Source organism: Dama dama, chromosome 22, assembly GCF_033118175.1.
Source record: "Dama dama isolate Ldn47 chromosome 22, ASM3311817v1, whole genome shotgun sequence".
In the NCBI taxonomy this organism is placed as follows: Eukaryota; Metazoa; Chordata; class Mammalia; order Artiodactyla; family Cervidae; genus Dama; species Dama dama.
This window is the reverse complement of record NC_083702.1, coordinates 40647931-40792109: the sequence shown is the minus strand read 5'-3', so window position 1 is coordinate 40792109 and position 144179 is coordinate 40647931. Positions and strand designations below refer to the sequence as shown.

The 144179-nt window shown below is 39.2% G+C and overlaps 2 protein-coding genes across 5 annotated transcripts; one reads left to right on the top strand and one right to left on the bottom strand.

Annotated features, from left to right (window-relative positions):
• Positions 1–35629: 35629 nt before the first annotated feature.
• Positions 35630–115845, top strand: AMN1 (antagonist of mitotic exit network 1 homolog). Of its 4 annotated transcripts, XM_061125235.1 has the most exons (9): positions 35702–35814; positions 38927–38987; positions 69625–69753; positions 75063–75195; positions 76689–76833; positions 79188–79405; positions 79709–79765; positions 90096–90207; positions 114177–115845. In XM_061125235.1, the coding sequence occupies exons 4-9, from the start codon at positions 75079–75081 to the stop codon at positions 114248–114250; spliced, it is 723 nt and encodes a 240-aa protein (XP_060981218.1). In that variant the 5' UTR covers positions 35702–35814; positions 38927–38987; positions 69625–69753; positions 75063–75078; the 3' UTR covers positions 114251–115845. The 4 variants fall into 4 exon arrangements, with proteins under 4 accessions (XP_060981216.1, XP_060981219.1, XP_060981218.1 ...); XM_061125236.1 differs by lacking the exon at positions 38927–38987 and having other exon boundaries at positions 35686–35814; XM_061125234.1 differs by lacking the exon at positions 69625–69753.
• An 8190-nt stretch (positions 115846–124035) lies between these two features.
• On the bottom strand, positions 124036–136383 carry ETFBKMT (electron transfer flavoprotein subunit beta lysine methyltransferase). Its single transcript, XM_061125232.1, has 4 exons — positions 136246–136383; positions 131427–131860; positions 129633–129763; positions 124036–125074 (listed from the first exon to the last, which is right to left on the bottom strand). The coding sequence occupies exons 2-4, from the start codon at positions 131750–131752 to the stop codon at positions 124731–124733; spliced, it is 801 nt and encodes a 266-aa protein (XP_060981215.1). The 5' UTR covers positions 131753–131860; positions 136246–136383; the 3' UTR covers positions 124036–124730.
• Between the last annotated feature and the right edge of the window lie 7796 nt (positions 136384–144179).

Sequence of the window (144179 nt, the reverse complement as noted above, 5' to 3'; positions counted from 1 at the left end):
TCCTGCCTCCCTAAGCTCCAGCAATACTGGCTTTTTTCTTATTCCTTAATTGCATGTGTGAGGTACGTGTGTGAATTCCTTCTCTTGCTCAGCTTTGAATAAGTGCCAATTCTTGGCAAATGCTCACTTGCACTTCTGCAGAAAGTTAGATAGGCTGAGCTGCAAGGTGCATAATACTAGCACTGATAAAAAATGTTTTCTTGCAATTTTGTAAAACCAGAGAGTAAAAACAAACGTAATCTCAACAACAAAAGAGGAAGACAGAAACTAACTCAAGTAATGTCTATTGTTAATGCTTGTATCCAATGGAAATTTTTCAACTTACATAGTAGACCAGATGTTACACATGAGGAGAATTATATAAATCACAGTGGAAGCCCTTCAGATGAGGCAAAGTCCAACCTACTACTGGTCACAGGTCTATTGGAGGCCACACTTGCTGAGTGACTTGAAGGTTGCATTCCTGGGAAGAAACACCAACAGGGAATATCACACCTGAAAATATAGGGTATACTATTTCTCTGTCTTTTCTTAGAATTTCTAACATTGAGTTCCATCTCATTGATAGATGTAATATGATTAAGGTCTTTCTATGAGAATTCTCCACTCAATGTGACTCAGTGAAACAAAAAGTTCTTGTGACTAAGTTTGTCTAGTCTCAAGGCATTTGTATTTACTGTTCTTTTTAAAACTACCAGCTTTGAGATATCATTCATATATCATGCAATTAATCCATTTAAAGTATATAGTTTAATAAATTTTAATATATTCAGAGTTGTACAACTAATATACAATCAATTTTGGGACATCTTTATCACCCTCAATAGAAACCCTGTAGCCATAAGCAATGAATTTGCTCTTTATGCCTGAATGTTAGTCTCCAGGTTTCATAAGACTGACAACTTCTTGACAAGTCTCAAGTGAAACATTACCATTTCCAGGAAAGCTACCTTACCTCTCCTTTTATTCCCTGACTTTCTATGGATGACAGTGTTTGTTGCTTACAATAACTCCCTGTCCCCTCCTTTTCTCTTGTTTAACAGAACTTTGATTTTGTTCAGGTATCAGGTAGCCATAAGTTACAGGGGCAGTCAGGCCCATCCCCATCCCAAGACATAAAGCACAACCAATCTAAGTCAAAGGTAATGTCTCATTTCCCTTGATTGGTTTAGTCATGGTAAGTGCTATAATACAAGGGTACTGCTGGGGATTCTTCTAGCTATCTATTTTGTGCTCTTAGAAAGGGAGATGTGAGGCGAGCCGGGCGGGGGTGGGGAGTCCATTTCCCCTACCTCCATACTCCATAGTGCAATAATGTATTGTTTAGACCCACAGAGCCATCTTACAAGCCTGAGAGGACAGCTCAAGAGAATCAAAGAGATGGAGTCACAATGTCACTGAGCCACCGAGTGACCAGCCCTGGAACCATCTTACTCTGACAACCCATAGTCGAGTCGGGGAGGTGGGAGAGGAGTACTGACATAGATCATTTCTGTGTGAGAAATGAGGAATGCAGAGGTGAGTGTGGTGGTCTGGGTGGGTGGAGAACTGCACTTCCTATTCCAGTTGCACAGAAGACTAGGTAAGCGAGTCTCTCCTCTGTGCTCTGTGTGGTGGTGGATTTGTATGAACACTTCACTACATAGGCACAATTGATTAAATCATTGCCATTGGTGATTGATTTTGTCACCCACCCCTCTGCTCCTCATAGGTAGGAGGGCAGTGGGCTGAAAGTTCCAACCACCTAATCTCATGGCTGTTTCCCCTGGCAGCCAGCCGCCAACCTTAGGAGCTTTCTAAAAGTCAGCTCATTAACATCAACTCAAGTGTTAGTCCAAAGGGGCTTGTTATGAATAGCAGTGTTACCAAACTCAAGTCACTGTGCCTAACTCACAGTGAGGCCAAAACAATAGAAGTTTGGAACAAAGATAGGTTTATTGTAAGGCCAAGCAAGGAGACAGGTAGCTCTGGCCCTAAACAGCCGGAATTCCCTTGAAGGCTTTCAGCAAAGCCCTTATAAAGGCAAGTTGAGGGAGGGGCATGGTTAGTTGTTGCAAACTTCTTGGTGCTGGTTTTTTTGTTCTTGCAACTGTCCACGTAGGTCATGTCATGATGTACCTGTAAAGCTCCAACAAGACAAATGTTATTCTCTGTTCAGATCACATCATGGTCAGTTAGCCCTGTATATTTCAGGTTATAGGCAAATTCTTCTACAGAAGGTGCAGAGCCAGCATGACTAAGCACAAGCCAACAGAGCAAAAAGGTTAAAGTAAGGTTAAAGTGAAAGGAGCAGATCTAATATGGTGTCAGATTTGTTCTTCCTTAATTTAAACAAGATTTTCCTCTGGAGGTATTTCAGGAACAAAGACCAAATACTATTGAGAGAGTCAATTCCTCAGTTCAGTTTAGTTGCTAAGTCGTGTCAGACTTTTTTGCAACCCCATGCACTGCAGCACGCCAGGCCTCCCAGTCCATCACCAATTCCCGGAGTTTACTCAAACTCATGTCCATTGAGTTGGTGATGCCATCCAACCATCTCATCCTCTGTCATCCCCTTCTCCTCCAGCCTTCAATCTTTCCCAGCATCAGGGTCTTTTCCAATGAGGCAAATCTTCGCATCAGGTGGCCAAAGTATTGAAGTTTCAGCTTCAACACCAGTCCTTCCAATGAATACTCAGGACTGATTTCCTTTAGGATGGACTGGTTTGATCTCCTTGCAGACCAAGGGACTCTCAAGAGTCTTCTCCAACACCATAGTTCAAAAGCATCAATTCTTTGGTGCTCAGCTTTCTTTATGATCCAACACTCACATCCATACATGACTACTGGAAAAACCATAGCTTTGACTAGACAGACCTTTGTTGGCAAAGTAATGTCTCTGCTTTTTAATACGTTGTTTAGGCTGGTCATAACTTTCCTTCCAAGGAGCAAGAGTCTTTTAATTTCATTGTGGCAGTCACCATCTGCAGTGATTTTGGAAGCCCCCCCCAAAAAAAGTCTGTCACTGTTTCCACTGTTTACCCATCTATTTGCCATGAAGTGTTGGGAGCAGATGCCACGATCTTAGTTTTCTGAATGTTGAGCTTTAAGCCAACTTTTTCACTCTCCTCTTTTACTTTCATCAAGAGGCTCTTTAGTTCTTCCTCACTTTCTGCCATAAGGGTGGTGTCATCTGCATATCTGAGGTTATTGATATTTCTCCTGGAAATCTTGATTCCAGCTTGTGATTCATCCAGCCCAGCGTTTTTCATGATGTACTCTGCATATAAGTTAAATAAGCATGGTGACAATATACAGCCTTGATGAACTCCTTTGCTGATTTGGAACCAGTCTGTTCCACGTCCAGTTCTAACTGTTGCTTCTTGATCTGCATATAGATTTCTCAGGAGGCAGGTCAGGTGGTCTGGTATTCCCATCTCTAAGAATTTTCCAGGTTGTTGTGATCCACACAGTCAAAGGCTTTGGCACAGTCAATAAAGCAGAAGTAGATGTTTTTCTGGAACTCTCTTGCTTTTTCAATGGTCCAGTGGATGTTGGCAATTTGATCTCTGGTTCCTCTGCCTTTTCTAAATCCAGCTTGAACATCTGGAATTTCATGGTTCATGAACTGTTGAAGCCTGGCTTGGAGAATTTTGAGCATCACTTTGCTAGTGTGTGAGATGAGTGCAATTGTGTGATAGTTTGAGCATTTTTTGGAATTGCCTTTCTTTGGAATTGGAATGAAAAGTGACATTTTCCAGTCCTGAGGCCACTGCTGAGCTTTCTAAATTTGCTGGCATATTGAGTGCAGCACATTCTCAGCATCATCTTTTAGGATTTGAAATAGATCAACTGGAATTCCATCACCTCCACTAGCTTTGTTCATAGTGATGCTTCCTAAGGCCCACTTGACTTCGCATTCCAGGATGTCTGGCTCTAGGTGAGTGATCATACCTAGAGCCATATCTGGTGCTAGCTCATATCTGGGTCATGAAGATCTTTTTTGCATAGTTCTTCTGTGTATTCTTGCCACCTCTTCTTAATATCTTCTGCTTCTGTTAGGCCTGTACCATATCTGTCCTTTATTGTGCCCATCTTTGCACGAAATGTTCCCTTGGTATCTCTGATTTTCTTGAAGAGATCTCTAGTCTTTCCCATTCTATTGCTTTCCTCTTTTTTTGTGTGTTGATCACTGAAGAAGACTTTCTTATCTCTCCTCCCTATTCTTTGGAACTCCGCATTCAAATGGGTATATCTTTTATTTTCTCCTTTGCCTTTGAGTCTCTTCATTTCACAGCTATTTGTAAGGCCTCCTCAGACAACCATTTTGCCTTTTTGCATTTCTTTTTCTTGGGGATGTGTCAGGGGACATTCAACTTTAAGGAATCCAATATATTGTTTTCTTCCTTTATGTGCTATTTCTCAAGGGCCCTCTGTTCCTTATCAGTTCCTGGAAAATAGGAACGAGCAGAGCTACACGCAGTTCTCAGGACTGAGGTCATGAGAGAGAACACATACATGGATTCCCTTCAGTGACCTTTTACTTTAATATAAGCTATTCAGTCACGTCCCTATTACTCAGAATATGGATTGTCTTTTGGCCCTGTGATGATTGCTATTCACCTGGTTCTGTTTTTCTCAACTTTGTTTTTGCTGCCTAAAACTTCCTTGTATAGAGATATATAAACACACGCTGCTACAAATAAAGCAACCTTGTTTCACTCGAGTCTTGGGTCCCCTGTGTCCTTCTTTTCATCAACTCCAGTCCCCAGGTCCTGGTCTATAAAGACTGTCACAGGGATGGTCTTGATCACTGCCTCCTGTACAATGTCACGAACCTCCATCCATAGTTCTTCAGGCACTCTGTCTATCAGCTCTAATCCCTTGAATCTATTTGTCACTTCCACTGTATAATCATAAGGGATTTGATTAGGTCATATTTGAATGGTCTAGTAGTTTTCCCCACTTTTTTCAATTCAAGTCTAAATTTGGCAATAAGGAGTTCATGATCTGAGTCAATTCCTAGGCAAGTTGATAAGAAGTCCGGGGTCTCCGAGGATGAAAAAGGGGTCTGGGGTTCTCGAGGAGGAGATAGGGGTCTGGAATTCTCAAGGAGGAGGAAAGGACAAAGATTTTTTTTTTCCTCTACATTCCTTAGTCTTAGTCACATAAAACATTTTTTTCTTTAACCCCAGAACTGATGATTACACAACAACACAACTCAGCTTAAACTCTGTACTAAGGATTATATAACAGCAGTGTGTCCTGCTTGAGGACAGATTCTCCTTGAAAACCTTCTGGCTAATCCTGTCATCTGAAAGCATAAATCGTGGGAGTGGGTCTGGTAAAATCTTTACAACATTGAGACGTTCTTTTGGTTTATTGTAATAGCTAATTTTAAAAGTATATAACTCCCTTGCTTAGACTAGTGAGGAGGGCACTCTCTGTCCCCCTTCTGAATGTCTATGTCAGAAGTTTACCTGTTGTTTTTCACTTTAATAAAACTCTGCTACACAAAAGCTCTTGAGCAATCAAACTTGGTCCCTGGTCCCAAAGCTAAATCTTCGGAGATCATGAATCCAACATCATTCACTGTAAACTATCACTATAATGAAAGATGCTTCCATTACTTCTTACTGCTTAGGAATTCGGAGGGTTTTAGGAGCTCTTTGCCAGAAACAGGACAAAGAACAAACATATATATATATATATATATATATATATATATATATATATATATATATATTTCTTATTATAAATCACAATTTCCCAGTCACCTCAGGCTAAAATAAGGGTTCAGGCTCTGAGATCAGAATTCAAGCTTTTAGCTATATGCAGGGTCCACAGTTCAGAGATTTAGAGGTCCATGATGAAGAGATTCCAAGTGTTATTACTGCTGTTAGGTAGGAAGTTAGGTATAAGCAATGAGGGGTGGCCTAGCTGAAAATGATGCAAACTGATCTATAAACCCCACCCCAGTCAGGCTCAGGAGAGCTCACAGGTATACTATGAATATAACCACAGCGGCTTCTCCAACTCCAGCACATGCACACTTGATGCACAGTTCCATCCTCAAATAACCTTAGGCAGCCAGGAGTCCATTAATATTCTATACGTACATACATCTGATTGTAACAGACTGAATTATGGGAAAGATGTGCAATAGAGCCTCTTGTTATGTAACCTTCAGCTGTCAATTGGCCTTGAGCATATGCCCATTTGCATTCCCTTTCCTGACTGGTGGAAGGCACAAGCTCTATTTTGCACAAGACAGAGCCAAGAGGAGGAGACAGAGTATACAAAGGGAACCCAAGAGGGATCACGGCCTCTCCTTCAGGGCTGGCCGGCTCCCACATCTCAGGAGTGTACTATCTGCTGTTTGATAAAAGATCTGTCTGCTTGAGCTGTAACCAGTCTATTGTTTTGAATCCTTGCTACAACGAGACAGGAGCCAAGAAATCCTGCCTGCTTGAGCTGTAATTATTATACTGTTCCAGATCTTTGTGATGACAAGAACCGAGGGAGAGGGGTAAACCAACCTGACACTGCCATGACAGCAACCCACGGTCAAAGGCTTCAGAGTCCCAGGCACTGAGGTTTTGTAGGTACACATCCTGCCTGCTGCCACTGTAATAAGGAAGAACAAATCTGACTCTATATTAAATATTTTCCTTTTTACTTTAATGTTTGTGCTTTGTTCCCTGTGCTTAGTCATGCTGGCTTTGCACATGTTGCCAAACTCAGCCTCTGTTCACTGGTGACAAAGTTTTGGGTGAAATGAAAAGAGTAGCTTTTATTGCTTTGCCAAGCAAAGGAACCCAATACCGTCAAGTCTATGTGACCCACCCTGGAGGGGATAGTGAGGAGTTTCATAGTGTTCAAGGAGCAGGATGTGATCAACTTTAGACAATTCTTGGATTGGCTTGCATCAAGGTGAAATTTCAAGCATCATCAATCTTCTGGTTTCAACCAGTCTAGGATCTATCATTTTGTGGTCAGCAGTTTTCATCAGAAAGGGATCTGCTTCCTGTAAAAGCAATTTAAGAATATGTGTCAGGCCTTTATCTATATCTTTCAGGGAACTGGGAGTTCAGTGATTCTTCTATGTGGCAGAATTGTAGTCTAAATTGTTACCAGTTCCCTAGCCCAACAGCTATTCTTTGTTTCTACATCTTCATACTTCCCAATCATTTACTCAAGTCAGCATTTTACTTCAAAAGACAAGGACACAGGGGTTTATACACAATTTCACAACTTTTTGGTAAAAGAATGTTGCCTATAGCCTGAAATATACAATATAGCCTATCTCAAGCCTCTGACTTTTAAGAGTCCATTCATGTAGAGATAAAAAGTTGCAGAACAGCCTGTAGTTTATCCCATTGGAGGTTTACAGGACCATTGTGACCTGCCCTACTGGACAACTGGCATAACAAAGGCTCCAACAACAAGAAGTTTGCAAAACTAACCATGCCCCTCTCTCACCTGGCCTTCCCCCCCCCCCCCATTTATTTTTATTAGTTGGAGGCTAATTACTTTACAATATTGTAGTGGTTTTTGCCATACATTGACATGAATCAACCATGGATTTACAGGTATTCCCCATCCTGAACCCCCCTCCCACCTCCCTCTCCACCCGATCCCTCTGGGTCTTCCCAGTGCACCAGCCCTGAACACTTGTCTCACACATCCAACCTGGGCTGGTGATATGTTTCACCCTTGATGATACATGTTTCAATGCTGTTCTCTCAAAACATCCCACCCTCGCCTTCTCCCACAGAGTCCAAAAGTCTGTTCTGTACATCTGTGTCTCTATTTCTGTTTTGCATATAGGGTTATCATTACCATCTTTCTAAATTCCATATATATATGTTAGTATACTGTATTGGTCTTTATCTTTCTGGCTTACTTCACTCTGTATAATGGGCTCCAGTTTCATCCATCTCATTAGAACTGATTCAAATGAATTCTTTTTAATGGCTGAGTAATATTCCATGGTGTATATGTACCACAGCTTCCTTATCCCTTGGTCTGCTGATGGGCATCTAGGTTGCTTCCATGTCCTGGCTATTATAAACAGTGCTGTGATGAAAATTAGGGTGCATGTGTCTCTTTCAGATCTGGTTTCCTCAGTGTGTATGCCCAGAAGTGGGACTGCTGGGTCATATGGCAGTTCTATTTCCAGTTTTTTAAGGAATCTCCACACTGTTCTCCATAGTGGCTGTACTAGTTTGCATTCCCACCAACAGTGTAAGAGGGTTCCCTTTTCTCCACATCCTCTCCAGCATTTATTGCTTGTAGACTTTTGGATAGCAGCCATCCTGACTGGCGTGTAATGGTACCTCATTGTGGTTTTGATTTGCATTTCTCTGATAGTAAGTGATGTTGAGCATCTTTTCATGTGTTTGTTAGCCATCTGTATGTCTTCTTTGGAGAAATGTCTGTTTAGTTCTTTGGCCCATTTTTTGATTGGGTCATTTATTTTTCTGGAATTGAGCTTCAGGAGTTGCTTGTATATTTTTGAGATTAATCCTTTGTCTGTTGCTTCGTTTGCTATTATTTTCTCCCATTCTGAAGGCTGTCTTTTCACCTTGCTTATAGTTTCCTTTGTTGTGCAAAAGCTTTTAAGTTTCATTAGGTCCCATTTGTTTACTTTTGCTTTTATTTCCAATATTCTGGGAGGTGGGTCATAGAGGATCCTCCTCTAGGAGTTTTATAGTTTCTGGTCTTACATTTAGATCTTTAATCCATTTTGAGTTTATTTTTGTGTATGGTGTTAGAAAGTGTTCTAGTTTCATTCTTTTACAAGTGGTTGACCAGTTTTCCCAGCACCATTTGTTAAAGAGGTTGTCTTTTTTCCATGGTATATCCTTGCCTCCTTTGTCGAAGATAAGGTGTCCATAGGTTCGTGGACTTATCTCTGGGCTATCTATTCTGTTCCACAGATCTATATTTCTGTCTTTGTGCCAGTACCATACTGTCTTGATGACTGTGGCTTTGTAGTAGAGCCTGAAGTCAGGCAGGTTGATTCCTCCAGTTCCATTCTTCTTTCTCAAGATTGCTTTGGCTATTTGAGGTTTTTTTGTATTTCCAGGGCAGAAATAAATGCAAAAGTAACTAAAGAGACCATAGCAAAAATCAACAAAGCTAAAAGCTGGTTTTTTGAAAAAATAAACAAAATTGACAAACTGTTAGCAAGACTTATTAAGAAACAAAAGGAGAAGAACCAAATCAACAAAATTAGAAAAGAAAATGGAGAGATCAGAACAGACAACACTGAAATACAAAGGATCATAAGAGACTACTACCAGCAGCTCTATGCCAATAAAATGGACAACTTGGAAGAAATGGACAAATTCTTAGAAAAGTATAACTTTCCAAAACTGAACCAGGAAGAAATAGAAGATCTTAACAGACCGATCACAAGCAAGGTAATCGAAACTGTAATCAGAAATCTTCCAGCAAAGAAAAACCCAGGAATCTATGGCTTCACAGCTGAATTCTACCAAAAATTTAAAAGAAGAGCTAACACCTATCTTACTCAAACTCTTCCAGAAAATTGCAGAAGAAGGTAAACTTCTAAACTCATTCTATGAGGCCACCATCACCCTAATTCCAAAACTAGACAAAGATGCCACACAAAAAGAAAACTACAGGCCAATATCACTGATGAACATAGATACAAAAATCCTTAACAAAATTCTAGCAAACAGAATCCAACAACATATTAAAAAGATCATATATCATGACCAACTGGGCTTTATCCCTGGAATACAAGGATTCTTTAATATCCACAAATCAATCAATGTAATACACCACAATTAACAAATTGAAAGATAAAAACCATATGATTATCTCAATAGATGCAGAAAAAGCCTTTGACAAAATTCAACATCCATTTATGATAAAAACTCTCCAGAAAGCAGGAATAGAAGGAACATACCTCAACATAATAAAAGCTATATATGACAAACCCACAGCAAGCATTACCCTCAATGGTGAAAAACTGAAAGCATTTCCCCTGAAATCAGGAACAAGACAAGGGTGCCCACTCTCACCACTACTATTCAACATACTTTTGGAAGTGTTGGCCACAGCAATCAGAGCAGAAAAAGAAATAGAAGGAATCCAGATAGGAAAAGAAGAAGTGAATCTCTCACTGTTTGCGGATGACATGATCCTCTACATAGAAAACCCTGAAGACTCTACCAGAAAATTACTAGAGCTAATCAACGAATATAGTAAAGTTGCAGGATATAAAATTAACACACAGAAATCCCTTGCATTCCTATACACTAACAATGAGAAAACAGAATGAGAAATTAAGGACAATACCAGTCACCATTGCAACAAAAAGAATAAAATACTTAGGAGTATATCTACCTAAAGAAACAAAAGACCTATACATAGAAAACTATAAAACACTGATGAAAGAAATCAAAGAGGATACAAACAGATGGAGAAACACACTGTGTTCATGGATTGGAAGAATCAATATTGTCAAAATGACTATACTACCCAAAGCAATCTATAGATTCAATGCACTCCCTATCAAGCTAGCAACGGTATTCTTCACAGAACTAGAACAAATAATTTCACCTGGCCTTTAAAAAGGCTTTGCTGAAAGCCTTCGGGGAGTTCAGGCTTTCTCTGATGCATGAGCCATCTTTCTCTTTGCGTGGCCCTGAAAAAAGCCTTTCTTTGCACCAAACTCTGACATTTCAGTGTTATTTGGCCTGTGTCAGGTACAAAGCCTGTGTTTGGTTAACACCACCACCACCACCATCTCTAGCAGCGCCGCTGCCACCAGAAGCACCACTGTTCTTTTTCCCTGGAGGGCACCTTCTGCTTGGTTGCAAGGGAGCTGAGAATGCTAGGTGGGGGCTCTGGAGAGATATAACCTTTGGGAAAACCACCATCAGACTCAGCTCTGTTCAAGACAGGTTATGATTCACTCCCCACAGCTTCCTCCATTCTTCACACTACAGCCCGAGTGATACCAATTCCCTTCTTTAAACCGTTAGCGGTTTCCATTTCTTTTGGGGGGGGGGGGGCGGGGCGGGGGAGAGGGCAATTGTTAGTTCTGCCTTTATTCACCCTAGTTCATTAAAAATGTGCTTTGAAAAGTATTTTACTTTTTTTATTTGGTTGCTCCAGGTCTTAGTTGTGGCATGTGGACTTTTCGATTTTTGTTGTGGCATGCAGGATGTTTAGTTATAGCATGCAGAATGTTTAGCTGTGGCTTTCAAACTCTCAGCTGCAGCATGTGGGATCTAGTTCCCTGCCCGACGAGAGATCAAACCTAGGCCCTCTGCATTGGGCGCTCAGAGTCTTAGCCACCAGACCACTAGGGAAGTCCAAAATTTTTATTTATTTTAAAGGTCCTTTAATTAGAGTGAGTACCCACTAATGTGCTTCCCAGGTGACTCAGTGGTAAAGAATCTGTCTGCCAATGCAAGAGACACAGGTTTGATCCCTGGGTTGGGAAGATCCTCTGGAGTAGGACATGGCAACATACTCCAGTATTCTTGCCTGGAAAATTCCATTGGCAGAGGAGACTGGCTGGCTATAGTCCATGGGGTCACAAAAGAGTCAGACACAACTGTGTGACTGAGTACACATGTACACTTTCACTAATGTGGGGTATAAGTCACCCCTCTTAGCTCAGTATTTCTGTCTTTATAAAGCAGAATTTGTATAGGATTCTTATTGATCACATGGTAGTTGCAAGAATGTCAGATATAACGATGTATACAATCTAAGCAAGATAGACCAATTAAAATTTATATAATGTAAAAATATACTTATTAAAAGTTACCCATGAGGACAGATGTATACAGTGGGAAGAGTAGTTGATTGGGATTGAGGGCCCATATGCAGTAATATTGCTTTTTCTTCCTCCATTACAGTCACTGCTACTAACAGATACAGGTATTCCACAGGTATTCCATCTAGCTCCACAAGGGTAAATGGCAACCTGCTACATATATGATCTAAAGTGTGTCTGTGAATCTTCTGTGGTAACTGTCACAAAAATAGTACATAATGAACCCTATGAAGGTAGTAGAGAGCACTGGTTTTTTATTCTAATTAGACTTTGAAAATGTTTAAATTTTGACTTTAATAACTGTGAAGAATATCTTTCCTCCTGCATTTTCAAAACTGACATGCACATAGAGTGGAGGAATTTCGATGTTTATTTGGCCACAGTGATAACTGAAATACTCTTTAAATACTTTTTAATAACATATTTTAGTCACACACAACATAAAACATAGATCATCTATAGCTTTAAGCTGAAAAGTAGAAGTGCATCTGAATTTTAATGCGTTTGGTTTCAGTAGTCTGTAGTTTTCTACCTTTCTCCTAAGAAATGAAACTGATGTGACTACTTGTTTAGTTTCCATTTCCTTTTGAATAATATTCAGATTCAGTTCTTTGGTCATCATGATTTTGCCTCACCTGGCTTCTGGCTTTTCCAATCATCTCCTACTACTCTCTCCTCCATACTGACCTCCTTTGGGCCTTCAATCTTTACTAAGCACATATTTTTGCTTCAGATTGTCAACCGAAAAAATAATGCAGGAGGCTGCAAATAAGAAAAGAGTTTATTTGGAGTCTTAAGAATTGCAATTCATGAGACACAGATATAGGTAAACCCAAAGGAGAGTTCTAAGGAAGAGAGTCAGAAGCTTATAAAGACAAAACTCAAGGCTATTAAAAGTTGCCTAACAAGAACTGTGATTGACTTGGGTGTGAGTCAGAAAATATTTGTCCTTAGGAATCATAAGTTGCTTTAGGGTAGTGGCCTAATAAGTAAATAGACTATCATGAATTGTTTTATGGTGAGGATCCAACAAACATCTTCAGTTTCTGGCAGGTGTTCTGGATTACTTCATCAGGTCAAAAGGTCAGATTTCATCCAGGCTGAAATGTGCAAAAGCCATACTTTCTTAATGATTTCCTGGCTTCATTTTAGAGAGCTCACTTAGCCATACTGACACAATTTTTATTTTCCTTTCACAAGAGTCTCCTCCCTCAGTCCCCAGATGCATTGTTAGCTCCTTTTTATAGTTCAAATATGAAGTGTAAAACAAATAAATAGAGAAACAACTAGATTGTGATTAACTCTAATGCCATGGGGCTTCCCAAGTGACTCAGTGGTATAGAATCTGCCTGCCAGTGCAGGAGACACAAAAGACACAAGTTCGATCTCTGGGTCAGGAAGATCCCTTGGAGTAGGAAATGGCAACCCACTCCAATATTTCTGCATGGAAAATTCCATGGACAAAGGAACCTGGTGGGTTACAGTTCATGGGATCGCAAAAAGTCAGACATGACTTAGTAACTGAGCACCCACACACACTAGTGCCATGGCAGCCTATTTAAGCAAACCAAAATCTAAGCCTGTGAATGTCAAGATTATATCAAAATGCTAAAGATAACCAATCACAAATAGCCAACTTGGCTTTTAGCTATAGCCAATCAAATAATTTCCTTCTTTGGCTGTGCACTTTCTCTGTGTAAGTCTCTCCTCCCAAATCCTATCAGCAGAACACTCCTAACCACTTCTGGTTTAGCACTGCCTAATGCTAATCAATTTTTTTCAAATAAACTCTCAAGATTTTTAATATGTTCCATTTTATCTTTCAATAGGTTTTGGCAAAAATGTCACAGTCTCAGAGATGCCTCCCATGACTACCCACAGCAAAAGTAATCCCTCTATCATCTCTCCCCTTCCCCCGACACCCTCTCTCACCTTGATCCTACCCTGCTCTTTATCGTCCTCATCTCCACACATTGTTTGTTTGTGCGCTTGTTTTCTATCTCTCACACTAAAATCTAAACTCCAAGAGGATATGTTTGCTTACTAATATATGCTACCTGGCACCTAGAAAGCATTAAATATTTGTTTGAATGAATGTAATGAATCGATTTTTAAAAGTCTGACTGTATGACAGAAATATCAAACATTTGCTTCCATTGTGACTGATAAATATGAGTTAGGAGTCATGTAATATTGTAAAAATAAAAATAACAGATGAAGCTAATGAGAAAAAAAATAAGGTTATCTTTGCAGTGGCTCTCAGCATACTGATGAAGGAAACCAATTACCATCTTCTCTCTGTTACAAAACTGATCATTGTCATTTAGGCTTTATTTAACTATTATTCTCATTAGTGTTCAAAATGCTAGTGATATTTAATTACTTTATCCAAAAATCAGTGGTTTATTTATGAATTGGATATTGTCCACTCTGTCTTGTAGGAACTTCCCTGGTGGTCTAGTGAGGTGATGATCAAAACCATCCTCAAGAAAAAGAAATGCAAAAAGCAAAATGGTTGTCTGAGGAGGTCTTACAAATAGTTGAGAAAAAAAGAGAAGCTAAAGGCAAAGGAGGAAAGGAAAGATATACCCATCTGAATGCAGAGTCCCAAAGAATAGCAAGGAGAGATAAAAAAGCCTTCCTAAGTTATCAGTGCAAAGGAATAGAGGAAAACAATAGAATGGGAAGAACTAGAGATCTCTTCAAGATGATTAGAGATACCAAGGGAACATTTCAAGCAAAGACGGGCACAATAAAGGACAGAAACAATATGGACCTAACAGAAAAAGAAGATATTAAGAAGAGGTGGCAAGAATACACAGAAAAACTACACAAAAAAATCTTCATGACCCAGAAAACCATGATGGTGTGATCACTGACCTAAGAGCCAGACATCCTGGAGTGTGAAGTCAAGTGGGCCTTAGGAAGCATCACTACAAAGTTAGAGGGGGTGATAGAATTCCAGCTGAGCTGTTTCAAATCCTAAAAGATGATGCTGTGAATGTGCTTCACTCAATATGCCAGCAAATTTGGAAAACTCAGCAGTGTCCACAGGACTGGAAAAAGTCAGTTTTCATTTTAATCCCAAAGAAGGGCAATGCCAAAGAATGTTCAAACTACCACAGATTTCACTCATTTCACATGCTAGCAGAATAATGCTCAAAATTCTCCAAGCTAGGCTTAAACAGTGTGTGAACTGAGAATTTCCAGATGTTCAAGCTGGATTTAGAAAAGGCTTTTCAGCAGAGATCAAATTACCAACATGTGTTGGATCATATAAAAAGCAAGAGAATTGTAGAAGAACATGTACTTCTGCTTCATTGACTACACTAAAGCCTTCGACTGTGTGGATCACAACAAACTGTGGAAAATTCTTCAAGAAATGGGAATACCAGACCACCTTTCCTGCCTCCTGAGAAACGGGAATACCAGACCATATTACCTACCTCCTAAGAAATGTGTATGCAAGTCCAGAAGCAACAGGTAGAACTGAAGGTGGAAAAACGACTGGATCAAAACTGGGAAAGAAGTACATCAAGGCTGTATATTGTCACCCTGCTTATTTAACTTATATGCAGAGTACATCATATGAAATGCTGGGCTGGATGGAGCACAAGGTGGAATCAAGATTGCCGGGAGAAATATCAATAACCTCAAATATGCAGATGATTTCACCCTAACGGCAGAAAGCAAACAGGAACTAAAGAGCCTCTTGATGAAAGTGAAAGAGGAGAGTGAAAAATCTGGCTTAAAACTCAACATTTAAAAAACTAAGATCATAGCATCTGGTCTCATCACTTCATGGCAAATAGACAGGGAAACAATGGAAACAGTGACAGAATTTATTTTCTTGGACTCCAAAATCACTGCAAGTGGTGACTGCAGCTGTGAAATTAAAAGATGCTTGCTCCTTGGAAGAAAAGCTATGACAAACCTAGATGGCTTATTAAAAAGCAGAGACATTAATTGCCAACTAATGTCCATATAATCAAAGCTATGGTTTTCCAAGTAGTCATGAATGGATGTGAGAGTTGAACCATAAAGAAGACTGAGCACCGAAGAATTTATGCTTTTGAACTGTGGTTTTGGAGAAGACTCTTGAGAGTCCTTTGGACTACAAGGAGATCAAACCAGTCAATTCTAAAGGAAATCAGTCCTGAATATTCATTGGAAGAACTGATGCTGAAGCTCCAATATTTAGCCACCTGATTCAAAGAGCCAACTTGCTGGAAAAGACCCTGACTGGGAAAGATTGAAGACAGAATGAGAAGGGGATGGCAGAGGATGAGATGCTTGGATGGTATCACCAATTCAATGCACATGAGTTTGAGCAAGCTCAGGAGATGGTGAAGGATAGGGAAGCCTGGCGTGCTGTAGTCTATGGGATCGCAGAGTCAGACACGACTGAGTGATGGAAGAACAACAATCCTTCTGTACTCTGGGCTCTAATAAGCTGACCTTTATAGATTGTGTAAACTGGGATCCCTTGACCTCTAACCTCTGGTTGGGTTGAAGGCATGATGGCACCAGCAGATCAAAAGAGAAGATAGAGAATGAGTTAGACTGTTTATTCTTCCAGTTCCCTCCTGTCTGGGTTGCACAAGCTAACTGTGTTCCCTTACTGACCCAAAGGCCATAGCTCCTTTCTGGTGGCCTCACCTATGTTAATTCTCTCTAGATTTTGGTAATTGTGCCCTTCCTATCCTTTCAAACAGTCTCCTTGTAAACAGTCTCTTCATTAAGGTCTTGCTTTTCTTGTTTGAGTTTGTCCAGCTATTTCCTGCCTTAGATACAGAATCAAACACTGTATGCCTCAAATCCATGAGAATTAGAAAGACATGCATTTATAGCCTAGAAACAAATTAAATCAAGGATCAAGCTAATGGAAAATTTTAACAATGCAGAAGAACCTATGATCATGAGCTCTATTGTTTACAACTTGGAGTAAGACATGAGTGAAGTGAAGTGAAAGTCACTCAGTTCTGTCTGACTCTTTGGGATCCCATGGACTATACAGTCCATGGAATTCTCCAGGCCAGAATCCTGGAGTGGTTAGACTTTCCCTTCTCCAGGGGATCTTCCCAACCCAGGGATAGAACCCAGGTCTCCCCCACTGAAGGCAGATTCTTTCCAGCTGAGTCACCAGGGAAACTCTCTTTCCCAGAAATCCCCAGAAAAATTTTCCTGCTTCTTATTGGCCATGAATGAATCTTATGCCCATGTGACCATTCTTGAATCCATTTAGATGGCTAAGGGAATATCGTAATTTTTTTATTAGTCTAAGCCTGCTAACCCTTGAATCAATTACTACAATAATCACTGATTAGCATTAATCCAGACCCATCTCTGAAGATGGGGTCAGTCCCCAAACCATATAGCTGATATAAAATAAGGGAGGAATGAGATGAGTATGTTAAAGCAATTATAATAGACATCAGACCTATCTTATTCAGGAGCAAGAGATTCATATTCTTGCTATAGTTGTGGCAAGTATCTGAGAGGCTAGTTTGCAAATTGTAGGCCCTAAAATCTGTAGGAAATTATTGTAAAATCCGTTCTAGTTCTAAGAATTGTGATATCATGAGGATTTATACATCTTTGACTTTTAAAATGATTGACTAGAAATAACTAGAACTTTTTTATCCCACTATTTTATATAATTGACATTTCCTTTAAAAAAAATGTGACGTCTTTTTGACTATTCAGAAGAATATAGTTAATCTTGATGACTGCAGGCACCCAAAGTTGAACACCTCATAAGACTGGAGCAGGGACCTGCATTATTCTGGTATTGAAGAATGAAGTGATCAATGGGAAGACCTAGATGGACAGCTGTGTAGCACTCAAGCTGGGGAGCCCTCAACAAACAGACAGGAAGGACCATGAAGTCTGCTGTTATCTGATGTGTCAAGGTCTTCTGGGGTCTAAATGATCAGAGCAGCAGAGAATTCTTCCCCCAGATTACTGAATTCATATGTAAATACATATACTATTGCTGGTATTCAGTATTTCTGCTAAAAGCAAACCAGCATAATTTCCAGATCTACAGCGCCAAGCCTATATTTTCCATACCCTACAGAATTCAGAAATGGAATGGACCTAACAGAAGCACAACATATTAAGAAGAGATGGCAAGAATAAGCAGAACTGTACAAAAAAGATCTTAATGACCCAGATAACCATGATAGTGTGATCACTCACCCAGCATTAGACATGATGGAGTGCAAAGTCAAGTGGGCCTTAGGAAGCACCACTACAAACAAAGCTAGTGGAGGTGATGGAATTCCAGCTGAGCTATTTCAAATCCTAAAAGATGATGTTGTGAAAGTGCTACATTCAATATACCAACAAGTTTGGAGAACTCAGCAGTGGCCACAAGGCTTGTACATCTGGAAGTTCTCAGCTGGAACTTTCCAGAAGTTCACATCTGGAAAAGGTCAGTTTTCATTCCAGTCCCAAAGAAAGAATGTCCAAAGAATGTCCATACTACTGCACCATTGCACTCATTTCATGTGCTAGCAAGGTCATGCTCAAAATCCTTCAAGCTAGGCTTCAACAGTACATGAACTGAGAACTCCAGATGTACAAGCTGAATTTAGAAAAGGTAGAACAACCAGAGATCAAACTGCCAACACCCATTGGATCATAGAGAAAGCAAGAGAGTTCCAGAAAAACATCTATTTCGGCTTTATTGACTATGCCAAAGCCTTTGACTGTGTGGATCACAATAAACTGTGGAAAATTCTGAAAGAGATGGGAATACCAGATCACTTGACCTGCCTCTTGAGAAACCTGTATGCAGGGCAGGAAGCAACAGTTAGAGCTGGACATGGAACAACAAACTGGTTCCAAATAGGAAAAGGAGTATGTCAAGGCTGTATATTGTCACCCTGCTTATTTAACTTATATGCAGAGTACATCATGAGAAATGCTGGGCTGGAAGAAGTACAAGCTGGAATCAAGATTGCCGGGAGAAATACCAATAACCTCAGATATGCAGATGACACCACCCTTATGACATAAAGTGAAGAGGAACTAAAAAGCCTCTTGATAAAAGTGAAAGTGAAAAAGCTGGCTTAAAACTCAACATTCAAAAAATGAGGATCATGGCATCTGGTCTGATAACTTCATGGCAAATAGATGGGGAAACAATAGAAGCAGTGACAGACTTTATTTTCTTGGGCTCCAAAATCACTGTGGATGGTGATGGCAGCCATGAAATTAAAAGATGCTTGCTCCTTGGAAGAAAAGCTATGACCAACCTAGACAACATATTAAAAAGCAGAGACATTACATTTCTGACAAAGGTCCATCTAGTCAAAGCTATGGTTTTTCTAGCACTCATGTACAGATGTGAGATTTGGACCATACAGAAAGCTGAGTGCCAAAGAATTGATGCTTTCAAACTGTGGTGTTGGAGAAGACTCTTTAGAGCCTGTTAGACTGCATGGAGATCAAACCAGTCCATCCTAAAGGAAATAAACACTGAAGATTCATTGGAAGGGCTAATGCTGAAGGTGAAGCTCCAATACTTTGGCCACCAGATGGGAAGAGCTGACTCACTAGGAAAGACCCTGAGCTGGGAAACACTGAAGGCAGGAAGAGAAGGGGACAAAAGAGGACAAGATGTTTGGATGTAATTACCAACTCGATGGACATGAGTTTGAGCCAATTTCAAGAGATGGCAAAGGACACAGAAAACTGGCATGCTGCAGTCCATGAGGTCACAAAGAGTTGGACATGACTGAGTAGCTGAACAACAGCAAAATTCACATGTCCAAAATTTAACATCACTGTCTCTTCAAAAATGCTCTCTAATCCTCTCAGCTCATTAAATACACCACCATATGTCCCTTAGTTCTCCAAACGTAAATTCTAGATATTAGCCTTAACTCATCTCTTTCCCCTTCACTCCAACCAATTGCTAGTGAAATTCAAAAAGAAGAAGTATTGTTCAGCTTTCAGAGGCAGAAGAGCAGGCCTCTAACCTGCCTGGACACTGCCCACAGTCTATGTCTGTCTACTAGCGCATCAAGTCAGGCAGTTCTTCAGATAAGAAAGGGAGTGCGTCTTGGAATTCTTCAGACCCTGGAGGCCTAGCCAGCCTCCTGGGATCTAAGAAGTCTTATGACTCACAAGTGAAACAAACAGCATTGTAAAAGTTTGAGTAAAACCATAGCTGCATTTTTGTAAGCAAACTGATGATGATAACAGTTTGTAGTCTGGGATTATAAATTGGAGTCCCCCCAAACTGAAATTTGACATCTCACCCATGGAGTAGACACACTACTTGGACCCCTTTCTCAACTAAGACTCCAGATTGCTGTTAATGTGGAACTTCCCAGTGCTGTTCAAGTCTGGATGTAGGTGTTGTCTCAATTTGGTGATGAATACACTGTTCAGTTCAGTTCAGTCGCTTAGTCGTGTCCAACTCTTTGCGACCCTGAGAACCGCAGCATGTCAGACCTCCCTGTCCGTCACCAATTCCCAGAGTTTACCCAAACTCATGTCCATCGAGATGGTGATGCCATCTAACCATCTCATCCTCTGTTGTCCCATTCTTCTTCTGCCTTCAATCTTTCCCAGCATCAGAGTCATTTCAAATGAGTTGGCTCTTCGCATCAGGTGGCCAAAGTATTGGAGTTTCAGCTTCAACATCAGTCCTTCCAATGAACACCCAGGATTGATCTCATTTAGGATGGACTGGTTGGATCTCCTTGTAGTCCAAGGGACTCTCAAGAGTCTTCTCCAACACCACAGTTCAAAAGCATCAATTCTTTGGCACTCAGCTTTCTTTATAGTCTAACTCTCTCATCCATACATGACCACTGGAAAAACCATAGCCTTGACTAGACAGACCTTTGTTGACAAAGTAACATCTCTGCTTTTTAATATGCTATCTAGGTTGGTCATAATTTTCCTTCCAAGGAGTAAGCGTCTTTTAATTTCATGGCTGCAATCACCATCTGCAGTGATTTTGGAGCCCAGAAAAATAAAGTCAGCCACTGTTTCCACTGTTTCTCCATCTATTTGCCATGAAGTGATGCAACCGGAGGCCATGATTTTAATTTTCTGAATGCTGAGCTTTAAGCCAACTTTTTCACTCTCCTCTTTCACTTTCATCAAGAGGTTTTTTTAGTTCTTCACTTTCTGCCATAAGGGTGGTGTCATCTGCATATCTGAGGTTATTGATATTTCTCCCAGCAATCTGATTCCAGCTTGTGCTTCCTCCAGCCCAGCGTTTCTCATGATGTACTCTGCATATAAGCAGGGTGACAATATACAGCCTTGACATACTCCTTTTCCTATTTGGAACCAGTTTGTTGTTCCATGTCCAGTTCTAACTGTTGCTTCCTGACTTGCATACAGGTTTCTCAAGAGGCAGGTCAGGTGGTCAGGTATTCCCATCTCTTTCAGAATTTTCCCCAGTTTATTGTGATCCATATAGGCAAAGGCTTTAACATAGTCAATAAAGCAGAAATAGATGTTTTTCTGGAACTCTTGTTTTTTTGATGATCCAATGGTTGTTAGCAATTTGATCTCTGGTTCCTCTGCCTTTTCTAAACCCAGCATGAACATCTCGAAGCTTATGGTTCACGTATTGCCGAAGCTGGCTTGGAGATTTTTGAGCATTACTTTGCTAGCATGTGAGATGAGTGCTATTGTGTGATAGTTTGAGCATTCTTTGGCATTGCCTTTCTTTGGGATTTAAATGAAAATTGACCTTTTCCAGTCCTGTGGCCACTGCTGAGTTTTCCAGATTTGCTGACATATTGAGTGCAGCACTTTCACAGCATCATCTTTAAGGGTTTGAAATAGCTCAACTGGAATTGCATCACCTCCCTTAGCTTTGTTCATAGTGATGCTTTCTAAGGCTCACTTGACTTCATATTCCAGGATGCCTGGCTCTAGGTGAGTATTCACACCATCGTGATTATCTGGGTTTTGAAGATCTTTTTTTTACAGTTCTTCTGTGTATTCTTGCCACCTCTTCTTAATATCTTCTGCTTCTGTGAGGTCCATACCATTTCTGTTCTGTATTGTGTCCATCTTTGCATAAAATGTTTTCTTGGTATGTCTAATTTTCTTGAAGAGATCTTTAGGCTTTACCATTCTATTGTTTTCCTTCACTTATTTGCATTGACCTCTGAGTAAGGCTTTCTTATCTCTCCTTCCAATTCTTTAGAAATCTGCATTCAAATAGATATATCTTTCCTTTTCTCCTTTGTTTTTGTTTCTCTTTTTTTCATAGCTATTTGTAAGGCCTCCTCAGACAGCCATTTTGCTTTTTTGCATTTCTTTTTCTTCGGGATGGTCTTGATCCCTGTCTCCTGTACAATGTCATGAACCTCCATCCATAGTTCATCAGGCACTCTGTCTATCAGATCTAGGCCCTTAAATCTATTTCTCACTTCCACTGTATAGTCATAAGGGATTTGATTTAGGTCATACCTGAATGGTTTAGTGGTTTCCCCCACTTTCTTCAATTTAAGTCTGAATTTGGCAATAAAGAGTTCATGAACTGAGCCACAGTCAGCTCCTGGTCTTGTTTTTTTCTGACTGTATAGAGCTTCTCCATCTTTGGCTGCAAAAAATATAATCAATCTGATTTCGGTGTTGACCATCTGGTGATGTCCATGTGTAGAGTCTTCTCTTGTGTTGTTGGAAGAGGGTGTTTGCTATGACCAGTGCGTTCTCTTGGCAAAACTGTATCAGCCTTTGCCCTGCTTCATTATGTAATCCAAGGCCAAATTTGCCCATTGCTCCAGGTGTTTCTTGACTTCCTACTTATGCATTCCAGTTCCTATAAAGAAAAGGATATCTCTTTTGGGTGTTAGTTCTAAAAGGTCTTGTAGGTCTTCATAGAACTGTTCAACTTCAGCTTCTTCAGCACTACTGGTCAGAGCATAGACTTGGATTACCGTGATATTGAATGGTTTGCCTTGGCAATGAACAGAGATGATTCTGTCATTTTTGAGATTGCATCCAAGTACTGAGTTTCAGACTCTTTTATTGACTATGATGGCTACTCCATTTCTTCTAAGGGATTCTTGCCCACAGTAATAGATATAATGGGTCATCTGAGTCAAATTCACCCATTCCAGTATATTTTAGTTTGCTGATTCCTAGAATGTCAATGTTTACTCTTGCCATTTCCTGTTTGACCACTTCCAATTTGCCTTGATTCGTGGACCTAACATTCCAGGTTCCTATGAAACATTGCTCTTTACAGCATCAGACCTTGTTTCTATCACCAGTCACATCCACAACTGGGTGGTGTTTTTGCTTTGACTCCATCCCTTCTTTCTTTCTGGAGTTATTTCTCCACTGATCTCCAGTAGTATTTTGGGCAGCTACTGACCTGTGGAAATCATCTTTCAGTGTCCTATCTTTTTGCCCTTTGATGCTGTTCATGGGGTTCTCAAGGCAAGAATACTGAAGTGGTTTGCCATTCCCTTTTCCAGTGGACTACATTCTGTCAGACCTCTCCACCATGACCTGTTACTTCTCTCTATTTTTTTTCTATTTCTTTTTTTTCTTCTAAGGACCATGTATTGAAATTAATTTAAATAATCTTCTATTAAAAGTTGAAATCATTTATTTTTGTGTAATGAGTGGTTTCTTTTGTTAAGGAATCCTTTAAACCTAAAATAAAGTAAAACTTTTGGCAAAACTAAATTGATGCTGTGAGCCAGATTCATGAACCCAAATGCTACTTTTTTAAAAAATGAAAAAATAAATAAGAGGTTAAGACTAATCAAGTTTTTATTCCCAGATGGGATGATTTGCTGACTGCTTAGGACCCTAAATTAAGGCAGGCTGAATCTTTAGAAGTTATTGAATGTTTGCAGCTGTGCCAATTGAGAAAGGACAAAAATGTACCATGCTGGGTTGGAGAGGCTGGATCCTCCTCCTTGCCTACTATGAGGTACATGATTAAAATTGGTTGAAGAGAAATTAAAGTTGGAGAAAAAGTAATGTGATTTGCAAGTATGATTGTTTATCTTAGAATGTCAAAATTACATTTTAGCTGACCAAATCTCCACTTTCTAGTGTGTAACCGAAAAAAGCTGCTGTAAAGTTTGCACAAGGTAAGTGTCAAAAGTGGTGCGGTAAGGTTAACAAAAGAAAGTTCATTCTTGGAAAATGATGGGAGAAAAAGCAAAGAGACAAAGAGATATTTTAAATCTCAAACAGAAACTATGAAATCTCCGTCTGTCTGGATATATGTATATGTCTCAGTATGTATTTTTATATTTGGAAATATTGCTAAGGGTAATTTGTAAATGAACTCTATTTAATTCCTTAAATAAAAGTAAGTGCTTACAAATCAAGCAATTATAAATACAAAAGAACTAAGCTAAATAAATTTCAGGTTCACTGGGAAATATTTAGTCTTAAATTAACAGCTGGCATTATGATTGTTAATGTAATTAACATAGACATGCTGTGAAGGTGCCGTACTCATTAGGCCATCAAATTTGGAAAACTCAGCAGGGGCCACAGGACTGGAAAAGGTCAGTTTTCATCACAATCCCAAAGAAAGTCAATGCCAAAGAATGTTCAAACTACCACACAATTGCAGTCATCTCACACACCAGAAAAGTAATGCTCAAAATTCTCTATGCTAGGCTTCAACAGTACATGAACTGAGAACTTCCAGATGTTCAAGCTACATTTAGAAAAGGCAAAGGAAGCAGAGATAAAATTGCCAACATCTATTGGCTCATAGAAAAAGCAAGAGAGTTCCAGAAAAACATCTACTTCTGCTTTATTGACTATGCCAAAACCTTTGACTGTGTGGATCACAATAAACTGTGGAAAATTCTTCAAGAGATGGGAATACCAGACCACCTTACTTGCTTCCTGAGAAACTTGTATGCAGGTCAAGAAGCAACAGTTAGAACCACACATGGAACAAAGGACTGGTTCCAAACTGGGAAAGGAGTATGTCAAGGCTTTATATTGTCACCCTGCTTATTTAACTTCTATGCAGAGTACATCATGTGAAATTCCTGGCTGGATGAATCACAAGCTGGAATCAAGATTGCTGGGAGAAAGATCAATAACCTCAGATATGTAGATGACATCTCCTTATGGAAGAAAGCAAACAGAAACTAAAGAGTCTCTTGATGAGGTGAAGAGGAGAGTGAAAAAGTTGGCTTAAAATTCAGCATTCAAAAAACTAAGATTATGGCATCTGGTCCCATCACAGCATGGCAAATAGATGGAGAAACTATGGAAACAGTGAGAGACTTTATTTTCCTGGGCTCCAAAATCACTGTGGATTGTGACAGTAGTGTGAAATTAAAAGATGCTTGCTCCTTGGAAGAAAAGCTATGGCCAACCTAGAGAGAAAATTAAAAAGCAGAGACATTACTTTGCTGACAGAAGTCCATCTAGTCAAAGCTACTGTTTTCCCAGTAGTCATGTATGGACGTGAGAGTGGGACCGTAAAGAAAGCTGAGTGTCAAAGAACTGATCCTTTTGAAATGTGGTGTTGAAGAAGACTCTTGAGAATCTTTTGGACAGCAAGGAGATCAAACCAGTCAATCCTAAAGGAAATCAGTTCTGAATATTCAGTGGAGGGACTGACACTGTAGCTGAAGCTCCAACACTTTGGCCACCTGATGCAAAGAACTGACTCATTGGAAAAAACCTTGATGATGGGAAAGATTGAAGGCAGGAGGAGAAGGGGATGACAGAGGATGAGATGGTTGGATGGCATCACTGACTCAACCAACATAAGTTTGAGCAAGCTCCAGGAGTTGGTGATGGACAGGGAAGCCTGGTATGCTGCAGTCCATGGGGTCGCAAAGAGTCAGAAAGGACTGAGCAACTGAACTGAACTGAACTGAGACATGTCTTCGTAGTCATTGATATTAAGTGTAATACTTTCACTGTGCCTATGTTTAATATAATTTAAATAAAATCTTGTTATATCTGTTACAAATTTGTCAGAAAGGAAAGTAACTCAATGTGAAGAAACTTTTCAGGAAAGAAAATGTAAATGAGATAAGAACTTTTAGGTTAAACTCTACTAAGAATAATTAAGCGTCAGGAATATCTACCTAAAATTGTTTTTCCAGATTTTGGTAAATTGAAATTCTAGGATTTTGGTAAATTAAGTTAAATGATGCAAGCTTATTAAATAACTAGGCCACTTGCAAATAAAATAAGATGCTAAAATATTAATTAATAAACACTAGCTTCCTTTTATGGAGAAACAAAAAGTTTAAAACTAATAGTGAGTATGTTTGGGATCATCCTGAGTTTTTCTCTATAAGAAAGTAAATATTTTTAAAAATTATCACTGATGTTTATGTTCACCAATCTACTGAGTGCTAATATAAAGGGCAGTTTATGGTTGCTTAAGGAAAGTGGAATATGTGTTTTTAGAAAAGAAGGTATGATGAATGGAACTGCATTATGTTAAGGGAAACAGAAGTAGGTCTGACTTACATGTATCTATTTTTCAATGAGAAAATAAAGTTATGGATACAGAAAGTAAAAGAAAGGTTTGTGGAAAGTGGACATGGGAAAAGAGTTTTATTCATGGTACAAGTTTTCTTGGGATGTTGAGCTTCCTTTGATAACAGATTCTGTTTCTTTACCTCTTAAGTGGTCTGTTCTGTATTTGCTTTGAAAACTTTTATTGTTACTTTGGTTGAGTGAATAACTATTGTTTCATAGTGACTTGTGATCTTACCTGACTGAGTGTTCTTAACCCTTTGATATTTTTGACAGACCTTCCTAAAATCAAATTGTAATGAAATTCTTTTGACTTCTAACCACTTTGGGGTGCTTCAGAGGATTCCTGAGGCATCCCAAAGAAAGATACTAATCAATTAGTTTCATTTGGTATGTTAAAGTTTATGGGAAGTACTATAAAATAACTAATAAATCTTCTCAGGTTATATTATATGGTAAAAGTTACTAATATAGATATTCTAGAAAGTAAATAGAAATAATAAAGATTTGATATGTCCTGGTAAAATTTTATCAGTCATAACTCTAGTTACTATATTAAAGTGTTACATGTCACAGTAGTAACCAATTTACTTTGTCAATTGCATTGTAATCAGATTTTAAACGTGTTTTTTTAAGTCTTTTTGTTATTATAGAGAGTTATGGTTTCACCCTGATGCCTTGCAAAAATACTGCCTCTTCAAGATTTAGGACTTTCTAAGATTAAATTAAAATTAACCAGATAAACAAATTTTTTTATTATCAGTAAGCTGCTATCAGACTGGAATTTGGTTTTCTCTGTTAAGGCAACAAGGTTTTCTTGGCATGCAGCATTTGATAACACATTAGGTGAATTTCTCTGTCTTTAAATAATTTCTACATGTTTTTAAAAGCTTTTGTTACTTTGTTATAATAAATAAATATTATTTCACAATGATCTATGAAGTTTGTAGCACACATAAATAAAGCTCATTCTGTTTCTACAAAAAATTAACACCTCATTGTCAGACTTTCCCTGGCAGCTCAAATGGTAAAGAATCTTCCTTCAGTGCAGAAGACCTGAGTTTGATCCCTGGGTCAGGAAGATCCCCTGGAGAAGGGAATGCCTACCCACTCCAGAATTCTTGCCTAGAGAATTCCATGGACAGAGGAGGCTGGCAGGCTACAGTCCATGGGGTTGCAAAGAGTCAGACACGGCAGTGCTATTAACATTTTCACTTTCAGTTTCATGTCCTTAGGACATGGCAACGGTCTACTCCTAAATCAAGGAATTTTGAATGGATAAGCAATAGCTGTAGATCAACAGTCAGGGCTGTGGGAAATCTAAGATAGCCGCTTGGCTTTTTCTGGCTCTCTGGCAAACCTCATTTTTTTTTTTTTTTTTTTTAACTTGATGGTATCAAACCTTCCCTGGCTTCAGGGTTAATGCCCTCACAAATTTTTTTGTTTCATTGAATAGAAAATTCTAGTTTTGTTCATTGAGATCTATGTTGACCAAGACTCACTTACCAATAGTTACTTGCTGTTATGTTTTATTGCTAAAAGGTTTAATTGAACTATTCTAAAGCTTAACTCAGCAGCCTATCTTTGGATGGAAATCATGAACTACAACCAGGGGACATAAAATTACATGTATCTATCAATGAATTATATGCTACTTGGAGCTTATGGCAAAAACAACAAGGCAAAAGAGAGCCTTTGGGTCTCTGGGACAGGGAAACTTCCAAAGGTGAAAAGAGTTATACCAAGAGGAGTCAATTTGCTGAATTATATGTAATATATCAGTTTCTAAAACATTAACAGAATGTCAAATTTATACAGATTCTTATTCAGTAGCCAATGGATTGGCCACTTAGCTTTCCATGTGGGTAAAGAATAATGTAAATTCATTGCAAGGAATTATGGGGAAAGGAATTAAGGTCCAACATTTGGGAACCTGTTCAAATCTCTAATGTTTCAGTCTTCAATGTAGAAGCTCACAGTATTCCAAATCTATGGAACAATGGTATAACTCTATTATAGATGAATAAGCCCAAATCCAAACAGTAGAAGTTGACTCAGACTTTGGCAACTTAAAAGGTTTGACTTTATGGGCATGCCGAAAAATGTGGCCATCCAGGGGGAAAAAAGCAAGATACAGGTGGGCTCAGGATCAAGGTATTTCTTTAACTATCAAACTCATTAAATCTGCTATTTTACAATGTCCAATTTGTCAACATATTAAGCATAGAAGCTTGCCACACCTATCAAAGGACAATTGGCATGTGGGCAAATATGGCAAATTGATTATATTGGATCCATTAATTTGAGATAAAGGATGTCAACACATGTGTACTGCTGTGGACACCTATTCTGGATATTTAGTGGTCATTCTCTTCAGGAAAGCCAATTAGGCTAAAACTTAAAACACTGGAGATAATTTATATTATGGTGTTCCATTTCAATTTGAGAGTGACAATGGGTTACATTTTAAAGGTAAGTTAATGCATGAGTTTGCCCAGGAACATAACATACAATGGATTTTTCATATCCCTTATTATCTGCAAGCTGCTGGTTTGATTTAAGGAAAGAATGGTCTGCTTATACAGCGATTAGTTAAACTTGGAGAGGGCTTTTATAAAAACTGGAGAACAGGTGGCTCATTGGTAAAGAACCTGCCTACTAATGCAGAAGACATGAGTTCAGTCCCTGTGTCAGGAAGATCCCCTGGAGAAGGAAATGGCAACCCACTCCAGTATTCTTGCCCACTCCAGAAATCCCCTGGACAGGAGGTGCCTGGAAGGCTACAGTCCATGAGGTTGCAAAAGAGTCAAACATGACTTAGCAATTGAGCATGAGCATGAGGAGAATCAGAAACTCCTTTGATGAGGATGATTATTCCAAATTTACAAATTCATAAAATACACTTCTTTCCTGGAACAACTGAGTATTGGGAAATTTGGAAAAGGAAATGACAACCCACTTCAGTATCTTGTCTGAGAAATCCTATGAACAGAGGAACCTGGCAGACTACAGTCCCCAGGGTTGCAAAGGAGCCAGACACTAAAACTGAGAGACTAAACAACAACAACAAATTGGAAAATTAGCCCAGGAGCATTAGCTCCTTTCCAAGCTACTCCTGAGGCCACCGGACAGGATTTGTACTCTATATCTGAACACAGACTTACTGAAAGATTGACATGTGCTATTTCAACTGGTATTGTAATTAAAATGCCTCCCAGACACTTTGGATTAATCAAAGAGTGTTCCAGTGTAGCATTAAGAGGGATCTGTGTCCATGGGGGAGTTATAGATCCAGACCACCAAGGAGAAATCTTAGTAGTTTTACAAACTGAAGGAAAAGATGATCTATTTGTTAATAAACATAATAAAATTGCCAAATTGCTGATTTTTCTGATGTAATTGGAAAAGTACAAAAAGGAAACTCTCCTACCGTACTAACAGAGGTGATAGAGGGTTTGGGTCCACAAATGAAATACATGCAATTGGAGCTAAAGTCTGGGTGAAGCAGCCTAACAGTCCTCCTATACCTGCTGATGTGATTATACAGGGAAAGGATAACACTGTATTAGTGATGATCCTTGGACAGGAAAGATGGAAATATGTGCCATTAACCCACTGTTAATTCTCACAAATAGATTATTCTTAGAAACCTGACTGCAATGCAGATTGTCATTTGCACCTCAACCTTCAAGGATCTTTAGCTGGAGAAACATGAGCTGGACCTGAACTCAAGACAACTTTTCCTGCCCAGCAAGTAAGCTTGTCTTTCTTAACTTTGACTTTCTAAGGACAAAATTTATGTTTTCTAGATTACACAGCATTGGTCAAGACATAGCTCAAGCCTTGACCATTAATGCTAAGTGGATGCCTACAACATTAAAACCACATGAACTTAACTTTAACTTACTACAAAGACTTTTTACAGTTGTTTTAATGACTCAGTAATATTTCAGCTATACCAAACTAAATCCTTGACTGACATGTTTGATTGGATTGTTCTATGCACCTGTTATATTACCTTGCTCAAAAGGATAAGGCCCAAGGAATTTTAATGTCTACTAGTGCATATGAGTGGAAAAATTATTTAGAGAATGGTTCCTAAAAATCACTGGGTATTTATCCCTGAAGGCATTACCAAATGCACTGACACCTGATGCCAAGGAACTCTACACCATTATGGTTTATTCAATGTGAGTTTAATGTGCCAGTTTTACCTATTCTTTTTGGAGAACACTGGCTACCTCATTTCACTGGAAATTATTTGGATGTTAATAATCACACTCACTTACTGATAGACTGTAACAAGGCTACTGAGGGACTGCTATGTGGACCAACTTTTCACATTTGGGATCCCTGCTTATTGGAGAACTCCATCAACTACTGTGAATGGGCTGTCTTCCCTAAATCCTATGTTTTTGAAATAGCCCCTCAATTTGTATGTATCATAACCAATGATATAGAAATTACTTTTACATATCAGTTAGGAACCCCTTTTCTCAGATGCCTAACACATGTTGATCATTTATATTGGAAGTGATAGTAGTGTGAAAGTGTTAGTTGCTCGGTCATGTCCAACTTTTTCTGACTACCCCCCCCCCTCCCGCCATGGACTATAGCCCTCCACACTCCTCTATGAGATTTCTCAGGTTACAATACTGGAGCCGGTAGCCATTCCCTTCTCCAGGGAATCTTCCTGAGTCAGGGATCAAACCCAGGTCTCCTGCATTGCAGGTGGATTCTTTACCATCTGAGCTACCAGGGAAGCACTTATATTGGAAGGGTTTCACCTATTTATTTTCTCTTACTCCCCCATGAGAACTCAGGTATTGTGTACTTAAATGTTATTCCCTACTCTTTCTATTCCCAATATTAGCTTCCCCTTAAGTAAGATTTTGCAAGGAATCAGAGTCACAAAATTTCATAGATAAACATAATTGTACCTTGATAGAACATTCTGTTATTACTACTATTGCTGCAAATAAGTTAATAGATGTAGGAGTTGATGTACAAAAACAAACTTCTCGTTCATGGGATTTTTTTCTTTACTAAATCCCCTACTGCCCAAAAATTGTTTTCTGCATTGTTTAACGCATACTTGTTTCTTTGATCACTTTGTTTCTATTGACTATTTAGAACTGCTATTAACATTTGATTTATAGAATTAAGAAGACTGCTCATTTTGTCTGCTTTATTCCTGTGCGCTATAGCCTAAACAATCTTGAGGCTGACTGTTAGGAAATTAAAACAGAGGAAGTCGTGTTCAGGCTTCAGAAGTAGGGGAGCAGGCCTCTGACCTGCCTGGACACTGCCGGGATTATGTGCCTGCCTGCAAGCTCAGCAAGTCAGAAGGCACTTTAGATAAGAAAGGGAGTAGGCCTGGGAACTCTTGAGCCCTGGAGGTCTGGCCAACACCATGGGGTCTAATAAGTTTTATATCTCACAAGGTCAAACAAATAACATAATGTTGTTTAAATAAAGTAAAACCAATCCCTCCCCTACAATGGGCAGAAGCCAGAAGGCTGATAATTAAGATTCCCCAAACATCAGTCATCCTGTTACCTCACCACTGACCAATCAGAAAAAATTTCCTCAAGCTGATCACACACCTGCTGCCCTCATCCTTTATTGTTGTTTAGTCGCCAATTGTGTCTGACTCTTTTGCAACCCCATGGACTTTAGCCCACTAGGCTACTCTGTCCATGGGATTTCCCAGGTAAGAATACTGGAGTGGGTTGCCATTTCCTTCTCCAGGGATCTCCCCAACCCAGGGATCAAACTCATGTCTTCAGCATTGGCCAGCAGATTCTTTATCACTGAGCCACCTGGGAAGCCCACCCTCACCCCCAGGGTTGTCTTTAAGAACTCTTGCCTGAAAGCCATGAGGGAAATTCTGATGTTTGGCACATCAGCTGCCTGTTTTCCTTGCTTGGAGCCTTGTACTTTCTCTCACCACAGTCCACTGTCAGTAGATTGGCTTGGCTTCAGGTAGGATGAGCAAGAGCCCAGTTCGATTCAGTGACAAAGAATGTCCCACAAAAATAAAAATATGTACTATTAATATCTTACCCTTCATAGAAAAAGTTTGCCTATTTCCTCCTCTATACTTGCTTCTCACCACTCTCCACTGTAGCAAACCCAAACTATTTTCAGTCCCTAACAGACTATGTTTTTCTCTCTGATCTGCTCTCCTCTCCCACCCCTCCATGGTGTTTCAACAGAACTAACTCCATTTTCACATTTAACAGTTGCTTTGATTGCCCTTTTATTTGTCTGGTTCAAGTGTTCACCACTGAATCCTCAGCACCCAGCACAATTCTTGCCCTTCTTCAGCACTGGTAAAAGTGTGGCGATTGAATTAGCAGCATCTTGAAGAAATGAACAATACTGTGTTCCAACTTTCAAAAGTCTGCAAAAGGAAGACATATAAATGACAAATTAATTTTCAAAGAAGAATTAAAAAGCATCAAAGAGTAGCAAGTATTCTGTGGTATAACCAAGTAGAGAGAATTCCACCAGGTGAAAGTTTCCCCTTCTTTAGAATTCTTTCTGATTTGAACACAAGCCCCCTCTATGATGAAATTCTTACTGAGCTTTTTTTAGTCATGTACTGTTCTCACCTGTAAAATAAAGCTAAATAATTCCAATTACCAAGGGAACATTTCTGCAAAGATGGGCACAATAAAGGACAGAAACGGTATGGACCTAACAGAAGTAGAACATATTAAGAAGAGGTAACAAGAATACACAGAACTATACAAAAAAGATCTTAATGATGCAGATAACCATGATCGTATGATCACTCAGCTAGAGCCAGATATCCTGGGGTGCAAAGTCAAGTGGGCCTTAAGAAGCATCACTATGAACAAAGCTAGTGGAGGTGATAGAATTCTAGCTGAGCTATTTCAAATCCTAAAAGATGATGCTGTGAAAATGCTGCACTCAATATGCCAGCAAATTTGGAAAACTCAGCAATGGTCACAGGACTGGAAAAGGTCAATTTTCATTTAAATCCCAAAGAAGGGCAATGCCAAAATTGTACAAACTACTACACAATTGCATTCATTTCACATGCTAGAAAGATCATGCTGAAAATCCTTCAAGCCAGGCTTCAACAGTATGTGAATCGAGAACTTCCAGATGTACAATTTAGATTTAGAAAAGGCAGGGGAATCAGAGATCAACTTGCCAACACTTGTTGATCATAGAAAAAGCAAGAGAATTCCAGAAAAACATCCACTTCTGCTTCACTGACTATGCTAAAGCCTTTAACTCTGTGGATCACAACAAACTGTGGAAAACTCTTAAAAGAGATGGAAGTACCAGATCACCTTAAATGTCTCCTGAGAAACCTGTATGCAGGTCAAGAAGCAACAGTTAGAACTGGACGTGAAACAACAACTGTTTCAAAATTGGGAAAGAAGTACATCAAGGCTATATATTCTCAACCTGTTTATTTAACTTATACAGAGTACACCATGCAAAATGCCCGGCTGGATGAACAACAAGCTGGAATCAAAATTGCATGGAGAAATATCAACACTCTCAGATATGGAAATGACACCACCCTTATGGAAAAAAAGGAAGAGGAACTAGAGACTCTTGATGAAGGTGAAAGTGGAGAGTGAAAAAGGTGGCTTAAACTCAGCATTCAAAAAACTAAGATCATGGCATCCACTCCCATTACTTCATGGCAAATAGGTGGGGGAAAATGGAAACTGTTCAGTTCAGTTCAGTGGCTCAGTCACATCTGACTCTTTGTGACCTCATGGACTGCAGCACAGCAGGCTTCCCTGTCCATCACCAACTTCCAGAGCTTGCTCAAATTCATGTCCATCAAGTTGGTGATGCCTTTCAACCATCTCATCCTCTGTTGTACCCTTCTTCTCCTGCCTTTTATCTTTCCAAGCAGCAAGGCCTTTTCCAATGAGTTGGCTCTTGGCATCAGGTGGCTAAAATACTGGAGTTTCAGCTTCAGCATCAGTCCTTCCAATGAATGTTCAGGGCTGATTTCCTTTAGGATTGACTGGTTTGATTTCTATTGGGCTCCAAAATCACTGTGGATGGTGACGGCAGCCATGAAATGACAAGACACTTGCTCCTTGGAAGAAAAGCTATGACATACCTAGACAAGGTATTAATAAGCAGAGATATCACTTTGCCCACAAATGTCCATAAAGTCAAAGCTATGGTTTTTCCAGTATCATGTACGGATGTGAGAGTTGGACCATAAAGAAGGCTGAGCACTGAGGAGTTGATGCTTTCGACCTGTGGTGTTAGGAAAAACTCAGACTCTTGAGAGTCCTTTGGACAGCAGGAGATCAAACCAGTCAATCCTAAAGGAAATCAATCCTGATTATTCATTGGAAGGACTGATGCTGAAGCTGAAGCTCCAATACTTTGGCCACCTGATGCAAAGAGCCAACTCATTGGAAAAGACCTTGATTCTGGTAAAGATAAAAGGCAGGAGAAGAAGGGGGAGAGAGAGGATGAGATGATTGGATGGCATCACCAATTCAATGGACCTGAGTTTGAGCAAGCACAGGGAGATGGTGAAGGACAGGGAAGCCAGGCAAGCTGCAGTTCATGGGGTCGCAAAGAGTTGGACACAACTTGACTAACAAAAACAAATTCCGATTTCACAGGATTAAAAGAATATGGTTAATTTTTTTACTATTTTTGGTTATGCTGGGTCTTTGTTGCTGCAGGCAGGCTTTCGCTAGTTGCAGTAGGGGGTAGGAGGCTTCTCTTCCTTGTGGTCGCTTCTTTTCTTCTGGAACACAGGCTCTAGTAGAATGGGCTTCAGTAGTTGCGGCTCACGGGCTTAGTTACTCTGACGCCTGTGGAATCCTCCCCGACCAAGGATTAAACCCATGTCCCCTGCATTGGCAGGCTGATTCTTATCCACGGTACCATCAGGGAAGACCAGAATATGGTTAATTATTGAAAACAGGTAGTTCAGTGCTCACTTTCTTATAGGAAGTGCTCGATAAACGTCACTCTCCAGTCCTCTAAACGTCACTCTCCAGTCCCTAAAACACGCCCTTTGACGGTCATGGTTTCTGTATCTAGGAGGGTCTCCGGTGCGCATCCACTAACGCTGGGCCCAGCATGGAATGCACCCCTGTAGTAACAGCGGCCACGCGCAGAGCCGCGAGGTTCCAGGGGGTCTAGGAGAGGTCCGGCGCCTGGCTAGCCCACCAGGGAAACCGCCCGAGCCGCGCCGGAGGGACTGCAGAATGACAACTCCCGCAGTCCTTCTCAGAGCCCAAGACTTCTCTAGTTTATCACACTGTCGCTCCGGCGCAGCGTGCAGGGTTCCGCCCCGACGGGGCTACGCCATCATGCCTCTGTAGTCGCGAGCGCGCCGGCGCCTGGTCACCGGAAGAGGCGGGTGACGTCACGAGGGACTACGCGTCGCGCTGGAGGCGGGAGTTGACAGACGGTCTCTGGCTGAATCTCCGCGGCCCGGGACCGCGGAAGAGGCTCCGAAGGGCGGCCGCGATGCCCAGCCCCCAGCGAGTCAGTCAGCTCCTGGATCTGTGAGTCCGCCCCGGCCCGCCTTCCTCTCGCCCCGCCCCGGCACAGCCCGCGCCCGCCACCCCTCAGGGCACCCCATCCCCGCCCCCTTCCTGCCTCCCATCGAGGAGGTCCACGGGCTGTTTCTGCTCCTGGGTTCGTGATTTGTCCTGTCCTGGCTGAGGACAATCGTGCCAAGTGGGCTGCCCGGCAGGCTTTCCCCTCTGACCCCCGATAGGTGTCCGAACTCAGCCTTCACAGCTCCTCGCCCAGGCGATTCCTGGCAGTGGCCTGTCTCTGACGGGAGCTAAAGCCTTAGTAAAATAAAACAAAACACTGAATGGGGCTCTCAAAAGCCTTCAGCAGAGTTACAGCCAGTTACTGTGATGGGGGTAATTATTGATTCTTTGACACAGCGCTTGCTGGGTTCAGCTCCCGGGTCTACCATTCTCCAGCTGTATGACTATGGGAGAGTAGCTTAACCTTACTGTGCCCGAGTTATTGATCTACAAAATTAGTATAATAACAGGACCTGTCTCGGCGTTATGTGCTGTGCTTAGTAGCTCGGTCGTGTCTGACTCTACGACCACATGGACTGTAGCCAGCCAGGCTCCTCTGTCCATAGGGATTTTCCATGCCTGTGAAACATTCATATCAAGTTAAGCTCTCTGCAGTTTCTTTTAATACTAAGTAGTCTTCTAAGGATTTAAGTGTGTTAAATTTACGCCTCCCGGTAACGCTATGGCCTGTAACTGCCTAGTATTAAAAGAAATTGCAGAAAGCTTAACTTGATATGAATATTTTATAGGCATGTCATTATAGGATGGCTTATAAAGTGAGCATAAGGAAGTTCTTTAACCTTTGCAATGGTTTATGACATTAGGAGTTTACAGATGGTAGGAGATTGGTTAAAAATGATTACTTTAGGCTATTTTAAGAAGACGATTTAAGTTGATTGTCAGAGGCATTTACAAGAAATAAGTTTCACTTATGTTCATGATATAAACTAGATTTGGTTTTGGTTATGTGACTTAACTGGTTTGGTCACCTTGAGGAACTTTTCAAGCCTGGTCTCGATTTATTTTATTTAAAAAAAATCCCCGACTTTCAGTCATTCTCTCAGCAAGCTGAGAGTGAACCAATATAGTGTTACTCTCACTACTCCTTCAATGTAGGCCCTGGGATGAATGGTCTTGTAGTTGCCCTTACCAGCAGTTGCATAGTCACCCTGGACACTGGCAGTAGGATCTTTTTGTTCTTCCAGTTGTCTAACACTAATGGATAACATTTGATGTGTGAGTAGCCACTGAAGACATTTAGAACTCTAGAGAGGATACACTGCATTAAGGAAGCTAATATGATGACTATCAGGAGAATAACAGCCAAGTATTGAAAAGGATTCTCCAGAGCAGAGATTTCCAACTAAATAATCAAGAGAAGCATGTGTGTGTTAAGTCACCTAAGTCAGGTCCGATTCTTTGCGAGCCTATGGACTGTAGCCTGCCAGGGTCCACTGTACATGGGATTCTCCAGGCAAGAATACTGGAATGGGTTGGCATTTCCTTTTGCAGGAGATCTTCCTGATCCAGGGATTGAACCCGTGTTTCAGAAGTGTTGCCTGTTTGATAAAAGATTGGCATCTAGTCTTTCGGATCTTTTTTTTTAACCAGTTATGCTGTTAACGAATCACAAGTCCATGTGCCCAGTGAGGCGCATTAATACTAAAACATTAGAGTTTGAAACAGAGATTTATTACAGATTCATACAAGGAGATAGGTGGTTCGTGCCCTAAGAAACCCGAAGTTACTGAAAGCTTTCAGCAAGCCCCTTTAAAAGTAAAAGGTGAGGGAGGGGCGTGGTTAGTTGTTACAAACTTCTTATGTAAGATCCTTTGCTCTTGAGGTCAGGTCATGGTCAGGTAACAACACTCCTGTAAATCTCTACCAAATGAATGTTATTCTATGTCTTGACAAGAAAGGGCAAGGTCCCAAGGCATAACTTTTACCCTCCAAGAGCCCAGTCCTGGCTAATAGGAGGCAGATCTCAGTTGGCAGCTCTCTCAGGGCCAGGTTCCCACATCCTGCCCAAATGTCATCTCTGAGGGAGCCAGGCACCCAATCCAACTGGCCCTCAGTCTCCTCAAGCCACCCAGATGGGGAGACCAGGTTCAAGGCCTAGGCCAAGGCTAGTGGAAGGCCTTAGTAAGGGCTCTGGAGCCCTATAGAAGAACATAGTTCTTAGCGTGTTCCCTGGGCACTCCAGCTCACCCGCTGGGCCAACGCTGAGTGAGCAGGAGGGCCTCCAGGAGAAGGCTTGAATCTACCTCTTACCTCACTCTCCACCTAATGACCACCACACCAATGACCCTTGGGTAAATCACTTCCCTAATGGTCCGTCACTGACAGTTACTTGTGGGCAGGGCCCACTGAGGCACTGAGCAATGACTGTGCAAGACCTGTTGCCTAGTAACAGGGTGCAGAGTAGTGAGGCACAGCAACGGCTGCCTGCTAAGAGCTGTGCTCATCTTGCTCTCTCATAATAGTACATACACCTCCATCTTGGGTAGTCAGGGTGTCTAAGGCTATGCAGTTGTCTAAAATAACTCTGGCTAAACAATTTCTAGATTCTTGCTGTGATTATAGAGATTTCGCAGAGGATAAGGTCTCTCCTAGTGAGATTTAAGTGCAGTTTTTTGTTGGTGTCTTTTCCAATAAACTGAGTTTCTAGGTTTTAATATATGAGGCATTGTCTTGTTTTAGAAGCAAACCACAAAAAGCTTTATGGACCTGGTGGAAATAAGCCTTTCAATATTACATTAGTGTCTTATAGTACTGAACTTTGTCATGGTTACTTAGGATGGGATAAACATGAAGATGCCTTATTTTAGGAGGAAGTGTGATAGGTAAGCTTCCATGTAAGTAAGCTTTTATATGGTGTAAGCAATCAGTTATTTAATAAGTATTGCTATGGAAACAAAAGAAAGGCAAAGATTAAAGATTAGTTGGAACAAAGTATAAATGCAGTTGTTGAGTCTAGAGAGCAGCCAGTCAAGAAAATTTGGGGAGCTGAGCTTAGATTTTTAGATGGTGGAATGAAGATGGCAGTTTTAAACTGATAGATTTTCCTGGTTTGCAGTTTGAATGTCAGTGATGATGTCATCAGGTGTTCTGCTGAGGTCTGAGTGGCCTATATAGAAGTAAGTATGAAGGTTGTTTTTTTCTCTGTACCTGATCCATTGTGGTGAATTCTCTGAAGTCTATATCAAGACCTATAGCTTTATCTTGTAGGGTTTGAGGAAAAGAACAGTTTTAGTTTTAATTTCAAGTCAGAATGGTGGGAGAAAATTGAAAATATTTGTTTGGAGAGTTGTAGCCAGATGTTAGAGAAAACCATAAGAGTTCAGGATCCAGTCTAGTTTACAGTTAGAAACAAAACCCCAAAGAAAATAAGCAGGACTAGAATTTGATTATGGGTATGCCAAAGATTTCTGTTTAAACATACTTTTTCTCTCTATAGTCATTTTTACCAAAGATAATCATAGTAAGTAATTTGTTTGTAAAATAAGTCTAATCTTTTTAAACTTGACTTGTTATTTACAGAAGTACAGCAATAATAGATTTTATGTGCATTCTCAAATATGATATTCCAATCAAAGCTTTGGTAATATCCAAGGGCCTTTATTGACTCTATAGAGTAAACTTTAGGGACTTCTCTGGTGGTCCAGTGGTTAAGAATCCACCTTCCAATATAGTGGACCCAGATCCGATCCCTGGTCAGGAACTAAGATCCCACAGGCCCTAGGGCCAATAAGCCCCCATGTACCAGAGCTGCAGAGCCCGCTATCTCTGGAGCCTGTGTGGCAACAAACGATCCCTCATGCAACAACTAAGACCCATCACAGCCAAAAACGAACAAACAAATATATATATATTTTAAAGTCAACTGTAGATACTTAAAACTGACTTAACAAGGAAACTCAGGTTACATCTTTAAAAGCCTCTTTATGCTAAGAAGCCAAGTCAAGGACTTAGCAGTTATGTCCTATTACAGGGAGAACAAATTCTTATTGAATTTATGCAAATATCTATTGCCATGAAAATAGGAATACTCAATAACAGGGTTTTTAAAATTTGTTTTAATTCTGAAGGAATCAGATAAGGAGAAAAAGAAAAATGTTTCATTTTTGTTTACAAAAGTATACCAAATTGTTTTAGGTTTAGATAACTTAGAAGGAGAGGGAAAAAAAGATTTTTAAATCTGGAAAACAAGCATTAAGAACCAACAGTGTTTCAAGGAAAGTCATAAAAGTTAGTTATTTTGATCAGTTCATTTGGTTCCTTGGAATTAAACTTTATTTTCCCTAATCTTGGGTTAGCAGTTTTATGAATTAAGCAGTTTCTCCATTAGAGTTCTAGAAATTCTTACTCAGTTTACTATTGTGATCTTAAAGTTATCAGAAAGCTATATTCTAGAGTACTTGTCAGGGTCCTTTCTGTGAATCTCCACAAAGACAAAGCATTCTGGGCTATAGTTGATTGTAAATACTTTCTGAGAAGAATTGAGAGTAGAACAATAACTCTCTGTGAATGACAAAAGACTTAAAAATAGCCATGGTTAAAGATCTGATGAGAGTTCCCTGCTAAAAAAATGATGAAATTGTCAGATAAATTCAGCTATTTCTATGACAAATGATATTTTAAGATAACTGATAATATTATACTAGGATGTGTCAGATTTCTAAGAATTTCATGCAATTTCTGGAACACATATTAATGACATATTGCTGTTGTTCAGTCACTCAGTTGTGTCCGACTCTTTGCAACCCATGGACTGTAGCACACCAGGCTTCCCTGAAGTCCATCAGCAATTCCCGGAGCTTGCTCAAACTCATATCCATCGAGTCGGTGATGCCATCCAACCATCTCATCCTCTGTTGTCCCCTTCTCCTCCCGCCTTCAATCTTTCCCAGCATCAGGGTCTTTTCCAGTGAGTTGGCTCTTTGCATCAGGTGGCCAAAGTATTGGAGCTTCAGCTTCAGCATCAGTCCTTATAATGAGTAGTCAGGATTGATTTCCTTTAGGATTGACTGGTTTGATCTCCTTGCAGTCCAAGGGATTCTCATGAGTCTTCTCCAACACCACAGTTGAAAAGCATCAATTCTTCTGCGCTCAGCCTTCTTTATGGTCCAACTCTCACATGCCATACAGGACTACTGGAAAAACCATAGCTTTGACTAGATGGACCTTTGTCGGCAAAGTAATGTCTCTGCTTTTGATTATGCTGTCTAGGTTGGTCTTAGCTTTTCTTCCAAGGAGCAAGCGTCTTTTAATTTTATGGCTGCAGTCATCATCTGCAGTGATTTTGGAACCCAAGAAAATAAAGTCTGTCACTGTTTCCATTGTTTCCCCATCTACTTGCCATGAAGTGATGGGACCAGATGCCTTGATCTTAGTTTTTTGAACGTTGAGTTTTAAGCCAACTTTTTCACTCTCCTCTTTTATTTTCATCAAGAGGCTCTTTAGAGAACCCCATGAACCCCACGAACAGTATGAAAATTCAGACAAAAATTAGTGTAAACAAATAATTTAAAAAAATAAAGCCAAAAAGCCTTACCTCTTGTAATGTTGCAAAGGTTCAGTTTTCCTAACTAATTACATACCTGATAAAGATAACATGAAGCATAGGAAATTATTTTGCTAAGACACAGAATCTTTAGTTTCTAGATAGATTACACAAAAGGTAAAGAAAAACCTTTTATAATATTAAGAGCAGACAAGTAATCTAAAACTTTTTAACACGGAGGGCAGGGAACCTCTAATTTGTATCAGTTTATTACTGAGCTCATTTTAAAAACCCTTATAAATAAATCTATTTATGTTTAGCTAAATTTGACCTTTTAACATAAAATTTATAAACAAGCAACTTTCTGTATTCATTTAGACTTTGTATTAGTCCTTTTTTTCATTTTGGAATAATCAGTAATTTTACTTTACAAAGTTACTGTATATAATTACTCCCTTTCTTTCCATAACAAAAACACAACCTATATTCTTTACATATTCTTCCCTGATAGCTCAGTTGGTAAAGAATGCACCTGTGATGGGGAGACCCCAGTTCAATTCCTGGGTCAGGAAGATCCCCTGGAGAAGGGAGAGGCTACCCACTCCAGGATTTTTGGGCTTCCCTGGTGGCTCCATTGGTAAAGAATCCACCTGCAGTGCAGGAGACCTGGGTTTGATTCCTTGGTCAGGAAGATCCGCTGGAGAAGGAAGCAGTTACCCACTCCAGTTTTCTGGCTCGAAGAATTCCATGGACAGAGGAGCCTGGCAGGCCAACATCAGTGGGGTTTCAACGAGTTGGACACAACTGATCATTTTCGTATAGAAATACATCCCATTTCTCCCTCATACCTTGTATACAAAGTTGTTTGCTTTCATTTTTGTTTCTAGTATTTATTTTTATATATTGATTATTAAATTTAACTTTTATTAACATTTATTTTCCAGTGGAAACTCAGAAGCATGCAGTTGTTGAACTGTCATATAGCAGCATCCTGTAGTAGATTAGCAAATTCATGAATACATAATTACAAAACATACTTTTAGAGACATGTTTTTTTACAGTACAACTTTTTCTCACAGTTTCTTTGAGAAATAATTGACATGCAGCACTGTGTAAGTTTGAAATATACTGCATAATGACTTGACTGACATATACAGTTAAGTTCAGTGAATATCCATCATCTTATATAGATACAAAATAAAATAGAAAAAAAGAAGATTTTTCTCATGATGAGAACTCTTAGGAATTATTCTCATAACAACTTTTATACGTGACATACAGTGTTAACTGTATTTGTCATGTTGTGCATTCCATCCCTAGCACCTATTTATCCTATAACTGCAAGTTTGTACCTTTTAATGCCTTCATCCAATTCCCCCAGCCTCTGGTAATCACAAATCTGCTATCTTTCTATGAATTTGTTTTTTGTTTTTAAAGTATAATTGTCCTACAACACTATATTAGTTCCTGTTACACACAATAGTGATTCAATATTTCTACACATTTCAAAGTAATAATCGCAATAAACCTAGTTACATGATCTCACCATATAAAGATATTTTATAGTTATTGATTGTATTCTATACACTGTATATTTCATACCCATGACTCATTTATTTTGCAACTAGAAGTTTGTACCTCTTAATCCCCCTCATCTATTTTTTCCTCACCCCATCCCCTCCCCTCTGGCAGCCATCTGTTTGTTCTCTATATCTGTAGCTATATCTGTTTTGTTATGTTCAGTTTTGTTTTTTAGATTTCACATATAAGTGAAATTACATAGTATTTGTCTTTCTCTGTCTGACTTATCTCACTTAAGCATCATGCCTTCTAGGCCCATTTATATTGTTGCAAATGGCTATATTTCATTCTTTTTAATGGCTGAGTAATATTCCATTTTGCAATATATTTCACATTATCATCTCTTGATGGGTGCTTAGGTTGCATCCATATCTTTATTATAAGTAATGCTGCATTGACTATAGTATAGTATATATCTTTTTAAATTAGTTTTTGTTTTCTAAAGATAAATACTTAGGAGTGGAATTGCTGGATCATATGGTGGTTCTATTTTTAATATTTTGAGGAATCTCCATACTGTTTTCCGTAGTTGCTGCACCAATTTACATTCTCATCAGCAGTACACATGACTTCCGTTTTCTTCACATCTTTGTCAGCACTTGTTACTTCTCTTTTTGATAATGCCCATTCTAACAGGTGTGAGTTGATAGCTCGTGGTTTTGATTTGTATTTCCTTGATGATTAGTGAAGCAATCATCTCTTCACATGCCTCTTGGCCACCTGTGTGTCTTCTTTGGAAATAATCCATTCTGGTCCTCTGCTCATTTTTTAAGTTGTTTGTTTTTTAATGTTGAGATGTATGAATTCTTTGTATATTTTGGATGTTAACCCCTTATCAGATATATTGTTCGCAAATATCTTTATATTCACTAGGTGGCCTTTTGTTTTGTTGATAGTTTCCTTCACTTTGCAAAACCTTTTTAGTTTAATTTAGTCTCATTTGTTTATGTTTGCTTTTGTTTCCCTTGCCGGAGGAGACATAACCCTACAAGTATTGCTAGGACCAGTGTCAGAAAGCTTAACTACTTATGTTTTATTCTAGAATTCTTATGGTTTCAGGCCTTTCATTGAAGTCTTTAATCCAGTTTGAGTTTATTTTTATATATGGTATGAGAAAATGTTCTGATTTTACTTCTTTAAATGTAACTGTTCAATTTTCCCAGCAACGATTATTGAAGAGAATCTTTTCCTCACTGTATATTCTTGCCCCTATGTCATAGTTTAACTGACCAAAAATGTTTATTTCTGGACTTTATCTTCTGCTCCATTTAACCTAATGTGTCTGTTTTTGGGCCAGTACAATACTGTTTTGATTTCTGTAGATTTGTAGTACAGTGTGAAATCAGGAAGCATGATACTTCCATCTGTGTCCTTCTTACTCAAGATTATTTTGGCTGTTGGGGGGTCTTTTGTGTTTCCATACAAATTGTCAGATTATTTTTTCTAGTTCTCTGAAAAATGCCAGTGGTGTTTTGATAGGGATTGCATAGAATCTATAGATGGCCTTGAGTAGTATGATCATTGCAACAATATTAATTCTTTCAGTTCATGAACACAGTGTATCTTTTCATCTATTTGTATCATCTTCAATTTCTTTCATCAGTGCTTTATAGTTTTCTGAGTACTGATCTTTTACCTCCTTAGTTATATTTATTCCTAGGTACTTTATTCTTTTTGATGTAGTTGAACATGGGATTGTTTTTTTAATTCCTCTGTCTGATAGTTCATTGTTAATATACAGAAATGCAACAGATTTCTGTATATTTTATCCTGCAAGTTTACTGAATTCATTGATCAATTATGGTTTTTTAGATGGTGGTTTTTGGATTTTCTATGTGTAGTATCATGTCATCTGCAAACAGTGATGGTTTTAATTCTTCCTTTCTTATCTTGATTCCTTTTATTTGTTTTTCTTTTCTGATTGCTGTGGCTTACAATACTATGTTGACTAGAATTGGTGAGGGTGGGTATCTTTGTCTTGTTCCTTGTCTTAGAGGAAATGCCTTCAACTTTTCACTGGTATGATGTTAGATGTAGGCTTGACATATATGGTCTTTATTATGTTAAGGTATATTACTTCTATACCAACTTTGTTGAGAGTTTTTATCATAACTAGATGTTGAATTTTGTCAAAAGTTTTTCTACATCTATTGAGATGATGATATTTTTCTTCAATATGTTAATGTGGTATAATACATTGATTTCTTTGTGGATATTGAACTATTCAAGGATGAGATTGATTCATTCCATCCCTGGAATAAACCCCCCTTGATCATAGTATATGACTCTTTTAATGTACTATTGAATTCAGCTTGCTAATATTTTGATGAGGATTTTCACATTTATGTTCATCAGTGATATTGGCCTGTAATTTTCTTTTTTGTGATATCTTTCTCTGGTTTGGGTATCAGATTGATGATATTCACTCACAGAATGAGTTTGGACGTGTTCCTTGGTCTGCAATTTTTTTGGATTAATTTGGGAAGGACAGCTGTTAACTTTTTTCCTAAATGTTTGGTAGAATTCACTTATAAAGCCGTCTGGTCCTGAAGTTTTGTTTGTTGGGAGATTTTTAAATTACTGATTCAATTTAATTCAAATTCATAACTGGCCTATCCATATTTTCTATAGTGTAATTTTTTAATCTGCAAGAGGTGTGTTTATTACTAAACCTCAGTAGGAACTTCTTTGGTTGTCCAGTGGTTAAGAACCAGCCTCCCAGTGCAGGGGACTCGAGTTCAATCCCTGGTTGGGAAACTAAGATTCCACGTGCTGCAGGGCAATTAATTCTGCACACCACAACTATTGAGCCCGCATACCACAACTAGAGAGAAGCCCTCATACTACAATGAAGAGCCTTTGTGCCACAAGCAAGATCCCAAGTATTGCAACTAAGATCCAACATAACTAAAAATAAAATAATAATAATAAATATTTTTTTAAAAATTAAAAAATAAGCAATTATAAAAATTAAAAAGCCAAAAGTAGGTAAAAATTAATGTTTCAGTATATTATCATATTTAGAAGCGGTCTAGAAAAGCTATGCTAGGTAATGAATATCCATCATTTAATTTAACTTAGTATAGATTTTTATCTTACATCTATTTAATCTACTTGTTTTTAATAAATATACTTGGCCTTAAACATTAAACAACTAATAATCATCTTATATTGTTTTTCTTGCTGACAAATCTTGTAGCATAGAAATAGCACAAACTTCTTTGACTATTAAACCTAGGTAGACATGGTTGTGTGTTCACATTATATTTAATATCGAGAACCCTGAGGACAAGCCTGTTTTATTAAAGCGACACATTTAAGTTGGCTTTTATTTAGTAAAGTTTATTCCAGATTATTCAAACTTGAAAAACATGTGGGTTAGTCTCTATAATTTATATAAGTGCTTATTTTCCTTTAAGAAGATTAAATAGAGCTCTTTAAAAATTTTCATATAACATACATGAATTTGTGTATAATGCATCTATATGCATAAATAGACACAGAGATCATATAACTTTCATTTTAAAATTTTAGCCATGCATCAGGTACAATAATATAAAGCTTAAAAAAAATTTTTTTTAAATAGCTGAATCCAAATTGTTTCTGACAGATGGAATAAATTAAGGTTACCTGCTTATGGCCAGAGTTTGTTTTACCAAAATTTTTCTGTTTGTGTGCCATAAGGATTCTTTTAGGGAAGCTATTTTTGGTGTCATTTTGGTTTTTAGAAGTTTTTGCCTACCATTGTCTCTGAAAAGTTTGGGATATTCTTTTTTTAAGGATGTCACTAAGGTAGACTGTTATATCTAAATTAAAGATTCCCCAAAGTGGCCACTGCAAATCCAGTTATCCTTCATAGAGTTCACCCATTTTTTCAAAAGTCTCAAAATCTTGGTCTGTGATTTGGACCAGGTAGAACCCATCTTCACCTTAGATTCTCTAGGACATCTTAACTCTGAGGGGTCCTGTTTTTGACAGCTGTTCTGAAACCAGGGGATTACTCCTCCCCACCCTGCACTTTTTGAATAGAGTCAGGTACTTACCAAAAAGTTTCAGCAACAATTCTTAGTAAAATTGGAGAGCTCAACACAAAAGGGAGTGATTCTTGGATCCAAGAGAGATTTACCATGAAACTCCGTGGTCAATGAGAAAATAGTGAGCATAATGAACTCTATTAGTACTGGTGCTTGTTTACTCACCAGGCTCTTGACTAATCAGGGGTTGTCTATAGGTCTCACTTCTGACACCAAAAACTGTCAAAAGAAAATAAAGAGAGATTTATTTGTTATGAATATTTTTTTGAATGAAGAAGAAGCTATCCATGAACAGAGACTTCAAACTGAAAGTGGTTAGAAGTTCAGAGGTATGTAGTTACAGGATGTTTATAAAGCAAAAATGAGGAAGTCATTTAATATTTACAATGATTGGTTATTACAGTGGAAGTTTACGGATGACAAGAATTTGGTTAAAAATGTTTATCTTATACTGTTTTGGAAGATGATATAAGTTTTGCCTATTGTTATCAAAAGCAAATACAAGAAATAGCCTAAGTTAGCTTTTGCTTAAGTTCATGAAATAATCTAAAGTTTCACTTATGTAGCATAACTGGTTTTGTTTTCTTGGAGGATTTTCAAGCTTAGATTCCATTTTATTTTAACACTAGCAAGTAATATATACTACTGAATGCTAGTTATTGTTATTATTAATTATTTCACATCAGAAATTGTGCTGGAAATTGCAGTTATAAAGGCAGTTGTTTATCTCCAGGAACTTTCACTCTATTAATATTGCCACAAAAAAAGACTGAGAAGAACAATTGCTTTAATCTACCAAATGCCTTCTAAAAGAATAAGATTTGGCATTTATGTTATATCTCATAAACTTCTGACCCTCAATCCACAATCACTTTTCATAAAAGAGAAATCTGTTGATTCTCCTTTATGTAGACTCAGACTTGTATAGAGTCCTGAATAAAGTATCTTGGTTTAATTCTTGGCATAGTTTTTATACTTCATTTGAACAGAATATCTTTTCTGTCAGTAAAGACAGAGTGGTTCGGCATCTGTGAAAGCTGAGCAGTCATGGCACCTCAAAGGGTTCTTGGGGCACTTCAGAGGTTTCCCAAGGCCCATGGAGGCCACAGAGGTCTTCTCCACCCACCGACACCTCAACCTTCGTCCATGGCATCAGCCTCAGGCTTCACAAAAGTGAAAAAAAGCCAGGAGTAAGACAAAACCTGTACAAATAAATCCACAAGTCAAAACAGCTGCAGTCAAATTCAAGGAAAGCAAAGAACTTGATAAGCAAAAGTTACCAGAAAGATGGCGGAGTAGAAAGACGTGCACTCATCTTCTCCTATGAGAACTCCAAAGTTGCAACTAATAGCTGGACAACCATTGACAGGAGAATGTTGGATCCCACCAAAAAAGATACCTCATGTCCAAGGGCAAAGGATAAGCCCCAACAAGACAGTAGGAGGGGCGAAATTGTGTTTTGAATCAAACCCCATACCCACCAGAGAATCTCGGAGGGCTCAAACAAAACATTATGCACACCAGGACCCAGGGACCCCACAAGAGATTGAGCCAGACCTGCCTTTGAGTGTTTGTCTCCTGTAGGGGCATGGATCAGCAGTGGCCTGCTGTGAGGACAGGGACTCTGGCTGCAGCAGACCTGGGAGGGGTGGCGTGTAAGCCCCACCATAGACCCACTGAGCAGAACAATTATACCAAAGAATTTCTCGCACTGTTGCAAAAGTTCTAGGGCCACAACATATTTCCCAACCTGGGGATCCAGTAAAAGGACTGAGAACCCCCAGGGAATTTCACTTTGAAGGCCAGTGGGATTTGATTACAGAATTTCCATAGGACTGGGGTAACACTCTTGGTGGGCACAAACAAAACCTTGTGTGCACCAGGACCCAGAAGAAAGGAGCAGTGACCCCAATAAAGACTGAGCCAAACTTCCCTGTGAGTGTCCAGGAGTCTCTGGGGGAGGCGTGGATCGACAGTGGCCGGCCATGGGGTAAGGAGCACTAAATACAACAGTCCTGGCATAAGCCCTTTTGAAGAAGGTCACCAACCCCATACCATAGTTTGGCCTAAGACCAAACTACAGGGAGGAAACACAGCTCCACCCATCAACAGAAAATTGGATTAAAGATTTATTGAGCATGGGCCATCAGAGCAAGACCCATATTCCCCCACAGCCAGGCCCTCCCATCAGGAAGCTTCACAAGCCTCTTATCTTTGTCCTTCAGAGAGCAGACAGAATGGAAACCACAATTACAGAAAACTAAGCAAACTGATCACTTGGATCACAGTCCTGTCTAACTCAGTGAAACGGAGCCATGATGTTTAGGGCCACCCAAGACAGATGGGTCATGGTGGAGAATTCTGACAAGACATAGTCCACTGGAGAAGGGGATGGCAAACTACTTCAGTATTCTTGCCTTGAGAACCCCATGAACAGTATGAAAAGGCAAAAAGATATGACATGGAAAGATGAACTCCCCAGGTCAGTAGGTCCCCAATATGCTACTGGAGAAGAGTGGAGAAATAGCTCCAGAAAGAATGAAGAGGCTGAGGCAAGGTGAAAACAATGCCCAGTTTACACAATTATATGTGGAAGTGGCAAATAGATTCAAGAGATTAGATCTGGTAGACAGAGTGCCTAAAGAACTATGGACAGAAGTTTGTATGATTGTACCAGAGGCTGTGATCAAAACCACCCCCAAGAAAAAGAAATGCAAAAAGGCAAAATGGTTGTCTGAGAAGTCCTTACAAATAGCTGGGAAAAGAAGAGAATTGAAAGACAAAGGAGAAGAGGAAAGATATATCCATTTGAATGCAGAGTTTCAAAGAATAGCAAGGAGATTAAGGAAGCCTTCTTAAGTATCAATACAAAGAAATAGAGGAAAACAATAGAATGGGAAAGACTGGAGATCTCTTCAAGAAAATTAGATAAATCAAGGGAACATTTCATGCAACGATGGGCACAATAAAGGAGAGAAACGGCAAGGACTTAACAGAAACAGAACATATTAAAAAGAAGTGGCAAAAATACACAGAACTATACAAAAAAAGATCTTCATGACCCAGATAACCACGATGGCGTGGTCTCTAACCTAGAGCCAGACATCCTGGAATGCAAAGTCAAGAGGGCCTTAGGAAGCATTACTACCAGTGGAGGTGATAAAATTCCAGCTGAACTATTTCAAATCCTAAAAGATGATGCTGCACTTAATATGCCAACAAATATGGATTAATCAGCAATGGCCATAAGACTGGAAAAGGTCAGTTTTCATTCTAATCCCAAAGGAAGGCAATGCCAAAGAATGTTCAAACGACTGCACGATTGCACTCATCTCACACACTAGCAAAGTAATGCTCAAGATTCTCCATGCTAGGCTTCAGCAGTACATGAACTGAGAACTTCCAGATGTTCAAGCTGGATTTAGGAAAGTCAGAGGAAGCAGAGATCAAATTGCCAACATCCATTTCATCATAGAAAAAGCAAGAGAATTCTAGAACATCTACTTCTGCTTCATTGACTATGCTAAAGCCTTTGGCTGTGTGGATCACAGCAAACTGTGGAAAATTCTTCAAGTGATAGGAATATCAGACCACCTTATCTGCCTCCTGATAAATCTGTATGCAGGTCAAGAAGCAACAATTAGAACCAGACATGGAACAATGGACTGATCCCAATTGGGAAAGGAGTATGTCAAGCCTGTATATTGTCACTTTGCTTATTTAACTTCTATGCAGAGTGTATCATGTGAAATGCTGGACTGGATGAAACACAAGCTGAGATCAGGATTGCTGGGAGAAATAACAATAACCTCAGATGTGCAGATGATATCACCCTTATGGCAGAAAGTGAAGAGGAACTAAAGAGCCTCTTGATGAAAGTGAAAGGAGAGTGAAAAAACTGGCTTAAAACTCAGCATTCAGAAAACTAAGATCATGGCATCTGGTCCTATCACTTTATGGCAAATAGATAGGGAAACAGTGGAAACAATGACAGACTTTATTGTCTTGGTCTCCAAAATCACTGCAGACGGTGATTGCAGCCATGAAATGAAAAGACGCTTGCTCCTTGGGAGAAAAGCTGTGACCAACCTAGACAGCATATTAAAAAGCGGAGACATTCCTTTACTGACAAAGGTCAGTGTATTCTAAACTATGGTTTTCCCAGTAATCATGTATGGATGTGAGAGTTGGACTATAAAGAAAGTTGAGTGCCGAAGAATTGATGCTTTTGAACTGTGGTGTTGGAGAAGACTCTTGAGAGTCCCTTGGACAACAAAGAGATCAAACCAGTCAATCCTAAAGGAACTCAGGCCTGAATATTCATTGGAAGGACTGATGCTGAAGCTGAAGCTCCAATACTTTGACCACCTGATGCAAAGAACAATGAGCCATCATTGGAAAAGATGCTGATGCTCAGAAAGATAAAGGCAGGATGAGAGAGGATGAGATGATTGGATGGCATCACCGACTCGATGGACATGAGTTTGATCAAGCTCTGGGAGTTGGTGAAGGACAGGGAAGCCTGGCATGCTGCAGTCTATGGGATCATTAATAGTTGGATATGACTTAGTGGCTAAACTGAACTGAACTGAAAGACACAGTAAGTTAAGAGTAGAAGTTAGGAAAACAGACTACCAGGGTTCAATACATACATGTAACATCTACTAGTTATATAGTCTTATGCAAATGATATAACTTGTTTGGGTTTCAGTTTTCTCATCTGTAAATGAAAGATCATGGTAATATTGTCTGCCTTATTGAACTGCTATGAAGATTAAATCCAGGACATGTAAATTCCATGAAATAGTGGTTGGCACATAGTAAGTATTCATTTATATTAGTTATTAATCTTATTTCATACCTACCATGGAATGCAGTGTAACAAGGACTTTGTTACCTAAGGCCTGACCTTTCTTTCCTAAGATGTGGCTTAATTCCTATCTCTTAGTTCTGAACTGTATTCTAAGGTTCCTTGAGGGTTCCATGCAAATGATCCTCTGAACCTCTGTGGGCAGAATCAAGTCTTCTGTCTCTTTGTACCCATAGTTTTTTATTTTTAGGAGTTAGTATTCAGGTAAGCACCCTCTTCCAATAACACAAGAGATGACTGTACTCATGGCCAATGTGTAGATGGTCACCAGATGATCAATACCAAAATCAGATTAATTATATTCTTTGTAGTCAAAGATGGAGAAGCTATATACAGTCAGCAAAAACAAGACCAGGAGCTGACTGTGGATCAGATCATGAACTCCTTATTGCACAATTCAGACTTAAATTGAAGAAAGTAGGGAAAACCACTAGACCATTCAGGTATGACCTAAGGTATATCCCTTAAGGGATATATGACTTAAGGTAAATCCCTTAAGATTATACAGTGGAAGTGACTGACAGATTCAAGGGATTAGATCTGATTGAGTGCCAGAGGAACTATGGATGGAGGTTCCTAACATTGTACAGGAGGTGGCCACCAGAACCACCCCCCAAAAAGAAATGCAAGAAGGCAAAGTGGTTGTCTGAGGAGGCCTTAGAAATAGCTGAGAAAAGAAGAGAAGTGAAAGGCAAAGGGAAAAGGGAAAGATATACCCAACTGAATGCAGAGTTCCAGAGTATAGCAAGGATAGATAAGAAAGCCTTATTAAGTGAACAATGAATGCAAAGAAATAGAGGAAAACACTAGAATGGGAAAGACTAGAGATCTCTTCAAGAAAATCAGAGATACCAAGGGAATCTTTCATGCAAAGATGGGCACAGTAAAGGAGAGAAACAGCAAGGACCTCACAGAAGCAGAAGAGATTAAGAAGAGGTGCAAGAATACACAGAAGAACTATACAAAAAAGGTCTTAATGACGTGAATAACCACAATGGAGTGGTCACTACCTACAGCCAGACATCCTGGAGTATGAAGTCAAGTGGGCTTTAGGAAGCATTACTACAATCAAAGCTAGTGGGGGTGATGGAATTCCAGCTGAGCTATTTCAATTCCTGAAAGATGATGCTGTGAAAGTGCTGCACTCAATATGCCAGCAAATTCAGGAAAAACTCATCAGTGGCCACAGGACTGGAATAGGTCAGTTTTCATTCCAATTTCAAAGAAAGGCAATGCCGAAGAATGTTTAAACTACGCCACAGTTACATTCATTTCACATGCTAGCAAGGCAGTGCTCAAAGTCCTTCAAACTAGGCTTCAACAGCATGTGGACTGAGAACTTCCAGATGTACAGGCTATATTTAGAAAAGGCAGAGGAACCAGAGATCAAATTACCAAACACCTGCTGGATCATAGAAAAAGCAAGAGAGTTCCAGAGAAACATTTACTTCTGCTTCACTGACTACACTAAAACCTTTGACTCTGTGGATCACAACAAACTGTGGAAAATTCTTAAAGAGATGAAATACCAGACCACCTTACCTGCCTCCAAGAAACCTGTTATGCAGGACAAGAAACAACAGCTAGAACTGGACATGGAACAACAGATTGTTTCAAAATTGGCAAATGAGTATGTCAAGGCTGTAGTCACTCTGCTCATTTAACTTATGTGGAGAGCACATCATTGAAATGCCAAGCTGGATGAAGCACAAGTTGGAATCAAGATTTCAGGAAGAAATATCAGTAACCTCAGATATGCAGATGACACCACCCTAATGGCAGAAAGTGAAGAACTAAAGAATCTCTTGATGAAAGAGGAGAGTGAAAAAGCTTGCTTAAAACTCAACATTCAAAAAACTAAGATCATGGCATCCAGTCCCATTTTGCATACAGGCTAAGTTGCTTCAGTCGTGTCTGACTCTTTGTGACCCTATGGACTGTAGCCTATTGGGGTCCTTTGTCCACCGGATTCTCCAGGCAAGAATACTGGAGTAGGTTGCTGTACCCTCCTTCTGAGGATCTTCCCCAGCCAAAGATGAAACCCACATCTCTTGTAGCTCCTGCATTGCAGGTGGATTCTTTACCACTGAGCCACCAGGGAAGCCCCCAATCACGTCACTTCAGGGCAGATAGATGGGAAAACAGTGGAAGCAGTGACAGAGTGTACTTTCTTGGGCTCCAAAATCGCTGCAGACAGTGACTGCAGCCATGAAATTAAAAGATGCTTGCTCCTTGGAAGAAAAGCTATGACAAACATGGACAGCATCTTAAAAAGCAGAGACACCACTTTGCTGACAAATGTCCATATAGTCAAAGCTATGATTTTTCCCATATTCATGTATGGGTGTGAGAGTTAGACCATAAAGAAGGCTGAGCACCAAAAAATTGATGCTTTAGAACTGTGGTGCTGGGGAAGACCCTTGAGAGTGCCTTTGACAACAAGGTCATCAAACCAGCCACTCCTAAAGGAAATCAACCCTAAGTATTCATTGAAAGGACTGTTGCTGAAGCTGAAGCTTCAATACTTTGGCTTCCTGATGCAAAGAGCTGACTCATTCAGAAAGACCCTCATGCTGGCAAAGATTGAAGGCAAAAGGAGAAGGGTTGGTCAGTAGAGGATAAGATGATTAGATAGCATCACTGACTCAGTGAACATGAGTTTGAGCAAACTCCAGGAGATAGTGAAGGACAGGGAAACCTGGCGTGCTGCAGTCCACGGCGTTGCAAAGAATCAGACACAACTGAGTGACTGAACAGCAACAAATTCAGTTAAGCATGCATTTAAAAACACACGTGGCGTATGAACCACTATGCCAATGATTGTTGGGAATAACTAGCATGAAAGAGGTATAGTCTCATGGGACTAGCACAAGTATATAAATAACTATAATATAGGTGGAGTAATGACAAAAAGAGGGATTAACAAATGGAAGTACATTCAAGACGAAGTAATAAAAACAAAGTCTGACAAACAGAAAAGTTAGAAATATGTGAGAAGACAGAAAGTAGTATTTCTGTCTGGCTGGAAAATACAATATTAATAGTAGAATAGTAAGACATAAAACCAGGTAATTAGGAGCAGAATGTTGGTCACCAGAATGAAATGAGTGTTTAATTATGTAGCAATGGGAAGTTATTGAAGGTTTTAGAACCATGCTGGGAGCAAAGAGTCGAATTAGGGAGCATAATGATAAGAATAAGGAGACAGGAAACTGTTTTAAACTTTTGGAAAGGGGTAGAGAGAGCCCAAACCAAGAGACATATATGATGATGGTCATCATAAAATTTATTCTGGTAGAAGAGAATTGGAATGCCCATCACTGGGAGAGGTGCCATGAAGTAGTATGCAGTTGCTAGGAGAGTAAAGAATAGATGTATATACATTCACTTGGATGGAACTTGAAAACATAGCGCTTAGTGAAAAAAAATGAAAAGAGAACATATGAAGAAAAATTATCTAAAACTTTGATTTAAAACAAAAAGACTGACTCCGTGACCTTCATTGTCATATTGGAGTGTTGTCTCCCATGTTAAGGCCCATATTTTCGGATAATATTTTCTAACTTTTTGGGGTCAAAATATGTTCAGACTAGTTATTCAGCAAGCTACTTCTGGGGTTACCTTGGTTTTTTTTACCTTCTAACAAGGTAAGGAACTTGTTATCTGCTATCGAGAATAGCAGCCAACTGTTTCTAAGTGCGCTGTTTAGTCCAGAGGAATGGGTCTTTTCCATGATGTAAACTGCTTGGTTTACATCCTTGCGTAAGTTCCTAATATCCTCACTGGGCCAGCATTTTAAAAGCACTGCCTTTGGCTCTGAGATATGGTGAGCAGTTTTGAATAAAGGGAACAAAGAAAGGCAGAAGTTAAAAATTACTCCGAAGTTTTTAACTTTGTTGACCAGGAATATGGTGATATAATTAGATAATTATGGAGGAGTGCCTTATCAGGAAAATTAACCAGAACATCCAGTTGAAATAACAAATAGGCAGTTAGAAATATAATTTTTAAGAATTTTAATTCGATTTATTTAAACTAAAAAAAGCCCACCAGTTCACCTATTTCTCCCCAACCCCTAGTCCCAGCCTCCACCTCCAAGAGCCACCAGTTTATTTTCTGCATCTATGAACTTTTGTTTGGGTTTTCTGTTTTGTTTTTATACTCCACAAATAAGAGAAGTCGTGGTATCTGGCTTTCTCCGTCTAACATCTCACTTACCATAATGCTCTCTAGGTCTATCCATGTTGTTGCAAATGGCAAGATATAATTCTTTTTTATGGCTGAGTGATATTCTATTGTACATATGCCACATATTTCTTTATACATTTATTCATTGATGGACACTTAGGTTATTTCCATATCTTAATATTGTAAATAATGTTGCAATGAACATGGTAGTGCAGATACCTTTCAAATTATTATTTTCATTTTCCATGCATCAGTTCAGTTCAGTCACTCAGTCATGTCCGACTCTTTGCGACCCCATGGACTGCAGCACACCAGGCTTCCCTGTCCATCACCAACTCCCAGAGCTTGCTCAAACTCATGTCCATCGAGTCAGTGATGCCATCCAGCCATCTCATCCTCTGTCGTCCCCTTCTCCTCCTGCTTTCAGTCTTTCCCAGCATCAGGGTCTTTTCCAGTGAGCCAATTCTTCTCATCAGGTGGCCAAAGTATTAGAGTTTCAGCTTTAGCATCAGTCCTTCCAATGAATATTCAGGTTGATTTCCTTTAAGATTGACTGGTTTGATCTCCTTGCAGTCTTTGCATAAATAAATATTTCTTTGCATAAATACCTAAAAGTGGAATTCCTTCCTGGATCATATGGTAGTTCTATTTTTAATTTTTTGAGGAACTTCTATACTCTTTTCCACAGTGCCTGCATCAATTTACATTCCCACTAACAGTGCACAAGGCTTCCCACTTCTTTACATCCTCTCTAATACTTGTTATTTCTTATCTTTTTGATAGTAGCCATTCTGGCAGGTATGAGGTGCTATCTCATTGTGATTTTGATTTACATTTCTTTGATGATTATTGATGTTGAGCATCTTTTCATGTATTGGTGGCCATCTGTGTGTCTTCTTTGAAAAAATATGTTTTAACTTGAAAGAGGTATCAAGGATTAAGCCTAAGATTAGGAATAAACTCCTTATAGATGGTAGGTGAAGCCATGGTTAAGTTTAAAGAAGAGGATATAGAGAGAAGAAAAGGAGGCCAAAAGCCAAATTTTATGCAGCACTTACATTAAAAGCAGGCATTTTGCCTGCAGTCATTTCTTTGTTAGATTAATTCACCATATAACTGATTGGCTAAATATTAATAAGTTTTAACTATAAAGCTTAGGGCAATTTATTGGATGAGAAATCTATCTCTCCTCCCATCTCGCACCCCACCCTGCTTTTTACAGTTTTTGCAGCTTTATTAAGTTTTAGCTGACTGCTTTTTATTTTTGTCTTGAGAATTGAGACCTCCTGTGTTAAGCTTAGGGATTAAGAACTAAAATTATTTTATGTCATATAGCTTTATTCTCAAGGAAATTTTTGTCATCAGTTGGTTATGAGGATAAACATTTTGATTGGTATGGCAAACATTATGTTTATTAGGATAGATTTTTCAAAAGGCTTACTTTAAGACCCCATGTCCATCACTGTTAAACTATTATGTCACAAATTTTGCTTAATCCTATCCCATTCCCTATCTGGGATGGGGAGAACCTTCTTAAACCACTCAAGCTTACATCCCCAAATCCTGAATGTACTCTTCTCTAGCTTTCCCCTGAGGGCTTCCCTGATAGCTCAGTTGATGAAGAATCTGCCTACAATGCAAGAGACCCCAGTTTGGTAGCTTTTCCTTGTTAGCTTTCCCCTATTGAAACATTATCAAAACCCTGTTAAACCCTCACTGCAGTTAATTTAATAAACTTGCTCTGTTTGACAGACTTTTTGGATGGTCTTTGTGAGCCATTTAATAGTTCTTATACTAGTACAGCCGCTATGGAAAACAGTGTGGAGATTTCTTAAAAAACTGGAAATAGCACTGCCATATGACCCAGCAATCCCACTTCTGGGCATACACACTGAGGAAACCAGATCTGAAAGAGACACGTGCACCCCAATGTTCATCGCAGCACTGTTTATAATAGCCAGGACATGGAAGCAACCTAGATGCCCATCAGCAGATGAATGGATAAGGAAGCTGTGGTACATATACACCATGGAATATTACTCAGCCATTAAAAAGAATTCATTTGAACCAGTCCTAATGAGATGGATGAAGCTGGAGCCCCTTATACAGAGTGAAGTAAGCCAGAAAGATAAAGAACATTACAGCATACTGACACATGTATATGGAATTTAGAAAGGTGATAACAATAACCCTATATGCAGAACAGAAAAAGAGACACAGAAATACAGAACAGACTTTTGAACTTTGTGGGAGAATGTGAGGGTGGGATATTTCAGAAGAACAGCATGTATGCTATCTATGGTGAAACAGATCACCAGCCCAGGTGGGATGCACGAGACAAGTGCTCCGGCCTGGTGCACTGGGAAGACCCAGAGGAATCAGGTGGAGAGGGAGGTGGGAGGGGGGATCGGGATTGGGAATACATGTAAATCCATGGCTGATTCATATCAATGTATGACAAAACCCACTGGAAAAAAATAATAATAATAAAAAATAAAAAAATAAAAAAAAATAATAGTTCTCATAGCAGCATTTTAAGAAATATTTCATTTGTTTCTGTCCCAGATCTCTGCTAGTGCTGCTGGAGGGAACTGGAACAGAAAAAGGAAACCATTTACCATGTGGAATGCATGGCACAGCCTGAGTTCAGAGAAGAGGCAAAAAACAAAATGAAAAAGACCAAGAGAAAGAGAGGAGGGAGAAAAGGGTACTATTATGGAAAAAATTAAAAATATAGATGAATTGTGTATAAAGGAAAATATAAGAGGAGTGATGATGGAATTTGGTTTTTCTCTTCTTCAAACTAATGTTTTTAACTTGGTCTTGTTTCATGAATGTTGGTAGAAGATTTGGGTCTTGGGTCAGAGATACCAAGAACTCTATTATTCATTGCACAGCAAGCAGCATGAGCCTTAGCATGCTTATGTCACTTCCCCTTGACCTCCAAGACACACAGCAGCAACATAGAAGGTCAAGACAGATGCCTAACCAAAGGATGGGTTGTGTTACAGGAGAGAAACTCTGAATTTGGAAATTCTGCATTTTATAGCAAGCAGTAATAACCTCTTTGTCCTGGAGGGAGACATTACTTTATCCCACAGGTTGCTCATTGTAAAGAGAACCTTGAGAGAGGCCCAGATAGAGTATCAGGGTTTTGTTGTCTTGTCATTCTCAGCAAGAAAGGCAGGGCCATGAAAAACTCACAGGGTAGTGCCCTTCCCAACATTTCACCTTTTTGCCTTACCACCTTGGCATCTGACAGATTATCACATGGGCATGACACTTCTTTATCACGCTGATTAATTGGCAGAGGCTATGGCCAAATGTATTTAATTTATGGCATATAGAAATCAATTAAGGCTATTAATATTGCTCTCAAAAGGAGAATGAGCCAACCAGCAATATTGACTTCAACTATGCCTCTAGAATCCCAGACTCAAGCAACTGGGATTAATCGCAGGGGAGACCAGTAGGTCTTATTTCAGACAACCAAGACAGCATAAGCCCAGGACAGTCTCCATTATGACCTGCACAAGGACATTTAAGTTTTCCTGTTAATTTTGGTGCTATTATCAGTAATGACAGGAACAATAGATGGGCCAAAAAAGAAATCCAACTGAGAGATAGTCCATGGCCTATTCTGTACATAGAAACATATAAAATTGATTTGGATCACCATGACATTGTTTTGTTTTTATCACATGGGAAAACATCTCTGAGTAGTTGCAGCCTTGATTGTTACACATAAAATAGCCCAAGATCACTTGAACATCAGGGGAAACCTGTGTTTATTTCTGTCATATCGAAACAAGATTGTGTTGGTCCATGTTTTCATACCCTTATATAGAGAGGCTAGGCAAAGCAGAATAGTTCAGGGTCTTCCATACTCACATGAATTTTTCTGTAATCATAGCACAAACACAATGATGAGAAATCTAGCAGTAGGTTGGATTGTCAGCTGCAGCTACTGCTTGCCCCAGGTGGACCATATTAATTGTTTTGCCAAGGTGCAGTGCTGAGTCTACAGGATCTGCTGCTGCTGCTAAGTCACTTCATTTGTGTCCGACTCTGTACGACCCCATAGATGGCAGCCCACCAGGCTCCCCTGTCCCTGGGATTCTCCAGGCAAGAACACTGGAGTGGGTTGCTATTGCCTTCTCCAATGCATGAAAGTGAAAAGTAAAAGTGAAGTTGCTCAGTCGTGTCCGACTCTTAGTGACCCCATGGACTGCAGCCAACCAGGCTCCTCCGTCCATGGGACTCTCCAGGCAAGAGTACTGGAGTGGGCTGCCATTGCCTTCTCCCTAGAGGATGAATGGAACATGAATTTCTTCCCTTCCTTAAGTACTTCCCAGAATCTAAAGTGTTCCTTCCCCAGGTTCTGGAGTTATTGCTATCCTTATGATCACAAAATTGGTGTGCCCCTTACCAGTACACATGCTATCACTTTTTTCCAATCATCTCCTACTCAGCAGAGGTCAAGTGCAGATGGGATAAGAGTATTTTTACAAAAGTAAAAGAAAATCCATTATATTTCCCACCATGATGGGCATGGGCTACTGCAGGGAGACTTAGTAAGCAGTTTATTCAACCAAATGGTCATTATTTTCATAGGACAGAGGCTGGCAAACTTTTCCTGTAAACGGCCAAAGAGAAATATTTTCAGCTCTGTAGGAGAGCTTTTGTAGAGCAAAAGCAACCATAGATAATATATAATAAACTGTCATGGCTATGATTCAGTAAAACTTTATTTATGAAAACAAGCAAAAGATCAGGCTCAATCCATGGGTTATAGTTTGCTGATCTATATCTAGACTCTAGTGACTCTGATCTAGTATCAGTTCAGTCTAAAAGGAGAAACCAAGTAACTAAAACCAGATTAAGTTTGAATTTCATAAGCTCCTTTTTGGCCGGGTTGCCACTCAGGTGTACCAACTAGGCTGGCTTGGGGTGGCTGTTAGAGAAAAGAAAAATACATCATGTTCAGGAAATGTCAGAGTAAAATTCTATTTCTTTTTTGAGAGTGACTAATAAATATTCGTTAAGGTAATTAGTTAAGGTAATACTGGCTGTTATTTATAACCAATAAACTCCAAGGGTTTAGCAATGTCACACACAATATGCTTATTTCTCATTCATGTAAATACCCAGCGTGGATAGTCTTAGTTGGCTGATGGCTTTCCTCCACATGGTAATTCAGAGTCCCAGGCATCTCACATCTTGTAACTATACTATCATCAAGGACCTCAGAGTGTTCTCCATCTAGCTGCTAGTATTAGAGGGTCTCCTCACTGCAGATGGTGATTGCAGCAATGGAATTAAAGCACGCTTACTCCTTGGAAGGAAAGTTATGACAAACCTAGACCACATATTAAAAAGCAGAGACATTACTTTGCCAACAAAGGTCCATCTAGTCAAGGCTATTGTTTTTCCAGTGGTCATGTATGGATGTGAGAGTTGGACTATAAAGAAAGCTGAGCACCAAAGAATTGATGTTTTTGAACTGTGGTGTTGGAGAAGACTCTTGAGAGTCCCTTGGACTGCAAGGAGATCTAACCAGTCCATCCTAAAGGAGATCAGTGCTGGGTGTTCATTGGAAGGACTGATGTTGAAGCTGAAACTCCAATACTTTGGCCACCTGATGTGAAGAGCTGACTCATTGGAAAAGACCCTGATTCTGGGAAAGATTGAGGGCAGGAGGAGAAGGGGACGACAGAGGATGAGATGGTTGGATGGCATCACTGACTCAATAGACATGGATTTGGGTGGACTCCGGGAATTGGTGATGGACAGGGAGGTCTGACGTGCTGTGGTTCATAGGGTTGCAAAGAGTCGGACACGACTGAGCGACTGAACTGAACTGAACTGCAGAGGCAAGGGGAGGCTCTGGCCAATTGTGAGAACAAAGACATTGGAAGCAGCCGTTCTGAGAAGTACTCATCATTGTGAGCCCTCCCAGAAGCCACTGTTAGCCCCACCAAACAGCCTATAAAAAGTAGAATTCTAAAATTTCAATATAGGTCAAGATAACCCCTATCGTCCTGATCTTTGTCTAGAAGGTGGCCAAGAAGATGTGAACTCTTTCAGTGGATGCTCACATTTAGTGACCAAATTATCTCATTAAAATGTGTGAAGCAGGTAGAGTTAGAAATCTCTCTAGTTGGCTTTTTTAAAAACTCCATTTATCTCTTACTGAAACCAACAGCTCAAAGATGATAAAGGATATGAAGTGTCCATCAAATACCTTGACTATTGGTCCAGTATTGTGTTGACCTTTGCATTAAAAGATATCACACAGTCTGATGGAATATGGTCTAAAAGGCCAAAAACATAATACATTTTATGTTATGGTCATTGTGGCTGGAGTTGGTTGATCAGATTGGAACAGTGACACCATAAACTGAAAAGATATCAACAAGAGGCATCAGTGGAGACGCCAAGACAAGTGGTCAAAGGCTCAGTATAGTCAGCTTGTCAGGAATGAGAGGGCCTATTTCACTTGGAGACAAACATATTAACTTTGGAAAAGAGGCACAAGACTGGCATGTAATGGTAGTTTTAACATCAGGTACATGTAATCCTTACTTTCCTAAGCCATGATGGTAGATGTGTCACCATGTTCAGTATAATGATGAGGGAGGAGCTAAGGTGGCAGAAGAATAGGACAGGGAGACCACTTTCTCCCCTACAAATTCATCGAAAGAACATTTGAACGCTGAGCAAACTGCACAAAACAACTTCTGATCGCTAGCACAGGACATCAGGTGCCCAGAAAAGCAGCCCATTGTCTTTGAAAGGAGGTAGGTCAGTATAGTGATGAATTTCCAGTAGAAATGACAGGGATCTGGGTAGGGCATACTTAATTAACAGTGTCAAACCATTAGAGAATGAGCCATTGCCATATATATATCAGCTATAATTTGTTTCTATAATTCACAGTCCTAAAGAGGAATATCTTTAATCTGCTCATCTGTAGTCTTCCAAATTGCAGACCAAGTGACTAGACAGTTGGCAAAAGTCCAAAAGTCAGTAAAAACATATGGTTTAATCTTAGTAGTATTGCATTATCTAAGGTGAAGTGAAGTGAAGTCGCTCAGTCATGTCCGACTCTTTGCGACCTCATGGACTGTAGCCTACCAGTCTCCTCCCTCCATGGGATTCTTCAGGCAAGAGTACTGGAGTGGGTTGCCATTTCCTTCTCCAGGGGATCTTCCCAACTCAGGGAGCAAACCAGGGTCTCCTGCATTCCAGACAGGTGCTTTAACCTCTGAGCCACCAGGGAAGCTTATCTAAGGTAGGTATTGGCAAACTGCCTATAAGTTCTAGACAGTGAATATTTTCAGCCTTTCAAGAAATACAGTCTCAGCTCTGACATTATAGTGTGAAAACAGCCATAGACAACACATAAATGAACAGACTTGGCTGTGTTCTAAGAAAACTTCATTTATAAAAGCAGATAACAGGCCAGATTTGGCCCATAGGTCATAGTTTTCCGACCCCTGGACCTAAGGGAGGCCCAGGATAATGGTAACAGCTTTTATTTACCAGAAACTACCTTTAAGAGGACTCAGATGTTGGACTTGGCAAAGTCTTAAAGAAACTACTATAAATATGTTCAAAGAACTAAATCATGCCATACTTACAGAAGTAAGGGTAAAAATAGATTGGCAGTTCCTCAAAAAGTTAAACATAGATTTACCACTTTTTACCCAGAAATTGACTCTTAGATATATACCCAACATAAATGAAATTGAGTACTCAAATATTTCTACACAAATATTCATAGCAACACTAATCACAGCAATCCAAAGGTGGAAACAACCAATATGTCCATCACCAATGAATCAATACACAAAATGTGGTATGTCCATACAATGAAACATCATTCAACCATTAAAAGAAATGAAGTACTGATACATGCTACAACGTGGATGAACCTGAGAAACATTATGCTAAATGGAAGAAACCAGACATAAAATTTCACATTTATATGAATAAATTTATATGAAATACCTGAAACAGAAAATTCCATAGCAAGAGAAGCATATTGATGGTTTCCAGGTACTGGGGAAAGAGAAGAAAGGAAACTGACTCCTTAGTAAATGTAAAGTTTCTTTTGGGCTAATGAAACCATTTTATAAGTGGATAGAAGTAGTAGTTACACAACATGAATATACAAAATGCCAAAGAATTTTACACTTTAAAAGGTTAATTTTATATTATGTGAATTTCACTTCAATTTCAAAAGAAAAGGAAAATAAAAGAAGTAAAGGTATGATGACAATGTCTCATGATATAGATAAAATCTTCATCTTCATTCAGTTGATCAGTAGTGTCTGACTCTTTGGGACCCCATGGACTGCAGCACGCCAGGCTTCCCTGTCCTTCACCATCTCCCAGAGTTGGCTCAAATGCATGTCCGTTGCGTCATTGATGCCATCCAACCATCTCTGTTGTCCCCTTCTCCTCCTGCCTTTAATCTTTCCCAGCATCAGGGGCTTTTCCAATGAATCATCTCTTTGCATCAGGTGGCCAGAGTATGGGAGCTTCTGCTTCAGCATCAGTCCTTTCAATGTACTTTCATGGTTAATTTCCTTTAGGATTGACTGGTTTGACCCCCTTGCAGTTCAAGGGACTCTCAAGAGTCTTCTCCAGCACTACAGTTCAAAGGCATCAATTCTTTGGTGCTCAGCCTTTTTTATTGTCCAGCTCTCACATCCATACATGACTACTAGAAAAACCATAGTTTTGACTATACAGACCTTTGTTGGCAAAGTAATGTCTCTGCTTTTTAATATGCTCTCTGGATTTGTTGTTGCTTTTCTTTCAAGGAGCAGGCGTCTTTTAATTTCATGGCTGCAGTCACCATTTGCAGTGATTTTGGAGCCCAAGAAAATAAAGTCTGTCACTGTTTCCATTGTTTCCCCATCCATTGTCATGAAGTGATGGGACTGGATGCCATGATCTTTGTTTTTGAATGCTAAGTTTTAAGCCAGCTTTTTCACTCTCCTCTTTCACCTTCATCAAGAAGCTCTTTAATTCACCTTCACCTTCTGCCATAAGAGTGTTGACATCTGCATATAAGAGATAATACTGATATCTTAGGTTATTCATATTTTTCCCTGAAATCTTGATTCCAGCTTGTGCTTCATCTGGCCCAGCATTTCACATAATGTACTCTGCATATAAGTTAAATAAACAGGGTGACAATATACAGCCTTGATGTATCCCTTTCACAATTTTGAACCAGTCTGTTCTATCTGGTTCTAACTGTTGCTTCTACAGGTTTTGCAGGAGGCAGGTAAGGTGGTCTGGTATTCCTGTCTTTTTAAGAATTTTCCAGTTTGTTGTGATCCACACAGTCAAAGGCTTTGGTGTAGTCAATAAAGCAGAAGTAGATGTTTTTCTGGAATTCTCTTGCTTTTTCTAGGATGCAGCAAATGTTGGCAATTTGATCTCTGGTTCCTCTGCATTTTCTAAATCTAACTTGTACATCTAGAAGTTCTCAATTCAGGTACTATTGAAGCCTAGCTTGAAGGATTTTGAACATTACTTTGATAGCATGTGAAATAAGTATAATTGTGCAGTAGTTTGGACATTCTGTAGCATTGCCCTTCTTTGGGATTGGAATGAAAACTGACCTATTCCAGTCCTGTGGCCACTGCTGAGTTTTCCAGATTTGCTGGCATACTGAGTGCACTTTCACAGCATCATCTTTTAGGATATAAAATAGGTCCGCTGAAATTCCATCACCTCCACTAGCTTTGTTTGTAGTGATGCTTCCTAAGGCCCACTTGACTTCACACTCCAGGATATCTGGCTGTAGGTGAGTGATCACACCATCATGGTTATCCACGTAATTAAGATCTTTTTTGTATAGTTCTGTGTATTCTTGCCACGTCTTAATTGCTTCTGCTTCTGTTGGTTCCATACATTTCTCTCCTTTATTGTGCCTATCTTTGCACCATAGAGGCTATTACTTTAGAAATACAATAGAGACTGTTAATAAAGAAATATAAACTATATATAAAAAAGAACCAAATGGAAATTCTGGAATTGAAAAAGTACAATAACTGAAATTTAAAAATACTTGAGGGACTCAGTAGTAGATTTGAACTGGCAGAAGAAAGAGTTATGAACTTGAAGATAAATAATAGTATGCAATCTGAAAAATGGAAGGGAAATAGGATGAGGAAATGGAGCAGAACCTCAGAGAAGTACAAACATTTGTAGCAGGATTATCCATAATAGCCCAAAAATAGAAACAACCCAAATATCAATAAACTGATGCATGGATAAACAAAAGGTGGTGTATTCACATGACGGAATATTATTTGGCAGTAAAAATGAATGAAGTGCTGATACATGTTACAACTAGATAAACTTGAAAATGTTAAGTGAAGGAAGCCAGTAATAAAATATCACATATTTTATAATTCCATGTCTACATACATGTGCTGGAAACATGAAAACAAAAAGAGAGAAAGAGAAGAAAACAGATTCTTGAAGAAATAATAGCTAAAAGCCAGTAGTGTCTGACTCTTTGGGACCCCATGGACTGCAGCCAGATTTAATGAGAAATATTAATCTACACATCCAAGGAACTCAGTGAATTGAAATTAACTGAGTGAATTTTTAGGATAAATACAAAGAAATATAAACATACATATCAGGAGAATTCCCTGGTTGTCCAATAGTTAGGACTCTACACTCTTACTACTGAGGGCCCAGGTTCAATCCCTGATCAGGGAACTAAGATCCTGCAAGCTACATGGCATGGCCAAAAACAAAACAAAAATATCATAGTAAAAATGCTGAGGCCAAAAGAAAATCCTAAAAGCGATAAGAGAAAAATTACTCATGTATAAGAGAACCTTAATAAGATTAACAATGAACTCCTCTTCAGAAACAATGAAAGCAGAAAGCAATGGGATGATATGTTTAAAGTGCTGAAAGAAAAACCTCAACTAAGAATCCTATAAACAGCAAAACCCAACTTAAAAGTGGGAAGAGGATCCAAATAGACAGTTCTGTAAAGGAGATATACAGATGGCCGACAAGCACATGCAGAGATGCTCAACATCATTGACTAGCAGTGAAATGTAAGTCAAAACCATAATGAGCTATTATTACTTCATAGCCACTGGGATGGCAATAATAAAAGACAGATAATATTAAACATTGGAAAGTATGTTGAGAAATCGGAATCCTCATACACTGCTGGTAGGAATATAAAATGTTGTAGGCACTTTGTAAAAATAGTTTGGCAATTCCTCAAATGTTTATACTTAGTTACTGTATGACTGAATAGTTTTATGTGACCCAGCAAATGAGCTCTTAGATATGTCCCCAAAATAAATGAAAACATATGTCCACCCAAAAACTCATACATGAACATTTGTAGCAGGATTATCCATAATAGCCCAAAAATAGAAACAACCCAGATATCAATAAACTGATGCATGGATAAACAAAAGGTGGTGTATTCACATGACGGAATATTATTTGGCAGTAAAAATGAATGAAGTGCTGATACATGTTACAACTAGATAAACTTGAAAATGTTAAGTGAAGGAAGCCAGTAATAAAATATCACATATTTTATAATTCCATTTATATGAAAAGTGCAGAATAGGCTAACCTAGAGAGACACAATGTGGCACCCTGTCTCTATGTGTCCTCACATGTAAAAGGGCTTGAGATTTCTCTGGAGCTTCTGATAGTTTCCTGGGCTATCAAATGTGGGGGGATTGGGAGGTGACTGCTAATGGGTATAAAATTATTTTTTTTTTCTTTTTTCTTTTTTTTTTTTTTTATTATTTATTTTTTTTTTCCCCAGTGGGTTTTGTCATACATTGATATGAATCAGCCATGGATTTACATGTATTCCCAATCCCGATCCCCCCTCCCACCTCCCTCTCCACCCGATTCCTCTGGGTCTTCCCAGTGCACCAGGCCGGAGCACTTGTCTCGTGCATCCCACCTGGGCTGGTGATCTGTTTCACCATAGATAGCATACATGCTGTTCTTTTGAAATATCCCACCCTCACATTCTCCCACAAAGTTCAAAAGTCTGTTCTGTATTTCTGTGTCTCTTTTTCTGTTCTGCATATAGGGTTATTGTTATCACCTTTCTAAATTCCATATACATGTGTCAGTATGCTGTAATGTTCTTTATCTTTCTGGCTTACTTCACTCTGTATAAGGGGCTCCAGCTTCATCCATCTCATTAGGACTGGTTCAAATGAATTCTTTTTAATGGCTGAGTAATATTCCATGGTGTATATGTACCACAGCTTCCTTATCCATTCATCTGCTGATGGGCATCTAGGTTGCTTCCATGTCCTGGCTATTATAAACAGTGCTGCGATGAACATTGGGGTGCACGTGTCTCTTTCAGATCTGGTTTCCTCAGTGTGTATGCCCAGAAGTGGGATTGCTGGGTCATATGGCAGTTCTATTTCCAGTTTTTTAAGAAATCTCCACACTGTAAAATTATTTTTAGTATATTGAAAATCTTCTGGAATTAGATACTGATGATGGATGCACAACTCTGTAGATTCGCTAAAAACCACTGTTATGTCAGTTATATCTTAATAAAGCAGTTACTCCCCAAATGGTCCTTTTTTGCTAAGCTTTTAACTTTTAGAATAAATGACATAAATTTCTGTTAATGGTAGAGCATCTGATTTCAACAGATGCTTCAACAGAGTTGAAGAGAATGAGAGCTGAGGGTGTCTAAACTTGTCACCCTTCTTATTCCTTGCTGTCTGTTGAATATGAATTACTTAAAATGTACAAACATAATGATACATGGTTTTGGTAAGTGAGAGTGATATCCATGGAGTTGTGCTACCCAGATCACCCTTCAAGGAAGGACTTTCTGCCCACCTTCAGAATCTACCTCTGATGACTCTGCAGTCACCTCACTTCAAGTCACACTCTTCCAAGAGCAGCCCACATCGATGGCAAGAATATAAAATCCCAGTCAAAACTAGAATTCCTTTTTAAAACCAATACAGTATACTAACGCATATATATGGAATTTAGAAAGATGGTAACGATAACCCTATATGCAAGACAGAAAAAGAGACACAGATGTACAAAACAGACTTTTGGACTCTATGGGAGAAGGCGAGGGTGGGATGATCTGAGAGAACAGCATCGAAACATGTATATTATCAAGTGTGAAACAGATCACCAGTCCAGGTTGGATGCATGAGACAAGTGCCGAGGACTGGTGCACTGGGATGACCCAGAGTGGGGGATGGGGAGGGAGGTGCGAGGTGGGTTCAGGATGGGGAACACATGTAAATCCATGGCTGATTCATGTCAATGTATGGCAAAAACCACTACAATATTGTAAAGTAACTAGCCTCCAACTAATAAAAATAATTGGGAAAGAAAAATAAATGAATAAATTACAGTAAAAAAAAAAAAACCTAGTGTCTCATGCCTTTATTATGCACAGGTATATGGTCTGAATTTTCACTGTTAATATCCTCAGATGGAAAAATACCATTTAACTATGCTTTGGAATTTGTGAATATTCATAAGGCCCTATTATGGTCTAAATGTTTTTGTATTATATGTTGCAGTCCTACCCCTAAAGGTGATGCCTTTAGTAACTGGAGCCTTTGGGAGGTGTTTAAATCATGACGGTGGAGCTGTTACCGAAAAGTGTGGGGTCTGACTGCTCACCACCCAAAATCCAGTAAACAGGCCAGGTTGGTGGAAAGGAACGTTTGCTTTATTTCAGATGCTGGCAACTCGTGGGGAGGGCGAACATATGTCCAAAGGCCAACTCCCCACCCCAACAAGCATAGAGTAAGACTTTTATACACAGAGTCGGGAGTAGGGGTTGCTACATGGAGAAACAGAAGTTATCTCTGACAGTCATCCTCAAATTGGTCATTAGTGGTCTGACCAGTGTCATCTTGGTTGTTTTCAGTTCAGTTCAGTTCAGTCGCTCCGTCATGTCTGACTCTGTGACCCCATGGACTGCAGCATGCCAGGCTTTCCTGTCCATCACCAACTCCCGAAGCTTGCTCAAATTCATGTCCATCGAGTTGGTGATGCCATCTAATCATCTTATCCTCTGTTGTCCCCTTCTCCTCCTGCCTTCAATATTTCCCAGCATCAGGGTCTTTTCCAGTAAGTTAGTTCTTTATATCACGTGGTCAAAGTATTGGAGCTTCAGCTTCAGTATCAGTCCTTCCTATGAATATTCAGGACTGATTTCCTTTTGGATAGACTGGTTGGATCTCCTTGCTGTCCAAGGGACTCTCAAAAGTCTTCTCCAACACCACAGTTCAAAAGCATCAATTCTTTGGCACTCAGGTTTCTTTATGGTCCAATTCTCACATCCATACATGACTCCTGAAAAAACCATAGCTTTGACTATATGGACCTTATTTGGCAAAGTAATATCTCTGCTTTTTAATATGTTGTCTAGGTTTGTCATAGCTTTTCTTCCAAGGAGCAAGTGTCTTTTAATTGGTTTTAATTGTTTGTTTTAGGTACAGTTAATCTTCAGTTCCAAAATCCATTTGTTAACCATTTCCTTGAGGCCAGTTCTGGGAATTATGACAGCTTATGTCATGGGTACAGTCTGGTCATTATGTAGTTAACTTCTTCGTGCCTGTGTTTTAATATCTATAAGACAGTTCACAGGATATGGCTCAGAATATTATCTGTAGCCCTTGAGAAAGAACTAAAGGTCCTTGACTGTGCTTAATGCCTACATTATTATTTGATCTCTTTTGACTGTTTTTCTTTGTTTTCCACATTTCTCACTTCTCTGATTAAATTCTCATTTAATTTAATTCTCACTTCTCTGATTAAATTTCTCATTTCTCACTTTCTCTTTGACTAAAGTTTTCCACAGACAAAAGGCAGACAGAGGACATGGGGTAGGGGTAGGGACGATAGGGTCCTGCTCCACTTCAAAATCTTACAAATTGGATTAGTGTCTTTACAAAGAAGCTCCAGAGAAATCCCAAGCCCCTTCTACCATAAGAGGACACATAGAGAAGGTGCCAGCTGTGAATCAGGAAGAGAGCCCCAACTCAACCATGCTGGCACTTTGATCTTAGACTTCTAGCATCCAGAACTGTGAAAATTAAAGTGCTTTTGTTTAACAAATCTATCCAATCTATGGCATATTGTTATTGCAATTCAACCAGACAAAGACAATGTCCTTAAGAGGAGGAAAACTCAAACTGTCACCATGAGGTTTGCTTTCACAACACAAAGAACACAGGATTCTCACTCAAACTACTTCTGCCAAAGAAGTTTTAACAGTCAAAATTTACAGAGTACCTAAAGAACAAAATAGCATGAAAGAGACCCAACAGAAAATAGGACAATTGACACTTTATTAACTACAGACAATAGAATAACTTGAAAGATATTTTAAAACAAATATATTGGAAATGTTCAAAAACAAAGGAACAGTTATCCTTAAGAGATGAATATAGATAAAATAACAGATAAAAACAATCAAAAGCCCTAAGAAAGAAAAATGTAGTCATTGACATAACCACCTAAATTCCCTTGTATGTTTCATAAGAGGTGATAGACTGGACTTTGACCACATCCTGTGTGTTGAAAGTAAGACCTGCTGGTTCCCTTGCCCCACTCCACACTTTTTCACAGTTAGCTGAATCTGGGGCCCAGCAGTTACTTTGGAGGTCGTTACTGCAGGTTGGCCTTATCCTGCTACTTGGAGTACTACTGTTAGTTGTTCGCTCACTAAGTCATATATCCAACTCTTTGTGACTCTATGGACTGTAGCACACCAGGCTCCTCTGTTCTCCACTATCTCCGACAGTTTGCTCAATTTCATGTCCATTGAGTCAGTGATGCTATCTAACTACCTCATCCTCTGCCACCCATTTCTCCTTTGCTTTTCAATATTTCCTTGGATCAGGGTCTTTTCCAATGAGTTGGCTATTGATAGTAGCTTTAATTAAGTGCTTTAAGAGACAAATTGAACAGATTAGGTTTTAGCCTCTGTTGGTCAAATTAAAGTAGCTGATAGAGTGGCATACTTCCATGAATATTTGAATTCAGCCAAGAACTTATTGGGGTGGATTGTTGTAAGAGGCAACACATGGACCTGCACATTCTTACTGGGTATACCAAGAATGCAGGGCCTTGATTACCTAGGCCATTTCTCAAGGTTGCGTTTGTAGTAAACAGCCTTGAGAGATGAAGTATTTTCTCCTTCCAAAAAGAGCAATGTTGCTTCAATTTGCCATAAAAATGATGAACCCCCTCAAGCTCAGTGTTTCTGTCTTGTAATACAAACCCACTACATGAGTAAACATCAATCTGGACCAACCTTCCTACATTATACTGTAGGACCTGGGGCGTGGAGAACCAACACAAACATGAAGCTCCAGCTACTACTCTTTTTCTTTTTTTAAATTTATTTATTTTTGACTGAGCTAGGTCTTTGTTGCTGCCCATGAGCTTTCTCTAGTTGCTGCAACCAGGGGCTACTCTGCTCATTGCTGTGGCTTCTCTTGTTATGGAGCACAGGCTCTAGGGTGCAAAGGCTTGTGGTTGTGAAGTGTGGGGTTAAGTTACTCAGCAGCATGTGGGTTCTTAATTCCTGGACCAGAGTTCTAACCCCAGTCCCCTGCCTTGGCAGGCAGATTCTTAACCACTGGACCACCAGGGAAGGTCCCTGGCTACTGCTCTTATCATGAGTAATACAGTTGTTTATCACTGACCCAGCATTCTTCTGACAGCATTCATAATATGGTATTAAAGCTAACTTATAAACTAGTAAGTAGGATCAACTCTCAGATTCTGTATGACTCTTGACAATTACAAAAATCAATTACAAGAGAGTTTTTAAGTGAAAAATGAAAGGTAAGGAACTTCCCTTGTGGTCCAGTGATTAAGACTCCACATTCTCACTGCAAGCCTCATGGCTTCCATCCCTGGTCAGGGAACTAAGATCCCACATGCTGCAACTAAGACCCAGCACAGCCAAATAAATAACTATTTTTTAAAAAATACAAGTATTGCAAGCTAAGAATTCTACAGATTTAGTAGAAAGAATAAGAACATAGAAGAATTAAATGATACTAATCAATGAATAATCACATACACAGTGGCTCAGATGGTAAAGAACCTGTCTGCAGTGCCGGAGGCCTGGGTTCGATCCATGGGTTGGGAAGATCCCTTGGAGAAGGAAATGTGTTCTTGCCTGAAAAATCCCACGGACAGAAGAGCCTGGTATGCTACAGTCCATGGGGTTGCAAAGTGTTGGACACAACTGAGAGATTAACACTAACACACCTACTATATTTTTGTGCACATACATGTACGTACATGGAGAGAGAGATTTAGACATGCATATATAAAACACAGAAAGAGAACATTACAACTCTCAGATAGAAAATATACATTTTCTGAATATTTATAGAGCACATACAAAATCAGTCATGTATTTGGCCACAACAATAGCTCATTTAATTTAAGCAAAAAACATAGCAAAATAGGAAAAGGATATGAATAGATTATTTTGAGGAAAGAATATCTAGATAGCCAGCAACTTTATGAAAAGATGTTAAATTTACTAGCAATTAGAGAAACAAGAATTAAAGTAATAATGAGACGCTACTTTTCACCCGTGATATCTGCCAACATTTAAGAGTAAGCAGATCTTAAAAATAGTGCTCAGTGAAAAACTAAACAAATCTATGACAAATATCACACACATAAATTAGAAATACTTCCATAGAACAATCATATTAAAAGGATACATATAACAAGAAGATACACATTAGACATTAGAATGATTTCCTAGAGCGGGGGGATGAGATTGGGAAGTGGACATAATGAAAATAAATGGAAAAATAAATAAAATGAACAATAACATCTGTTGCTTAGCAATGTAGAAGAAAAGAAACTCTCCAACACTCCTGATGGAAATATGAAGAAAATAATCTGACAACATATGTTAATATATCCTAGAAACAGTGGAATGCTCCTCAATAGGGGATGACTAAGTCATCCACCCTATAAAATTTAGCCACTAAAGGAGAATTAAAACTATACTTGATGCTTTAAAGAATTATTATTAAATGAAAAAGTTTGTAGAAAAGTGAGTATACACTGATGCCATTCTAAGAAACAGTGATCTCTCCCCACCCCCAAGCTAACCTTTAAATGTATGTGTGAGAACATAGATACATGTATGAATGAATGTGTGCGTGTGTGTACAAGCACAGGGCAAAAATAAGAATATACAAGGAATAGCATGAGGAACTAAACTAATGGAAGGGGGAAAGATAGGAGAAAGAAAGGCAGAGGCAAATAAAAGAAGAAAAGAAAAAGACTGCACTAAAAAAATTCAAGTGTGTATATGTGAAAGTGTTTGTAGGCAGAAACTAAGAAAGATTTGTATTTATTTAACATAAAAGTATCTCAGATAGTTGGAATTTCAGGCCACATATCAATATGAAGTATGTTGGTTGTATGGGTCTTGGTTGTTGCCTGCCTTGATAAATCTGGGATACATAATACTGGCACTAAGGTTACTATCTCTCTGATTTGTACTGTTTGTGGCATCTTTGTGGTTACAGTTCTTTCTTGGTTCTTATACCTGTACAATTTTTAAGAAAAATAGTGAAAGCAAGTTTGTTGGATTAACACATAAAATTTGTCAGTTAATCAGCCCTAGTTTAGTGTTTACTTAGGAATATATGTGACTGAAAGCTTGGTGGTAACTGCATATCTTAGGAATTGGAGAGACTGACTTAATAAAAATTCTTTGTCATTTAGAATGCATTTTAGTAAGTGATGGATGCTGAGAAAAAGTTGTAGAGGTAAAGGGGAACTTGTTCATAACTGAGGCTTTTGAATCTTAGCAAACCTAAGTTGTAAATATTCATATAAAATGTACACCCATTTTTTCTTTCTTGTTTATGAAAGAACTAAGTACTAACAAATGCATTAAACAAATATTAGGAGTCAATACCTGTATAGTGTCATTTACTGTATTATATTTGTATTTCAGATGCCTTTGGTGCTTCATGAAGAATATTTCTAGATACATCACAGACATTAAGCCTTTGCCACCCAACATAAAAGATAGACTCATCAAAATTATGAGCGTGCAGGGGCAGATAACAGATTCAAACATAAGTGAGGTAAGAATATATACAACTGCAAAGCAAGCTTATTATATTTTACTGTTCAGCTATGGCTTCAGATTTTTGGAACAATGTTTTATATTAGGATGAGTAATTTAAGTTCTTTTTTCTCCAGATAACCATAATGTCCTTGTGCAATAGCTTCTAAAAAAATCTCCCATTGACTTCCTGGGGGAATCTCTGGACTTCCCTGGGGGTCCAGAGGTTAAGACTCAGTGCTTCCAATGCAGGGGGTACAGATTTCATTCCTGGTTGGGGAACTAAGATCCCACATGCCGAGCAGCCAAAACACAAATAAAATAAAAATTAAAACTATATTCTCCCACTGTTCCTTCAGTTATTCCCCTTGTCTTCATGGTACCAACATCCATGAACTGCATATTTTCAAGAAATGTTAAACTTTTTGGTTAAGTATACCTTAGTAAATCTAGAAAAAATTAAAATGCAGAGTGAAAAAACAAATGACAAAAAAAAGACCCACAAGAAGAAATAGGAATGTTACATTGTGACTCTAGGACACAAACCATATCTACGTGTAACAGTACAGTGTGCAGTTCACTTGGATATTTTCTATTTTATTCTAGTATGTGTTATTTCAATTAAAAAATGTTGATCATAGCCTACTAGATTGATTTTATCCATTCAGGGATAACAATCAGTTAAAAATCATTTATCTAAACTCTTCATTCTTCTTCTGGCTTCCTCACTCCATCTAACTTATACTTACTCCCTTTCCCTGTATATATGTTAGTTGCTCAGTTGTGTCTGACTCTTTGCGACCCCATGGACTGTAGCCCACTAGACTCCTCTGTCCATGGGATTCTCCAGGCAAGAATACTGAGTGGGTTGCCATGCCCTTCTCCAGGGGATCTTATGTGTCCAGGGATTGAACCCAGGTCTCCCACGTTATAGGCAGATTCTTTACCAACTGAGCTTCCTAGGAAGCCCTTTCCCTAATTAAGCTAAAATTAACAATTCTGTAAGGCAGAATGTATAGTAAAGCTTCTGACCTGAATAAAAATACCAGCTTTGCCACTCTTTCTGACACTGAACCTCAGTTCTCTTAACTGTAAAATGGGTTTGCAACTATCATCACTCCCTGCCTACAGAGATTAAAGACTCGTACCTGCTGAGCAAAGAGGCACATAGCTAGAATCTCTCATAATAGTCAGAAGCTACTGGAAGAGGATAAGCACCCCACTACCTTGGTTCTGCTTCCATATCTAATGGGTTCTTATTCTGTACCAGCTGTCTCAGTAGAGCTCTGTGTCACAATAAGACTTTGGAGACACTATAAGCTGCACCCTCAGTTGGAAGTAGACTTGGTTTTTCTGCTTTTTGTATCTGTCTTCACACAAATGCATTTCTGTATTCTTTGCTATAGTTTTCACCCGCCACTTCTCTGTTATGACCATTAAAACACTGAATATGGAATAAATATTTATGTTTATAGGAAATTTTAATTTTTCAAAATAATGTATGTATTATAGATTTTACATCCTGAAGTCCAAACTCTAGATCTACGAAGCTGTGATATTTCAGATACTGCTCTCCTGCACCTATGTAACTGCAGAAAGCTGAAGAAATTAAATTTAAATTCCTCAAAAGAAAACCGAATTTCCATAACTTCAAAAGGTATGTTTGTTAACACTGAACGAATTGGTAGAGAACTATTCACCATAGTTTTGGAGCAGAGAAGGGGAAAATATGTTAAAAGATAGTATGAAGATGTCAGTCAGTCAGTTCAGTCGCTCAGTCATGTCCAACTCTTTGCTACCCCATGGACTGCAGCACACCAGGCTTCCCTGTCCATCACCAACTCCCAGAGCTTGCTCAAACTCATGTCCATTGAGTCGGTGATGCCATCAAACCATCTCATCCTCTGTCGTCCCCTTCTCTTCCCACCTTCAATCTTTCCCAGCATCAGGGTCTTTTCCAATGAGTCAGTTCTGAGAACCCCATGAACAGTTTGAAGGTGTCAAAGAAATAGAAACTATATTTATCAATAAAAATATTCAAAATAAACTAGAGAATCCTAATTAGAATTCTTGCTTATAATCAGTGCTAAAAGTTAGGAAATACATTGTCACTACTTAAATTTTAAACATATTTAAAATAAACATGACTAGATAAATATTTTAAATATTTTGCCTAGTATAGTGAAATAAGAAATGACCAGTTCATAACGTTGTTAAGACTTTTTTGTTGTAATATTACAACAGAAAGTTAAATCATTAGCAAATATTTACTAGGTTCTCTCCTATCAGCCTGTATAACACATAGTTTTGTAGCCAGAACTGCCCCATTTTGAGCTGCACAAAACTTGAAACATGTATTTTCCACTCCTGCTGACCTAAGCATGCCTCAAAACTATTTTAGACAATGACTAATTGACTAAGAAAGAACTAATCTTGCTTGCTTAATTCCAGATACCAACCTCAAGGACATGGGCAGGGAAGCTGAAACAATTTAGACTATAAGCCAGTCACATAGCAAAATCACTAAACGCCCAGTTCTCTGAAAGATATAAAGATCTAACACACACTCATAAGTTGTTTTCACAGGAAGCAGACCAGATGAAAACTGCTGACTGCAAGCATGTAGATCCCAGACCAGTTGAAACCAGAAGACTGGTGATGTTTGAAACTTTACCTTGATGCCAACCAATCTGAGAACTGTGTATGAACTGCTTGTGTACCTTGCAGCCCCCTCCCTCACACAGGCTTTAGAACCTCTATCTCCCAACTGGCAACTTGGAGGTGCTCTTAAGGACGTCAGTCTCCCATCTGCCCAGTTTGCCGGCTTCCTGACTAAAGCAACTTTAAGTTTTCCACCAACACTTGTCTCTTGAGTATTGATCTTCTGAGTGGCAGGAAGCCAAAATTGGGTTTGGTACTGACCTTGTCCAGTTAACAGTGTTTTATAACCAGGCAGACTGCATGTATCAGTGTGACTGTTACATGAATTAATGGATTTTTACCATTTTTTAAAAATATTAAAATTTTTACTCTTTTCAATATAAGAAAGAGTTATTTGGCTACCTAGGTTTCTGGAAAATTTTGTAGGTAGTTGGCTCTATTTTACAATTATCTTGGTTAGCAAGTTGGGATATTCATATTATTGCAAGGAAGCATAAGTTTTAAAATGTTTACACAAATACTGACTCTCTAAAAAGAACTTTCATGCTGAACACTAATGAATAAAGAGTTCTTTCTTAAGACATAGTAAACAATAAAAATGACCTACACACAAATTTACCATCTTCCATTTTGTGTATTTTGCCCATAAAGGTTTCTTTTAACAGTGCTAAAATGTTTGTCCATGATTGAAGAGCCCAGGATTCCTTCAGTACTCTTTTTATTTATATGGCACATCATTATATACCTGTCACCAAAATGCTTTTACATCAGTTTAATTGGCTTTAAGGGCCTCTCTTTTCTTGACCCCCGGTAAAATCTGAGATTCGTCCAGGCTACCAGAGGAGCATGGTGGTAGGAAAGGGTAGAATCAAGGAGGGAGGAGAAAACCCAGAAACAAGGGTATGATTTCTAAGGATAAGCATGAAAGCTATTACTTAAGACATTTGTGGCATTTAACTTTTGATTTCTTTTCAGAGTCTATAAGAAAATTAACTTTATTACTTTAAAACTTTTAACAAAAAGAATCATCTACTATTTAATTACCTAATTTGGTTCTGAATGATTTTTGGTCATTTCCTAAAAGCAAATCTAATCATAAAAAAGTCATGTCATTAATTGCAGATATTCTGAAGAATATACTACAGATTGTATAGAGAATTCTTGAAACATTCTAAAAGAGTTTTAAATAATGACAGCATCACTGAAAAAATAGTATATTCCCCACATGAACTACTTTGGGAAAGGCTAATTGGATGTATCAGTACTGGTGATTACTAAAATAAAAATCAGTCACATTTCTCATATATAAACATCTATAGCTCATTGATACAGAATTATATTTTCCCTCAGGAATAAAAGCTGTGGCTTCATCTTGCTCTTACCTGCATGAAGCTTCTTTGAAAAGATGCTGCAATCTCACCGATGAAGGAGTCCTTGCTCTTGCACTCAATTGCCGGCTGTTAAAGATCATTGATTTAGGAGGCTGTTTAGGTATTACTGATGTGTCCTTGCAGGCATTAGGAGAAAACTGTGCATTTTTGCAGTGTGTTGATTTTTCAGCTACTCAGGTAAATGAAATAACACTTGAAATGTAGAGACTGTATGTATTTATTTGCCCAGTGTATTTCCATAACACAATTAATTTTTTTGTTGTTGCTGAAATTATTGACTTCATATTTTGATAGTTAAATAATTGCAATATAATTTGCACCCTCCCCTCAATTGTTTTAAGTAAGGGTGGAAGGTATGTGTGGCTAAAACACATGTTTGCTAAATGGGAGGAAATAAAACAATATCTAAATAACAAGTTTTAGAAAAATATGCTTCCATCTTCTCCATTTATGTGCTGTGTTCTTTCTCCCTTTGCTTAGGTATCTGACCATGGTGTGGTTGCGCTTGTTAGTGGACCTTGTGCCAAGAAATTAGAGGTAATTTTAAAATATCTATAAAGATGATGATAACTGAACTTATATTATCCTCAGAAATTCTTTATTAAACCTAGAAGACAACCAGTGCCTTATTCTCAATTAGGTATTTCCAAGGACTTTTTTCCCCTCCGCCTCTTTATTCCATAGTGAAAAAAAACTGGTAAAGTTAGGAGATAAAGTATGCTTTATAGAAAACCCATTTTACTTCCAATAAATATTCTTATTTTCCAGAGGTTTTAACTTCTAATACATTTAAGGATAGTCTTATTATGGATAAAGATAATGAAAATTTATCAATGTAAAATGATATCCTTTAGAATTTTCATGTCTGACTGATATTTTTACTAGGACTACTTATGCTCTTGCCAGTGTATTTTTCTTGACATCATATTTATTCTCTCTTGATCATCTTTTTCTGAATCTATGAGGCATCCAGAATATACCACTATGGCATAAAGATTATTTTGAGCTGAAGATGTCTAAGAAACAACAGAAGCTAAAAAAAAAGACTTCCGTCTGAACCGCGTCCCACCCCCACTATCTGTCTAAAAGCAGACACTTCCAAAAGAATTCAAATGCCTCAAATCCTTTTTAAGGAAGATTTCCAGATGAGAAATTGCATTAAACAGACATAGTCACAAGATTATCATAACTCCCATCTATTTTCCTAAAGGTCCATTTTGTCTGCCCTAAAAGTCATTTGTATGACTGTTAAGTATCCTTTCTCCCCTCCTCTTCCCCTATTAAGATGGTATTTAAACTAAATTCAAGCCATTTCTTTGAACCATGACCTTTGTGAGCTTGTGAATAAATTCTTCCTTTCCTCTTATCTTATTGTCAGTTTAATTTAAAGGCTTCCAGAGACAAATATAAGCGGGTAGAGAAAAGGTTTTTCCTCCCCCAGAAGCCGCATTGTGCAGCTGTTTAAAAAGATCTTAAATTAGTGTTCCTCCTTTGTATTCAGTGACGGATGTAGCACCTATAACCTGTTTCTAAATATTAAGAAATGTTTTGTCCCAAGATTTTAATTTTTTTCCTTTCCCAGTTTACAATGTTTTAGTTTGTTTTTACTCTTAATTAAAAGCTGTGCTTTTCAAAAAAAAAAAAAAAAAAAGCTGTGCTTTTCAACAAAAAGTCACATCAAATCCTTTTGGGAAGTAAGCAGCCTATAAATGAATTATACATGTTAGTAACCACTATTAGAATGATGGTGCCATGTTTTTGCCAAAATATTTCTGCTTGATGTATTGCCCAAAGAATTTTTTTTGTGATGTTTATATATCTGCATCCTGCTTATGTGTATATATATGTGTGTGTGTTTGTATATATAAAATGGCACATATATTTTTATGAATCTTTTCATTAAGAACTTTTTTTTAAAAAAATGAAGTTTCAAATTCCAAATTGCATTCTAACTGTAGGGGCAATAAACTGCCAAAACTTTTACTGTTTTAAATACAAACATTTGTTGAGCACTTGATATGCTATCCTCCATGCTACTGCCTCATATTCATTAGGTTATTTTATTTTTACAACATTATCCTATAATCACTGTCAATTTTATCAAAGCTCTCAATCAGTTAACCTAGTTTATCACTTCCTAATAAAACCACCAGGAAATTAGTTGTTGTGCAGTGGTAGGGAATATACCTACATATTTACTTCAGCTTTATAAAATAAAGAGCACCTAGGCAGACTGAGGAAAAAAATCCAATAACCAGTGCATTGGTCATTGTAATGTTATTGAATTTTTCATTTTTTCAGCTTTCCAAAGCTTACTTCTGTAAGTATCAAAATATTTTAATGAAAATCTTTCTAAAATTTGTTAGAACTTAATTCCTTCCTTAAACAAAGGAATATATTTTAACATGTGACTCATTGCATCTTTGTGACCACAATTTCTGACAAATTGAAATGCAAACATTTTCATTTTTTTTAACCGATTCTTCTCTTTTGGGTGATATATATACCTACATTTTTCAGATACCCCATTTTTAACCTGTTGCTTTTAATTTGTTCAGTTCCCGAAAGTTAGGGACTTCCCTCATAGCTCAGTTGGTAAAGAATCCACCTGCAATGCAGGAGACCCCGGTTCAATTCCTGGATCGGGAAGATCTGCTGGAGAAGCGAAAGGCTACCCACTCCAGTATTCTTGGGCTTCTCTTGTGGCTCAGCTGGTTAAGAATCCACCTGCAATGTCGGAGACCTGGATTCGATCCCTGAGTTAGGAAGATCCCCTGGAGAAGGGAAAGGTTACCCACTCCAGCATTCTGGCCTGGAGAATTCGATGGACTGTATAGTCCATGGGGTCTCAAAGAGTTGAACATGACTGAGTGACTTTCACTTTCATTTTCTGGGAAGTAAAATATCAAGGTTGCTAAATAGTTTATAATTTGAAAATAAATTTGATTAACAGTCTAAGAACCGCTCCTAAAGATTGCCATTTAGTAAAAACATGTTACAGCATTTATGGGCTTCCCTGGTGGCACAGATGGTAAAGAATCTGCCTGCAATGTGGGAGACCTGGGTTTGATCCTTGGGTTGGGAAGATCCCCTGGTGAAGGAAATGGCTACCCACTCCAGTATTCTGGCCTGGAGACTTCCATGGACAGAGGAGCCTGGCAGTCTACAGCCACAAAGAGTTGGACATCACTGAGCGCCTTTCACACACACACAGCATTAATTGAATGTCAGTATTGACTCTGAAATCTCTATCGGTCTGAGTTCTCAGTGAGAGCAGATCATTTTGTTCATCACTTGGCCATTATTCTATACCTAGGTTTTACTGCAGTTCCAGTCACACAGTAGTACCTCAATAAATACTGTCATATTTTTAACTGTATATCACAGTCATTTTATAGTTTTCTACAATCTTCATGGTTAAAATTTAATTTGCTGTGAAAGAATTATTATTTATTAAACAAATATTTATTGATTATCTACTAAGTTCTAGGCACTGTCATATCAGAGAACAAAATCTGTCCATGTTATGTATCACTTTTCCTTAATTGTTTTTCTGATGTTGGTACTTTAGCTTATTTACAGCTTTTATCTATTGGAAATAATCATGTGTTGGGACATACCACTTTTTCTTCCTTTATTATAATTAAGTCCTAAAACAACACAAGTGGATCAATTTTACATCATTGTCTGTTGTTCTTCAGTCTCTTCAGTCATGACCCACTCTTTGTGACCCCATACCATAGCACAGCAGGCTCCTCTGTCCTCCACCATCCCCTGCAGTTTGTTCACATTCATGTCCATTGGATTGGTATTGCTATCTTACCATCTTGTCCTCTGCTACCCCCTTCTTCTTTTGCCTTCAATCTTTCCCAGCACCAGAGTCTTTTCCAATGAGTCAACTCTTCATATCAGGTGGCCAAAGTATTGGAGCTTCAGCTTCAGCATTTGTCCTTCCAAAGAATATTCAGGGTTGATTTACTTTAGGAATGACTGGTTTGATCTTGCAGTTCAAGGGACTCTCATGAGTCTTCTCCAACACCACAATTTGAAAGCATCAATTCTTTGACACTCAGCCTTTCTTGGGAGGACAGAGAAGCCTGGTGTGCTACAGAATGGAGTCGCAAAGTGTTTGACACAACTTAGCAACTGAACAACAATAACATACAATGAGAACAACAGATGGGAGGAACAGTGTTCAACTCAGGTTTCATTTAAAATATATTAAGGCATTTAAAAAAAGAAAATTTTTCTTTTTTTAAAATTCAATTTCTGGCAAATACAGGTCCTAGCAAAAATTTCAAATTCACAATATAAACTTCATGGGAAACAATTTAGCAATGTGAATTTAGGACCTTTTAAAAAACTCTCCCAATCTATACATGACTACTGGAAAAACCATAGCTTTGACTATATGAACCTTTGTCAGCAAAGTGAAGTCTCTGCTTTTTAATACACTATCTAGGTTTGTCATCGCTTTCCTTCCAAGCAGCAAGCATCTTTTCATTACATGGCTGCAGTCACCATTCACAGTGATTTTGGAGCCCAGGAAAATATAACCTGTCACTTCTTCCACTTTTTGCCTCCTGTCACTGCTTCCACTTTTTGCCATTAAGTGATGGCACCAGATGCCATGATCTTGTTTTTTTGAATGTTGAGTTTCAAGGCAGCTTTTTCACTCTCCTCTTTCCCCTTCATCAAGAGGCTCTTCAGTTCCTCTTCACTTTCTGCCGTTAGAGTGGTATTATCTATATATCTGAGGTTGTTGATATTTCTCCAAGCAGTCTTGTACTCCAGCTTGTGCTTCATCCAGCCTGGCACTTTGCATGATGTACTCTGCATATAAGTGAAATAAGCAAGGTGACAATATACAGCCTTGTTGTACTCCTTTCCTAATTTTGATCAGTCCATTATTCCATGTCCATTTCTAATTGTTGTTTCTGACCTGCAAATAGGTTTCTCAGAAGACAGGTAAGGTGTTCTGCTACTCTCATCTCTTTAATAATTTTCCACAGTCTGTTATGATCCACACAGTCAAAGGCTTTAGCCTAGTTGACGAGGCAGAAGTAGATGTTTTTTTGGATCTCCCTTGCTTTCTCCATGATCCAGTGAATGTTGCCAATTTGATCTCTGGTTCCTCTGCCTTTTCTAAACCCAGCCTGTACATGTGAAGGTTCTTTGTTCACATACTGCTGAAGCCTAGCTTGAAGAATTTTGAACATTACCTTGATAGCATGTGAAATGAGTACAATTGTATGGTAGTTAGAGTATTCTTTAGCATTGCCCTTCTGTGGGATTGAAATGAAAACTGAAGTTTTCCAGGCCTGTGGCTACTGCTGAGTTTTCCAAATTTGCTGGCGTGTTGAGTGCAGCACTTTCACAGCATCATCTTTTAGAATTTGAAATAGCTCAGCTAGAATTCCATCACTTCAACTTGCTTTGTTTATAATATGCTTCCTAAGGTCCACTTGACTTCTCACTCCAGGATGTCCAACACTAGGTGAGTGACCACACCATCATTGTTATCTGGGTCATTAAGGCCTTTCTTGTATGGTTCTGTGTATTTTTACACCTCTTCTTAATATCTTCTGCTTCTGTTAGATCCTTAGCATTTCTGTCCTTTATCATGCCCATCCTTGCATGAAATGTTCCCTTGATACCTCCCGTTTTCTTGAAGAGATCTCTAGTCTTTCTCATTCTATTGTTTTCCTCTGTTTCTTTGCATTATTCATTTAAGAAAGCTTTCTTATCTGTCTTTGCCATTCTCTGAAACTCTGCATCCAGTGCATGTATCTTTCCCTTTCTCCTTTGCCTTTTGTTTCTCTTCTATCCTCAGCTATTTGTAAAGCCTCAAGTAACCACTTTGCCTTCTTGCATTTCTCTTTCTTTGGGATGGTTTTGGTCACTGCCTCCTGTACAATGTTATAAACCTCATTTAATAATAACCTCATATAAATGTCCATAGTTCTTGAGGCACTGTCTCTACCAGATCTAATCTGTTGAATCTATTCATCACCTCCACTGTATAACCATAAGGGATTTCATTTAGGTCATACCTGAATGGCCTGGTTTCTCTAGTTCCTTCAATTTAAGCCTGAATTTTGTAATAAGGATCTCATGATCTGAGCCACACTCAGCTCTGGCTCTAGGTATAGAGCTTCTCTATACTCGGCTTACATGTAAATCCATGGCTGATTCATGTCAATGTATGACAAAAACCAATACAATATTGTAAAGTGATTAGCCTCCAACTAATAAAAATAAATGGAAAAAAAAAAGAATATAATCAGTCTGACTTTGGTATTGACCATCTGGTTATGTCCATGTGTAGAACCATCTCTTGTGTTTTTGGAAAAGGGTGTTTGCTATGACCAGTGTGTTCTCTTGACAAAATTCTGCTAGCCTTTGCCCTGCTTTATTTGGTACACCAAGGCCAAACTTACCTGTTATTCCTGGAACCTCTTGACTTATCTATTCCAATCCCCAAGGATGAAAAGGACTTCTTTTTTGGTGTTAGTTCTAGAAGGTGTTCTAGGTCTTCATAAAATTGGTCAGCTTCAGTTTCTTCAGCATCCGCGTTTGGGCATAGACTTGTATTACAGTGATGTTGAATGGTTTGCCTTGGAAATGAACCAAGATCTTTCTGTCATTTTTGAGGATGCACCCAAGTACTGCATTGTGGACTCTTTTATTGACTGTGAGAGCTACTCCACTTCTTCTAAGGCAGTCTTCCCCACAGTAGTAGACATTATAGTCATCTGAATTAAATTTGCCCATTCCCGTCCACTTTAGTTCACTGATTCCTAAGATGTCAATGTTCACTCTTGCCATCTCCTTCTTGTCCACATCTAATTTACCTTGATTCATGGACCTTACATTCCAGGTTCTTATGCAACATTGATTTTTACATCATCAGACTTTACTTCACCACCAGATATATCTACAGGTGAGTGCTGTTCCCGTTTTGACCCAGCTGCTTCATTCTTTCTGGAGCTGTTCATCATTGCCCTCCACTCTTCCCCAGTAGCATATTGGACACATTCCTACCTGGGGGAGCTCATCTTCTGGTGTCATATCCTTTTGCCTTTTCATAATGTCCATCAGATTCTTCAGGCAAGAATACTGGAGTGGGTTGCCAACCCCTCCTCCTGTGGACCACCTTTTATCAGAACTCTTCAATATGGCCCGTCTGTCTTGGGTGGCCCTGCATGGCATGGCTCATAGTTTCAGTGAGTTATGCAAGCCCCTGCCCCACAACAAGGCTGTGATCCATGAAAGGGTTCATTGTCTGTCACCTTGTGAATTCACTTCATACGATGCCTTTTCCATGTAGAATATGATGCTTTCTCCTCAGTTTTCTAGAATTTTCAATATATTCAAGTTTCCTTTAAGACATGATTAATTATAATAATATGTACATCAACATAATATCAACTTTTCAATAGAAAAGAAAACCACTACCCTAAGTATACATACCAATTATTAGTTGAAAATTACCTTCAGAATTGTTTAAAAGTTTTTGATGTTGGCAAATATACATAAAATTTACTATTTTAACCATTTTTAGGGTACAATTCAGTGGATTTAAGTACATTCATATCATTGTGCAGCCATCACCATTAACTACTTCCAGAACTTTTTCATCATCCCAGATAGAAACTCTTTACCCTTTAAACAATAATCCCCATTATCCTTTCCCCCAGCCTCTGACAACCTCTGTTCTATCTTCTGTCATTATGAATTTACCATTATAGTGACATTTTTAAAAACCATTTATCCACTGATATGGTTCCACCTTTTGTCTTCTGTGAATATCTCTACTATGAACATAGTTATATAGACATCTATTTATATCCCTGCATGCAATTCTTTTGAGTACATCCCTAGAAGTGAAATAGCTAGATAATATTCTAATTCTATATATAATTGTTTGAGGAACTGCCATACTATTTCCATAGCAACTGTACCCTTTTACATTCTCACTAGCAATGAGAAAGTGTTTCAAATTAGAACATTAAACAAAAGATAGATAATATTTCAAATATATGAAAATGTATATAAATTTTTATAACAGAGACCTTTGAGCCAACCACTTGAATTTTAACATTGTCTGCATTTATTCCAGCCAGTTCTTTTTTAAAAAATTATTAAATGTGATATCTGAAGCTCCCTCCCCTCATTTATTCCCCTTCTTCCGTCAGAGGTAACCACTCTTCTGAAGATGCCTGTGTATCTTTCCTTCCATGTTTGAATATTTCATCTTTCTTTCTACATCTTTCTATGTATGTGTGTGTATATCTGTGACTGTTGTTCAGTCACTCAGTCATGTCTGATTCTGCAATCCCATAGACTGCAGCACGCCAGGCTTCCCTGTCCTTCACCATCTCCCAGAGCTTGCTCAAACTCATGTCCATCAAGTCCGTGATGCCATCCGATCATCTCATCCTCTGTCATCCCCTTCTCCTCCTGCCTTCACCCTTTCCCAGCCTCAGGGTATTATCTAACAAGTCAGCTCTTCGCATCTGGTGGCCAAAGTATTGGAGCTTCAGCTTCAACATAGTCCTTCTAATGAATATTCAGGACTGATTTCCTTTAGAATCAACTGGTTTGATCTCCTTGTAGTTCAAGGGACTCTCAAGAGTCTTCTCCAACACCACAGTTCAAAAGCATCAATTCTTTGGCGGTCAGTTATCTTTATAGTCCAACTCTCACATCTATACATGACTACTGGAAAAACCATAGCTTTGACTAGACAGACCTTTGTTGGCAAAGTAATGTCTCTGGTCTTTAATGTGCTGTTTTAGTTTGTCATAGTTTTTCTTCCAAGGAGCAAGTGTCCTTTAATTTTATGGCTGCAGTCACCATCTACAGTGATTTTGGAGCCCAAGAAAATAAAGTCTCTCACTTTTTCTATTGTTTCCCCATCTACTTGCCATGAAGTGATGGGACCAGATGCCATGATCTTCTTTTTTCAATGTTGAGTTTTAAGCCAGCTTTTTAACTCTCCTCTTTCACCTTCATCACGAGGCTTTTTAGTTCCTCTTTGCTTTCTGCCCTGAAGGTGGTATCATCTGCATATCTGAGGTTATTGATATTTCTCCTGGCAATCTTGATTTCAGCTTGGGCTTCATTGTTTGTGATCAGTTCAGTCGCTCAGTCATATCCAACTCTTTGCGACCTCATGGACTGCAGCACGCCAGGCCTCCCTGTCCATCACCAACTCCTGGAGTTTACTCAAACTCATGTCCATTGAGTCAGTGATACCATCCAACCATCTCATTCTCTGTTGTCCCCTTCTCTGCTGCCTTCATTGTAAAATATTCATAAACAAGATATTATATTGTTTTATGTGTTTTTCAGTTCAGTTCAGTTCAGTTGCTCAGTCATGTCCAACTTTTTGCGACCCCATGGGCTGCAGCACGCCAGGCCTCCCTGTCCATCACCAACTCCCAGAGTTTACTCAAACTCATGTCCATTGAGTCAGTGATGCCATCCAACCTCTCATCCTCTGTCGTCCCCTTCTCCTCCTGCCTTCAATCTTCCCAGCATCAGGGTCTTTTCAAATGAGTCATGTGTTTTTAAACAGTACATAATAATTTCATATCATATGTATTGTTTTACAATTTGATTTTTTTATTCAAAATCATGTTTTAAAATTTTTCTCAAGCTTTATTGGAGTTTAATTTACATACAATAAAATTCACCTATTTTAAGTGTACAGTTTGATGAATGTTGGTCATTGTTTTACAATCTTATAACCACTACCACAATTAAGTATAGAATATTTCCATCACCCCAAGAGGTTTTCTCCCATCTCTTTGAAGTCAATGCTCTGCTGTGGCCTTCCCCCAAGCAACCAGTCATTTGTCAATATAGTTTTGCTTTTTCTATAGTATTTTATATGAATGAAATCATGCAGTGTATCATCTTTTGGTTTTTTACTGTTTTCTTTACTTCTTTCATTTGGTATGATATTTTTGAGATTCATCCATGTTGTTAAACATGTTAATGTTTCATCCCTTTTTTTTTGGCTGAGTAGTATTCCATAGTCTGGCTATAACACAGCTTGCTCATATATTCATCTTTCAGATTGTTCCAGTTTTAGACTATTATAAATACTGCTGTGGACATTTGCATACAAGTCTTTGTGTAGACATATGGTTTCATTTTGGGGGGTAAATAACTAGAATGGAACTGCTGTGTCATATAGTGAGTACATGTTTAGCTTTATAAAATGCTACAACACTGTTTTTTAAAGTGTCTAAACTAACATTATGTTTAAGATTTATGTCTATTAATACAAATAAATATTTTTCTTTGTAACTGTTTTATCTTATTACAATATATTAATGAACCACCATTTACTTACCCAATCTCCATTTATTTACTATTGCAAGTAATATTTCAGTTGACATATTTACAAGTTGTTTCCTTACACACATGTACAAGCATTTCTCTCTTTATAGTGGACGTCTGCAGTTGGAATTAATTGCTGGGTTCTAGAGGATACTTGTCAGTTTTAATATATACTGCCAAATTGCCTTATAAAGTGGTTGGGCATTTCACTTTTAAAGCTGCTAATACCTTCCAAATTACTATAGACTTTCTTTTTTTTTTTTTTTTAGAGATTCAGCAGAAGTGATCTTTTATTTTTTTTATGAACAATCTTTATTTTATTTTTTTTCCATTTATTTTTATTAGTTGCAGGCTAATTACTTTACCACTATAGACTTTCGTTGGTCCTTCCTATAGTGTTTTTCTTGCAAGTGGTTATTGGGGGTTTTGTTATCAGAGTACATATTTCCCAAGCATTTCACACTGTTCTTATTGTCCTGTTTTTTTCTTTTGATTATACTTTATTTTTAAACAGGAGATTCATATGGGGCATTGTGTGAATCTGACTGACGAGGCTGTAGAAGCTGTCCTTACTTGCTGTCCTCAGATATGTATATTACTCTTCCATGGATGCCCTCTAATAACAGGTTAGTATAAGGCTATGTGTGTGTATGTGTTAGTTGAGCAATAATGTCTGACTCTTTGCAACCCCATGGACTGTAGCCCACGAGGCTCCTCTGTCTGTGGAATTCTCCAGGCAAGAATACTGGAGTGCGTTGCCATTCCCTTCTCCAGGTGTGTGTGTGTGTGTGTGCTAAGTTGCTTCAGTTGTGTCTGACTCTTTGCAGCCCTATGGACTGTAGCTTGTCAGGGTCCTCTGTCCATTTGAATTCTCCAGGCCAGAATACTGGAGTGGGTTGCCATGCCCTCCTCCAGGGGATCTTCCCAACTCAGGGATCGAACCCATATCTCCTGAGGCTCCTGCATTGCAGGTAGATTCTTAACCACTGAGCCACCAGAGAAGCCCCTCCTTCTTCAGGGGATCTTCCCAACCCAGGGATTGAACCCAGGTCTCCTGCACTGCAGGCAGATTCTTTATACCATCTGATCCACCAGGGTAAGTATGAGGCTGCTTGGGTTCAAATCTTGGTTTCATCTTTTAATAACTGTGTAACCTTGAGTAAATTACTTAACCCATTCCATTATTCAGTTTCCTCATCTGAAGGTGAGTATAATGACAGTACCTACCTTATAAACTTGATCATGACAACACATTTTTTGGTGCCTAGCACATACTGAGGGTTCAGTAAATGTTAATCATGATGATGATGGTGATGGTGATGGCGGTGATGGCCAAGGCTCAATATATGCTAACTGTGAGGATAAGGATGATGGTGGCAGTACTAGTGGTCATGATATTAAACATGATGCTTTATGTAGTCATTTATAATATTAAATCTATCAAATATGCTAAATGACCTGTTAACTGTAAACACACCAAGCTGTAACCATTGAGATTCAGAATCATTTGGCTGATGTGGTACTTCACTTAATTAGTCACAGCCTTTGGTTTGTATAAGAGCCATGACACCTCTTTCACATTATTCCTACACATGGGTCCCCTACCACAATATAACCTGGTTCTCACTTGTAAGTCAGTACTTAATGCCCTGCCCTTCCAGCTTATTTTCCTAATTATGATTTAATAGTTACTGTCTTTTTGACAACTTCCACTTTTTCTGTTTGAACTGTCAATCTAAACTAAGCCTGTAATGGGTTATATCTGGTTATCAAAGACATCTGTAATGAAGACTAAAATCTTATTTTAGGTAGACATTTTTCAGAACACTAACGCCAAAACTTCAGTTGGAAATTATTACCAGTGGGTACCTCTGGGGAAGGTTGTGGAGAGACAAGAGTAGGAAAAAGCCTTCACCATATACCCTTTTGTCCTTTTGAATTTTGTACCATGTGAATGATTTTACCTATTAAAAATTAATAATCATAATTTTAAGAAAATAATTTAGAACCAGAAAAATTCATGTGACTGAGTACAGGGAATCAGTTAATGTGAACACTATTCTGAGGGTTATGAGAAGGCAGGCAGAGGCTCTCTAGTCATCAAACAAGGCAGAAAATTATATTTTAACAAGAAGGCTATTATTGTAAGGTGGAAGAGGCCACAATAAGTGTAATTGCAGCCATTTTTTATAATAGGTCTTTTCAGAATACCAACTAAAAGTGTGTAAACCTACTCAGTGAGGTATATGTATGTTTAATCAATACACTGAACAAGAAAGTGGTACTCATAAAGTGACTCCATTTTCCTCTCACTATATTAATTACAAATTTGCTCTATAGGAGCTAATTTTTCCCAAACTCAAATGAAAATCTCAAACATGTGCCCCTGACTTTTCTTATCATTCTCATCCCATGAACTCCCAGACGAGTTCAAATTAAAGCTTTTCACTCCTCCAGTTAGCTCAGGTTTGCTGTAGGTGGAAAGGCTGCTATGTTAAGGGAACATTGTTAGTTTCCCTGTTTTCCCTCCTGATTCTCCTCTTCCTTTCCTAACTCACCCACCATGGTTTCTGACCTCAGCAATGTTAGTGCAGGGTAGGACTGCGATGAGCAGGAGGGCAGGTAATGGAAAGAAAAGTCTCACTTGAGCACTACCACTGTGATCTAGTGGCAGCACCATGGGCTCAGTGGGTGAGCTGATCCTGATCCATACTCTTACGAAAGTGGGGCACTGGTGACCTTCTTCAGAGTCCACTTTCTGCCACTCCCCTCCTCACTGTGTTTATCTCCCATCTACAGTTCTCTTGATTCAAGCAAATGTGTCTGCTGGCTAGTAGCAAGCGATTTCTTCCTCTGCCCTCATGCCTTTAGCAGTATACCTTCAGGTTTCTTTCTGTTGAGGTTACCTTGACCATCTAGGTTGCTTTCATGAGCAAAATACAAGGCAACCCATGCTAGCTCACATCTGTCCACAGGGAACACAATACTTTAGTTGGTGAGAGTGCAGATATTTCCCCGCTTCAGTCCTCTCTTTAACCACATGGACTCTTAACATAGCCTGCTTTTTATTTTCTTAGGTCTGATGTGTACTGTTTGTGATGTGTGTTGTGTTCCCCAAGCTCCAAGGGACGTATCAGATTCTCCAACTGATCCCCTTGGAGCCCTCTCTCACTAGGCTTGAAGGGAAGAGCGAACACCTGCAGCCCTCTTTCTAGAACTCAAATCACAACTGTCTTCAAAGAAATCCTTTCTTTAATTTCCAATTTTCCATCACTTCCCATTTTTATACTTTTATATCTTTGAATGGATAAGGCACCAAAGATTCCAAAATCAGTTTTCAGCCAAGCATTTGCAAGTCATGTACAAGTGGTCTGGTATCTCATTTTAGAATGAGAGAGTAGCTGGTACCTCTAGTCCTAGAACCTTAGCTGGAATAATTCTGGTTTAATGTTCTGTTATATTTGTCTCAGATCAGCTTGACTACCTAACACGTTATAAACTCAACCTTTGTTAATTTTACCTTGATCATCTTTCTGGTTACAATTTGGAAATAGTTAATTTGGCATTTTGTCTCTACTTTTAATAGAAGTGAAAACAGACTATACAGTCAACCAGAAAAGCTTCTCCTTAGGCAAACTGCTTAAAACAATTATCAAAGACCTTATAGGTAATGAAATATTTAGAAGGTACAACCAAAAACTGAAAATTTGAGTATAAGACCAATATTAAAATGCTTAAATGTGCCTGTATTAATATAGAAATGACTAACGAATATGAATTGAAAATATGTTGTAATGATTAGTTTGATTTTTAAAGCAAAAAGACAGTTTTGAGATAAATTATATAATTACTGAGATCACTGGAAACCAAAGATATATTATCAGCCTGTCTGGTATGATTATATAACACTGGATATAGAATACTGGAGCGGGTTGCTGTTTCCTCCTCCAGATCTTCTTGACCCAAGGATCAAACCCAGGTCTCCTGCATTGTAGGTGGATTCTTTACTGCTACACCACCGGGGAAGGCCCTGACTATAGACACTAGGAAAGCTTAATCCCACTCTTTTCCCATCCATATAATGACTCAAAATACTGAATTTACCAACTCTCATGTGGCCTAGAAAGGGATGACAGATAACCTCCCTCCTCAGTCTCCTGGGAGTTCTCTTACGTTACTTCCTTGCCGAGACCCATACACACACCCCTTTGGAAGTTCTTCTGTTGTGTGGGACTCCCCTTCCCTGCAAATCTCGCAAAGGGCTGCCCAAGTAAATCTCCTTGTATGCTACTGCTACCTTGTGGTCATATCTTTTTTCTTGTTCTGCCACACAATCCCTTGCTCAAGGTATGCAGCATAAAACAAAATATGTTTATATGTCCCAAAAGTGTAGGAAATATATCACTATAATGAATATTCATTTTTCAAAGGCTCTAAGAAATACTATAGCCAAGAAACTTTTTTTATCCAAGTGTCAAGGAGTTAGAAATTTTCCTCTACCCTTTTAGATTCTTCTGGTTTATCTAAGAATTAAATTGACAGGAGGCAGGTAAAGAGGAGAAAATCAGAATTTACATACATGGGAGAGACCCAAGAGAACTGAGTAAATAGCCAAAATGTCTGAAACGCTAGAGAGGACATGCAGGGGTAGATGTTTGGACCTTCAAAGGAGATGAAGGCAATTCACATGGAGATAAAAAAGTAAATGGTTAGTAAACAAATATTTGTTGGGCCATGCAGAGACAATGTAACATAAAGGTTCTCTGAACTCTCGGCCCCTCACTGAGTTTCCCCCACCATACCTAGTCCAGATTCTTTGCAGATAATCTCTGATGGGGGTAGGAGGACTTGCTCTGTACTTCCTTCAGGCAGTAAGGGGAAAGAGCAAAGTTTCTTCTTGAGTCTTTTGGGCCTTGATTGTTTTCAGCTTGAAATAATCCTGATGCCAGACACTTTGGGATGGCTACAAAGTTTTGCTCCCCTAAACAAGCATTTTTCAAATTTTTTTAACACAGGATAATTTATGTTTTTTTTTTTTTAATCCCTGCTTTCGCAGAATAGGAAAGTGAGAAACTGAAACGGTACTTGCCCATTGTGACAGAGTTTTTACTAATAGTGCTAAGAGTAAACAAAAATCTCAAGATGAAGTGAAATGAGCACCAATCCTCAGTGTCAGCCACACATAGGCACTTGCCATGGGAGCCTGCCATCTACCTCTACAGGATTCAGTCTTGTGCTGCTGTAGCTGCTGACCTTCAACACCCCCTGAAAGGAGTTCAGGGTGGAGAAATGAGGCACTCTGCTGGTGGGGAGGGGGAAACTGGCAGGTCAGGTCTTCTGATAGTTAGATATTTTCAAGAGCCAATTTTATATACCCAATTCTTATATCTCCTAATCTGTAGAAAAGCACTAAAATCCTTCATGGAGACGATTGTCTCCCATGACCAGCAGAAAGCTTCACGAAGCTTGAGGCAACTTTCTGGGAAAATGTGTGCTTGATTGCATATACTCTGCCTTCCCCAAAATCACATATATCCTGACCTTTCCCCCTAACTCTTTGGAGCAGTTTCTCTGAGGTGCTGTCTCCTGGGCTGCAGTCCTTATTTTGCCCCCAAATAAAATTTATCTCGTAACTCTCACATTATGCATTTTTTTAAAGTCAACATTGGTCTCCTCAGTTCAGTTGAATTCAGTTGCTCAGTCATGTCCGACTCTTTGCGACCCCATGGACTGCAGCATGCCAGGCCTCCCTGTCTGTCACCAACTCCCGGAGTTGACTCAAACTCATGTCCATTGAGTCAGTGATGCCATCCAACCATCTCATCCTCTGTCGTCCCCTTCTCCTTCTGCCCTCAATCTTTCCCAGCATCAGGGTCTTTTCCAATGAATCAGTTCTTCGCATCAGGCGGCCAAAGTATTGGAGCTTCAGCTACAACATCAGTCCTTCCAATGAATATTTAGGACTGATTTCCTTTGGGATGAATTGGTTGGATCTCCTTGCAGTCCAAGAGACTCTCAAGAGTCTTCTCCAACACCACAGTTCAAAAGCATCAGTTCTTTGGTGCTCAGCTTTCTTTATAGTCCAACTCTCACAGCCACACATGACTACTGGAAAAACCATAGCCTTGAGTAGACGGACCTTTGTTGACAAAGTAATGTCTCTGCTTTATAATATGCCATCTAGGTTGGTCATAACTTTTCTTCCAAGGAGCAAGCGTATTTTAATTTCATGGCGGCAGTCACCATCTGCAGTGATTTTGGAGCCCAAACAAATAAAGTCTGTCACTGTTTCCACTGTTTGCCCATCTATTTGCCATGAAGTGATGGGACCAGATGCCATGATCTTAGTCTTCTAAATGTTGAGCTTTAAGTCAACTTTTTCACTCCCCTTTTTCACTTTCATCAAGAAGCTCTTTAGTTCTTTGCTTTCTGCCATAAGGGTGGTGTCATCTGCGTATCTGAGGTTATTGATATTTCTCCTGGCAATCTTGATTCCAGCTTGTGCTTCATCCAGCTCAGTGTTTCTCATGATGTACTCTGCATATAAGTTAAATAAACAGGATGACAGTGCACAGCTTTGACATAGTCCTTTCCCGATTTGGAACCAGTCTGTTGTTCCATGTCCAGTTCTAACTGTTGCTTCCTGACCTGCATACAAATGTCTCAAGAGGCAGGTCAGGTGGTCTGGTATTCCCATCTCTTTAAGAATTTTCCAGTTTGTCGTGATCCACACAGTCAAAGGTTTTGGCATAGTCAATAAAGCAGAAGTAGATGCTTTTCCAGAACTCTCTTCTCTCCAAAACACTGAATAACTTAACGTTATGGACCTCAACTTTCCCTTATAACTGTCAGTCATAAAATTGGGTGTTCTGATAATAATACAGGAGTTCCTATGCAATGGTTTTTATCATTAAAGGTTCTTAAAGAGAAAAAAGCTGAAGTTTTTCAACTACCCAGATTGTCTCTACTCTTCACTCTTTCCTGTCAGCACTGCACCATTGTATATTTTTGTTACCATCATTGAATAAAAATAAATCAGTTCAGTCACTCATCGTGTCCAACTCCTTGTGACCCCATGGACTGCAGCACGCCAGGCCTCCCTGTCCATCACCAACTCCCAGAGTTTACTCAAACTCATGTCCATTGAGTTGGTGATGCCATCCAACCATCTCATCCTCTGTCGTCCCCTTCTTCTCCCGCCTTCAACCTTTCCCAGCATCAGGGTCTTTTCTAATGAGTCAGTTCTTCGCATCAGGTGGCCAAAGTATTGGAGTTTCAGCTTCAGCATCAGTCCTTCCAATGAACACCCAGGACTGATTTCCTTTAGGATGGACTTGTTGGATCTCCTTGCAGTCCAAGGGACTCTCAAGAGTCTTCTCCAACACCACAGTTCAATAAAAATAAAATGAGTTAATATATTCACCTTATGTTTATTAATTTCTTTTTTCTCCAAAGAAGACAATGCTTTTTTTTACCTGATAAATGGAAGTTCTTTCTTCTTTCCTATCCTAACACTTTATATGCTTCCTCTTTTATATTCATGTGATTTGTCACATCTGACTAGATAAAGCAATATGATTTATATTCTGTAAAAAGGAGGTATGTATTGGACTTCCCTGGCAGTCCAGTGGTTAAGACTTCACCTCCAATGCAGGGGGTGTGGGTTTGATCCCTGGTGGGGCTTTCCTTGTAGCTCAGTTGGTAAAGAATCTGCCTTCAATGCAGGAGACCTGGGTTCAATTCCTAGGTCAGGAAGATCCCCTGGAGAAGGAAATGGCAACCCACTCCAGTATTCTTGCCTGTAGAATCCCATAGACAGAGGAGCCTGGCAGGCTACAGTCTGTGGGGTTGCAAGCGTCAGACACGACTTAGCGACTAAACCTCCTCCTCCTCCTCAGGGAGGTAAGATCCCACATGCCTCTAGGACAAAAAACCAAAACATGAAACAGAAGCAATATTGTAACAAATTCAATAAAGACTTTAAAAATGGTCCACTTTAAAAAAAGAATGTATGTATATACATATGTTTGTGCAATTCTAGTATTATGTTATCCTCAAAGCAACCTGACCCCCAAATTGGCAGTTACTTATCTGATTCCCTGAATTAATAAGTTTATCTTTTCCTCCATGTTTCTAAGTTTTTATAAAATTTCTTAACATTACAATCAGACTGTAAGGAAAACTACACATTATAAATTAGGTATTGAAACTATTAGAAGCACTCTGATTTTATATATGCAGAAAAGACAAAAAATTAAGCTGCTGTTTAAAATACTGTAAATCATAGACATTAAAGAAAACAGGAAAATAATTTTTAAATATATTATTTTAAATTCAGTTATGTCTGCTATGATTTTCAGTAATATCAACTCACATAGTTCTGTTAATCTCCTTAATTGGACATGCATTTCTATTTCTAACCATTATCTAAACATGTTTCACAGTATTCACAGCCATCTAGGTTTAGATTTTAGAAGGCCAATAAAGCAATTAGCACAAACATCCTTATGTTTATATTGAAAGGCAGGAAAACCCAACAGGAAATCTGCCACTTTTGGTTGACTTAACTCAAATTTTAGTGATATCTGAGGATTGTTTCAGCCTGATTACTTTACAAGCAAGTTCTTTAGATTCCTGGATAATAAATATGTCAGGATTTACCACATTGAGCCAAGTGGTTTGTTTCAGAATTTCCTGTAATTAAAGCTGATTCCTTGCTTCAAGGACAACTACTTTTTAAATTTCATATATTTCATTTTCTACATCCTATATTATTCTGTTTCTTCATCATTCTTTAGTCATCTGTTACTAATCCAGCATGACAGAACTTCTTTATGCCACACACTGTAATGGTGTATTAGAAAAAATGTGCGCAGCCTCACTTTTTTACCTGTGTATTCTATTAAAATCTGTTAATTACATTTCCCTTGATCATTTGAAAAACTTAGTTTGTTAATTTACATTCCCATAGTTTCTTCTTTTTCTTGGGGCTTCAACAGCTCCCATGGTGAATCTCTTTCAAAAAGTGGTCACCATCTACATTAGTCATAGATTTTTAAAAAGATGGTAAAGTAAAAGATTCCTCAGAAGTCATCTACACAGTTTCTTTGTTTGAAAGATAAGGGAACAGAAATACAGTGAATTTAGGTGGCTTGTCCCAGATATTAGAAATAGGTACTAGTAGAACTGGAAGTAAAAAACCTAAATCACCTAATCCACAATCTCTACTTCTTTTTCCAATAGAGCAATTTCCTAAGCCTTTGGTGTCAAGTGGCTTAACTACTAGTAGAGAAGGGAAGGAAGTAGGAGAGTGACATCAAGCATCAGTAGTGTGATTGGTATAAATGATCTTTAGAGTCTTTTTCAGTCCTGAGTCTGGTTTTGGTGAGTAGCAGAATTGTTATTTAGTTGCTTAGTCATGTCTGACTGACAGGCTCCTCTATCCATGGGATTTCCCGGCAAGAATACTACAGTGGGTTGCCATTTTCTTCTCTGGTGAATCTTTCAGACCCAGGGATCGAACCCAGGTTTCCTGCATTGGCAGGTGGGTTCTTTACACTGAGCCACCAGAGAAGCCCAAGTAGCAGAATAAGCCATCCCAAATATGCCTCTTTGGCATAAGGACTATTTTAAGCTATTTTTCCTGAGAATCAGTGGACACAGGAGGAGCTCTGAAAAGAGTAGAAGTTACCCTTTAGTAAAGAGAGTTTACATTTTTTAAAAAATCTTCATTTGTAAAATGTCTCCCTCCGTGTCTTCCTCTCTGTACCAAAAGGAGAGTGAAAGTGAGAAGAGAGGGGTGACTCTAAATCAGAATCATATTCAGTGGATAAGGCACTTTAAATCTTTATAGTGAATCTTACTGTTACCAAACTGAAATCGGGTCTCTTCACCCCATGTGCAGCAAAGCCAATCTTCTGACACCAAGTTGTGGCGAGGGAAAGTGCAGGGTTCCAAGCAAGCAGCATGGGCAGCTGATTCTCAAAAGGTGGGAACTCCCTGATGGCTTTCAGCCAAGGGTTTTTAAAGGCAACATAAGTGATGAGGGTCGCAGGGTGCATGATCAACTCATGCATGTTTTTCTGATTGGTTGGTGGTGAAATAGCAGGTTGATGTTTTGGGAATCTCAGTCATCAATCTCCTGGTTTCAGCCAATCTGGGGTCAGCCAAAATGCTGGTGGTCATCATATAGTCAACATCTTCCACTTGGTGAAAGGGGTGTTAGTTTCTGCAGAAAAACTCAAAGATATGCATCAGATTGTTATCTGTATCCCTTCAGGAGGAACTAGGAGTCCTGTGACTCTATTGTTCAAGCTATTATCACTTTTCTTGCTTGACTGCTTTCTTTGTTTCTGCATTTTCTACTTCTCTAATCATTAACTGTTTAAGTCTGTTCTTTGGAACTCAGGGAAGGCCTAGTAGACACAAGGTTTTTCAATAAATAAGAAGTGGGAGACATGGAGGGGCTTGTACCTAGGAGGGCCTGGCAGAGTTTGGTTTCATTACCCTTGTTGTACTCTTACTGATAACTTTCCATAACCAGTTTCCCAACAATCCCAACATCTCTGAATTGTCTTTAGCTGAAAATGGTGGTAACTTGGGCCATCTCAAGAAGTTTACTCATTTTTTTCCTGATTATCTCCCATATATACATGAAGTATTCTTGTTGATAATCTTCTGTTTGTTTTTCTTTTGTTAATTCGTCTTTGGTTACCAGGGGATCTCAGCCAAGAGCTCAGAAGGGTAAAGAATTTTTTTCCTCTTCCACAGTTTCTACAAAACATTTTGGCAAGAGATCATGAAATACTTAGAGATGCCACAGCTTCTCCCTATAGCATAAGAAACTTATAGGCATCAAATATTCCTACTCTTGACTCACTGCCCTTAGTACTCTATATATTTATGAGGAAAAGCTGCCTGAAGAGACTGAGTAATGTAATACTGGAAAAGACTGAGGGCAGAAAGAGATGAGGGCATCAGAGGATGAGATGGCTGGATGGGATCACCAGTGCAATGGCCATGAACTTAGGTAAACTCCAGAAGATGGTGAGGAACAGGGAGGCCTGGCATGCTATAGTCCATGGGGTTGCAGAGTCAGACACAATAAGGCAACTGCCCTCTAGCATCAAATTTTGTAATTACATCAACATATACTGTATACTCAGAGCTAGAGGGAAAAGTGTTTTTCTATTTATGTGTAATAATAGATTCCTACAGAAGAATGACACAAATATAATCAGAAGATAAATATTTACATATATTTGATAATAAATTTGTAATTAGTAAAAATGCCAAAATAGTGTTAGAAACACCAACTTAAGTATATCAGGAAGTATATGTTTCCCATTTTGTTTTTTTCAAAACCCTTAAATTCTGATTCCGTTAAATTCCTGTGTAAATACTAGGATCATTTTGTCAATTTCTTTTTTAAAAATTAGGTGGCATTTTGCTAAGGATGGCATTGAAGCTGTAGATCAGTTTGGGGAGTACTGCCATCCTAACGAAGACTCTTCTGATCTATGAAAAAATGGATAATGATCCATGAATCATTTATTCTGATCTTTAAATAAATGGACATCTTCCCATTTATTAGACCTACTTTCATTTCTTTCAACAGTCTTTTGTAGTTTTCAGAGTATAAGTTTTTCACTTATTTTGTTAAACTTATTCCTAAGTATTCTTTTTGATGGTAATATAAGTGGAATTATTTTCTTAATTTCATTTTGTAACCAAACCCAGGTTTAGCTGCTTGCCTCTCACATGCCAGTAATACAAGAGGCAAGTGTCAATAGAAAAGAAAGTGCTTTAATCAGAAAGCCTGGAGGAATTCCCTGGCATTCTAGAGGTTAGGACTCCATGCTTTCACTGCTGAGGGCCTGGGTTTGATCCTTGGTGGGAGAACTAAGATCCTGCAAGCCGCCTAGTATGGCCAAAATAATATAAAAAGAAAGAAAGCACAAAAGTGGCAATCTGGGAAGATGGTGGACTCATGTCTAGAGACCAACTCCAAGGATTCTTGCTCAGCGATGACAGTTTTTAAAGAGAAAGATGGGAGAAAGAATCTCAGTGACATATCAGGGTAGGAGGTTGGGTTTTACATCATTCTCCATAGAGTGCAGACTGGCTGACTCTTTCTTCAGAGAGAAGAAAACCTTGCCTGCATGATCTGCCTGCAGGATTGCTAAGGCGGCTATTGGGGTTAGACAGCCCGTCGTTTTTAAACTACTTAATTCTTCACTCTGACTTCTTTTTTATCCAGGAAAAGAATCAACAAGTTAGACAAGGCACAATGTGCATTCAGGAGAGCATAAGTCAGGTGTTCATTTCATTTGCTTACTGATTTCATTTCTATAATTAGTTCTTTTACGATTAGAGGGGAACAGAAATGGACAAACACGAAAGGGGCAAAGAGCTACTTTCAATTTTTGGATTGTTCATTGTATAGAAATAAATTTATTTTTGTATATTGATCCTATGCACTGCAATGTTTCTGAACTGATTTATTAATTCTAATTTTTAGTAGATTCCTTAGAAAATTCTATATACGGTATTATGTAGCTACAATTTTTTAAAAAATGTTTTACTTTTTCCTTTCCAACATGAATGGTTTTTCTTTTTCTTCCCTAATTTCCATGGTTAGAACCTCCAGTGCACTGAAGTATAGAAGTGACAAAAGCAGAAATCCTTGTATTTGTTCCTGATCTTAGGGGGGAAGTAGTTAGTCTCTCACCAGGAAGGATGACATTAGTGGCAGCTTTTTCATAGATGCCCTTTATCAATTTGAAGAAGTTCCTTTCTGTTTCTAGTATGCTAAATATTTTTATCATGAATGTTGGATTTTGTCAAATGTCTTTTCTGTGTCTTTTGAAATGATCATGTCATTTTTATCCTTTATTCTACTAACATGGTATCAGTTCAGTTCAGTTGCTCAGTCGTGTCCGACTCTTTGCAACCCCATGAATCGCAGCACGCCAGGCTTCCCTGTCCATCACCAACTCCCGGAGTTCACTCAAACTCATGTCCATCAAGTTGGTAATGCCATCCAGCCATCTCATCCTCTGTCGTCCCCTTCTCCTCCTGCCCCCAATCCCTCCCAGCATCAGGGTCTTTTCCAATGAGTCAACTCTTCGCATGAGGTGGCCAAAGTATTGGAGTTTCAGCTTCAGCATCAGTCCTTCCAATGAACACCCAGGACTGATCTCCTTTAGGATGGACTGGTTGGATCTCCTTGCAGTCCAAGGGACTCTCAAGAGTCTTCTCCAACACCACAGTTCAAAAGCATCAATTTTTCGGCTACATGGTATAGCCATAAGCAAAATAATGTCCCCACCCAAATATGTTCATGTTTTAATGGTTTTAATGGTTAGAACCTACAAATATACTGATCTTACAATAGGAAGATGATCCTGAGTTACCTAGGTCAGCCCAATGCAATCATTGTTGTTCAGTTGTTAAGTCATGTCCAACTCTTTGCCATGCCATGGACTGCAGCACACCAAATTCCCTGTCCTTCACTATCTCTCGGAATTTACTCAAATTCATGTCCATTGATGCCGGGGTCCAGCCTTGGCAGGATCCAGGGGTACCCTCAGGATGAACGGCGTTGGCGAGAGAAGACATGTGAGACCAGCCTTTGTGAAGCAAAGTCTAGTTGTTTACTTTTTGACAACAGTTTATATACCCTCACTCAGAATGTATCCAAGGTACGAGATGCTTACTTATGCTTACACAGGGTTGGTTTAACATTACATCAGTTTGTCGTTTAGGAAGAACAAGATGTTTTCTGCATTCTATTTCTGTAATAAATCTTTGCATATTATCTCCTGGCCTTGGGGCCTATTAACATTTTATGCAAGTCAGGTGAATGTAAACTTATTTTCTGTTTCCGTGGTGATCTTAACAGAAAAGTTGCAGTCTCATAGGGCAACAGTACAGCATGTCACAACATAGTAGAAATATAACCTTGTTAACATAAAGGTCAATTCTTCTGCAGAAGTTGTCAGTTAAATGTATCTAAGAGGTTTATCCCACACAGACTCTGCAGCTTCGGTGAGGCAGCCCAGCACTTCTGGCTAATAATCAACAACTGTCTCATTGTTACCACACTAGGGCTAAGCTCTTATTTTTCTAGATCTTTAACTATATTAACAATGGTTTCCATAGCACTACCTTAGCACATTAAGAGTAAAAACACAGCAAGCAAATGTTAACCCAATAACCACTTTTAGAATAATTTTTCTTGTGTTCTCTAATAGGGCTTCCTCACCCCCCAAAGGGCTCTATGTCTATTAGGTCCTTTATATGATCAGGTTCTTTATGCTGTTTTATGATTAAGGTATTATGAGCAGTCATGCATATTAGTACCAAGGGAATGGACGCATTTGCCAAACAAACTAAAATGTCAGCGAAGGAGTTTAAATTGAAACACTCCTTTCATCTTGGATAATCTCATAAGATACCACCACCCGGGAGACATATTGATTAAAGTTCTAAGTTGATTCTTATTTGGAAAGAGATCGGGGAAGGCCTCCTGCCTGTGTCACAGAAATTAAGGAGTAGTCTATTAAAGCAAGCATCAGAAAGACAGATATCATCTTTAAGGTGAGCGCCGGGGGCAGCTTTTCAAAATCCCTGGGATCCTGATCCGCCTTGCTCGTCAGGTTTTCTCCTCATGACTGTCATAGGTGGGATCTCGTGTGCTGGCTCCCGGCACATTGAGTTGGTGATGCCATCAAACCATCTAGTCCTCTGTCATCCCCTTCTCCTCCTGCCCTCAATCTTTCCCAGCATGAGGATCTTTTCCAATGGGTCAGCTCCTCCTATCATGTAGCCAGAGTATTGGAGCTTCAGCTTCAGCCTCAATCCTTCCAATGGATATTCAGGATTGATTTCCTGTAGGATTGACTGGTTTGATCTCTCTTACTGTCCAAAGGACTCTCAGGAGTCTTCTCTAGCACCACAATTTGAAAGCAACAAATCTTTGGCACTCAGCTCTCTTTATGGTCCAACTCTCACAACCATATATGTTGTTTTTCAGTCACTCAGTCATGTCCAACTCTTTGCAACCCCATGGACTGTAGCACACCAGGCTTCCCTGTCTTTCACTGTCTTCCAGAGTTTGCTCAGATTCATTTGCATTGAGTTGGTGATGCCATCCAACCATCTCATCCTCTGTTGCCCCCTTCTCCTCCTGCCCTCAATCCCTCCCAGCATCAGGATCTTTTCTGGTGAGTTGGCTCTTCCCATCAGGTGGCCAGAGTATTAGAGCTTCAGCTTCAGCCTCAGTCCTTCTAATTCAAGGTTGATTTTCTTCAGAAAAGACTGGTTTGATCTCCTTGCAGTCCAAGAGACTCTCAAGAGTCTTCTGCAGCACCACAGTTCAAAAGCATCGGTTCTTTGGAGATCAGCCTTCTTTATGGTCCAACTGTCACATCCATACATGACTCCTGGAAAAACCATAGCTTTGACTATATGGACCTTTGTTGGCAAAGTGATGTCTCTGGTTTTTAAAATGCTGTCTAGGTTTGTCGTTGCTTTGCTTCCAAGGAGCAAGTGTCTTTTAATGTCATGGCTGCAGTCACCATCCACAATGATTTTGGAGCCCGAGAAAGTAAAATCTGCCACTGCTTCCACTTTTCCCCTTCTATTTGCTATGAAGTTATAGGACCAGATGCCATGATCTTAGTTTTTTTCAATGTTGAGTTTCAAGCCAGCTTTTTTACTCTTCTCTTTCATGTTCATCAAGAAGCACTATAGTTCCTCTTCATTTTCTGACATTAAAGTGGTATCATCTGCATATCTGAGGTTATTGATATTTCCCCCAGCAAGCTTGATTCCAGCATTTCACAGGAGGTACTTTGCATAGAAGTTAAATAAGCAAGGAGACAATATACAACCTAGGCATACCACTTTTCCAATTTTTAACCAGTCAGTTATTCAATGTCAGTTCTAACTGTGGCTTCTTGACTCATACAGGTTTCTCAGGAGGCAGGTAAGGTGAGTTGGTATTACAGTGTCTTTAAGAATTTTCCACAGTTTGTTGTGATCCACACAACCAAAGACTTTAGCATAGTCAATGAAGCAGAAGTAGATGTCTTTTCTGGAATTCCCTTGTTTTCTGCATGATCCAACGAATGTTGCCAATTTGATCTCTGGTTCCTCTGCCTTTTCTAAACCCAGCTTGTATATCTAACAATTCTCAGTTCATGTACTGCTGAAGCCTAGCTTAATGGATTTAGAGCATAACCTTGCTAGGATGTGAAATGAGTGCAATTGTATGGTAGTTTGAATATTCTTTGGCATTGCCCCTCTTTGATATTGGAATGAAAACTGACCTGTTCCAATTTCTGTGGCCCCTGCTGATTTTTCCAAACTTGCTGACGTACGAGTGCAGTGCTTTAACAGCATCATCTTTTAGGATGTTAAATCGTTTAGCGGGAATTCCATCACTTCCACTATCTTTGTTTGTATTAACAGTAATGCTTCCTAGTGAAAGTTGCTCAGTCGTGGGTAACTCTTTGCGACCCCATGGACTATACAGTCCATGGAATTCTCCAGGTCAGAATACTGGAGTGGGCAGCCTTTCCCTTCTCTGGGGAATCTTCCCAACCCAGGGGTTGAAGGCAAGTTTCCCACATTGTAGGTGGATTCTTTACCAGCTGAGCCACAGGGAAGCCCAAGAATACTGGAGTGGGTAGCCTGTCCCTTCTCAAGCCAATTGTCCCAACCCAGGAATCGAACCGGGGTTTCCTGCATTGCAAGTGGATTCCTTACCAGCTGAGCTACCAGGGAAGCCCTTTGAAGTTTTGGCCTGCTTTAATTTAAGGTTCCAATTCTCACATAATCCAGTGAATACATCCCATTCACTAGCTAATGATCAATAGGGTGAATCTTCCCATCTAGGAATAAAAACTTCATCAAGCTTAATCTCTTTTTTTCTTAAAGAGTGGCATTTTGTTTCACAAATCCTGCTCACAGCACCAATTAATGTTTTGCCAAAAGTTTTCATTTTCATCTCAGGTTCAAAGGATTTGTTAACAAAATAAGCCACTTGTTATATACAAATAAATAATACAGATATTTATTAGAGAACGATCTACCTTACTTTCAATATACTAACATTAAAAGAAAAGAGAAATAAAAAGAGAAGAGAGTACATCACCAAATTGGGTTTTGACCAACATCCAGACTTAAACAGTGCTGCAAAGTCCTGTGTCACAGCACATCTGGAGTCCCAATTGGGAAAGGGTCCCAGGCAGCATGTCTGCTCCATGGTTGAGACTTCCAGTGCTTCCTAATGCCCACTTGATTTCACAGTCCAGAATGTCTGGCTTTAGCTGAGTGCCCACACCATTGTGGTTATCTGGGTCTTTAAGACCTTTCTTGTATAGTTCTTCTGTGTGTTCTTGCTACCTCTTCTTAATCTTTTCTTCTTTTGTTAGGTCCTTACCATTTCTGTCCTTTATCGTGCCCATCCTTGCATGAAATATTCCCTTGATATCTCCAATTTTCTTGAAGAGATCTCTAGTCTTTCTCATTCTATTGTTTTCCTCTATTTCTTTGCATTATTCATTTAAGAAGCCCTTCTTAATTCTTCCTTCCCATTCTCTGGAACTCTGCATTCAGTTGGGTATATTTTTCCCTTTCTTCCTTACCTTTCACTTCTCTTCTTTCCTCAGCTATTTGTAAAGCCTGCTCAAACAACCACTTTGCTTTCTTGCATTTCTTTTCCTTAGGGATGGTTTTGGTCACTGCCTCCTGTTCAGTGTTACAAACTTCTGTCCATAGATCTTCAGGCACTCTGTCTATCAGATCTAACCCCTTGAATCTATCTGTCACCTCACTGTATAAAGGATTTGATTTGGGTCATACCTGAATGGCCTAGTGGTTTTCCCTACTTTCTTCAATTTAAGCATGAATTTTTCAATAAAGAGCTCATGATATGAGCCACAATTAGCTCCAGGTCTTGTTTTTACTGACTATATAGAGCTTCTCCGTCTGTGGCTGCAAAGAACATAATTATTTGACTTCAGTATTGACCACCTGGTGATGTCCATGTATAGAGTCATCTCTTTGGTTTTTGGAAAAGGGTGTTTGCTATGATCAGTGTGTTTTCTTGACAAAACTCTGTTTGCTTCTGTCCTGCCTCATTTTGTACTTCAGGGCCAAACTTGCCTGTTACTCCAGGTATCTCTTGACTTCCTACTTTTGCATTCCAATCCCCAAGGATGAAAAGGACTTCTTTTTTGGTGTTAGTTCTAGAAGGTGTTCTAGGTCTTCATAAAATCAGTCAGCTTCAGTTTCTTCGGCATCCATGTTTGGGCATAGACTTGTATTACTGTGATGTTGAATGGTTTACCTTGGAAATGAACCAAGATCTTTCTGTCATTTTTGAGGATGCACCCAAGTACTGCATTGTGGACTCTTTCATTGACTATGAGAGCTACTCCACTTCTTCTAAGGCAGTCTTCCCCACAGTAGTAGACATTATAGTCATCTGAATTAAATTTGCCCATTCCCGTCCATTTTAGTTCACTGATTCCTAAGATGTCAATGTTCACTCTTGCCATCTCCTTCTTATCCACATCTAATTTACCTTGATTCATGGACCTTACATTCCAGGTTCTTATGCAACATTGTTTTTTACATCATCAGACTTTACTTCACCACCAGATACATCCACAGGTGAGTCCTGTTCCTGCTTTGACCCAGCTGCTTCATTCTTTCTGGAGCTGTTCATCATTGCCCTCCACTCTTCCCCAGTAGCATATTGGACACATTCCTACCTGGGGGAGCTCATCTTCTGGTGTCATATCCTTTTGCCTTTTCATACTGTCCATCAGGTTCTCCAGGCAAGAATACTGGAGTGGGTTGCCAACCCCTCCTCCCGTGGACCACGTTTTGTCAGAACTCTTCAGTATGACCTCTCTGTTGGGTGGCCCTGCATGGCATAGCTCATAGATTCAATGAGTTATGCAAGCCCCCGCCCCACAACAAGGCTGTGATCCATGAAGGGGTTCATTGTCTGTCACCTTGCAAATTCATATCATTCGATCAAATCATTCTACATTTCCATGTAGAATATGATGCTTTCTCCTCAGTTTTCAATAATTTTCAATATATTCAAGTTTCCTTTAAGATATGATTAATTATAATAATATGTACACCAACATAATATCAGCTTTTCAATAGAAGAGAAAACTACTACCATAGATATACATATCAATTATTAGATGAATCTTACTTTCAGAATTGTTAAAAAAAATTGTTATTGGCAAATATACATAAAATTTACTATTTTAACCATTTTTAGGGTACAATTCAGTGGATTTAAGTATATTCACATTGTTGTGCAGCCATCACCATTAACTATCCCCAGAACTTTTTCATCATCCCAAATAGAAACTCTTTACCCTTTAAAAAATAACTCCCCATTATCCTTTCCCCCAGCCTCTGGCAACCTCTATCTTCTGTCTTTATGAATTTGCCATTATAATCAGATTTTTTAATGTGACAATTAATGTGTCCTGTCACCACAACAAGACTGTCCATGAAGGGGAAAATAGTGTACTACATTAATTAATTCCCAAATGTTAAGCTAACCTTATATTCCTAAGATAAATCCCAGCTGATCATGTCCTATAATCCTTTTTCTGTGTTGCTAGATTTGGTTTGCTCTTGTCTTATTGAGGATCTTTGAATACATATTCATAAGAAATATTGACCTGTTGTTCTTTTTCTCTGTGTGTGTAATGTCTTTGTCTGGCTTTTGTGTGAAGGTAATACTGTCCTCCTAGAATAAACTGGAATGTGTTCTTCCCTCTCCTATTATAGTTGAGGTATAAACTTCTATACATAGTTTTGTTATAGTTGCTGTCTTTATCCATCCTTTTACTTTCAACCTATTTGAAATCTGCCATTAATCTAGATTTCCTATAATAATAGACTTCCTCTGTAATAACTAATGATACTTTTAAAACAATGAAAACTCCATTTGTTATATTTTTAGGCACTTTACAAAATTAGCTGCCAAGGTAAACCTTGATTTCACAACTATAATTTTTTGTTTCCAAACACTCTGTGGTTCTCTTTCTTGTACTAAATCTTAATGTTTGAATTATTTTTGTTTTACTTAAAATAAGATCTAGTAACCATATGTTGGGCCCTCTTTTTTGCCTTGTTGTTGCTGTTGTTTAGTCATGTCCGACTCAGCGACCCCATGGACTGCAGCATGCCAGTCTTCCCTGTCCTTCACTACCTCCCAGAATTTGCTCAAACTCATGTCCACTGAGTCGGTGATGCCATCCAGCCATCTCATCCTCTGTTGCCCCCTTCTTCTGCCCTCAATCTTTCCCAGCATCAAGGTCTTTTCCAGTAAGTCGGCTCTTTGCATCAAATGACCAAAGTATTGGAGCTTCAGCTTCAGCATGCATCCTTCCAATGAATATTCAGGGTTGCTTTCCTTTAGGATTGACTAGTTTGATCTCCTTGCAGTCCAAGGGACTCTCACGAGTAATCTCCAGCACCATAATTCAAAAGCACCAATTCTTTGGCACTCAGCCTTCTTCTTTATGATCCAACTCTCACGTCCATACGTGACTACTGGAAAAACCATAGCTTTGACTATACAGACCTTTGTAAGCAAAGTGATGTCTCCGCTTTTTAATATGCTGTCTAGGTTTGTCATAGCTTTTCTTCCAAGGAGCAAGTATCTTTTCATTTCATGGCTGTAGTCACCATCTGCAGTGATTTTGAGGCCCAAAAAAATAAAGTCAGCCACTGTTTCCATTTTTCCTCCTTCTGTTTGCCATTAAGTGTTGGGACCAGATGGCATGGTCTTAGTTTTTTCAATGTTAAGTTTGAAGCCAGCTTTTTCACTCTCCTCTTTCACCTTCATCAAGAGGCTCTTTAGTTCCTCTTCACTTTCTGCCATTAAGGTGGTGTCATCTGCATATCTGAGGTTATTGATATTTCTCCTGGCAGCCTTGATTCCAGCTTGTGCTTCATCCAGCCCAGCATTTCGCATGATGTACTCTGCATATAAATTAAATAAACATGGTGACAGTATACAGCCTTGATGTACTCCTTTACCAATTTTGAGCCAGTCCATGTCTGGTTCTAACTGCTGCTACTTGACCCCCATACAGGCTTCCCAGGAGGCAGGTAAGGTGGTCTGGTATTCCCATCTCTTTAAGAATTTTCCACAGCTTGCTGTGATCCACATAGTCAAAGACTTTAGCATAGTCTCTTTAAGTCTGAAACCCACTAAGACTAGGTTAGAGATATGTTATACATACAACATAGATTGTTAATTGCTTTACAATGTTTTGTCGGTTTCTGCCAAACATCCAATCAACCAGTCATAGGTATACATATGTCCCCTCCCTCTTAAACCTTCCTCACACCTCACACCCTATCCCACTCCTCTGGGTTGTCACAGAGCACTGCTTGTGCCACCTATGTCATACAACAAATTCCCACTGGCTATCTATTTTACATATGGCAATGTATGTTTCAATGCTACTCTCTCAATTTGCCCCACCTTCTCCTTCCCCCGCTGTGTCCACAAGTCTATTCTCTATGTCTGTGTCTCTATTGCTGCCCTGCAAATAGGTCATCAGTATCATTTTTCTAGATTCCATATATATGTGATAATATACGATATTTGTTTTTCTGACTTACTTATGGACTTACTTAGGTTCATCGACCTCACTAGAACTGACCAAATTCTTTCCTTTTTATGGCTGAAACTCCTGAATAAATTTTTTAATTAATTTATTTTAATTGAAGGCTAATTACAATATTATAGTGGTTTCTGCCATACATGGACATGAATCAGCCATGGGTGTACATGTGTCCCCCATACTGAACCCCCCTCCCAACCTCCCTCCCCAACGCATCCCTCAGGGTTGTCCCAGTGCACTGGCTTTGAGTGCCCTGTTTCATGCATCAAACTTGGACTGGTCGTCTAGTTCACATATGGTAATATACATGTTTCAATGCTATTCTCTCAAATTATCACACCCTTGCCTTCTCCCACAGAGTCCAAAAGTTTGTTCTTTATATCTGTGTCTCTTTTGCTGTCTCGCATATAGGGTCATCATTACCATCTTTCTAAAGTCCATATATATGCATTAATATACTGTATTGGTGTTTTCCTTTCTGACTTACTTCATTGTATAATAGGCTCCAGTTTCATCCATCTCATTAGAACTGATTCAAATGCATTCTTTTTAATAGCTGAGTAATAGTCCATTGTGTATATATACCACAGCTTTCTTATCCATTCGTCTGCCAATGGACATATAGGTTGCTTCCATGTCCTAGCTATTGTAAACAGTAGTACAATGAACATTGACCCCAATGTTCTCTTGGGGAGACCCCAGCATGTCTCTTTCAATTCTGATTTCTTCATTGTGTGTGCCCAGCTGTGGGATTGCTGGGTCGTATGGCAGTTCTGTTTCCAGTTTTTTAAGGAATCTCCACACTATTCTCCATAGTGGCTGTACTAGTTTGCATTCCTACCAACAGTGTAAGAGGGTTCCTTTTCCTCCATATCCTCTCCCGCTTTTATCCTGAATAATTTTTAAAGTAATAAAATTTTAACAGTATTTTTGCATTAGAAGATATTATAAAACTGACTTTGTAAATGTAAACCATGTTAAAAATCGTTGCTATATATTGTGAATAACTGAAAACCATCTAAATGTCTAGTCATAGACATTGGTTAAATTACAAGGAATTCATATAATAGTTATCTATTTAAAATCATGTTTTGTAAGTATATGACATGGAACATGTTCAACAATTGGTTAAGTTGTCCTCTTCTAGTAACTACTCTCTCCCCTAACTTTTTTCAGCACGTTGCAGCTTCCCAAGGTGTTCTACCATACCTGCTGGCTTTCTTTAATCATGCTTTCTTTAATCACTCCTTTGTAAATAGTCACTTCATTAACTGCTGTTCAAACATGCTACTTTAGTGTGTCATCTGATTCCTGGCAGGACCCTGAGAAAGTTTAACCCTGTTACTCCCTGTTTGGTGTAATTAAGATAAAATTACAGGACTTCCCTGGTGGTCTAGTGGATAGGAATCCAGCTGCCAAAGCAGGGGACATGGTTTGAACCCTGATGGTCAGGGAAGATCCCAGATGCTGCAGAGCAACTAAGCCCATGTACCACAACTACTGAGCCCATGCTCTAGATAGACCCTGTGAGCTGCAACTACTGAGCCCTTGTGCCTAGAGCATGTGCTATACAAGAGAAGCTACCACAAGAAGCTCGCTCACTGCAAAGAAGAGTAGCCCCCATTCACCACAATGAGAGAAAGCCTCTGAGCAACAGTGAAGACCCAGCACAGCCAAAAAACAAACAAACAAAAAAAGATGAGATTACTGAGAAAACAAGAAATGCCCGTTTTTTCAAAGTATTACTATGTTTACTGCAGCTGTGTTAGTCTCTCAGTCATGTCTGACTCTGCAACCCCACAGACTGTGACCCACCAGACTCCTCTGTCCATGGAATTTTTCAGGCAAGAATACTGGAGTGGACTGCCATGCCCTCCTCTAGGAGATCTTCCCAGCCCAGGGATCAGACCTAGGTCTCCTACATTGCAGCCATATTCTTTACCATCTGAACTACCAGCAGGGAAATCCAATAATAGTGATGGCTACCATTAAATGTATTTTTAGTTTATACTGTGCTTTGTATATCATGTAAGTCTTCTAACCCTATGAAGTATAATAGTCATCAACCCCAGTTTATATACGAAGATACATTCAATATCTTTGATTACTGTGTGGGAATGCAAACTAGTACAGCCACTATGGAAAACAGTGTGGAGATTTCTTAAAAAACTGGAAATAGAACTGCCATATGACCCAGCAATCCCACTTCTGGGCATACACACTGAGGAAACCAGATCTGAAAGAGACACGTGCACCCCAGTGTTCATCGCAGCACTGTTTATAATAGCCAGGACATGGAAGCAACCTAGATGCCCATCAGCAGATGAATGGATAAGGAAGCTGTGGTACATATACACCATGGAATATTACTCAGCCGTTAAAAAGAATTCATTTGAATCAGTTCTAATGAGATGGATGAAACTGGAGCCCATTATACAGAGTGAAGTAAGCCAGAAAGATAAAGAATATTACAACATACTAACACATGTATATGGAATTTAGAAAGATGGTAATGATAACCCTATATGCAAAACAGAAAAAGAGACACAGAAGTACAGGACAGACTTTTGAACTCTGTGGGAGAAGGTGAGGGTGGGATGTTTTGAAAGAACAGCATGTATATTATCTATAGTGAAACAGATCACCAGCCCAGGTGGGATGCATGAGACAAGTGCTCTGGTCTGGTGCACTGGGAAGACCCAGAGGAATCGGGTGGAGAGGGAGGGGGGATCGGGATGGGGAATACATGTAACTCCATGGCTGATTCATGTCAATGTATGACAAAACCCACTGAACTGTTGTGAAGTAATTAGCCTCCAACTAATAAAAAAAATAAAAAATAAATAAAAAGTAAAAAAAAAAAAATCTTTGATTACTGTGAATTAATATATTGTCATTGTTTTCTTTTGTAGATCATTCACGAGAAGTCTTGGAGCAATTAGTAGGCCCGAACAAACTAAAGCAAGTGACGTGGACTGTGTATTGATGCTTACTGAAGCTTATCAAATCTATGATCTTCATACTACTTTCCCTGGAAACAATGGTCTCAGAGATTGGCTTTCCAATAGTATGATTTATGCGTTGAAGTTAACCTGGCTCTTAAACATTTTAATAGTGCTTTTATTTCTATATATAAGTTCGTTGATGAGTGAGTGTTCTTGAAATGGCAGTTATAGCATGCCCTCTGATATATTGGGGGAGGGTATTGTTTTTTTCTTAAATAAGAAAGTTTTAAGTTACCTGTTTCCCCTGGAAATTTCCTTCTCCTAACTAGATATTTGAGCTGCTATAAGAAATATTTATCACTGGATAAACAGGAGAATTCTAAGTTATTTCTAAAAGCATAATTACCTTCCTAGCTATTTTCTGCTACTGCCTTCCAAAGTATTTAAATATCCACGGGCCAAAAGGCAAAGCTGAAGATCAGGCCTGTATATTCTTCACAAAAATTATTATTTCAATGAAACAAAGAAATGTAATAGTTTAATGTCATAATCTTATATATCATACCTTAGCCATTTAGCATATGAGTGATACTGAGACCTTTGCCTGGCCACTTATTACATTGATTTTTATGGCTACTTTCCCCCAATACATGCTATTCATCTACAAACTTTCTTCCTTAAAAACTGCACTCAAGAACGTGTGAGAATGAATAAATATGAAATAGCATCACAGAGGTTGTATCCTGAAGCTCTACTGGTTTCACATTGTAAAATAAACAGCACAGGTCTTAGTTTTCAAATGAAATGTATTACTATCTATAATCACAAAATTCTCTGAAACATACTGTGCTTAAACTACCCCCAAATTCACCATATTCCCTGAGCCAAAAGCCTTTGTCAGTGGGACCTTCTTAAAGACTTCCTGTTTTAACTGTGATACAGAGAATAACAGGGAAACTGTGGTATGGTAGATTTCTTGGACATATGTAGAGGGACAGGTTTACATATCCAACTCTACTTCTTCTCCTTACTATTAACTACTTTATAAATGTGCTATGTTTATAATGTATAGTGTACAATATAGTGTATTGCCACTGCAAAGGTGGTACACGTGTGTATGTATAAAATGGGTAAGGCCTGTTCCATCTATGAAATTTCTCTAAAGACAAATTCAGTAAGATTTAATATTGAACACCTAACCAAGTCACTACCTTTTCCTCCTTTTGAAGAAACTAGTTTCAAGATCTAAAGTGTCAGATTTTTAAGGTCTATAAATGACTTATCATCCTAAAGCAGCTTGTGGCTTGATCTTTTTTTATATCACTGGTTGTATCAGCTATTTTTCAGCACCCTGCTTAAAAGTCTGGTCTCCCATCCCTATCCTACCTATAACTGTCACGCTTGCCTGTCATTCTGAACTCTATTTTTCCCCCTTTCCATCATTTACCATCTGACATCTTATTTTTTATTTATTATCTGTCTGTCCACCTTAGTATATAAGCTTCATGAAGACAGACATTATTTCTCTTTTTTCACTGCTGTATCTCCAGTACCTAGAACAGTGTCTGATATATAATAAGCACCCAAATGTTTGTTGAATAAATAGACAAGAAAATAAATAAAAGTAATACCCATACTTCAAGTTTCTGGTCTGTGACATGTACAGAGATTGGAAGTCATCACTCTTGTCCCCACAAGATAAAAGCTGAACAAACTGAAATCATGAAGCAGTACAGCATTGTTTGAAAGTGGAGTTGTATTAGTTGTAGATGTATACTGCAAACTCTCGGGCAACTGGTAAAATAAATTTTAATAAATATGATTGGTGTCTTAAGGGAGGGGAGATGAAACTATATAAAATGCTCAATTACACCAGAAAGGGGGGCTTCCTTGGTGGCTCAGTGGTAAAGAATCCGCCAGCCAATGCAGGAGACAGGAGCTCGATCTCTGGTCTGGGAACATCTCACATGCCGTGGAGCAGCTAAGCCAGTGTGCCTCAACTATTGAGTCTGTACTCAGGAGTCCAAGAGCTGCAACTACAGAAGCCTACGCACCCTTGAGCCCATGCTCCACAAGAAGAGAAGTCATGGCAATGAGGAGCCCACACACCACAACTAGAGAAAGCCTAAGCAGCAACAAAGACCCAGCACAGCCAAAAAAAAAACAAAAAAAGATAAAGGAGAATTCCCCAGTGGTCCAGGGACTAAGAACTCTGCACTTTCACTGACAAGAGCCTGGGTTCTATTCCTGGTCCAGGAACTAAGATCCCACAAGACTTGCAATGCAGCCCCAACCCCACCCTGCAAAAAAAGATAAAAATCAGAAAATGAAGAAAAAGTAGAACACAAAAAAGAAAGAACAAAAGCAGGAGTAGGGAACAGCTATAAGGATGGTAGAAATTAATCCAACTATATCAATAATGTCTTTAAATGTTTAAATGTGAACAATCTATCTGTTAAAAGATTTATTTATTTAAGGTTTTGGCCGTGGTGGGTCGTTGTTGCTGCATGCAGGCTTTTCTCTAGTTGTGATGAGTGGGGGCTGCTCTGATACGGTGCTCAGGCTACTCTTGTTGCAGAGCACAGGCTCTAGTCACTTAAGCTTCAGTAGTTGCAGCAAGTGCACTCTAGAGCTCATGCTTAGTGTTGCTTCACACAAATTTAGTTGCTCTGCAGCATGTGCGTTCTTCCCAGAGCAGGGATCGAACCAGTTTCTCCTGCATTGGCAGGATCTCTGAAGAAGATTTAGCTTCAGGACCAGGGATCAGGCTTGATCACTTAAGAGCTTTTGTGTAGCACAGTTTTATTAAACTATAAGAGGGGACAGAGAAAGCTTCTAATATAGACATCACAAGGGGAATGGACAGCACCCCATTTGCTAGTCTTAGCAAGGAGCTATATATTTTTTATTTGGTTATAACAATAAATCAAAAGAATGTCTCAAGGTTACAAAGATCTTACTAGATCCACTCCCACAATTTACATTTTCATGTGACACTTCAGTTCAGTTGCTCAGTCATGTCTGACTCTTTGCAACCCCATGAACTGCAGCACACAAGGCCTCCCTGTCCATCACCAACTGCCGAGTTTACCCAAACTCATGTCCATTGAGTCGGTGATGCCATCCAACCATCTTATCCTCTGTTGTCCCCTTCTCCTCCTGCCCTCAATCTTTCCCAGGATCAGGGTCTTTTCAAATGAGTCCGCTCTTCGCATCAGGTGGCCAAAGTACTGGAGTTTCAGCTTCAACATCAGTCCTTCCAATGAACACCCAGGACTGATCTCCTTTAGGATGAACTGGTTGGATCTCTTTGCAGTCCAAGGGACTCTCAAGAGTCTTCTCTAACACCACAGTTCAAAAACATCAATTCTCTGGTGCTCAGCTTTCTTTATAGTCCAAATCTCACATGCATACATGACTACTGGAAAAACCATAGCCTTGACTAGACGGACCTTTGTTGACAAAGTAATCTCTCTGCTTTTTAATGTGCTATCTAGGTTGGTCATAACTTTCCTTCCAAGGAGTAAGCATCTTTTAATTTCATGGTGGCAGTCACCATCTGCAGTGATTTTGGAGCCCAAAAAAATAAAAGTCAGCTACTGTTTCCACTGTTTCCCCATCTATTTGCCATGAAGTGTTGGGACCAGATGCCATGATCTTAGTTTCCTGAATGTTGAGCTTTAAGCCAACTTTTCCACCTTTCCTTTCACTTTCAAGAAGCTCTTTAGTTCCTCTTCACTTTCTGCCATAAGGGTGGTGTCCTCTGAATATCTGAGGTTATTGATATTTCTCCCGGCAATCTTGACTCCAGCTTGTGCTTCTTCCAACCCAGCGTTTCTCATGATGCATATAAGTTAAATAAGGGTGACAATATACAGCCTTGACATACTCCTTTTCCTATTTGGAACCAGTCTGTTGTTCCATGTCCAGTTCTGTTTTCTAACCTGCACACAGGTTTCTCAAGAGGCAGGGCAGGTGGTCTGGTATTCCCATCTCTTTCAGAATTTTCCACAGTTTCTTGTGAGCCACACAGTCAAAGGCTTTGGCATAGTCAATAAAGCAGATGTTTTTCTGGAACTCTCGCTTTTTTGATGATCCAGTGTTTGTTGGCAATTTGATCTCTGGTTCCTCTGCCTTTTCTAAAACCAGCTTGAACATCTGGAAGTTCATGGTTCACGTACTGTTGAAAACTGGCTTGGAGAATTTTGAGCATTATTTTACTAGCGTGTGAGATGACTGCAATTGTGCGGTAGTTTGAGCATTCTTTGGCATTGCCTTTCTTTGGGATTGGAATGAAAATTGACCTTTTCCAGGCCTGTGGCCACTGCTGAGTCTCCCAAATTTGCTGGCATGTTGAGTGCAGCATGTTCACAGCATCATCTTTTAGGATTTGAAGTAGCTCAGCTGGAATTCCATCACCTCCACTAGCTTTGTTCATAGTGATGCTTCCTACAGCCCACTTGACTTCGCATTCTAGGATATCTGGTTCTAGGTGAGTGATCATACCATCATGATTATGAGTCATGAAGATCTTTTTTGTATAGTGCTTCTGTGTATTCTTGCCACCTCTTCTTAATACCTTCTGCTTCTGTTAGGTCCATACCATTTCTGTCCTTTATTGAGCCCATCTCTGCATGAAATGTTCCCTTGCTATCTCTAATTTTCTTGAAGAGAACTCCAGTCTTTCCCATTCTATTGTTTTCCTCTATTTCTTTACACTGATCACTGAGGAAGGCTTTCTTCTCTCTCCTTGCTCTTCTTTGGAACTCTGTATTCAAATGGGTATATTTCTCCTTTTCTCCTTTGTTTTTCACTTCTCTTTGTTTCACAGCTATTTGTAAGGCCTATTCAGACAGCCATTTTGCTTTTTTGCATTTCTTTTCCTTGGGGATGGTCTTGATCCCTGTCTCCTGTACAATGTCACAAACCTCCATCCATAGTTCATCAGGCACTCTATCAGATCTAATCCCTTAAATCTATTTCTCACTTCCACTGTATAATCCTAAGGGATTTGATTTAGATCATACCTGAATGGTCTAGCAGTTTTCCCCACTTTCTTCAATTTAAATCTGAATTTGGCAATAAGGAGTTCATGATCTGAGCCACAGTCAGCTCCTGGTCTTGTTTTTGCTGACTATATGGAGTTTCTCCATCTTTGGCTGCAAAGAATATAATCAATCTGATTTCAGTACTGACCATCTGGTGATGTCCATGTGTAGAGTTTTCTCTTGTGTTGTTGGAAGAGGCTGTTTGCTATGACCAGTGCATTCTTTTTGCAAACCTCTGTTAGCCTTGCCCTGCTTCATTTTGTACTCCAAGGCCAAATTTGCCTGTTACTCCAGGTATCTCTCAATTCCCTACTTTTGCATTCCAGTCCCCTATAATGAAAAGGACATCTTTTGGGGGTGTTAGTTCTAGAAGGTCTTGTAGGTCTTCATAGAACTGTTCAACTTCAGCTTTTTCAATATTACTGGTCAGGGCATAGACTTCAATTACCGTGATACTGAATGGTTTGCCTTGGAAACAGAGATAATTCTGTAGTTTATGAGATTGCATCTAAGTTGCATTTTGGACTCTTGTTGACTATGAGGCTACTCCATTTCTTCTAAGGATTATTCAGAAGGTTCTTAGGAAGGAGAAATATGTCCTTAAGCAGGATACATTGTTGTTATATAGTCATTGGTACAGAGTTTAAGGAAAAACATATCCTTGAGCAAGACGAGTTGTTTTGTTGTGCAATCATCAGCTCTGGATTTAAAGAAAAAAAACATTTGTCCTTTTCTCCTCCTTGAGAACTCCAGACCCCTATCTTTTTCTTGGAGACCCCGGACTTCTTATCAACCTAGGAATTGACTCTCAGATTCTCAACCACTGCACCACCAGGGAAGCTCATATGTGAACAGTCTTAATACAAAACTGTTAGCTATTAAGTCATTTCAAGGATCACTGTTATATATATATATGGGAGATTTTAAATATTTGAAGTAATATTTGAATATCTCAAACACCTTCTTGTACCCTCCTCATAAATAATTAAGAGAAGATAATGGAAACAGGGTTGTAGATATTTAAAATTAAATCTACTCTTGGCCTCTTCAAGTCAATGTCCAACAGTGCTCCAGAGTATAATTCCCTTTAATTTTCTCCTTCTTATCCTGCTGAGAAAGACACTATCCAACAGAATACCCTGAATTTTCAAAGAATATGTCAACAAAACTCTTTCTCCTCAGATACCATCTAATACCACTGTAGCCTATAATTTCCATTAATGTTTACCAATGCGGAGTCAAACTTTTGAGTTCATAAGTGACCCCCAGTAGATCAATGGAAATTGGATACAAGAATTGATTTATTGGGTTATAGTAATCTCTGACTTCCAAATTCAGAAATCAGAAGATCCTCTGTGACCCCAGCTCCAAAACTCCCATGTAATGATTCTGTTTTCCTATCTAAGCAACAACTTGCTCCTAACTGCTTTCTCTACATTTCTGTTGAAGGACTGTAACTATGATCACATCTCCCTGGTATCCTAATCCCATTGGCATGTGTGTATTATTAGAAAGCACATAATGCAAGTGTGATAACCAATTCCTAAGTAGTAAGAACAAGAGAGTACAGTTGACCCTTGAACAACATGGGTCTGAACTGCACTTTATGTGTTTTTGTTTGTTTGGTTGGTTTTCAGTAAATACTACAGTATTATGCAATCCATCCTCAGATGCAGAAATTTGGATTTGTAATGTAAAGTTACACATAGATTTTCAATTCTAAGGGGGTGGTTGGCGATTGTCAGCACCCTAACCCCCACGTGTGTACAAAGTTGCATTTTAAACTGCACTTGTAATATGTATTGTGGTCATGTTTTGTTTTAAATTGAAGAATATGAAATATAGTACCTAAAATCAAAACAAAATTACAAGACCCAAAAGTAAAAACTAGGTCTCCCTCCCACCCTCATCCATCAGCCATCTGGTACCCTTTCAGAACACAACCACTCTGATCAATTTCTTACTTACCTTTCTGCAGACAAAATATGTCTACTGCAAGTAAATATATATCCTTTACATATACATTCATATGTAGGTATATACACTTTTTTTTTTTTTTTCACAAATAGTGGTAGTCCTTCACATTGTTTCTCATTTATGTCCTAATGTTCTTATTGATATATAAGATCCTGACAACCCGGGGCACTGGTGGTATAACAAAATGTTACTGACTTTAATAAACCATAAAAATGCATCATAAGGTATCACAGTACTGAGTATGTTGTTGTTGTTGTTGTTGTTGTTGTTGTTGTTGTTGTCGAGTCACTCAGTCCTGTCCGACTCTTTTTGAGACCCCATGGACTCCAGCACATCAGGCTTCCCTGTCCTTCACCAATTCCCAGAGCTTGCTCAAGCTCACGTCCATTGAGTCGGTGATGCTATCCAACCATGTTATTCTCTGTCGTCCCCTTCTCCTCCTGCCCTCAATCTTTCTCAGCATTGCAGTCTTTTCTAATGACTCACTTCTTCCCACCAGGTGACAAAAATATTGGAGCTTCAGCTTCAGTATCAGCCCTTCCAATGAACATTCATGGTTGATTTCTTTTAGAATTGACTGGTTTGATCTCCTTGCAGTCCAAGGGGCTCTCAGGTGTCTTCTCCAACACCACAACTCGAAAGCATCAGTTCTTTGGCGCTCAGCCTTCTTTATGCTCCAACTCTCAAAACATCTGTACATTACTACTGGAAAAACCATAGCTTTGACTACATGGACTTTTGTCGGCAGAGTAATGTCTCTACTTTTGAATATGCTGTCTAGGTTGGTCATAACTTTTCTTCCAGGAGCAACTGTCTTTTAACTTCATGGCTGCAGTCATCATCTGCAGTGATTTCGGAGCCCAAGAAAATAAAGTCTGTCACTGTTTCCATTGTTTCTCCATCTATGTGCCATGAAGTAATGGGACCAGATGCCATGATATTCATTTTTTAATGTTAAGAGTTTTAAGCCAGTTTTCTCACTCTCCTCTTATACCTTCATCAAGAGGCTCTTTAGTTCCTCTTCGCTTTCTGCCATTAGGGTGGTGTCATCTGCATATCTGAGGTTATTGATATTTCTCCCAGAAACCTTGATCCAGCTTCTGATTCTTCCAGCCCAGCATTTCCCATGATGTACCCTGCATAGAAGTTAAAATAAGCAAGATGATAATATACAGGTTTGGTGTACTCCTTTCCCAATTTTTAACCATTCCATTGTTCCATGTGAATATGGTTGTAACTTGCTTTTTGACCTGCATACACGTTTCTCAGGAGGGAGGTAAGGTGGTATTCCCATCTCTTGAAGAATTTTCCAGTTTGTTGTGATACACACAGTCAAAGGCTTTAGCATAGTCAATAAAGCAGAAGCAGATGGTTTTCTGGAATTCTCTTGCTTTTTCTATTATTCAGTGGATGTTGGCAATTTGATCTCTGGTTCCTCTGTCTTTTCTAAATCTAGCTTGTATATCTGGAAGTTCTTGGTTCACATACTGATGATGCCTAGCTTGGAGGAATTTAAGCATTAGCTTGTTAGCATGAAATGAGTACAATTGTGCAGTAGTCTGAACATTCTTTGGCATTGCTCTTCTTTGGTATTGGAATGAAAACTGACCTTTTCCAGTCCTTTAGCCACTGCTGAGTTTTCTAAATTTGCTGGCAGCAACTCTTCTAAATTTGAGTGCAGCATTTTAACAGCATCATCTCTTAGGATTTCAAATAGCTCAGCTGGAATTTCATCACCTCCACTAGCTTTGTTCGTAGTAATGCTTCCTAAGGCCCACTTGACTTCACACTCCAGGATGTCTGGCTGTAGGTGAATGTTGGCAATTTGATCTCTGGTTCCTCTGTCTTTTCTAAATCCAGCTTGTACATCTGGAAGTTCTTGGTTCACATATTATTGATGCCTATAACTACATCATAGTAGTTATTTGGGTCATGAAGATCTTTTTTGTATAGTTCTTCTGTGTATTCTTGCCACCTCTTCTTAATATTTTCTGCTTCTGTTCAGTTCAGTTCAGTCGCTCAGTCATGTCCGACTCCTTGTGACCCCATGAATCACAGCACGGCAGGCCTCCCTGTCCATCACCAACTCCTGGAGCTTACTCAGACTCATGCCCATTGAGTCGGTGATGCCATCCAGCCATCTCATCCTCTGTCGTCCCCTTCTCCTCCTGCCCCCAATCCCTCCCAGCATCAGGATCTTCTCCAATGAGTCAACTCTTCACATGAGGTGGCCAAAGTACTGAAGTTTCAGCTTCAGCATTAGTCTTTCCAATGAACACCCAGGACTGATCTCCTTTAGGATAGACTGGTTGGATCTCCTTGCAGTCCAAGGAACTCTCAAGAGTCTTCTCCAACACCTGCTTCTGTTAGGTCCGTACAATTTCTGTCCTTTATTGTGCCCATCTTTGCATGAAATGTTCCCTTGGTGTCTCTAATTTTCTTGAAGAGATCTCTAGTCTTTCCCATTCTATTGTTTTCCTCTATTACTTTACACTATTCACTTAGGAAGGCTTTCTCATCTCTCCTTGCTATTCTTTAGAACTCTGCTTTCAAATGGGTATATAGTTCCTTTTCTCCTTTGCCTTTTGCTTCTCTTCTTTTCTCAGCTATTTGTAAGCCCTCCTCAGACAACCATTTTGCCTTTTTGCATTTCTTTTTCTTGGGGATGGTTTTGATCACTGTCTCTTGTACAATGTTACAAATCTTCTAAACTGTTTTTTTTAATCTATGTTTCTTAATTGATGCCCTATTGTGTACTAACCTATACTAGGCACTTTATACTTTCATTTAATACAATAACCTTTTGAAGTACAGTACAAATTTATTACTATTAACATTTTATAAGTTAAGAAATGAAATCTCAAGAGAGCTTAACTCACCCTAAATGCCAACTAGAAAGTGACAGAGTGGTCACACTCTAAAGCCCATGTATTTGGTACCATACTAACTGCATCTCTGATATTTACAGGTAATTTTTTTAATATAGTATTCTATATTTTTTATTTTAATTCAAAGATACATTGTAGTTGTTCTAAACTATAGAAACAGACTCTGCTAAAACATCTAATTCCAAAAAATTTTTAAAAATCTAATTCTTCTCTGCTACTTAAATTACATGTGGTTACTATTGGATACTGCCTTGTATAATTATATTCCTATAGCAGGATGATGACATGGCAACCCACTCCAGTATTCTTGCCTGGAGAATCCCTATGGACAGAAGAGCCTGGTGGGCTACAGTCCATGGATTGCAAAGAGTTCAACATGACAGAACAATTAAGCACAGCAGTAAAACTAGAAAAAAAATTACAGATAGAGATTTCTGCATTTGGCTTACTGTAGAACAAGTTATATGACAAAGGCTGACAAAATTTTAACATTCATATTTTCAAAGCAAGATTTACCATTTAACACAAATTGCCTTCTTTGAACCAGAGAGTCTTTTCAGGTTAAACCCAAACATAGCTATATGCCCTGTTGGAGGAACTTCAACAGCTCAAGGCTGAAACTGCCACACTGTGCTGGTTGTCAGTCCGTTGTTATCCTGCCTTGTAGGCTCTGGAAGTGAATATTCTGCTACTTTGTGCAGTTGATGCTGAATGCTATGTCCACTGAATTGGGGTCGCCCAGGGTCACCAATCAGTACTTGAGTTCTGTGGGCCTCAAAGCAGTTCTTCAGCCATTGAAGCAGACTGTCTGCAAGGTCTTCATCATAAAACATATCTCCAAGCACAACAAGGTCCCACTTATCTTGTTCCAAATCCAAAATGTTTTTGATTAAAATGGGAAAAGGATTCAGTTGGTTCAACTCACAATTTAGTTTAATAGCCATTCCTGCAACTTTAAAAAAAGGACATAGTGAATTGGTATATGCTATGTTATTTTAATTTCCTACTGATTAATTTAAATAATTTAGAGAATCTCCAATAGATTTTTCCCCTTTGTGTTGAAAGCTGTGTTTTTAGGTAAAGAAGCCTAAACTATATGCCAAAATAAGCTATTTCCTACAATGCTCAAATATATGAGTATTCTGAAAACAAAGCAAACAATACTACACACCTGGGAAAGGAGAGGTTTTAAGGGATATTTGCTCATCTCAACAAGACCACTTAGAACTAACACCAAAAAAGAATGTCCTTGTCAACCTAGAGGGGTGTAATGTAAAACTAGAAGTCAAGAGATACCTGGAGTAACAGGCAAGTATGGCCTTGGAGTGCAAAATGAAGCAGAGCAAAGGCTAACACAGTTTTGTCAAGAGAACACACTGGTCGTAACAGACATACTTTTCCAACAACATAAGAGACAACTCTACACATGGATATCACCAGATCATCACCATCATCACCAATACCAAAATCAGATTGATTATATTCTTTGCAGCTGAAGACTGAGAAGCTCTATACAGTCAGTAAAATCAAGACCTGGATCTGACTGTGGCTCAGATCATGAGCTCCTTATTGCAAAATTCAGGCTTAAATTGAAGAAAGTAGGGAAAACCACTGGGTCATTCAGGTATGACCTAAGTCAAATCCCTTATAAGTATATAGTGGAGGTGATGAATAGATTCAAGAGATTAGATCTGGTAGACAGAGTGCCTGAAGAACTACAGACAGAAGTTTGAAACACTGTACAGGAGGTATGACCAAAAGCAAAAGAAATGCAAGAAGGCAGAGTGGTTGTCTGAGAAGGTCTTACAAAAGGTTGAGGAAAGAAGAGAAGCAAAAGGCAAGGGAGAAAGGGACTGATAAACCCAACTGAATGCAGAGTTCCAGAGAATAGCCAAGAGAGATAGGAAGGGTCTTCTTAAATGAACAATGCAAAGAAATAGAGGAAAACAACAGAATAGAAAGACTAGAGATCTCAAGGAAACTAGGAGACATTAAGGAAACATTTCATGCAAGGATGGGCATGATAAAGGACAGCAATAATAAGGACCTAACAAAAGCAAAACAGATAAAGAAGAGGTGGCAAGAAACTAAAACTCCTAGAGGAGAACATAAGCAAAACACTCTCCGACATAAATCACAGCAAGATCCTCTATGACCCACCTCCCAAAATATTGGAAATAAAAGCAAAAATAAACAAATGGGGCCTAATGAAACTTAAAAGCTTTTGCACAACAAAGGGAACTATAAGCAAGGTGAAAAGACAGCCTTCAGAATGGGAGAAAATAATAGCAAACGAAGCAACAAAGGATTGATCTCAAAAATATACAAGCAACTCCTGCAGCTCAATTCCAGAAAAATAAATGACCCAGTCAAAAAATGGGCCAAAGAACTAAACAGACATTTCTCCAAAGAAGACATACAGATGGCTAACAAACACATGAAAAGATGCTCAACATCACTCATTATCAGAGAAATGCAAATCAAAACCACAATGAGGTACCATTACACACCAGTCAGGATGGCTGCTATCCAAAAGTCTACAAGCAATAAATGCTGGAGAGGGTGTGGAGAAAAGGGAACCCTCTTACACTGTTGGTGGGAATGCAAACTAGTACAGCCGCTATGGAGAACAGTGTAAAGATTCCTTAAAAAACTGGAAATAGAACTGCCATATGATCCAACAATCCCACTCCTGGGCATACACACTGAGGAAACCAGAACTGAAAGAGACACATGTACCCCAGTATTCATTGTAGCACTGTTTATAATTGCCAGGACATGGAAGCAACCTAGATGCCCATCAGCAGATGAATGGATAAGCAACCTGTGGTACATATACACAATGGAATATTACTCAGCCATTAAAAAGAATACATTTGAATCAGTTCTAATGAGATGGATGAAACTGGAGCCCATTATACAGAGTGAAGTAAGCCAGAAAGATAAAGACCAATAGAGTATAATAACACATATATATGGAATTTAGAAAGATGGTAACAATAACCCTATATGCAAGACAGAAAAAGAGACACAGATGTATGGGACAGACTTTTGGACTCTATGGGAGAAGGCGAGGGTGGGATGATCTGAGAGAACAGCATCAAAACATGTATATTATCAAGTGTGAAACAAATCTCCAGTCCAGGTTGGATGCATGAGACAGGTGCTCAGGACTGGTGCACTGGGAAGACCCAGAGGGATGGGATGGGGAGGGATGTGGGAGGGGGGGTTCAGGATGGGGAACACATGTAAATCCATGGCTGATTCATGTCAATGTATGACAAAAACCACTACAATATTGTAAAGTAATTAGCCTCCAACTAATAAAAATAAATGGAAAAAAAAAAGAAGAGGTGGCAAGAATACACCGAAGAACTATACAAAAAAGGTCCTAATGACTTGGATAATGACAATGGTGTGGTCACTCACCTAGAGTCAAACACCTTAGAGTGTGAAGTCAAGTGGGCCTTACAAAACATTTCACTATGAACAAAGCTAGTGGAGGTGACAGGATTCCAGCTGAGCTATTTCAAATCCTAAAAGATGATGCTGTTAAAGTGCTGCACTCAATGTGCCAGCAAATTTAGAAAACTCAGCAGTAGTCACAGGACTGGAAAAGGTCAGTTTTCATTCCAATCCCAAAGAAGGGCAATGCCAAAGAATGTTCAAAGTACTATACAATTGCACTCATTTCACCTGCTAATAAGATTATGTTCAAAATCTTCCAAGCTAGGCTTCAGCAGTCAGTGAATTGAGAACTTCTAGATGTACAAGCTGGGTTTAGAAAAGGCAGAGGAACCAGAGATCAAATTTCCAACATTTGTTCGGTCATAGAGAAAGCAAGGGAACTCCAGAAAAACATTTACTTCTGCTTTATTGGCTATGCTAAAGCCTTTGACTCTGTGGATCACAACAAACTGTGGAAAATTCTTAAAGAAATGGGACTACCAAATCATCTTCCCTGTTTCCTGAGAAACCTGTATGTGGGTCAAGAAGCAGTAGTTAAAACTGGACATGGAACAATGGACTGGTTCAAAATTGGGAAAGGAGTACACCAAAGCTATATATTATCACCTGGCTTATTTAACTTCTATGCAGGGTACATCTTGTGAAATGCTGAGCTGGATGAAGCACAAACTGGAATCAAGATTACTGGGGGAAATATCAATAACCTCAGATATGCAGATAATACCACTCTAATGGCAGAAAGTAAAGAAGAACTGAAGAGCATCCTGATAAGGATGAAAGAAAAAAGTTAAAAAAAAAAAAAAAAACTGGCTTAGAACTCAATATTCAAAAAACTGAGATCATAGCATCTGGTCCTATCACTTCATGTCAAACAGAGGGTGAAAAGTGGAAGCAGTGACAGGTTTTATTTTCCTGGACTCCAAGGTCACTGCTGATGGAGAGTGCAGCCATGAAATTTTTTAAAATGCTTACTCCTTGGAAGGAAAGGTATAACAAACCTAGACAGTGTATTAAAAAGCAAAGACATCACAAAGCCAACAAAGGTCCATATAGTCAAAGCTATGGTTTTTCCAGTAGTCATGTATGGATGTGAGAGTTGGACTTTAAAGAAGGCTGAGCACTGAAGAATCGATGCTTTTGAACTGTGGTGTTGGAGAAGACTCCTGAGAGTCCCTTGGACTGCAAGGAGATCAAACCAGTCAATCCTAAAGGAAATCAACCCTGAATATTCATTGGAAGGACTGATGCTGAAGCCCCAATATTTTGGCCACCTGATAGAAAGAGCCAACTCATTGGAAAAGACCCTGGTGCTGGGAAAGACTGAAGGCAAAAGGAAAAGGGGCGGCAGAGGATGAGATGGTTGGACGGCATAACCGACTCAATGGCCATAAATATGAGCAAACTCTGGGAGACAGTGAAGGACAGGGGAACCTGGCGGGCTGCAGTCCATGGGGTCACAAAGAGTTGGATATGACTTAACAACTAAATAACAACAACAATGAAGACTTTTGGTTTGTCACAGATGTACAAGAGACAGGAAAACAAGGCTTATGTTTGAGCAGGATGACAACTTGGAACTGAGAGTCCTATATATAATAAGGCTCCTCAAGGGCTAGATCCTCAATGAAAGGGAAGATTAGAGAAAATCAGGTAAAATTAACACTTACCTGTCTCAACTTGGGTTCAAATGGAATAAAATATCCCTCAAATGCCCAGGTCTATCTTCACTTGGGTTTTGGGTCAAATAAACACTACCTACATATTTCAGGAAATCCCTAGCCCAGAGATGACCAACAGTAACTGTTCCCAGGTTGGTATCACTTTGGGATATCTGCCAGACACAAATAGAAGTCCTCCTGTCAAAAATGCACCATCAAGTCAGGCCTTACAGGGTTCCCACAGACAATGTCCCACTGAGTTCACCATATTAGATTATGAAATACAACATGGAAATGGCTTATGGTGTTGGAGCAACTGTAGATATTTATCCTGGAGGGAAAAAAAATATGAGCTCAAAATATTTAAAAATATGACAGTCTTACTAGGGTCTATGTCATTGGCCAAGATCCTTAAGGCTCCACTCATCTTAGCAGCGATGGCTGTAGCGCCACATCCACTCCCAATGTCTAACACAGATTTTCCTCTGACAACATCAGGATTATCCAAAAGATACCTAAATTAGAAAAGGGAAAATATAGTCTAAGACAGATGGGAGGTCAGTAAGAGGTGTCCAATATTTTTTCTTTGGATTGATTGGACAAGGAAATAGTGAAACTTAGCAGAAGAGCAAAGGAAATTCCCTGGTGGTCCAGTGGCTAGGACTCCACATTTTCACTGCCGAGGGTCTGCCAAGGATCCCTGAGATCCTGTGATCCAAAAAAAGACTAAGGAACAATGGCAAGGCAAGGGTGTAGTGCCCCATCTAAAGGGACAGCTGTTACCCATCTTGAGGTAATTTCTGCCACAACAGAAGTTAGGTATTAGCAGAGATTTAAATCTGATGTTAGCAGAGATTCTTTTTTTGTTTTTTAGTGTTTTGGCTTGCACGATCTTAGTTCCCTGAATAGGGATTGAAGTTGGACCAGGCAGTGAAAGTGCTGAGTAACTCCCCAGAGATTCTTATTTTTCAATTCAAGTAAATTTTTACTTGCTTCAAGTTTTAAATGATAGCACCTGATTGTTTTAAAGTTTATAAGTAAAACAAGTTTACAAAAACATATCCATTTTTTAAAAACAGAAAACACATCTGTGGATCACCAATTTGTGACCTCTGATTCAGTCTCTTAAGGAATCTGATTGCCTTTATATTTGGAGTTGATACACAACAATTTGCATAGGTATCACTTGCAAAGATATCACTTATTTTGTTAAATGATACAAGTAAATATAGGAAAATTTGGCAACACAACAGCCAGAAAATTGGAATTTATACCACCTGGAAAGTTTTCCAGAACTCAGGATTTTCCAAAAAGCTCTATGTTTGCATTTATTTATTTTGCATTTAAAACTATATACAAACTAGACTTCCCTGGCAGTCCAGTGATTAAAACTCCATGCTTCCAATACAGGGGATGCAGGTTCAATCCCTGATCAGGGAACTAAGACCCCACACGCCACATAGCATGGCCAAAGAAATAAAAATAAAAAACTAAATAAAATCTGAGTTCTGCTAGACCATACCATTCCTGTGAAAGAGAATATACATTTCCTTTCACAGTTTTGTAACATCAAAGCATTAAAAAATTAAATCATTTACCAACCTAAGAGCAAAGACTAGATTAAAATGCTGAAAGTTCTTGCATTTGTTTCAGCGACTGTTTTAATAAAAAGCATTGTGTGTATATGTGAGAAAATGTCCTAAAGACCTTTGCAGTATGGGGAGTTGGAAGGGGGGACCTTAAAAATGCAGATTCAAGTCAATATCCCTCATTCTTTGGGAGCTTGGGAAAGGCAGTGGTGGAGGGAGCAACATTTACAGAATTAAACCCGGAGAAGGAGTGGGGAGCTTTATGTTCCACCAAGGATCTGCAAGGGCATCACAAACCATGAACCTGAGAACAGTGTGAGATTTCTGGATCATTACCAGTTACCTAGGGTCTTGACAGCTGACCTAGGATTTCTCTTGGGAAGAGAACTATATATGGGGAAAAACCTTGGTAAGCTTGGAATAGAAGGGAAAACCATGCAACAAAGCAACCCAAAACTGTTCCTAAACTCTAATAAAAGAATTTGGGTTTTTTTTGAGGAGCAGGGAGAAAGTGGAGTTGGAAGGGACAGAAAAGAGAGAGGTGGTGAGGAGCCCTAAATGTTCCCGCTTCACTTAAGGCCATACGTACCTAGACAGGGCTTGGCCCCCTGGCCAGTAGATTGCCCAGTAAGGATCCCTGAGGGGCCACAGGTCAGCTCTCTCCCACCAGAACTTGCATCTGGGGGTCAAAAGCCGCAACTGGATTTCAGGGGTGAGGCTGCCACTGCTGGTGACTTCAGTGTTCTCCTCCAGGAAAGCTTTCATCTCAGGGTCCAAAAGGTTTCCAGTTCCTCTCCAGGGGCAGTGGCCCCAGGGAAACAAGGGGAAGCCACCGCTTCTCACAGCCTTCCAGAAGACAACATAGCGGTTCATGGGAAATGATGCAAACACTCTCCAGCCTGGGCTCAAAGCCATCAGTCTGGTCCCAAAGCACAGGTATGCTGGTGTGCTCTTGATAAGAGCTGCTTCCCCTGGGGAAAGAGTCTGGTTGCCAAACTGATCTCAGCTGGAGTCACTGGACCTCTAAAAACATAATAATAATGAAAACTCTTGACACTTCCAAATCCTTTCACATAGTAAGAAAATATTAGTGTTACCTCTGTAGCATATGATGCACAAGTGCAAGTTCACTTTAGATGAAAGTTTTTGTGCATTAATTTAGGAAAACCAAATCTTCTAAAACAAACTTTTTCATTCTTTGTGAACAACAGAATCCTTTTAATAATTTAGAAAACCAAATAGACAAGCATTTGATTTTGATAGAATTCTCAGGAACATTCCTGTTACATAAAATAAGGTATACCCTTAACATTCTTTCATTCATTTAATAAATCATTTTCCTTTAAGCAGACACTGTGCTTGATAACCAGGAACAAAATAAACAAAAGTCCCCATCTTCAGGAAACTTAGATTCTAGCGATGGAATAGAGCAGATAATCAGGGCAAACACAGTTCTTGCCTTTATGGAGTCTAGTCAAGAGTTGTGCAGATTATCAAATTGTAACTGTGGTTAGAGATATATAAATTATACTGACTGGTCAATAAAGATAACCCTAGCATATGGGGACTTTCCTGGTGGTCCAGTGATTAAGAATCCACCTTTCAATGCAACAGAGTCAATCCCTGGTCTGGGACTAAGACCGCTTGTCAAAACTACTGAGTCCTCATGTTCCACAGTCAGTGCACCACAGCTAGAGAAGCCTGCCTGCTGCAACAAAGACACCGCCCAACCAAAAAAAAAAAAAAAGATAGCCCTAGCATAAAACATCAATGTAATTAAGATTGGTTTTTTTTCCTAAAACAAAACAACAAAAAAAAAAAAAAAAACTATGGATTTAATTGTGATAAAAGACTATCAAATCACTTTCTGTAGTACCTCTGATGAGTCATCTTCACCAAACCTGGACTTAATAGAAAGACATTCTGATTAAGAATAAGTAGGAATTTCATTTCTTTAGGTAGATATACTCCTAAGTATTTTATTCTTTTTGTTGCAATGGTGAATGGTATTGTTCCCTTAATTTCTCTCTCTGTTTTTTAACTGTTAGTGTACAGGAATGCAAGGGATTTCTGTGTGTTAATTTTATATCCTGCAACTTTACTATATTCATTGATTAGCTCTAGTAATTTTCTGGTAGAGTCTTTAGGGTTTTCTATGTAGAGGATCATGTCGTCTGCAAACAGTGAGAGTTTTACTTCTTCTTTTCCTACCTGGATTCCTTTTATTTCTTTTTCTGCTCTGATTGCTATGGCCAACACTTCCAACACTATGTTGAATAGTAGTGGTGATAGTGGGCACCCTTGTCTTGTTCCTGACTTTAAGGGAAATGCTTTCAGTTTTTCACCATTGAGGATAATGTTTGCTGTATAGAGAAAACTATAAAACACTGATGAAAGAAATCAAAGAGGACACAAATAGATGGAGAAATATACCGTGTTCATGGATTGGAAGAATCAATATTGTCAAAATGACTATACTACCCAAAGCAATCTATAGATTCAATGCAATCCCTATCAAGCTACAAACGGTATTTTTCACAGAACTAGAACAAATAATTTCACAATTTGTATGGAAATATAAAAAACCTCGAATAGCCAAAACAATCTTGAGAAAGAAGAATGGAACAGGAGGAATCAACCTGCCTGACTTCAGACTCTACTACAAAGCCACAGTCATCAAGACAGTATGCTACTGGCACAAAGACAGAAATATAGATCACTGGAACAGAATAGAAAGCCCAGAGATAAATCCACAAACCTATGGACACCTTATCTTCGACAAAGGAGGCAAGGATATACAATGGAAAAAAGACAACCTCTTTAACAAGTGGTGCTAGGAAAACTGGTCAACCACTTGTAAAAGAATGAAACTAGAACACTTTCTAACACCATACACAAAAATAAACTCAAAATGGATTAAAGATCTAAATGTAAGACCAGAAACTATAAAACTCCTAGAGGAGAACATAGGCAAAACACTCTCCGACACAAATCACAGCAAGATCCTCTATGACCCACCTCCCAGAATATTGGAAATAAAAGCAAAAATAAACAAATGGGGCCTAATGAAACTTAAAAGCTTTTGCACAACAAAGGAAACTATAAGCAAGGTGAAAAGACAGCCTTCAGAGTGGGAGAAAATAATAGCAAATGAAGCAACAGACAAAGGATTAATCTCAAAAATATACAAGCAACTCCTACAGCTCAATTCCAGAAAAATAAATGACCCAGTCAAAAAATGGGCCAAAGAACTAAACAGACATTTCTCCAAAGAAGACATACAGATGGCTAACAAACACATGAAAGGATGCTCAACATTACTCATTATCAGAGAAATGCAAATCAAAACCACAATGAGGTACCATTACACGCCAGTCAGGATGGCTGCTATCCAAAAGTCTACAAGCAATAAATGCTGGAGACGGTGTGGAGAAAAGGGAACCCGCTTACACTGTTGGTGGGAATGCAAACTAGTACAGCCACTATGGAGAACAGTGTAGAGATTCCTTAAAAAACTGGAAATAGAACTGCCATATGACCCAGCAACCCCACTGCTGGGCATGCACACCGAGGTAACCGGAACTGAAAGAGACATGTGTACCCCAATGTTCATCGCAGCACTGTTTATAATAGCTAGGAAATGGAAGCAACCTAGATGCCCATCAGCAGACGAATGGATAAGAAAGCTGTGGTACATATACACAACGGAATATTACTCAGCCATTAAAAAGAATACATTTGAATCAGTTCTAATGAGGTGGATGAAACTGGAACCCATTATACAGAGTGAAGTAAGCCAGAAAGATAAACAGCAATACAGTATACTAATGCATATATATGGAATTTAGAAAGATGGTAATGATAACCCTATATGCAAAGTAGAAAAAGAGACACAGATGTATAGAACAGACTTTTGGACTCTGGGAGAAGGTGAGGCGGGGGATGTTCTGAGAGAATAGCATTGAAACATGTATATTATCAAGTGTGAAACAGATTGCCAGCCAGGTTGGATGCATGAGACAAGTGCTCAGGGCTGGTGCACTGGGAAGACCCAGAGGGATAGGATGGGGAGGGAGGTGGGAGGGGGAATCGGGATGGGGAACACACATAAATCCATGGCTGAGTCATGTCAATGTATGGTAGAAACCACTACAATACTGTAAAGTAATTAGCCTCCAACTAATAAAAATAAATGAAAAAAAAAGAATAAGTAGGAAGGAGGAAGAGAAGTTTAAACACAAATTATACACTAAGTTGTTTGGACCTTTGGTCTGTTCTGCATAAATATTTTAAGTAGTCTTAAATTCACCCAAATATTTAGAGTTGTTCAGTTACTAAGTCATGTCCGACTCTTGCAACACCATGAACTGCAGCACTTCCAGGCTTCCCTGTCCTCCAGAGTTTGCTCAAACTCATGACCATTGAGTCAGTGATGCCATCCAACCGTCTCATCCTCTATCACCCGCTTCTCCTCCTGCCCTCAATCTTTCCCAGCATCAGGGTTTTTTCCAATGAGTCAGTTCTTCACATCAGGTGGCCAAAGTACTGAAACTTCAGCTTCAGCATGAGTCCTTCCAATGAATATTCAGGTCTGATTTCCTTCAGGATTGACTGGTTTGATTTCCTTGCTGTCCAAGGGTAGGGGCCCCAAACTCAAATGCCTACCTGGGGCCAGAACGGTGATAAATGAGTGATGCAGGCTGGTTGCTGATAACAGAGAGGCTGTGGCAAACTAGAAAGTGTTTCAAAACAGTCTAACGGAGCCAGCAAGCTGCTGCCTGTCCTGGGACATAGGGCCAGATCTTTCCATTTTTCAAGATAATCCACGGACTTCCCTGGCAGTCTAGTGGCTAAGACTCCCAATGAAGGGCACAAACCCTGCTCCTGGAACTAAGATACTATCTGCTGCAAGTCCCCACCCGAAAAAAAACAAACAAATTCCCACTTTTAAACGCGGGAAATTAATTGAAATATCAAGACAGGAGGGTCAAAATGCCTGTCAGGCCACTAGTCAGTGAACTCAGGATAGATTTTAAGTGGGTGTCAGCCCACATTTATGCCCTTGTAATCAATCACAGGCTCTCTTAACAGCCTGACCTCATTGGACTAATTGCGTAGGAATGATTGGGTCAGCCCTTGAGTCTAAGGTTTAAAAAGAAAGCAGAGCAAATAGGAGACGATTTTGGACATAGTGTCGTCCAAACCGATGCCACCCCCTCCCACGCCAAGCACCAATGAAGCATCTGTTATGAATATGTGATTAAGCGGTGGACACTGGGTATTTGGATTAATTAGTAAGAAGACAGGTTCAAAAGTACAAGCTCCAAAAGTGTTAGCACGTTATTTTCCTCCGAGGAGGACGGGAGTCAATCTTAAAGGGGCAGACACAGTCTTCCTTTTCTCCTTACCTGTCTGTGCTAACACCACCCTGGGGAGCAAAGCACAGGGCAAGTCGGTCACTTTGCCTTTGCGCCTCTTTTGGCGCTTTCTTTACAAGGGTACTCGGGATCCAGAGTTTCCAGAGGAGCCTGCTACCCACACCCCTGTCCCCGCCCCTGCCCCGACCTCCTGCTCCGCCCTCCTTCCCGGCAGCGCTCTCTCCTTTCACCCGGGCTTCTTAAAGGGACAGAAGTGTGAAACCAGAGGGTGCCCTGACCTCGCTTGGAAAATAAGGGAATGTCAAATACTGATTTCTAAAAAATACGCTCTGAAGCCATGGAGCATCTGCTTCGTGCCAATCACACTTCTAGGTACTGCACATATGGTGGTGAGCCAAATAGACACAGCATAAACCCTTAATGACACATTCAACTGGGATTAAATCATAATATGTCTTCCCTTTTATTATAATAATTTTCATACACATACAATCTTTTTTGTTTGTTTAATTGTAACTTGTCATTTCAATTAACGCTCACTGATTCTATTGTTAGTAATAATTCCTAATTGATGTTCAGGATCTAGGGACTTCCCTGGCAGTCCAGTGGTTAGTTAAGACTCTCATTATCCCAATGCAGGGGACATGATCCCTTGTCTGGAAACTAAGATCCCACATGCCACACAGTGTGGACCAAAAAAAAAAAAAATCCAGATCGATTTGCCTAAGGATTGTAGTTTTTAACCAGCTAATGCATTCTATCCCAGAGACAGTTTTCAAATTGATCTTTCCATTCCACTTGCCTTTCCCTTAGTTCTGCCTTAAGATTGCTTGCCTGAATTCCTGCAATTGGTCTCTCTGCAATTCTGCTTTCCTCTATCCCATTCACTATTGTGCAGTTTAAATGTTTTTCCCTGAAACTTTCATTCCATAGTCCAAAAAAAAAAAAAAAAAAAGGATTCCTATAAGATAAGCTAAGCAGATAAGCCAAGAGAAACAGACTGTAGGCCCTGAGAAGCAAACCTGGACTTTCTTTTTCTATTGTTTGCTGTTGATTTTTTATTTTTATTTATTTATTTATTTTTGTCACAGGGCAAAATCTTAGTTCCTTGATCAGAGATTGAACCTGTGCTCCCTGCAGTGGAAGCCTGGAGTCTTAACCACAGGACAGTCAGGGAAGTCCCTTTTGTTCTTTTTAATTGAGAGAAAGAATTGTCTCTCTTTTATCAAAATTGACCCAAATGCAACCAATCAGACCCGTCAATTGTTTGGTAACAACTGAGCTATCATGTGACCTTCAAATATCTGCCTACATCTTTGTACATGTTCCAATTCCCTAATAACTGGACACTCTTGCAAGTAAAAAAAAAAAAAATGTATATCTCATACTCAAATTTGTCTTTAAAGGTTTTTTTGAAACGTTATTTAAGTATACTTATTAGCTGTGTGACCTTGGGCACATTATTAAACCTTCCTAATGAAGGGGATCAGGATATGCCACTGTGGCACAGGAGTTGTTTTGAGTGAAAGAGATTTGAGTTTCTGAAATCTCTTATCTGCCTAAAGCAGACTCTCCCCAAAGAACTCAATTGTCATAAAACCCCTCCTTGAGAACACCCTTAATCTTCTTGGACTTGAAAAATGGACACCATGCCCAAACATTGTCTCAAGGTTATCATATCTCTTATCTATTCTCCTAGAAAACCAGTTATCTTTCCAAAATGTCATTCCTATAAGTTCCCTTTCTCTCTTTCCCTATCATCTATGATGGAATAAAATGTATGGTTTTTTAAGACAGGACAAGAAAATTTAAACATAACACATGCCCTCCCCGACAGGGCTCTCCCTAATGTGCAATGTGCTTCTTCATTATACATTAACCAGACCTCTTCAAACATAGGAATGTCAGTCAGCTCAACCATAAAGTTTGTTTTTCCCTTCTTCTAATGCCAGCAATGTGACTCCTTAGAAGATAACATTCCTTTCCTAATCCTGTAAGGGGTCATGGTGACCTGCTGCTCCCTTCCTACATGTAGGTCTGGACTTCATATCTCTGCTGAACTGTAAAATGTCAGTGTACCAGTTTGATGAACGATCCTTTGTCTCAAAAATTTATATAAATGTGCTTTTGACTTCTAACCAAGGGGAGCAGTCTGCAGAGTTATCTGACTGTCTCTAGTGTTATAGCCTTCAGGTTGGCTAAGAAAAAAAAAAAAAAAACTCTATTTCTTCTTTAGATTGACTATTGATTAATTTTTCATCAACACCAACTGAGTTAGATATATAAACACAAAAATTTAACCACTCCCTATGAGCAACTCATCACTGAATTCTCCTGTGTGTATGGTATGTGTTGCGTATATAAACTCGGGTTTTTCTCCTCCTGTTAATCTGTCTTTTGTCAGTTTAACTTACAGATCCAGACAGTGAACATAAGAAGGTAAAGAAAAGCTTTACCTCCCCTACAGTAAGTATCAGTTTTCTCATCTGTAAAATAAAAGATGATGATAATAACAATGTATTGAGAGGATTTAATGAGATAGAAAGTAAAGTGCTTGGCACAGTTCCTGACATATTGTGAACAGTGTGATTATCATTATTGAAACTATGGAGTTAGTGTTGGTATTAATAAGACACAAGACTGGAAGATGAAGATTGGGTTTTCAGTGAAGAGTGACAGGATCAGATTTGAGTTTTAGAAAACAGTTTTAAACTGTGGGTATCAAAGAGAGAGGTTGGACTGAAGGAGACATCAGTTGAAGAACCTGGTGGTAACCCAAGCAAGAACTGATGAAGGCATGGGAAGAAATGGACACATCTGAGTGTGACTCAGCAAAAGCCGCTGGCAGGACATGGAGACCAATTAAATATGCTTGCTTAGCCATGTGCGTGCGTGTGCTTAATCATTCAGTTGTGTCCGACTTTGTGACCCCATGGACTGCACCCTGCCAGGCACCTCTGTCCATGGGATTCTCCAGAAAAGATACTGAAGTGGGTTGCCATTCCCTTCTCCAGGGGATCTTCCCAACACAGGGATCGAACCCAGGCCTCCCGCATTGCAGGCAGATTCTTTACCGTCTGAGCCACCATGGTTAAGCTAGCTATGCTTAACCATAATGATAGACAATCTAAGGACAAGATGTCATTTTTTTTCTTTATCAGCTTGACCTGGGCTCTTAATCACCATGCTCTCTGATCTCATTCCTCCCTGCTTGAAATCCTGTCTGACTTCCCAAACAGTCATTATCAGAGCCAAATTCCTGATCACAGCTTCCTAAGCTCTTAGTAATCAGTCCCTGCTTACTCACCTTGCCTTTAGAAAACCCTTTCTCTCCTACAGTTTGTTTTCTTGTAGCAAGCCCTTGTCCTCTCACTTCATGCCTTGCTTCCAACAAAGTTGTCGGGCCCACCATACATACATCCCCTCCTCACTGTCCCTAACCACCTCCTCATTTTTCAGAATGCAACTCAGAATTAAAGCCCTCAGAAACCATCCCCAACACACACACTGATCTTGACATTTCATTAGCTTCCTATGGGCATATCCAGCAAGAATACCATACAAACTGTCATTGTCTGGCTCCTCTACTAGACTTAGAGGAAGACCATTTCATTCCTCTTTTATCTTCTGCCACAGTTAAGACACTCATTAAATTCTGTTAAATGAAAGAAAAAGCAAATAAAGGAGGAAATTAACAAATATTACATATCAGTATCTCATTTCCAAATTTTATTTTTAATAATTTTTGAGGTAGAATTGACATACAATAAATTTCACAAATTTCAAGTGTACACTTTGATGTCTTGCTATGAAATTGCCCCCAAAATCAAGAGACTGAACATCTTCAGTGCCCTCTGTTATCCCTCCCTCTTGCCCTTCCCTGCATCCTCTCCATCCCCAGGTAGCCTCTGATCTGCTTTCTGTCAGTATAGATTAGTTTGCATTTTTCTAGATATTTATGTAAATGCAGTTTTACAGTATGTACTCTTTTTTTTTTTTTGTCTTTTTTTTCACTCATCATAATTATTTTGAGATTCATCTACGCTATTTCTTGCATCAGTTATTCATTCCTTTTCACTGAAAAGTAATTTTCCATTGCATGTATGTATTGTTGTTGCCGTGTTGTTCAGTTGCTAAGTTGTGTTCAACTCTTCACAACCCCATGGACTACAGCACATCGAGCTTCCCTGTCCTTGACAATCTTCCAGAGTTTGCTCAGACTCATGTCCATTGAGTCGGTGATTCCATTCAACCATCTCATCCTCTGTCTCCCCCTTATCCTCTTGCCCTAAATCTTTCCCAGCATCAGGGTCTTTTCCAATAAGTCAGTTCTCCCCATCAGGTGGCCAAAGTATTGGAGCTTCAGCTTCAGCATCCATCCTTCTAATGAAGATTCAGGGTTGATTTCCTTTAGGACTGACTGAGTTCAAGGAACTCTTAAGAGTCTTCTCCAGCACAATTCAAAGCATTAATTCTTCAGTGCTCAGCATTCTTTATGGTCCAACTCTCACATCCTACATGACTACTGGAAAAGCCAGTATGTATGTATAATATGTTTATTCATTTATCTGTTGATGAATATCTGGAGGATTTTGTTCGTTTACTATTACAAACAAAACTGCTGCAAACTCTTGTGCGCTAGTCTTTGTATGTGCTCAGTCGCTTCAGTCATGTCTGACTTCATGCAAGCCCATAGAATCCGTGGGATTCTCCAGGCAAGAATACTGGAGTGGGTTGCCTTTTCCTTCTCCAGGGGATCTTCCTGACCCAGGGATCGAACTTGCATCTCTTAAATCTCCTACATTGGCAGCCGGGTTCTTTACCACTAGCATCACCTTCAGAGCCCCAAGTCTTTTATAGACATATGCTCTTTTTTTCATTGGGCAAATACTTAAGAGTGAAATGGCTAAGTCACACAGTGGTGTGATTAACTGCAAACCTTTTCCAAAAAGGTTGTCATTTTACATTTCAATCGTCAGTGAATGAAAACCCCAGTCTTTCAAAGAGATGAGAAAAATAATTTCATTTTTCTGAGTTGCTTCCGTTCAGTTCAGTCGCTCGGTCATATCCAACTCTTTGCAACCCCATGGACTGCAGCACGCCAGGCCTCCCTGTCCATCACCAACTCCCGGAGTTTCCTCAAACTCATGACCATTGAGAAAGTGATGCCATCCAACCATCTCATCCTCTATCATCCCCTTTTCCTCTCGCCTTCAATCTTTCCCAGCATTGGGGTCTTTTCAAATGAATCAGCTCTTCACATCAGGTGGCCAAAGTGTTGCTACCTATTCGTTTTACAATATGAAAACACCACTCACACCGAGTCTGAACATTTAGAAAAAACTTGAATTGAGGATATCCACAGTAAGTTCCTGCTTTGCTTTCTGCAGGGCACCTTTTAAAATAACAACTTAGGGGAAAGCCTGATGAAAGTTAGCAACCTCTGCCCAATCGCTTTGAGTAACAGGTGCTTGCTACCCTGCTCTCCACCTCCTGCTTGCCTAGCTCTCCTTTCCTACAGCTCAATGTACCCCGCCTTGCTTCTGGGATCTGTAAGTAACAATAAATTTTGTGATTCTACTTCCTTTGTGTGGGTATATTGAAACTGCATCTTCACTTAACATGATCCATGGGCTTCACTTCCCCAAAGTGGGAGCTTATTTGCTGAGGGAGCTACATGCTGACCCTGAGTGACTTTTGCCCCTTCATTATGCCCCATTCAGGTCATAATCTACATATTCCTATATATGAGTATGCATGCTTAGTCACTCAGTCATGTCCAACTCCTTGTGACCCAATGGACTGCAGCCCACCAGGTTCCTCTGCCCATGGGGATTCTCCAGGCAAGAATACTGGAATGGGTTGCCATGCCCTCGTCCAGGGGATCTTCCCAACCCAAGGATCAAGCCTAGGTCTCCTGCATTGCAGGTGGATTCTTCACTGACTGAGCCACCAGAGAAGCCCATTCTTATATATACATATAATGTATTTTTAGCTGCACTTGGTCTTTGTTGCTGCATGTACTTTTCTCTATCGGCTGCAAGTGGGCACTATTCTCTAGTTTTGGTGCACAGGCTTCTTGTTGTGGTGGCTTCTCCTATTACAGAGTACGGGCCCTAGGACAAGCAGGCTCAGTAGTTGTGGCTCCCAGGCAATAGTGTACACGCTTAATTGTGGTGCACAGACCCAGTTGCTCTGTAGCATATGAAATCTTCCTGGACCAGGGATAGAACCTGTGTCTCCTATATTGGCACCAGATTCTTTACTAATCAGCCGACAGGGAAGCCCTCTACATATACTTAACTCAGTACACAAGCTCTGGCTTCTCAACACATCCCACATCCTCATCCACATTTCTTTCTTTCTGTTTATAGACATCCTAGTAGGCATGAAGTGCTATTTCATCATGGTTTTAATTTGCATTTCCTCAAAGACTAACAATGTCTGAGCATCCAAATTGTTGCATTATTTTTCTGATCTTTCGTAATTTGGGCACATTAAAAATAGGCATTTTTTTTTTAATCTATGTTTTTCCTCAGTGCTGGAAGAATAGTTCAATAAAGCTAGTGGAATTATCTGGAATTATGAGAGAAAAATAGCCTTTTTTAGAGAATTTATTTATAAATATAACACGATTAGCAGATGTTTATAAATACTAATTCTAAATAAATTTGTAAATATAGTTATTTTTAAATTATTTTATTTATCTATTTATTTTTGGCTGCACTCGGTCTTTGTTGCTGTGTGTGGGCTTTCTCTAGCTGCTGTGAGGTGGGGTTTGCAGTGCACAGGCTTCTCATTGCTGTCGCTTCTCTTGTTGTGGAGCACAGGCTCTCGAGTGCAGGCTCGGTACTTAGCTCCTCCTCAGCATGTGGGATCTTCCCTGACCAGGGATCAAACCTGTGTCCCCTGCACTGGCAGGTAGATGCTTAACCACTGGACCATCATGCAAATCCTTGTAAATACATTTCTAATAAAATATTTACTTCAATCAGCCTTGAGATGTGAACAACAGATAAACTGTACTCAGGAAAGTGTGATTTGCTTCTGCCATCCCAAAATGTGTTTCCTGTGTTTCCTGTGTTTTAAATGAAGTTTGAGGTTTTGGATTTTCTAGAGCTTTGACTTCCTCCTTTTCTCCCTCAAACTGCCCTTGCAAAAAGTCTATAGCGCCATGTCTTTTTTTAGGCTTCCTTTTCTCAGTTCCTTATCTGCATTTGCAGTCTTCAGTTGGCCACTTGGCAAGCTTTTATTTTTTATTTTATTTTTTTGGCTGCACCTCACAGCACATGAGATCTTATTTCCTCAATCAGGGATCAAACCCACACCCGTTGCAGAAGGGGCAAGGAGTCTTAATCACTGGACCACCAGGGCAATCTCTAGACAGACTTTGAACACCTGTCACTAAATCTTGCCTAAAAATCCTGACATCTAACCTTTTAAGACTGATCTGTTACAAAAAGGATTGTGGGCCTACAGAGATGCGAAATCCTCAACCAACTAAATCCATAGTGCCATCTAGTGGTAATTTAGGTGTGTCTGAGCAAAAATGGTAAAAAGTTAAAAATAATACACAGGATTCTCACCCACAATTTGACCACACACTGGTATACATGTTTAGTTGTAAGATGCAGCAGAAATACCACTGATTAAAGTTAAGGCCTGAAATTTATGAAAGAATTGGTATCACTCATGATTCTATCTCTGTCTCACACAAACACACGCGCACACACACTCCACAACTAACCCATCAGGAAATCCGTAGGCTTTACCTTCAAAATTTACTAGAATCTGCGCTCTCTTCACCACCTGCAGTGCTTCCCTCCAGTACAGCCACTGTCAGGACTGATTATTGTGACGGTCTCTGAACCAACTCCTAGATTTCTGACCTTCTTCTCCCAGTGGTCTATTAACAACAAAAAAGCAAAAGTGATCCTTTGAGAAGGAAGTGAAGTTATCTGCAC

Bases quoted from the DNA above. Each gene is read 5' to 3' on its own strand.
- AMN1 (XM_061125233.1), top strand. From the start codon at position 35,777: ATGCCCAGCCCCCAGCGAGTCAGTCAGCTCCTGGATCT. The intron at 75,196-76,688 runs GTAAGAATATAT...TATGTATTATAG, and splicing joins CAGATTCAAACATAAGTGAG to ATTTTACATCCTGAAGTCCA. The intron at 79,406-79,708 runs GTAAATGAAATA...CCCTTTGCTTAG, and splicing joins TTGATTTTTCAGCTACTCAG to GTATCTGACCATGGTGTGGT.
- ETFBKMT (XM_061125232.1), bottom strand. From the start codon at position 131,752: ATGGCTTTGAGCCCAGGCTGGAGAGTGTTTGCATCATTTCCCATGAAC. The intron at 129,764-131,426 runs GTACGTATGGCC...TTTCTAATTTAG, and splicing joins GGGGGCCAAGCCCTGTCTAG to GTATCTTTTGGATAATCCTG. The intron at 125,075-129,632 runs GTAAGACTGTCA...CTTTTTTTAAAG, and splicing joins GGCCAATGACATAGACCCTA to TTGCAGGAATGGCTATTAAA.